General features: G+C 48.9%; 3 protein-coding genes and 2 long non-coding RNA genes across 6 annotated transcripts; 1 reads left to right on the top strand and 4 right to left on the bottom strand.

The window, feature by feature from the left end:
- Positions 1 to 17,443: 17,443 nt before the first annotated feature.
- Positions 17,444 to 20,967, bottom strand: LOC144158155 (uncharacterized). Its single transcript, XR_013319958.1, has 4 exons — positions 20,862 to 20,967; positions 19,421 to 19,498; positions 18,417 to 18,488; positions 17,444 to 18,171 (listed from the first exon to the last, which is right to left on the bottom strand). It is a non-coding gene; the product is annotated as an uncharacterized LOC144158155 (long non-coding RNA).
- A 318-nt stretch (positions 20,968 to 21,285) lies between these two features.
- Positions 21,286 to 24,350, bottom strand: LOC144158091 (uncharacterized). Its single transcript, XM_077688749.1, has 8 exons — positions 24,229 to 24,350; positions 23,976 to 24,147; positions 23,002 to 23,103; positions 22,574 to 22,681; positions 22,355 to 22,359; positions 22,146 to 22,253; positions 21,718 to 21,825; positions 21,286 to 21,397 (listed from the first exon to the last, which is right to left on the bottom strand). The coding sequence occupies exons 1-8, from the start codon at positions 24,297 to 24,299 to the stop codon at positions 21,286 to 21,288; spliced, it is 786 nt and encodes a 261-aa protein (XP_077544875.1). The 5' UTR covers positions 24,300 to 24,350.
- A 17,179-nt stretch (positions 24,351 to 41,529) lies between these two features.
- LOC144157593 (uncharacterized) lies at positions 41,530 to 42,524 on the top strand. 2 transcript variants are annotated; one of them, XR_013319789.1, is made up of 3 exons: positions 41,538 to 42,112; positions 42,214 to 42,292; positions 42,401 to 42,524. It is a non-coding gene; the product is annotated as an uncharacterized LOC144157593 (long non-coding RNA). The 2 variants fall into 2 exon arrangements; XR_013319788.1 differs by having other exon boundaries at positions 41,530 to 42,112; positions 42,214 to 42,524.
- A 6,386-nt stretch (positions 42,525 to 48,910) lies between these two features.
- LOC144158163 (uncharacterized) lies at positions 48,911 to 112,422 on the bottom strand. The gene is made up of 5 exons (XM_077688840.1): positions 112,283 to 112,422; positions 97,177 to 97,362; positions 83,051 to 83,254; positions 56,459 to 56,819; positions 48,911 to 49,052 (listed from the first exon to the last, which is right to left on the bottom strand). Coding segments are annotated over exons 1-5 (795 nt in total). The 5' UTR covers positions 112,326 to 112,422; the 3' UTR covers positions 48,911 to 49,051.
- Positions 100,404 to 111,027, bottom strand: LOC144158165 (uncharacterized). The gene is made up of 2 exons (XM_077688842.1): positions 106,137 to 111,027; positions 100,404 to 104,725 (listed from the first exon to the last, which is right to left on the bottom strand). Exons 1-2 carry the CDS (start codon positions 106,159 to 106,161, stop codon positions 104,382 to 104,384), a joined length of 369 nt encoding a protein of 122 aa, XP_077544968.1. The 5' UTR covers positions 106,162 to 111,027; the 3' UTR covers positions 100,404 to 104,381.
- Positions 112,423 to 144,179: the final 31,757 nt, after the last annotated feature.

The following is a 144,179-nucleotide window of genomic DNA, read 5'->3' as shown; positions in this document are numbered from 1 at the left end:
GCTGGAGGTGCTGGACGGGTTTTCGTTACCAAGATGCTCACACTCCTTTGGAAAAGCGGAAGAGTTATCGACTCTGCACGTATTTTCTGATGCAAGCCCAAGAGCATACGGAGCAGCGGAATATCTTGTGACCACATATACGGATGGAAGCAAGAACACCCAGCTTCTAATGAGTAAAGGAAGAGTTGCACCGCTTAAGGACGTAACACTCGCAAGAGTAGAGCTTCTGGCAGCCACGGTCGCAGCAAGGTTAGCCAAATACATCGTGGACAACTTTGTCGGAAAAATCAAAGACGTCAAGTTCTGGACAGACTCACAAATAGTGCTTTGCTGGGTCCAATCAAGGACATTTTCGTTCAAAATCGAGTAAATGAAATCAAGAGGAAATCAAGTGCAAACCAATGGGGCTACGTAAAAAGTAAAAACCTGATGACGAGAGGGATAAAAATGAAACAACTGCTTGCGTCAGAAGCCTGGTGGAAAGGTCCAGTTTGGCTAATAGGATCTTGTGAGAGACCGGCATATGAACCACAGATAAACAATATGGAAGAAAAGGTGGTCGCGAACATGGAGCATTGTATGCTTACGTCGTGCGATAATCAAGAAAAAGTTATTGACGTGAGCAGGTTCGGATCTTATACTAAGGCACTAAAGATCGCCGCATGGGTGCTACGTTATGCTGGGAAGTTACGAAAGAATAAAACATCAACTCAATAAAGCGGAATTATTTCTCATCAGGCAAGAGCAAAAAGAACTCATGCGTCCAGGCGAGACGGTCAGAAAAGGCGCGACAGAAAGGAAAGGCGCATCCTAATTACATGGCATCGGAATTTTCACGGACACTGAAGGTGTAATCAGAGTGAAAGGACGGCTGGAGCGAAGCGACATGAGTTTCGATGAGAAACGCCCAATCGTACTGCCGAAAAACAGTAAGCTTTCTGAGCTTTTGGTACGACATGTGCATCATCAGACAATGCATGGCGGCGTCTGTGTAACGTTGACCAGATTACGAACAAAGTTTTGGGTAGTTCAAGGCCGACAGTTCGAATGATCATTAGGAGATGCATTACATGCAGGAGATTCAACGCTCGACCGATTACTCAGGAAATGGCGCCATTGCCAGCTGACAGAACCACCCAATCAAGTCCTTTTGAAGTTATAGGAGTCGATTTCACTGGACCACGTACGCTAGAGAGGAAAAAGGACACACTGAGCAAAATATGTACATTGTCATTTTCACGTGTGCGGTAACGCGAGCGGTACATCTTGAGCTGATGAAGAGCACATCCTCTGAGTGCTTTATACACGCTTTTAGGAGATTCGTGGCCAGAAGGGGCATGTGCAAGACCATCTACAGCGATAATGCCAGATCATTCAAAAGGTCGGAAAAAGAAATCAATAAAATACTGAGGATGGAGGACGATAAAGTGCGTCTATTCACAACGGATCTTCAGATCAAGTGGAAGTACATAGCCGAGTTAGCACCCTGGTGGGGCGGGTTTTATGGAAGACTGATAAGAAGTTTTAAGTCAGCCACCAGAAAGACCATTGGAAGACGGCTTATAACAGAAGAACAACTCCGGACAATCGTTGTGGAAGCTGAAGGGATACTCAACAACAGACCGCTCACATATGTATACGACGACCCAAACGAACCACTGCCAATTACCCCGGCCGACGTCATAGGCGGTAGACAGAGACTTCATCAAGACCCCACAGCCGCCGAAACATGCCTAGGAGCTTTTTGGAAGAACTCCCGGGAAAGAACAGCAGCGTGGTGGGAAAGATGGCAGCAGGAATACCTAGCAGAATTAAGAAGCGCAAGCTTGAAGTCGTCAACCAACACAACGATTAAGGAAGGGGACATAGTTTTACTAGGGGACAAGACACACCGACCCCAATGGAAGCTGTGCAAAGTTGAGAAGATATTTCCAGGCAGAGACGGCCTAGTCAGGGCATGTTTGCTGAAGACACCTGACCGGCAGTTAATTAGGAGACCGGTACAGCTTTTGTACTCCATGGAGGGATGCTACAATTGAATCTCGCGGGCGGGAAGATGTAGAAAACCAAGGAGAAGAAGCGAAGAAGAAGAAGTGAAGAAGAAGTCACCACATGCACGTTCCTGTTCTAGTCATCATCATGCTTTTCTAGAATAAATATGTGTTCGTCGCAACGTCCCCACGGCCTCTGCGATTCCTTCGTCTCACAATCCACCAGGATCCCCTTTTCCACCACCCGGCTCCGCTCACCAACCGCAATGCGTCTCCCGCCGTCTCTGACCGTAGCATCACGCCACCGCTTCGCAAGGGCCGGTCGCCGTCGCCTCGCCGCCGGTCCGTGCCCCCGCCGCTGGGAAACAAGCTGGTGCGGCCGATAGGGGTGAGGTCGCGGAACGGTCGGTTTTACCAAATCCCCTGTCAGTAGTGATGGTAGAGAACAAGGTGTGTATTTGTGTCGACGGTGTGAATGCAACTGCTTTGGTGGATACTGGTGCTAGTGTGTCAGTGATGAGCTTGTCATTTAAAGATCGCCTCGGACACAAAGTTATGCTTGAGTGGGATGGAACTAGACATTTCCATGGGGTTGGTGGTGAGCCTTTGCGGGTAGTTGGAATTATCTCGGCAGACGTTGCGCTTGGCGGAGACACCTTCAGAACTGAGTTTACCGTATTAGAGTACGCAACGCACGATGTCATTCTGGGTATCGACTTTTTGAAAGAATGTGGGGCAAAGTTAGATTGCGGTGCTAGAGAGATTTCATTGCGAAGTGTATTGCCTGTCTGTATCGAGCAAGCCACCGAAACCGGCCGAGGAGTGCTCGCTGTTGCCGATGATACGCTATTGCCTCCTATGTCAGCTATGTTCGTTCCCGTGAAGTGCAACCATATGAGCAAGGGTAGCCCCTGTATGGCGTTAGTTGAGCCCGAACTGAACACAGCTATGAAGAAAAATGTGTTCGTACCTCGGGCTTTGGTTCATGAGGAGGGTGGCTTTACTCACGTGTGGACAGTGAACGCAAGCTCAGAACCCGTACTTCTTCCTCAGGGCCTCACGCTCGCCACTTATGCCAATAATTTAGATACTTCACTGGACGCTATTTCTATGGCTGGCCCTGCGACTAATGTGGAATCCGACTATACAGCCAATGTCATCAAAATGGTTAACAAATCGTGGCCGTCTGAGCAACGACACGCATTGCAAAATTGCTGGCTCGGCACGCTTCGGTGTTCGATTTTGCGCAGGGTAAATACCCTCCTGCGCCGCCAGAGTCTCGGACGCAACATCGAATTTACACCGGCGATGCAGCACCTATCCGGCAGAAACCTTACCGCGTGTCTCCTGCTGAGCGCAGCGCTATAAATGATCAGACTGAGGAAATGCTCCGGAACGGTGTAATTCAGGAATCTACCAGCTCATGGGCCGCTCCTGTAATACTGGTCAGAAAGAAGGACAACACGTGGCGATTTTGCGTTGACTACCGTAGACTTAATAATGTGACGAAGAAGGACGTCTACCCACTTCCGCGGATTGACGACGCCATCGATTGTCTGCATTCTGCCTCCTACTTTTCGTCGGTTGATCTTCGATCGGGCTACTGGCAGATTCCTATGCACCCGGACGACAAGGAAAAGACAGCATTCGTCACACCAGATGGCTTGTCAGAATTTAATGTTATGCCGTTCGGCCTGAGCAACGCGCCTGCAACATTCGAAAGATTCATGGACTCTGTCCTGCGGGGCCTGAAGTGGGAAGTCTGCATGTGTTATCTAGATGACGTCATAATTTTCGGCCGGACGTTCGACGAGCATAACCAGCGGCTTGATGTTGTTCTCCAGCGCATCGCGCAGGCTGGCCTGGTCCTGAACTCGAAGAAGTGCCATTTCGGAGAGCGCCAGGCGCTTGTGCTTGGCTTCCTTGTTGAGCATGATGGAATCAGACCTGGCCCACAAAATATTGCTGCGGTTCGTGATATTCAAAAACCCCGATCACTTAAGGACCTGCGGAGCTTCCTTGGACTGTGCTCCTACTTTCGTCGGTTTATCAAAGACTTCGCCAAGGTCGCCTGTCCCCTGACAGCTCTTCTCCGTAAAGACACGCCCTTTGTGTGGACTCCCGAATGTGACTCGTCTTTCACGGAGTTGAAGCATTTGTTGACATCCGGTCCTGTGTTGCGCCACTTCGACCCCTCGGCCCCCATTGAGATCCACTCAGACGCCAGCGCCATTGGTGTTGGGGCTGTGCTGGTCCAAACACATAGAGGTGCATGCGCATAGTGCTGTCGCCTACGCAAGTCGTACCCTCTCGAAAGAAGAGCGCAACTACTCTGTGACAGAACTACAATGCCTTGCGATGCTTTTCGCCATTCAAAAGTTCAGACCCTACATTTATGGACGTCATTTTACCATTGTAACAGACCATCACTCCCTGTGCTGGCTTGTCGGACTACGCGACCTCTCGGGTCGACTCGCTCGCTGGTCTTTACGGCTTCAGGAATTCGATTTCGCTGTTGTCGACAAGAGCGGGCGCCGCCACACCGACGCTGACTGTTTGTCCCGCCTGCCTCAACAAGCGCAGCTATTTGAGGAAGAACACCATGCCGATTCCTTCCATCTCGACCACGCTCCCCGATGCACTCGTGTTTCAGGAAGAGCAACAAAAAGACAGCAGCTTGAAGCCATTTTTTGTCTCCGCACAGGCGTCTCAAGCGTCGACTTCACCGTTCGTCGTCCGAGATGGCTTGCTCTGGAGACGGGATTATTCGTCCGATGGTGCTCGTTTTCTGCTTGTCGTGCCTGAGAGCCTCCGGCCTGTCGTCCTGCATGCTATGCACGACGACATCACCTCAGGACATCTTGGCTTTGCCCGCACGCTTTACCGACTCCATCAACGTTTCTATTGGCCTCGCCTCCGAAAGACAACGAAGCAGTACGTCGCCGGATGTCAGGTGTGCCAGCGCTAAAAGCATCCCACAGTTCCCCCTTCCGGGCCTTTGCATCCAGTGCGTCCACCAACGTCACCTTTTGAAAAAGTAGGAGTTGACTTGCTCGGCCCGTTTCCAAAGTCGGTAGCCGGGAATCGATGGATAATTGTCTGTGTCGATTACCTGACAAGATATGTGGAAACGACTGCTCTGCCATCCGCTACAGCCTCCGAAGTCGCACACTTTTTTCTGCACTTCATCATACTGCGCCATGGTACCCCCCGTGTTGTTATAAGTGATGGCGGACGACAATTCACAGCGGATATCGTCGAAGAGCTCCTTCGTCTCTGTGGGTCACAGTACCGACACAGCACGCCATATCACCCACAAACCAATGGCCTTACTGAGCGAACAAATCGTACACTGACAAACATGTTGGCTATGTACGTATCCTCAGATCACAAAACCTGGGACCTTTTATCACATACGCTTACAATACCGCTAAGCACGAGGTCACGGGATACGCACCTTTCTTTCTTTATACATGCGACTGCCCAGCAGCTTCCTCGACACTATCCTGCCCTTTTCCCACCATGAAGATGTTCCTATAGCGCAGACTCTGTCGTGCTGAAGAGGCGCGCCGCCTTGCCCGACTACGGACTTTGACGTCCCAGGCGAAGACTAAGGCGCGATATGACCGACGACACGCACCAGCTTCGTACTTTACCGGTGACCTTGTCTGGCTCTGGACGCCGCTACGCAAACGTGGTTTGTGTCAAAAGTTTTTATCAACCTATACCGGCCCGTTTATAGTTGTGCGAAAATTAAGCGACCTGAATTATGAAATCGCTAAAGTGATGTCACAAGATCCTCGATCCCGCAAAACTCAAGTTGTTCACGTCGCCCGCCTGAAGCCTTGCCAACCCCGACAACTTCAACTCGCTCAGTGAGCTTCGTCTCGCCCCGGGGAAGTGTTACAGCGCAGTTTCTACAGAGGACATTGTCTCCCGGGTTTCTAATGGAAAGGGATTGACCAAGCCCACTGTGGTTTGGTAGAAGAAGAGGTTGAGAGGAGCGACTGTGCCCCCCGCTTCCTGATCTGTTCGCTTGGCTCTTCCCGGACCACACCACTGTAAATAAACCCATTCCATCCATCAAGACCGTGTCAATATAGTTGTACTGGGGTGTTTTTGGAGATTTCTGTGGTGCAGTGGATTCGTAGGAATTCCGACTTTTCTGGAGCGCATTTTAGGCCGTTCTCTAAAGCAAGCTTAGATATCCAATTCACTGCATTTTGAAGAGTTTGCGCCTTTTCTTGTAGGGAGCCTCGGTTTTTCCATAGTGTAATGTCGTCTGCGTAGATCACGTGTCCGACATTTTGGAGTGCCTGTAGTTGTTTGGCGATTTTAATCATGGTGACGTTGAATAAGAGGGGGGATATGATAGATCCCTGTGGGGTACCGATGTTTCCCTGCTGGAACGGATCTGTTCGTCCCCCAGGCCGATCGTCGCTGTCCTGTTTTCAAGGAAGGCCGCCACGTAATTGTATATTCTTTCGCCACAGCCTATTTTGGTCAGAGAATCTAGTATGGCTCGGTGGGTGACATTATCAAAAGCCCCCTTTAAATCGACGGCCAGTACCAGGTTTTCCCCAGGGACTTTTTTGTCCAGTACTTCTATTTTGAGCAAAACGAAGGCATCTTGCGTTGAGAGATGTCGTCTGAAGCCGATCATGCTGTTCGGGAAAATATCGTTGTCCTCCGTGTAATTTGTGAGTCGGTTGGCCACAACTCGTTCGTACACCTTACCCAGGCACGAGGTTAAGGAGATGGGGTGTAAATTTTCGATTGTGGGGGGTTTGCCTGGCTTGGGGATGATGGTGATGTCGGAGTGTTTCCACTCTGATGGTACCTTGCCCTGCTGCCATAGTTCTTCGTTTATATATTGAGCGAGGGATCGAATATTACCGTCACTTAGGTTTCGAAGCATTTTATGCGTGATGTTGTCTCGGCCGGGCGCGCTGTTCCTGGTCATACTTGCCAGCGCATGAGAGATCTCCTCCTGCGTGATGTCCCGGTCTAGTGTGTCGTTTTTTACACCTCCATACGTCTTCTTTGGTTGTTCTGATGTTCTTTCCAGGGCCCCGTATCTGTGCTGTAGGGCTTGCAATAGACCCTTTGCAAAAAGGCGGATAACACTGAGAATTCAGCGGTGGTAACACTGGTGGTGAACGCGACGACGCCATTAGAAAGGAAGCAGGTGTTAGCAACGCCGTTGCAGTTGCGCGTTTTCGCCCACGGCTTCACGAGTCTGTTGCCCCACGAGTCTTGCCCCATTGCCGTAGTCCTATTTCTCTCCTAAAGTGGTGTTTTGCGCTACCTTTCGAAGATTAACGCTGGTCAAATCGCTTCCGCTTTTCTACCCCGCTGCACAACGGCTCGTCTGGGGAAGTCGAGACGTGCCCTTCTTTTCTCCTATTTCGTCTGTGTTTGTTCCTTCCTCTGTGTTCCTCTCAAGGTCGACTGCCTCTGCTCGCTGCTGACGCACGCGTGCGACCTATCGCTCCCGCATTAGCACCGCATTCACCGACGGAAAAATTAAGCGCCGCAAGTACAGAGGAGGTGAATCGCAAACATGACCTGTAGCAGAGACATCCAAATCAGTTTCATTGTGCATGCTTTGGTCATTTTCGCGAATAGTTTTGAAAGTTTGAACATACGCAAATTGAGCGCTCAGCAGTGTTGCGACCGGGCGGGGGCACCCGATCCGATCTCCGTGGCCTCCGACATACGAGTGGTAGCGTGTATGATGCGAGCGACCAGCCGCTGTTGCAGCCGCGAAGAAGTCCAGAAGCCGTAGGCTAACGTAACTGTTTACTTCATAGCGAGAAGTGAGCCGAAGCCAAAGAACAATGCCCCGACGGGCGAGGTTACAATACAGGACTCGAGCAGAGCGACAACATCGATTCGCTGCTCTAACAGGAATGGTTTACAACGCTTGGGCAGCTCTATTTATACCCAAAAGCGATAACGGTCAAACGCAACAAGCGGGAACACGCAAAGAACGTCACAGACACACACAACACTCTTTCCAGAGTTCGTAAGCCGTTCATAGCCTCGGGCACGTTGAGTCCGAGAGAGGGGAGAGAGGAGGACTCCGTTGCGATCGACGGGGCCTCTGTGTCCTTGAAGAGCGTGGAGACGAGCCTCGCAGGCAGCCGCCAAAGTTTTGAAATGCGCGAGAGCAAAGCGTCTGACGCGGCTTGTCGCAAATTGTTGCCGACATGGTGGCGCGTGTTTTCAAAGGCGCACGAGTGGCTTCGCTGCACAGCCGAGGAGTGATGCGGGACAGTACGGCGGCGCTGGCCGTATCGTAACAGCTTCTCCGCCGGGGGTCCGAGATCCCGATGGATAAGGGTCTTCAACCGTTGTTCGGAGGGATGCCGTCGAAGTGAAGTGCTCGGCAGACGCTCGACTCCAGGCCTGGGCTGTACGACACTGTGCTGGAGCTTCACCGGGCCGGTCACGGGACGAGTAGTGGCTCCCCAAGAACATCTCTGGCTTGGTCAGGCAAGAAACAGAACAACACAGGAAGACACAACCGCATCGCCGGCAAGTGCGAAGACAAATCCACACTGAAGCTCTACCAGGCTTTTAGTTGCGATAAAATACGCTAATAACTACTCTAGTTATATTTTTGCCCAGCAGTACTTTAGACAAGTGACAAACCTGAAAGGTGACATTTCGCGTGATTGGAAATGTCCCACACACAAAAAAAATGTAATCGTAAAGGGCGAAACCTGCGTCAGGAAAAACAATCAACTTGAGAAAGTCAGGCGTCTACAAGCCACTTCTCGCGCTGAGAGCTGCGATTCGAGCTCTCATCATTGCTCCGAGTTTTCCCCTTCTTGTATCGCACTTTAGGTGCGCCCGTTCTCTGAAAGAGACTGCTGCGACCGCGTGAAAAGACACCGGTCGTCTTGTTCGAAAAAGGTCGAGCGTGCGGAGGAGCGAGCGGGATTTTCCAGCGTTCAAACGAGAGGCGCTCACTCCTTCTTGGAGGCGGCGTTCCCTTGGCGCGATGCGAGCTCACGACTTTGCCCCTTCGCGTGCCCGCACTGAAACACGCGCCACAGGTACGCGCGGAAGTTTTCTCTCTCTGCTCGTTGCTCGCCTTTTCGCGAACGCGTTCGGCAAGCAAACGCCGGAACGCGTTTACGTTCTCTCCTCTAGGCTGGTCGGTTCCCGACTTCGGCTCAGCCACAGGCGACACCGGAACCTCAACTAGCTCCGCCGATGCTGGCCTATCGTCGGGAGCATCAGCAGGGAGTGACAAGGGCACGACGTGCTCATTAGACACCTCGTAGCTTCCAACAGACCCTATCTCGTCATCCCTCGCGTTTTCAGCAACAGCCTCGGCACGCGAAGGCCGAAGTGTGTTGCCGTTCTCCTTTCTCACTGCCAGAACTACACTACATCCCGGCTGCCCTGTCTCAGACGGCTCAGCCGCCCGCGACACCTGAATCTCTACGAGCTCGGCTGGCCGTTGCTCGATGTCAGTTACCTGAGCTGGTGGCAGGACGGAATCGGCTTGCTCAGTGGCGAGATCGTCACGACTCCCAACTGAACCGTGCAAACCGTTCGATGCATCGGCTGCCGGCTTTCCCACCACATCGCTCGTTTCTATGCTACCGTCGGAAGGAACAACCTCCGTTTCGGCGGACTCGTGTTGCCTTTCGGTAGCCTCATCGTTTACGCATTCCTCCGAAACGTCGCTATCTCACGAAGTGTTCACGTTCAAGTCGGTAGCCGCAGGTAGCCGTTCCCAAGGCCTCCCGCGAATTTGAACCGTCCGAACACTCTGCCGAGATCTCCAAAACCAACGCCGACACATTATCGCACTCACTGGACATGCACTGCCCTCTGCCGACAGTCTGAGCTAATGCGCCGTCGTTATCTCTCTCAGCAACCTTGACGCCATGGAGGAAAAAAAAGCTTAGGAGAGGCCCCCAGCTATACCCGCGCATTGGCAAAAGCATGGAGGAAAAAAAAGCTTAGGAGAGGCCCCCAGCTATCCCCGCGCATTGGCAAAAGTGTGGAGGAAGTCACGTGTTTTCGGCGGCCATTGTAAGTAGCGTTAGCAACGGCGTCCTAGCAACAGCCCGCCCGCCGTTCGCCAGTCATGGAGGAAAGGCAGCGCCTGCCTTGTCGTCCGATTGCGAAGATTGCTGCTTCGCTTTGCTGCGCTGTGGTCTTGCGGAACTCGAAAAGGATGCTGCGAGTTGCGACAGCTGCGCCGATGGGAATATGTCATTTAATTTCTACTTGCAAGTGCACCTTGTACCGCGTCAAGCTATTGCTCCGGTCGCGATCACGACGCGCCTATTGAAGTGCAGATATCGTGAACGCGCCGTCCCGTCGTACGCGCGGACACCCGTCTGGTAGATTTTCGGGAAGTGATACACGTGTGCAGTACGTAGGCGACTTGCAACCGAACGATTCGCAACTCAATTTTTTGGTTATCGCCGCCGCAATATATAGTTTGCTAGGCCGGCAATGCGCGGCAGTGCTTTTGCAACTGTTACAAGGTAGATTCCCAGTTGATATAATTCCATCGTCCTATTACCTTAGTAGGTGTCCGTCTGTTGACTGGAAGAGTGCTGGATTTGGAATCTGGATCTTTTTGTGGTCTCGCTCTGGATTTCGATTTTCAACGCTTCATACTGCGAGGTTAGTGTATGAACGTTTTCAACTGATATCACCTTGAATTTATTGTCACAGAGACAAGTTGAAACTTGGCGAAAAAAAGTTTATTGACGCCACCCACCCTCTCATTTTTTTTTTTACTCAATAAAATGTTTTGCCTCCTCCTCCTGCTCCTCCTCCTCCTCCTTCGCAAAAAATTCTATCGAAGGCACGCGAACAACGGTAAAAACATTCCACAATTTTTTAGCGTGAAATCTGCATGAAGTACTGCTTACCTATATATACAGAACGGCCGTTTAATTGACTAGTCATCTCTGGGATTGCCAGTGAAACTGCAACGCAAACTTGGGCACTTTCCAGTCCGGTAGCCGCATGGCGTTCGCCCACTGTTTGCGGCGTTCTCCATCGCTTGGGCACCTATAAACGGCGGCGATTGCAAACAAAGGATGAATGCACACCAATGTACAGCAATACTTGTCAGCGGAATGATGCACTAACCGGTGGAAAGTGACGCCCAATTCCTTGGGTACCGATCGCGACTTGCAGCCTGGCACCGAGCATTGCGGCATTGTTAGAGCGAGCCGCTTCGCAAACCTGCTGCGGCCACACTGAAGACGTGTAACAGTGTAACCGCGCGTTTAGGTTCACGGTCACACGCTGCAAAACGGCCTTCTACCTGCCTATCAGCTGATTTCCGCCGGCTCGGCGCTGGCAGATGCAGACGACAAGAGAGGCGATACAGGACGGAGGAGGCGGAGAAGGTGCACCGAGAGAGAGAGAGGCAAAAAGAGTCCGCCAATGGCATGGAGGGCCAATGGTCCGCCATTCGACTTACAGAAATGGCGTTTCCGGCTGCGCTGGGTGTGACGTCAGGGCCTCTCCTAAGCTTTTCTTTCCTCCATGGGCAAAAGTGTGGAGGAAGTCACGTGTTTTCGGCGGCCATTGTAAGTCGCGTAGCAACGGCGTCCTAGCAACGGCCCGCCCGCCGTCCGCCAGTCATGGAGGAAAGGCAGCGCCTGCATTGTCGTCCCATTGCGAAGATTGCTGATTCGCTTTGATGCGCTGTGGTCTTGCGCAACTCGAAAAGGATGCTGCGAGTTGCGACAGCTGCGCCGATGTGAATATGTCATTTAATTTCTACTTGCAAGTGCATCTTGTACCGCGTCAAGCTTTTGCTCCGGTCGCGATCACGACGCGCCTATTGAAGTGCAGATATCGTGAACGCGCCGTCCCGTCGTACGCGCGGACACCCGTCAAGTAGATTTTCGGGAAGTGATACACGGTGTGCAGTGCGTAGGCGACTTGCAACCGAACGATTCGCAACTGAATTTTTTGGTTATCGCCGCTGCATGTAGTTTGCTAGGCCGGCGATGCGCGGCAGTGCCTTTGCAATTGTTACAAGGTAGATTCCCGGTTGCTATAATTCCATCGTCCTATTACCTTGGTAGGTGTCCGTCTGTTGACTGGAAGAGTGCTGGATCTGGATCCCCACTGTGCCATTGTTCTTTTCCGCGCTTATGTGGGCAAAAGTAACGTTCCGTCTTAGTCCTCTTTTTGTGGTCTCCCTCTTTGGATATCGCTTTTCAACGCTTCAGATGCTTCGAGGTTAGTGTATGAATGTTTTCAACTCATATCACCTTGAATTTATTGACACTGAGACAAGTTGAAACTTTGCGAAAAAAACGTTTATTGTCGCAAAAAATTCTATCGAAGGCACGCGAACAACGCTAAAAACATTCCACAATTTTTTAGCTTGAAATCTGCATAAAGTGCTGCCTATATATATATAACGGCCGTTTAATTGACTAGTCATCTCTGGGATTGCCAGTGAAACTGCACCTTAGGCCTCGGACCTCAAATTAGAAATCAATGTGTCTTGTAGCACGTCCCACGTCTCTCATCTATTTTGTGCGGTCAATATTTATGCAACAGCAGTACATATACTCAAAGAAATATAGTGATAGATGGCACGCTCTAAATCAAGCCACAAGAACTCTGATAACTTTGCCACTTGAATTTACACTTGGGTGTACGTAGGTGTTCCGAGTACAGTGATAGATGAAGACAACGCGGCCCCCTGCCTCAAACACTTTTGTATTTAGTAGCTATTAACCCTCCACACAACCTGTTCCTTTGACCATTGTGAATTCCCAAACGCCTTTTGTTATTGTCAGTCTAGATTCACCTTCGCCATGGGACTGACACAGTTACCACGCCTGCCCTACAACACCTATCCACAGCAGGGAAAAAAGAACAATCCGGGCAGCCTAAAAATATACTTGCATCCCATTGTATGTGTCAGCACATGTAAACAGCCAGCAGCCGGTGAAATTTTTGTAGTTATTTTGTTAGCATGTGCATGGTGTAAACGTCAATAAAAATATTTCTGAAACCACTAAACGTGCCCGCTGTGCAGTAATGTAGGACACTTTTTACCTTACTTCCATATGCCAACATCCCTATTGCTGGAACAGCAAAGGCCCTTGGGGATTGTTCAAATCGTCCGACAGTATTCTCCCAAGACAGCTTTCAATACCACATGGGAGTAGTAAAAGAGGTAGAGGTCTTTCTTGGACAAATTCAGCTTCGTGATAAATACGGGTCCTTACAGGGACCCATTATACTGAAACAAAATGTGTTTCTTACGGAATGATTAGAGTTGATAAACTGGCAGTGGCGCATGCCCAGTCCCACATTGCCTGCAATATACAGAAGACGTAAATACTTCATTGCACGGGGAAAATATCACTCTGGACCCTGTCAAGCATGCATGTCGACAAAGGTTATGAATAGTGTATACTATACTATGTACTACACTGTTCAGTAGACTAAGGTTTTTATACAATAGCAACGTCCTGGCTAGTGAACACGCATTGATCACCAACACACAGTCCAGGTTATTATTAACAAGCACCCTGAAGTGAACAACAGCATGGCAGCCTGATCATGTAAACACTTCGGCATAAACACGCAGCAATATCTACATACCTTTCATTGTTCAAGGGAAGTGTGAAGACAAAAAAAGAAAAGAAAAAAATTCAAACTTTCCAAAGAGACAAATTGCCCTATTCCAGATAGGGCAAAGCACCAGTGACATCACATTTTACAATTTGACACTACACTAACACAAGCATGCAGAAAAGCAAAATACTGTTGAACACCGAATGCGTCGGCACAAATGTAAGGCACAATAACTAGGCACATGATCACAACAATAAAGGCAAGTATTAGGAAAAACAACCAACTGCATGTCGCCAAGAGGTAAAAAGCTTCAATGTGTACACGTTTTAGTGCACAACCGTTGATCCCACATGGTACAAACTAACCTGGGGTCCTTCGGTACTGCTGCGTGCTTTCGGAGTTGAGGTCAGCTTTAAAGGGTAGAAATTAAAAGAAAATCACTGGCCCTTAAACTGAGTTACCTTCCGGAACATCTGCCTCACCTGCTTGCCATGCAAACCTTGCGTGATTAACTTTCCAGCATGAAACAGGCGGGTGTTCAGGTATCGCTCTGCGACACTTCGCACAAGGTGCACATAATGGTTCTCGAGAGGCGAACTGTCAAACATGTGATCATGCAGCTCCGGAAAAAGCTTTCTCTGCATGAATGAACGGAGGGCTTGATGCGACAGGTCGGCCAGGAATGTTTTTGATGCAAGTTGTTTTGTGTGCAGAGCCAATCGCACAAGTGACTCGCATTTTTTGCATATTGCAATGACACTCTCCGACGGGTAGCGCAGACCTCCCCTACTTTTTCGCCGTATAAACGAATATGCGGCAGCTGATGGCTCTGCTGAGAATAGTGCGGCAGTGCATTGTTCACATGAAAGCTTGTCCTCCAACTTAAATGCCACGTAACCAGCGACATGAGTAAGCATCCTTGCTCCCCATTCAGTGATGTGGTCCACATTGATTGTGTAGTTATGATCACTGGAAGGGGCATCACTCTGCTCAATCGATTCGTCGTCCAAAAGCCTTTTCCTCTGAGACGTTGCATTCAACACCTCTGCTCCTGATGCTCGTGCAGCACTGCTGCATGACAACACCGCAATGTTTTCAAGTGGCAGACAGTTGCCTGTGCTTGCATCAGAGAGCTCGTTTTGAACAACCACTTTTTTGAAAGCGGCACGAAATTGCTGGGTTGTCGGGTTGTCATTGTGGCCCCCATGAGACCTAATCAGGCCAAAAAAAAGTTCCAAATGGTCCTGACAAATTTTGTGCCCAGGCACATATTTCAAAAGCTGTCTTTCCACCACAAGGAAGTTGTGGAGGGCAATCATGCTCTGCATGCAGATCAGGAAGCCTAAAAAGCCCGTCTTTCTATTTGTCTCGACAACTTGGCGCTTCGTTGCTGGCTCCTTCAACGACAGAATATAGCTTGTTGCTTCTTGAAACATTGTTTCCACATCACGTACGTTCCTTTCATTTAATGGCTTTTTCCATCCTTTCTGGTACATACTCCTCGAATTAAGAACGTCAAATATGTCGTTCACGAGTGTCAGAAATTTCTCAGTTGGTTTCGAATTTATGAAGCCAGCTAAACCTAACTCCCGACACTCGGCGAGTGCAGTGGCAACAGAGAGACTCATTACCTGAGCAGCGAGCCTTACTTTCATTGGCTGCCTTTGCCATTGTACATGTGCTGTGCGCAGTTTGTTTGCGAAGTGCAGGCCTTCCTTCTCCTGCAGTTCGTGAAGCTGCTCGATGTAGCTCCATGCCACAATTTTTTCATCCTTGTCCAGATAAGCTCCTTTCGTGGCGAAGGCATTCCTGACGAGCTTCAGCATATGGCACGGGTCTAAAAAAGCAGCAACAGGCTCCTTCGTAGCAGGATGTGGGAATGTTGTTCTTAGATGCGTAGCATCGCTGAAGCTACATCCCAACTCCTGCAGCATGGCGATGTTGGCTGGTGCGCCATCACATGTTAGTGACACAATCATCACCCCCGCATCGTGATTACGGAGCAAGCTTTGTGTCACTAGGTTAGCACGCTGCTACCCCACAATGCCGTCTACAAAAAAGTAGCCAAGGGGCACCTTCCACCTACCGTTGATGGCAACAGCCATAATCACAAAGGCAGCTTTCACCTGTGGTAGGCAGTCACTGTCGACGCCAGTGCCGATGTCTACAAACCCTTCAAGATGCCCCTGTTCCATTGCACTTGTTGCCGGATAGACATTTCATTCACCATGAAACTGCAGATGGTTGGGTGGCCTTGAGCAGTGCTCCCTGCACATTTCATCTTCAGTGCATTAAAAGCTTCAGAGGAAAAACCCGGCTGCCCATCTACACTCTCATACCACTTTCTCAGAGTTCGCGGGTGTGGCAGGCAGGTATCAAAGGCCTGCCTAACGTAGTTGTATGCCCGCGGGGAATAAAAGTTGAGTGTTAGAGCAAAGGCCCTCAGCTCCGGTGGGTACTGGCTCGGCACACCTTGCCCAGTGTGCTTTGCTGTCTGCCTTTGGAGTAGCTGCTGGTTGGCCGCGCCAAGGCTTCCTAACACAGCAGCTTGCTCTTTAAGAAGAATGTTTTGTCTAGTCAGCGTTGAAAGTACCGACTTAAGTTCAGCATTTTGCTTTCGGAGACGTCGTCGGGACTCTTGGAGCCTCTTCATCGCTTTCTGAGACACCCGCTGCTCTAAGGCAAGCCGCGTTGCCCGGGCTCTCAAGAAGGCCTTTTCAGGTGTGTCTTCCTGGGAGTTGAAACAAGCAGTTACCAAACCATCTAACTCATGCTAAGCACTTGACTACAAGCGTGCATAAAGCTCAGATGACTACCTTAGGTTTTATGCTTGCTGGCATGTTTTTTGTGGAGAAGAAAACAATGAAACTCTCATGAGAACTCCGTTATACCAATGTTTGTTCACAGCAAACTACCGGCTGTCTTTTTTGTAATATTTATAGCACACAGATTATACATATCAGCCTAATTTATTGACATCTACAGTGGCACAAATGTAAATCACTGCTATCTAAAGCTAATACAAAGTTATTTTTATAAGATTATATCTGTTTCACTGAAATGGAACAGAAGTAGTCATTTTCTCCATATGTGCCTTTTTTAATTAAGGCGAACGCTTGTAACCATACGTACCATTACAGATTGAGGTAGTGCCAATATGCCTGAAGCTTGTGTTTGATTTGAAAACACCGTGTTGGATCAGTGGCCAGAAAATTACACAGCTGGGCCTCGCCGAGTTGATGGTTTAACCGACAGTTAAGTGTCACAACGCTGTGATCTGCAGCATGAATCAACCTAAATGCTCCGTGAAAACAATATATATTTGACAAATAACCACCACAAAAATACTACCTTCTCTTGTCTATAGATGCAAGATGAAGTTCAATTCATATAAACTACATACATTTCCTAGACTTTAAAAACTCTACAACTGTTGCAACTACAACCTTTATATATACACCTCGGGCTTTTCTACAGTACATATTCTTCACATGTAAGCTGAATTCCCAGTATGGTAGCTGTTGGAGGCAAAACAATGGCCTCTGGTATAAGACACAGGTCTGACAGCTTAGGCAATCTAAATAGCCTTGTACCTAAATCTAAATAACTGACACTTTTTTAAGGTTAGTCATGATGCGCCTAACTTTAGTTCTGAATTTCATTCCTATATCAAATGGCCAAAATGTAGTTATTTCCAGTTATTGAACTAACACAAACATCAGGAACATACAACATATGACCCCAAAAGGAAATTAAAGTACAAAACACCTCGTAAAAAATTCATTAGGAACTTGAGAACAACCCACCTAGCTTAATTAAATTAACATAATTTTGAAGCATTAATGTATTTGTCAACATCTTATCAATTAACATTACCTCCAATTGTTAGTTTGCAGTTCTCGCAAAATGTGCACACTGCCATAAGATGTAAGTAAAATAGCTGAAAATTGTACTTACCTTCTTTCTCTGGGGCTTTGAATTCCTCTCAAGTGAGCAAATAGACTCCACAATGATGTTTTCAGCTTGAAGTGCAGGCCTTTCATACACTTAAAAATTCATTGGTTCATTGATTGCACATGGCATGCAAAATACATGCTAATTATCAAAGATTAGTAAGAATCATCGTCAGAATCCAACCACACAACATTAATGTGTACCTCACCATGCATTGTGAATAGCTTATTTTGAAAACACATGCTGGGGATGCACTGGTCACGCACGCTGGCAGCTATACATAAACACAGACATGCAATGGTTTCTTTACCCAAGTTCACATTTAACGTATCTTTACCATTGCAAACTGCAGTTTCCTTTTTCTCGGTGTCTTGTAGGAAGGTGGAGTGGGTAGTGAGCTTGGCAGGTCCTGCAAGAACTTTTTTGTTAACTAAATGCACGTAAATACTTTTGTTGTACACCCATAAAAATTAATAAGAGCCGTAAAGCAAATATTCACTTCAAGGTAAAAGGGGGGGGGGGTGGGGAATTAAGCAAATATATTTTTACTTACTTCACTGATTGGATCTGAAGCTACTTGCTTTTTCAAGACAGAGATGCCTGTCCCACTCCGGACAAAAATCCCCTCATCCTGGAACACGCAGAGAGACGAGGAAAATAACGTTACAGTGTGAAGATATACATCTGTGCAATGTGTGAAGGCAAATGAATAGGTGGTAAATGTTGTGGCTGAATTGCGTACCTCACCATGCATTGTCAATAGCTTATTTTGAAAACACAAGCTGGGGATGCACTGGTCACACACACTGGCAGCTATACATTAACACAGACATGCAATGGTTTCTATACCCAAGTTCACATTCAACGTATCTTTACCCTTGCAAACTGCAGTTTCCTTTTTCTCGGTGTCTTGTAGGAAGTTGGAATGGGTAGTGAGCTTGGCAGGTCCTGCAAGAACCTTTGTATTAGCTAAATGCAGTTAAACACTTTTGTTGTACACCCATAAAAAAAAGAATAAGAGCCATAAAGCAAATATTCGATTGATTGTAGGGTTTAATGTGCCGACGCAATGCAGGCGATGAGGCGCACTGTGGTGGAGGGCTCCGGATTAATTTTGACCACCTGGGGATCTTTCATGTGCGCCGAAATCTCGTACACACGGGCGTTTTTGCTTTTCGCCTCCATCATAAAAGCGGCCACCGTGGCCGGGATTCGAATTTGTGACCTCGTGCTCAGCAGCGCAACGCCTTGGCCACTGAGCCACCGCGCTGGGTATAAAGCAAATATTCAGTAGGGGGGTGAGAGCTGCCAATTATATTTTTTAAATGCATAGCATTTTAGTAACTCACAATGTCACGCGGCGTTGGCGTGCCTTGTCGTAGTCCGCATGCGCGTCTTGTCGTAGTCCGCATGCGCGCCTTGTCGTAGTCCGCAGCCAGGAAGAAATAAAATAACAGTTTCCGGCGCCCGGTTTCGAACCCATGACGCCGCGGGCGGAACGCAAGGTGCCCGGCGCCCTACCGACCGAGCCACGAAACCGACACACATTTCGACGCACCGAACGCGCCTTATATCCTTCACTCATTTCTCGTTTGTTTCGAAAGCGCCACAAGTTGTCCCGCGCCTCCAAAAGATGGCGCCACGGGTCCCGCAATCAAGAGATACGACTTGCCGGCGCACCCCCTCGGAAATGCTGTGCATTTGATCGTGCCCCTCGCGAGGGGGATGTTTTTTACAGGTAGCAACAAGCTCAACACTCACCGGCAAGGGACGTGGATTCCGAACGATGAAGTGGATTTCTTGGCTTTAATGAGAAGCGTCGATATCTCACCGCTGGTGTCGTCGTAGAATGAATTGCTGGGGAAGGTTTTTTTACTTACTTCACTGATTGCATCTGAAGCTACTTGCTTTTTCAATACAGAGATGCCTGTCCCACTCCGGACGAAAATCCCCTCAGCCTGGAACACGCAGAGAGACGAGGAAAATAACGTTACAGTGTGAAGATATATATCTGTGCAATGTGTAAAGACAAAGGAATAGGTGTAAAATGTTGTGGGTGAAATGCATTAATAATTTACAAGCCCATTTCACAAGTGCAGGACAGAACGATCAAAGCCATCGTTCGCATTCATAGCAAGCAAGGCCTTCCACACAACTTATGGCACAAAGCGGTTCTATTCATGCACTCGGAACAGAAAAGTCAGACAGGCCTTCCTAGATAATGCTGGCAACAGTATGGTTGATTGATTGCAGGGTTGAATGCGCCGACGCAACGCAGGCGATGAGGCACACCGTAGTGGAGGGCTCCGGATTAATTTTGACCACCTGGGGATCTTTAACGTGCGCCGAAATCTCGTACACATAGTTGTTCTTGCTTTTCACCTCCATCGTAAAAGCGGCCACCGTGGCCAGGAATCGAACCCGCGATCTCGTGCTCAGGGCAACAGTATGGTGCTGTCAGAAAGTCGGATGGGGGAAAATCTGAAGTATTACATGACTGTATCCTTTCCATGCAATGAGGTTTGCAGCATAATTTATTTATTTTATTTATTCATTACGGAATACTGTTGGCCTTTAAGCCATTACAGGGGGTAGGACACATTAGGATAGTTAAGTATCAATTATAACTCATACAGCAGTATAAACAACAACACGTCAGGCTTGATATGTTAGATAGCATACATAATACACATCAGCATTGCTAGCAAAAGTCACACTGTTTCCGTCAAAGCACACATGCAAACAGGGAGGAATAAAAAGAAAATAAAAAGAGAAACCTCATCCTTGCCAACTGTCTATGTTCGGCTTAGGTGGGCAGTTCTAGCAAGTGTAACATTTCTGTTACCGACACGGTAGCAGATTACTTCGAAAGAATGAACCTGGCAGCTGCCTTTGTACTTTTTTCAGCATATTTATCAGGGCAATTTCTGAGGGGTCTCATACAGTGCTTGCATACGCATGTTGATATGCAGGTTGACAGACGGATAGCTTTCCCTTCCTCAACTTCTTTACACCGCAAACATGCAGAAAAGCATTTTTATGTGGCCACAGCACAACATTGCCACAGAAATCAATGTTTTTTTATGTATATAGCCGTTGTAAACAGTTCTCTGCAACAGTTATTGTGGTTAAGGCATTGTCTGCAGCTGTGGGCTTAGGCCATTCCAGCAGCACGATTGGAGGAGGCTCATGCTTGTCCAAACCTGAGAACTAGTGCTGCCTAGCAGTGTGAAGCCATTTCGCAAAACTATTACAATTCTTCCCAGAGCAAAACTGAAGCTTCTTGTTTTGACGTGCAAAATGTCGAGTCAGCAAACTTACCAGAGGTATGAGGCCAGGGCTTGTTGCATGTGACGGTCCAGGAAGTTGTAGTGTCGACACGCTCTGCTCCACTGTTCCGCCGTGCAGTTGTTGCGTTGGCCGAGGAACCTGAAATGTGTGAAGGGTGAAACATACCACATATTAATTTTGATAACAGCAATAATAATGACAAAGCATCTGCGGAGAGAACGGTGGACATGCATCTCAACCGTACCTGTTCAGTCTCACACAAATTATTGTCACAAGCTCAATGTGTTAGTGCCTCATTTACAGCCGTCAACAAGTGAACTTAAAAGTCATGATACCAAGAATACCAATCATCATGCGGCTGCTCCCATTTTTTTATAGCAATAAAGAGGCAAATCATGAACTTTGCTCCCCTAACAGCGCGGCTGCTTTCATAGCAGGCACAGTGCCATCAAACTTACCAGAGGTATGAGGCCAGGGCTTGTTGCATGCGACGGTCCAGGAAGTTGTAGTGTCGACACGCTCTGCTCCACTGTTCCGCCGTGCAGTTGTTGCGTTGGCCGAGGAACCTGAAATGTGTGAAGGGTGAAACATACCACATATTAATTTTGATAACAGCAATAATAATGACAAAGCATCTGCGGAGAGAACGGTGGACATGCATCTCAACCGTACCTGTTCAGTCTCACACAAATTATTGTCACAAGCTCAATGTGTTAGTGCCTCATTTACAGCCGTCAACAAGTGAACTTAAAAGTCATGATACCAAGAATACCAATCATCATGCGGCTGCTCCCATTTTTTTATAGCAATAAAGAGGCAAATCATGAACTTTGCTCCCCTAACAGCGCGGCTGCTTTCATAGCAGGCACAGTGCCATCAAACTTACCAGAGGTATGAGGCCAGGGCTTGTTGCATGCGACGGTCCAGGAAGTTGTAGTGTCGACACGCTCTGCTCCACTGTTCCGCCGTGCAGTTGTTGCGTTGGCCGAGGAACCTGAAATGTGTGAAGGGTGAAACATACCACATATTAATTTTGATAACAGCAATAATAATGACAAAGCATCTGCGGAGAGAACGGTGGACATGCATCTCAACCGTACCTGTTCAGTCTCACACAAATTATTGTCACAAGCTCAATGTGTTAGTGCCTCATTTACAGCCGTCAACAAGTGAACTTAAAAGTCATGATACCAAGAATACCAATCATCATGCGGCTGCTCCCATTTTTTTATAGCAATAAAGAGGCAAATCATGAACTTTGCTCCCCTAACAGCGCGGCTGCTTTCATAGCAGGCACAGTGCCATCAAACTTACCAGAGGTATGAGGCCAGGGCTTGTTGCATGCGACGGTCCAGGAAGTTGTAGTGTCGACACGCTCTGCTCCACTGTTCCGCCGTGCAGTTGTTGCGTTGGCCGAGGAACCTGAAATGTGTGAAGGGTGAAACATACCACATATTAATTTTGATAACAGCAATAATAATGACAAAGCATCTGCGGAGAGAACGGTGGACATGCATCTCAACCGTACCTGTTCAGTCTCACACAAATTATTGTCACAAGCTCAATGTGTTAGTGCCTCATTTACAGCCGTCAACAAGTGAACTTAAAAGTCATGATACCAAGAATACCAATCATCATGCGGCTGCTCCCATTTTTTTATAGCAATAAAGAGGCAAATCATGAACTTTGCTCCCCTAACAGCGCGGCTGCTTTCATAGCAGGCACAGTGCCATCAAACTTACCAGAGGTATGAGGCCAGGGCTTGTTGCATGCGACGGTCCAGGAAGTTGTAGTGTCGACACGCTCTGCTCCACTGTTCCGCCGTGCAGTTGTTGCGTTGGCCGAGGAACCTGAAATGTGTGAAGGGTGAAACATACCACATATTAATTTTGATAACAGCAATAATAATGACAAAGCATCTGCGGAGAGAACGGTGGACATGCATCTCAACCGTACCTGTTCAGTCTCACACAAATTATTGTCACAAGCTCAATGTGTTAGTGCCTCATTTACAGCCGTCAACAAGTGAACTTAAAAGTCATGATACCAAGAATACCAATCATCATGCGGCTGCTCCCATTTTTTTATAGCAATAAAGAGGCAAATCATGAACTTTGCTCCCCTAACAGCGCGGCTGCTTTCATAGCAGGCACAGTGCCATCAAACTTACCAGAGGTATGAGGCCAGGGCTTGTTGCATGCGGCGGTCCAGGAAGCACGGGTAGTGTCGACACGCTCTGCTCTGATGATCCAGCAAGCGGTGACCCAGCATCCTAAGAATGGGTTAGATGCAGAATCGTATATAGTGCAATGTACATAATTATAAAATCTGAGTGAAAAGCATGCAACTTTAGCTTGACCCTGCTGTATACGCATGCAGTGCGTACCCAAGTCTGAAATGTAATTAAGCTATAGATATTATAGGCTAGTATTATAGGTGGTAAATTTATAATTACGTTAAGCAAGTAGGATACGGTATATATTACATAAGTGATATTTGTTTTTATTACGTTGAAATTAGGGAAGTGTGCACGCAAGGCCGTCTGTGTGTGTAACTGTCGAAGTAATCAAGCTGCGTGCGATGATATGCAAGATACGCATGCTCGATCCTGTCTGTATACCTGCGTGATTAAAATTATTTACACACGTATGAACTACTACTTCCCCGCGGCATTACACTGATTAATTTTAGGAATTACATGCAATTATGAACCACAGTGCTTGAATATATATACAGAAAATATGAAACGCGAACGCGGAAATACGAACCAGAGCACACAAATAGCGTCATTTATTTCCGTCCAAGTGAAATTTTGGAGTGGCTATATTGGATGAACAATTAAGGCTGGAAAATGCGTTTTTTTTTAATATACCGATACCGCGCCATTAACATTGCACCTCCATATATACTTTTCCAACGTGTTTGGTTCATATTTTCGCGTACGCATTTCAAGACTGCACGCATGCATACAATTTGTTTACGAGACGCACTTTGTCGTGCGTGGACAAAAATGAACACAGCTATTATGATGCACTTGATCCGCAATGTACTTTAAATTTGCTAATATGTCACTCGATCGAGCGTAGTGTCTCGTACGTAGTTTGAGTGCATGGCCGCAGCAAACGGTAAACTTTGGTGCCTTACCAGGACCACAGGGACCGCATCTGTGCGCAGCCGAATCAATCTCGGTGACGAAAAATCAAAGTCGCGCAAGCGAAAGTGCTTCGAACAGACACACGCAAACTTGGGCACTTTCCAATCCGGTAGCCGCACGGCGTTCGCCCACTGTTTGCGGCGTTCTCCATCGCTTGGGAACCTATAAGCGGCGGCGATTGCAAACAAAGGATTAATGCACACCAATGCACAGCAATACTAGTCAGCGGAATGATGCACTCACCGGTGGAAAGTGACGCCCGATTCCTTGGGTACCGATCGCGACTTGCAGTCTGGCACCGAGCATTGCGGCATTGTTACAGCGAGCCGCTTCGCAAAACTGCTGCGGCCACACTGAAGGCCGTGTAACGGTGTAACCGCGCGTTTAGGTTCACGGTCACGCGCTGCAAAACGGCCTTACCTGCCTATCAGCTGATTTCCGCCGGCTCGGCGCTGTCAGATGCAGACGCCAAGAGAGGCGATACAGGACGGAGGAGGCGGAGAAGGTGCACCGAGAGAGAGGGAAAAAGAGTCCGCCATTCGACTTACAGAAATGGCGTTTCCGGCTGCGCTGGGTGTGACGTCAGGGCCTCTCCTAAGCTTTTTTTTCCTCCATGCTTGACGCGCTGCGGGGCAGCAACGGTCGCTTCCGACTAGCGCTCCCGAGCGTCTGCTACTGGCAGCGCTGGCACGGTGCTTTCCTCGACTGAATCTCGTGTTCTAGTGCCTTACTCTCCCGTTGGAGTCTCTCTCGCTCGAGCCTCCTCCTTTCCCGTCGGATTTGCTTGAGCTCGAGGTCGTACCTTCTTCGGACGACGTGGAGGGCCAGTGGACGCAGAAGATCTCAAAGGCACACCGTCGCAAAGCGCGGAAGCTTGCTGCCACGCGACCGATACACCAGCCTGCTGTCGGCACCTGCCGGTTTCGTCCCACTGACCGCTCTGCCTCCTTTCTTGCGGTATCGAGGGAGGCAGTCGCCCGTGAATTGACCGCTGTCGCCGGTGTCTCCCAAGTGAGAATGAACACTCGCTTAAACGTTGTTGCCGCCGATGCCGAGACTGCGGAGTGCCTCTCTTGTCTGCTGGCAACGGAGGAAATATGCGGTATACCCGTACGAGCCTATCGACCCGTCGAACGCGGCACAAGTCGTGGCCTGATCTTCGGCGTGGACCCGCAACTCACGTCGGACGAGATAATGGCCAACGTTAAATCCGATGTGCCGATAAGTGAAGCGTCCCGGCAGCGCAATGGTGCAGTGGTGATGCACTTTGCGGGACCGGTCCCACCCGCCTTCGTCGCTGTCTACAAGATGCTGCTCCCCGTGAGAGCCTGCCGTCCCAGACCTGTCCGGTGCGGCCGATGTGGGAGACTTGATCATGTGACGGCCGGCTGCAAGGGTACCGTGAGGTGTGCGCGTTGTGGGGGAGGACACAACTCACAACAGTGCACCGCAAGTGTTGCCCGCTGCTCCAACTGTAGTGGCCGCCACAGTGTGACGGACCCCCGTTGCCCACGCTGGCAGCACGAGCGCCGTGTGGCCACAGCCATGGCTCAGGCGCTAAAGCCAGTGCCCCGTGCTGAGGTCGAGGCGTCGGTTCGATCAGCGCAGCCCAGCTACGCCGAGATGGTCAGGCGGTGCAGCACCCAGCAGCAGTCACGGCTTGGCCCACAGACGCCCCAGGGACGACTGCAGCCCCGGTCTGCAGCCCAGCGGAAGGCAGCCAGGCACGCCACTGCCCAGCAGCCCGCCCCGCCCGCAGCACCAGTCGTTGCGCTTGCAGCCCCCGGCCCAGAGCAGCTGATCCCCGTCTTCCTGGCCCTGACGCACAGCTTGGTGGGCCGACTGCCTGCCGAGGACCCGGCAAGGATGGCGGCCACAGACGCCTTGGCCCTCCTGAGCCCCCCCGCCCACCTACACCATGGCTAGCAGACCCAGTGGGAAAGGCCAGCGGCCACGCATCCTGCAGTGGAACTGCAACGGCCTAGGCCGTCGCAGCGCGGAGCTGACTGAGCACCTGTTGCGGGAGTCCTTCGACGTGCTGGCACTGCAGGAAGTGTACATCTATAGCGACACGCCGCGCCTGCCGGGCTACGTGTGCCATCTCAGCGCCACGAGCTGCCGCCTGAGGTCTTGCAGCAGCACACCGTGCCGCGACGCCAGCCACCCACCGGGAAAGTCGCGGGCAGCGGTCTATGTGCGCACCACCCTCAACAGTGCTCCTGTTGACCTGGCCCCAGTTGCTGACGGCCCAATGGAGTGTGCCGCCGTGACAGTACGCATGGGGACAACGGACACTACTGTGGCTAGCGTCTACATCCGGCCTCAGAAACCATGGGACGCCGTGGCGCTGTGCCGGCTGCGCGCAAACCTGGGCTCGGACGCTGTACTGTGCGGCGACTTCAATGCACATCACCCTGCCTGCAGCTGGGGGAGTCATCGAGCCACCCGAAGGGGACGAGAGCTGTTAGACGCCATCACCACCTGTGGACTGCACGTGGCCAACACCGGCAGCCCTACTTTCGTCCGCCCTTGTCGTCGCAGTGGCACGGTCCAGCAGTCATGCATCGACCTAACCCTGGTGACGCAGCGGTGCGCCTATTCCTGGGAGACCGCCGCCAGCACGTGGGGTTCTGACCACTACCCCATACTGGTCACCCCCGGGAACCACCGCAAGCGAGCCGACACAAGGGCTTACGCAGTCACTAGCTGGGTCGACTTCCGCAAGGAAATGACCAAATGCACCGAGGATCCTGAACTCGACTTCCTCGCAGCAGTCGTGCGGAGCGCCGACAAGGCAACGGTACGGGGAGAGGTACCTCTCTGCACGCCACTCCCGGACATGCAGCTGCTACGGCTTCGGGCCCGCCGCAACCAGCTACAGAGGAAGACTTTGCGAAGCAAGCGCCCAGAGGATTGGACGGAGTACCGGCGGGCGGACGCCCAATGCCGCCGACGGGCACGGCAGCGTCGCAGGCAGGGCTGGGAGTCGCTGTGTTCGTCCATGGACTCTCGTAAGGACCCGGGCAGAGCCTGGCGTATCTTTAAGGCTCTGCTGGGGCCTACCACCACCAGCCGGCGTCCCCTGCATGCGGTCGCCATATCCCTGGGCATCACAGAAGGGGCCCTGGCGGAGCTGTTCGTCGATCAGTTTGCCAAGGCCGCTCAAACTCCGCCTCCACTTCCTGCGGCCTCACCTGACGCGGAGCCAGCCGCCCCACACGACCAGAAAGTGGTGTCCCTCTGCTCCACGGACATCACACTCCGTGAGCTGCAGGGCGCCCTGACTTGATGCCCCAAGCGGCAGAGCGCTCCTGGTATGGACGGGGTTACGTACCAGATGCTGCGGAACCTGGACGTGACTCAGAGCCGCTTCTGCGACTCTTCAATCGGGTCTGGCGGACTGGTGTCCTCCCTCCACCCTGGCTCGTGGGGCTCATCTCGCCAATTCTCAAGGTCGGCAAGCCCCCGACGGAGCCAGTCCTACCGTCCCGTGTCGCTGACGTCGGCTGCTGGGAAGGTCATGGAGAGTGCAGCCCTGGCCCGTCTCGAGTGGATTGCCGACCACAGCGGCGTCTTCCGGGAGCAGCAAAGCGGCTTCAGGCGGCACCGCTGCACGGCTGACTCCCTGGGGGACGTCATCTCCATGCTGGAACAGGCCCGCCATGACAAGGAGGTGGCCTTCCTGCTCCTGCTGGACATGCGGTCGGCATTCGACAAGGTTGCCCACGGGGCCATCCTGGAGGCCCTGGACGGCATGGGCGTTGTGGGGCGCCTAGGAGGCTACATCCGGGCGTTCCGGCGTGACCGGACCCTGCGGGTGAAGGTAGGCCGGGCGACCAGCAGTCCTCGAGACGTCCGCTCCGGGGTGCCCCAGGGAAGCGTGCTGAGCCCGTTTCTTTTCAACTTGGTGCTGGCTCCTCTCCCCGACTGCATCCCTCCAGGCTTGCGATACCCAGTAGAGGTGGCGGTGTATGCTGATGACGTGGCACTCTGGACCCATGGCCCCACCAAAGACTGCCACATAGTCAAGGCGTGCCTCCAGGAGGCTCTGGGCGCAGTTGCAGTCTTCCTCGAGAGCCGTGGCCTGCAGCTCTCGGAGGCCAAAACGCAGGCCCTTATGCTGCACCCGGGAGGATGGAGGGCTCGACAGGCAACACCGCCCATCACACTCAACGGGCGACCTCTTCCCTGGCGGCTGACCGTGAAGTACATGGGGCTGCTCATTGACTGCCGGCTCACATGGCTGCCCGCTGTCAAGGCCCTCCGGGCACGCAGCGCACAGGTGCTCCAAGGGCTGCGGCAGCTTCTGTCACGAGGCAATGGCTGCTCACACCAAGCGGCGCAGCGCGTGTTCCACGGCATGGCCTCCGCAGCTGTGCTGTACGCGCTTCCACTCGCCTACCTGGGACCACGACGCTGGCAGGAGCTGGAGATCGACCAACGCCGCGCCATCCGCCTCTGCCTGGGCCTCCCCTCCACGTCGCCGGTTGCGGGAACTTACACCGAGGCGGGCACCTGGCCCATCGAGATGCGGGCCTTGCAGACGGGGCTGCGGCACATCCAGCGTCTGCTGGCCGTACGTGACGGGGCTCCGCTCCTGCAGAGGTTCCGTAGCCGGCCCAACTCGCACATGGGAGCGCTGGCAGCGCTGCACCTGGCCGCCGACCTCCTCTTCGAAAGGGGGCCTCATAACCACCCCGGGGCGGTCATCCTCACGGACTCCAGGACTGCCCTGCTGCGGCTGCACGCGGCCGATCAACCCACCAACAGCAGCGGCTACCCGGAGCGCTCCCTTGCAATCAAGCTGCGCACTGTGGCCTCCCGAGGCTGCGACCTGCGGCTCCACTGGCTGCCGGGCCACAGTGGCATCCGGGGCAACGAAGACGCCGACGCCCGCGCCAGGGAGGCCCACCAGGAGGGCACCCCAGTCTCCGAAGACGTCACCGCGTTCGACGAGGCCCGCACTGCCCTGGTCCGCATGGTGCAGACGATGCACCCCGACCCTCGGGTCGTGAGCGGCCTGGCGCCCAGACCGTTGCCCGCACGCATCAGCAGGGACGCCCGCTGCCTGCTTCTCCGCATGCGGCTGAACTGCTGCAATGTGGCGGAGCGTCTGCACCGACACGGCCGCAAGGACTCCCCTACATGTGCGGACTGTTCCGAACTGGAGACGCTCGAGCACCTACTCTGCTTCTGCCCCCACCACGCGGGCCCGAGAGCAGAGCTCCACCGAGCGCTCCAGCGTCGAGGCCTTCCCAGCGCCGACATGGAGGACCTTCTGTTCCCGAAGGGACCTGCGGCAACCCAACGGGAAGTGTTCACTTATCTGCTTCACTTCCTGTAGACTACCGGCCTCACGCAGCGGCTGTAGCCCGGAGTGCAGTGATTGACTAGTGTGCCCGGACTGACAGCGTTCTAGGACTGACAGCTCTCTTTATACCTTTCTCTCCCTCTCTCTCTCTTTCTACTTTATCCTATCACTCCCCCTCTACTTCCCTTCCCCTGCACTGGGTTGTATGCAGGTGAGCTCCCTGCCGAGCTCAAAATATCCCCAGTGAATTTCCTTTCATTTTCCCGTCGCAAACCACAACCACCACCACCGAGGTCGTACCCTCGCATCTTTTCCTCGTGCTCCTGCTCTCGTTTTCTTTCCTCGAGTTCCTCGTCTGCCGCCAGACGTTTAGCCTCTGCCTCGGCCTCGGAAGTTTCGCGGTCTCCCTGCCATTGATCAGCTCAGTGCATTCCGACAGCTCCTCATGGTCAGCCCCGACAGCGAGTATAGCCTGTATCAGCTCTGGCTTTCTCAGCGCGTCCGTAACATCCAAGCGCAACTCTTCTGCAAGCTCCAACAACTGCGGTTTTTTAAACGCTTTCAAATTCATGGACGGTCTAGAGTACTGCTTTCCCACTGCTCCAAAAATGTTTTGCGCGAATAACCCACGCGACAAAAACACACGCCCTACCAGCTATCCTCAGAAGCCTGGTAAAACTCAGTGAAGAAAAGTCCCGCACTCACCCTTGACCGCCGTGAATTCTGCGAAGTCCGAAGCCGCCTTGACGTCCGTGGTGTTGGGTCTCGCACCGCTGGCTCCAGGTGTTACGAAGTTGCCATCCGACCGCTGCCAACCAGTTGTTGCGACCGTGAAGGCCGACTGCAGCCGGGAAGACGTCCGGAGCTGATAGGCTAACGTAAACTTTTTACTTCATAGCGAGAGGTGAGCCGAAGCCAAACAACAATGCCCCGACGGGCGAGGTTACAATACAGGACTCGAGCAGAGCGACAACATCGATTCGCTGCTCTAACAGGAATGATTTACAACCCTTGGGCAGCTCTATTTATACCCAAAATCGATAACGGTCAAACGCAACAAGCGGGAACACGCAAAGAACGTCACAGACACACACAACACTCTTTCCAGAGTTCGTAAGCCGTTCATAGCCTCGGGCAGGTTGAGTCCGATGTTATGGAACGAGACGCGGACGCGAGGCCATGACTGAGCCGGACCGAGGTTTATTCGCTTCCTTCTCCTGTTGCCGATAGTAATGATAGTAGGCGGTTAGCCGCCTTGGTCCTCTTCCTCTTCCTTCATAATTTCGCAACATACTCCCACCCCCGACGGTGACGCTAGTGGTGGGGAAATGCAGAACAGGTTAGTCTAGGTTTCGCCGTAGATGCATGAGTACTCCGATGGCAATTCCTTTGTACACGAGAGGTGGTAGATACATCCTTCTTTATCCTCCATCTATGCTTCGCGATACGATGCCTTCTCCTTGCTACCTTCTTGGCTACGACGGGGCACGCTGTTTTGCTCGAACCGGAGTGCCTAACGAACATGGATAAATCGTATTCTGGATGCAGCCTCAATCTTCTGGTCAGCGGTCCCTTTTCCCTTTTCTGTTCGCTTTCGATGTTCCTTTTGCGCACTGTCTGAGTATTTCCCACTTTCGTCTGCGTCATTGCCATTAACCTGGTTTTCCTTTCTTCTAGTGCTAGAACGGAGGCTTCAATTTCACGTGCTTGAATTCGCTTGTTCCGGGGTCTGCTAGTAAGCCACTCGTTCCGTGATGGCAGTGCACGAGTGAATCTCTTCCTGTCGTGACACGAAGAACCACTTCCATCCATTGACTTAATCTTCCTGTTGTCTATGTGCGATGGCTTCCTGTGCTTGCCCACGGGCGCATCCGAGTCCGAGATGGTATTTTCATCGCTTCGGCGGAATGTACAGCCCCGGCTGCTCGGTCGAATTCGGTTTTGCTGGTACATCCCGCGGCCTGGTTTACCGACGATGTTGGAAATGTAGGGTCGCTGTGGTGGTCCATCCTCTCTTCCGCAGACGACGACGAACCCACGGTTTCGAAGGCAGCCCTTGTTGCGAAGGGAAGGACTGCGCTGGCCGAGTCCTTTTTCTGGGAGGTGCCTCCTCTTAGAGGCCCCTGCTTCTTTTGAGGTGGCGACAAAGTCTCCGTCACGGTTCCCGCCTTTCTCAAAGTTTGCTCAGAGATTCGCTCCTTTAGCGAAACCTTAGCGCGACTGACCGTGTATGAGTACTCGTCGGCCTCTTCTAAGTCCTTTACGAAGGTGTCAAAGTCGAGAAGGTTCTGAATCAGCCCGTCAAGCTTCCGAAGTTGATCCTGTTTGTCTTCTACCTCACGGCACAAATCAATAAGCATACTGATATTCGGTGCTGACGATTGCAAGGCACGCACAGTTGTACTGGCTAATTCAGTTATGTCCGCCCGGAGGATGAGCCGCGAAATTCGAAGTCTTTCTACGACCTGCCAGTCATCAGAACCAGGGAGCGCAGCGAAGCAAGGGTCGGGCCTGTCCGATGGGTGGGGCTCATCTCCGGGTTCTAGGCGGGGGGTCTGCGTCCAGCACGCAGCCATGGCAGGCAACGTTCAAGGGTGAGGCCTCCGAAATGAGAAAATACGACGAACCTGAGGCCACGCACTACCTTGAAGGCGCTGCGCCGTGAAGTCCGCTGGTCCGTCGTTCCCGGGTTTCACGGCACCAGAAATGTTATGGAACGAGACGCGGACGCGAGGCCATGGCTGAGCCGGATCGAGGTTTATTCGCTTCCTTCTCCTGTTGCCGATAGTAATGATAGTAGGCGGTTAGCCGCCTTGGTCCTCTTCCCCTTCCTTCATAATTCCGCAACATCCGAGAGAGGGGAGAGAGGAGGACTCCGTTGCGATCGACGGGGCATCTGTGTCCTTGAAGAGCGTGGAGACGAACCTCGCAGGCAGCCGCCAAAGTTTTGAAATGCGCGAGAGCAAAGCCTCTGACGCGGCTTGTCGCAACTTGTTGCCGACATGGTGGCGCGTGTTTTCAAAGGCGCACGAGTGGCTTCGCTGCACAGCCGAGGAGTGATGCGGGACAGTACGGCGGCGCTGGCCGATTCGTAACAGAATGGCCCGTTCATAGCTGCCAGCCGCCGCTACCACGGGGCAAGGGCGCATTGATTAAACACAATTAAAACTCGACAACCAAACAAGGAGGCAGAGCTAAGGCTATTCTTTATTAGCAACAAATCCTACCTTTGCTTGCTGCTGTTTGTCAACACTGACGATGGCGTAACGTAGGACTCCACGCTTACGTATGATCGCTCGTACTCGTAGGATCTTTCAGTGGTCGACCTCGGAAGAATAAAAATCCTGAATATGCCGCTCTTCTATCGAAGGAAGGGCGGCAAAGTTATTTTCCCATTCTGCAGTGGGAAACACCACTTCGCGGGACGCGTATGCAATTACATGGACGGTGGACGGTAGCTACTCCATAGAAACTCTGTGCTCGCAGCCTTTTCGCTTCCTTTCTAATGGCGGTGCAGCGGGTGCACAGTGTTGCCAGAGTGGCTTGTTGCTTTTCCGCCAACGATTTGGCCATTTTGCAAAGGGTCAGTAGGCCTATGTCCGTGCCGGGGTAACTTCGTGCGGCTCTTGTTAGGTAGTGCGTCGTAGCGCGTTTCGTGGACATGGGGTCCATCATTCCACGTATGCGTTTCCAGGTCTTGGATGTACTGAGGGCATGCCCCGTAAGCGCTCACAGAATGAATTCCAATTTTGCCTAGACAGATCACGGGCATAATTGTAGGCGCGTTTGGTGAGTTGCTTTATGCGTGCTTTTAATCTCTTGTTGTGCCTTTGCTTTTTCCACCGCTTGACTAATTTGCTGCGCTGTGCCTAGATTTTTTCCAAGTATATGTCGACATCCGGTGTTGCTTCCGTCCTGGTGATGTACTTGGTGCAGGACTCGTGAGGCTGTTTTATTCCTTTAGTCCACTCTTCTAGGTTTTGAATGGGTTCGTTGTTTGGTTCGTTGGCTCCCTTTTGTCGGAATTCTGTCCAGTCGGTGAGTCGCGCCTGCCCCAGGGGTTTACTGAGCGAAGATGCTTGTACTGTAACCCGTATGATGCAGTGGTCGCTGCTTAATGTTTCCATGGTGTTTTGCCAGAAGATGCTCCGGTCAGATTCCCATGCGAGGGCTAGGTCGGGGCAAGTGCCGCGTTGCCCCCTTTGGCCATAGCGCGTGTGGTACACAGGGTTATTAATGAATTTGAGCCCGAAATATTCCGTTGGTTGTTTCCTTTCTTTGAGTCGAAATTATATGCCCAGTGGGTATGTGGGGCTTTAGAGTCCCCCACTATCACCAGCTTATTCTTCCCAGCTGCACGAGTGGCCTCCCAGAAGAGGTCTTCGAATTCCTCCTGGGTATTGTGTGGGGAGCTGTAGACGTTAAGAAGGAATATACTTGGCTCCGAACGGCGATAGGGGAGTAATTCCGCGAGAAGCGCCGTTGGGTGCTCTGTGTCCAGTCGGCGTGCGGTGGTTACTATGTCGTTTCTGGTATATGTCGCTACTTGTGTGGTACTGGAGGCCCGTTGGTAGCCATGTAGATTGACTGCGTGACGAGCTTCCTGCAGGCATATTGCAATGGGTTTGGACGACAGCGTGGCAATGTGTTGTTCTAGGATGTGTTTCTTCGTACTGAGGCTCCGACAGTTCCATTGCCAGATGTCGTAGCAGGTCGGGTTTGCGCGCTTCTTACTCCTCCGTCTGGTCAGCGTCGGAAGTGTCGGTGTCAGTTAGGTGGGAGTCTTCTTCTAGGGCCATGGATTTCTCGTGTTGCTGATCCGGTGTTTGCTGCTTTCGTTTCCCCGAGGTCAGTCTTTTAAGGGGTCGAATGGCTAAGTTATTCTGTATATACGCCATCGTCGTCAGGAGCGTTTTTTGCATTTGGAGCAAGTACTCCCGTAGTCCACTGGGGTCTTGCAGTGCCGATTGAGTTATAACGGGGGCACCTGTTCCTGTCGGCGTTCTTTGGCCTGTGCAGACACAAGTTGGTGTTTCAGTCGCGTTATTTCTAGGTTTTGTTGCGCCACCTGTTCGCGAAGTTATTGAATTATTCGAGCTTGATGTGTTTGGACTTGGTCGATTTTGCTGTTTGTTACTTGAAGTGCTGTGGCAACAGCTGCCCATGTTTGTTCCTGTGTTGACTTTGCCTTTTGTTTGTTGTTCGTCCTGTCGGGTTGTTGGTCAGAAGAGGGCTTCTCTGGTCTTTTTTGTCTTCCTTTGCCTTGGTTTTCGGCAATTTTGGCCTCATCTTTTCGAGGTTAGCGTGATTGGCTTCTCTTGCGTTGTTGACCGGTTCCTGCAGCCTCCTCTGGGGTTGGCCAATCACTGCTGAACCAGCGTGGTCCGAGTTGTTTTCTGCTTTGATTGCCCGGTGGTATCCGGGCCTTCCGTAGTTTTTGACGGCATTCTTTTGCTCCGGTGACGCACGTGGCTTTCCTTGCAAAGAGCGCATTTTGGTGTGCAGGGGTGATTTTCGATTGGGTTCGCTATTCCGCACGTTCGACATTTACGTGTATTTGGCGTTGGGCAGACGTCGGCTCTGTGCCCTGCCGTCATGCAGATCTGGCAGTATTGTCGAGTCGATCGGTAGAGGTAGCAGGGCATCTCTCCTCCGTAAAAGTAAACAGCCCGTGGTACTGTTCTTCCTTCGAAGGTATACGCAGAGCTGTTTTTGTTTGGCCCAACATTCGGGAGTGAATAAGCTTAGTATCGATCGTGTGGATTCGGAAGCCTTGCATTAGCTCTTCCGAGAAAGTATTTGGCGGGGATCCATGCACCACGCCTCTCACTTCGTTTTCCGAGAAGGCCGCATATGCAGTGACTTCATACTCCGCCTCTCTAAGCGTTATGCTTCGTATTTTTCGTAGCTCGTTGGCCGCCTTCATGTTGGAGGTACTGAGTATAAGGATATTCGATCCTAGGCGTGGTCTGATAATTAGGTCATGCAGGCTTTGCGTCTTATTTCCACATGCCCTTGCTATGGCTTGGATAATTTCTACCGTTGAGTGGTCTTTTATTGACAGTCCTTGCTAGGGCCTGATAATTATTTTTACATCTTCCTTTGGCAGTGGGGGCAGCCTCGTGCGTGGTCTGCTCTGCCGCTCGGTAGGTTTAATGGGCAACGTGCCAAGGGTACTTGCCTTCGTGGCGTTTCCGATGGTAGCGTTGGTTACGGTGCGGAGACGGGTTTCTTTGAGCAGTCTCTGTTTGGTACGACGGCTCGGCGGTGCAAAGTACCATCTGCCGAGCCTGCGGGGAAGCTCAAGAGAGTGCGGAGCACGTGACTACCCAGTGTGCCCTGATGTCGCCAACCCACCCAGAGGGCACCACTCTACCGCAAGCGTTGGGACTCGAGATCTGCGACAGCGCCACCAGATCCAAGCTGGTGACGACGTCGACGTCGAAGGAGAGACTGCGCCAGTGGTGGTGGCGGACCCGGCAACCAGGGCCCAGAGACAAAGGTGCTGCACACGGTGACACTGACTCATAGGGAACCCCGTGATTCGTGCAGACAGTGCCTGCCCTATGCCATGCCTTTACCTTTCCCTCTGATAATCTCCTTCCTTCATATATAGTTTGAAGCGACGGCTAGGGTGCCCACTCGATACAAAAGGGATGGCCACATCATCATCATCATCATCAAGTTATCCGCGCGAGGCGTGCGCACAATTTTAAAAGCTCAGAGCATCTCTTGTCGGCGGCCCTGTCCTTCCTGCGTGCGTCCGTTGTTGTCCGCAGCCACTCTCCCGCTCTCTTCTCCGATAGCGAACGCTCTCTCGCGATGGGCATTGGATTGGATTCGATTGGCTTGGCTTGACTGGGATTGGATTGGATTTGGATTGGATTAAAGTGGATTGTGTTGCGTCATAGCCGCGGCAGACGCACTGGCGCCGGCGCGTGCCCAGGTGAGAGCGTGTGCGGCCCAGCGCGCTCTCACTCCGCCGGTGGGCGGCGCTGCGCGCGGTGCTGCGCATGTGCAGTACTCTCTCTCTCCGCGGTCTCCTCTCCTTCGGGCGCGCTGCGCATATAACCGGTGTGCCGCTCTCTGGCGGCCTTTCGGTCGACGGTTGCTCCCCGCTGCGCTTGAACCCCCCTCAGCGTCGCATCACACCAGGGTTCCCGCGAGGGGAGGTTGGGCGTAATTTTTTTCTTGATATTTTTTCTCGTAACGCTGAACGGCGGAACTAAAAGCTCAAACGGCTCTGCTGTTAATAGTGAAGCTGTACCATTAGGCCTGCTGTGTTTAGCATATAGCACGGCATGTAAGCGCGCGTTACCATGAAATGTTATTCCCTGTTTTTAGTAGTACTTATCAAGAGGAAATATACAGTTAAATCCGGATTTAACGAAGCCATCGCGAACCACAAATTATTTCGTTAAATCGAGAACTTCGTAAAATCGGGACGTCTATTTACTAGGAGTTGATTCCATAAATTCGATGTCTATAGGAGGAGGCGCACTCCAGCAGCTACCATGACATACCGTAATAGCGGCGGCCGCGATACTTGAATTACATAATAATTGCAATCAAACGCTAGATCTTCTGGGGGAAGTGAATTAATTTACTTGGAAAAAAGCCTGTGATTTTCGCCAGCGTGCGCTTTATTAGCATTGGGCGCACAGACTTTTCGTAGCACGCAAGCGCGTTCAACGCGTCCTCAGTTCCTACGTGAGCCCCTCTAAAGCGCCTGAGCAAGACAATATCGTCTATCACCTGGCCTTGAGCAGGCACACAAGCTTCAGCAATGTCTGGGTCGTCACCATCCTCCGAGACCTCTTGTGTGTCGCAAACTAACTGTACGAGTTTTTCGTCGTTGAAAACCTATCGTCGTGCAGGCTTTTGCGTCTGCATCCGCGCTCAGATAGTCATGGAAGCTCAGATCTGCTGCCACCTCATTAAGCCGACGAAACTGTTCCCAGGAACTGAGCGAGATTTCTTTTTTTGCTCCTATTGAGGGCTTGTGGAACACCACATACTTCGGTAAATCGGGAATAGCGTTGAATCTATTTCGTTAGTTCGAGTTCATAGAAGCATTGAGCCCTAGGCACCTGCGGGGAAACCCGAATTGGTTCGTTAGATCGGGGCATTTGTAAAATCGGGATTCGTTAGATCTAATTTTGATTGTATAAGCCAGGGGTCTCAAACACGCGGCCCACGGGCCGCATGCGGCCCGCGTACTTTCGGTTGCGCCCCGCCCTGCACATAAGTGTCTTCGTTAATTTACTGCAATTTATTTTGTTACCCACCCAATGCGGTCACCATGTGTTGAAGCACGGCCGCTCGATGGAAACTAGGTCCGGCCTGCCCATTCACGCGCCGTCAATGGGCAGGCGCGTGAAAGCGCAGTTGTCAGTTGCCGCCGCTACTTTCGGCGGGGGCGCCACACATCGGTGACGGCTCCCGCGTCCCTCGCTTCACGGCGCCCTAAGGAATATCGACGATCATCGTTCCTTTAAATGTAATTCACTCGCGTTATAACACACCTATCTGTAAAATAATAACACCACGATTTACGGCAAAGATATGTCTTCAATGTCTAAGAATTTCATCTGTTTGATGGCGGTAATTCTTGTTCGCTGTTTAAAAAGACGAGTGCGATGCGGCCGCTCCCGCAACCCCGTTCTCGCGATGTTGGGGAATATGACTGTCCAACATGTTACAATGTTAATTCGGTTTAAACACTACAGCCCGTTTGTGCTGGAAAATAAAGCTCCATTACTGCTGCCATTCACCATGCTAATTGAAGGACAATTTTAAAACGGTCGTGTTTTAACCTTGCCAAACACAGGCTGAGAACCCCCGGGGCTGTCTCACGTTTGAATTCAGGCACGGTAATTTTACTCCGAAGCAAATGTCCCCAAAATGCCGAGAAATTGTATAAGGTCACATTTATTAGTAAACCGGATATTTACTCGTTAAACAGGGATGTAAAATGCTTAGATGCACTGCGCACCTGATTGCTTTGCGTGAGAGGAACACCTAGCTGTGTACTCTCAGTAATGGATTTGTGATTTGCTTTTGTTCTTTCCGTATTTCGTTTGAATCGTGGTTTGATTTCGCATGTGCGGTCGAGTTTCCCGTATGTGTGAAATCTGATGTGTGAAGCTATAGCGTTGTGAAGCTAGGCTGCTTGAGTGGATATTCATAGATTTAATAAAAACTGCTTGGCAGTGAGAACTTTTGTATATTTACGTGATTCTATGTTGTAGAGCGTTTACGCTGCTTGTCGTTTTTCATTATGAACAGCACAGAATAAGCTCAGCTTTTTAATAATCTGTACACGTTAACTTCCGTAGGGTGGAATCGGAATTAACGCGGGCAAGCAACACGGTTGGAAGGATTAATGCGGCTTGCAGCATCGCGTGTCGGCGACGGGCGATGGCATGGAAGCGCAGTTTACGGGTGCCGCTTGTACTCGAGGTGGTGTGCTACGTATCGGCGCACACAGCGGTTTGGGCACGAAAAGAAGCAGCGGCGGGAATGTTGAAGCTCGCGTGAGCGCTTTGAGCTTTTCGTTTCGCTGAATTCCTCGCACTGCGCGTGTAATATAGCGTACTAGTGTGCTCCTGGTTATGAAATGCCCAAAACTACTGCGTGCCGCGCTGCAGGTCGAATTCCTCGAAAACCCCGGACGTCTGCTACCACGAGTTCCCTGCCAAAGAGCGACTCCGAGACGCCTGCTTGCGCATCTCCCGTCAAAGGATCAACAAGGGCAGCCAATGGAAGCCAAACTCCAGATCGGTCGTTTGCTCGCTGCACTTCAAAGAGGATGACTACACAGGGGGATTGAAGCGCAAGTTGTTGCCAACAGCTGTGTCGGCAAGATTTCCGTCGTACCCAATGTACATGCAGCCGGGAAGCCCAAAAAGGAGGAGGGCGCTTGTTCGGCCGCTGCTCGAGGCGTGTGCGTCAGCATCTCAAGTGTACGCTATCAAGGTCAAGTGAGCACAATGGTTGCGGAAAATGAAACGATTAAGTATTCAATTCTGGGCCTAACGGTTAATGAAGAAAGAGGTCAACCGCACTCACCGACAGAGGCAGACCAAATCCTGTATGCTCTCACGGACACGTAATCATGCGGCCAACGTAATTTTGAGACTCGAGAATGCCAGACTTCGTTCGATCTGACAGGCTTTTTCGATAACACCAATAGAAATGCCCGCCGCCTTAAAATAAAAGCAAACAGACTAAGCGAAAAACTACAAGAACTGCAAAAACGCTGCGACGAATTTCGCGAACGAGTGAAGAAGTTCGAGGAGGATCGCGCTGTAAAGGCAGTTCGGCACCGCGGACAAATTTGTAAGCTCCTTTCAAACACCGTATTCCCACACCTCACAGACTGTCCGCTGATGTGGTGCGCCAGCAACAGGGACCCGTACCACTGTCATGAGCTGTGCGAAATGTTCTTGAAAAAGCTATTGAAACGGCTTCTTGCCAACTGGGCTGGCGACGTTAATAGCTCCTTGGAGAATCTACTGAAGCTTTCGTGAAAACATTTCTCGCCGAAGGTTTTCCGCTTGTAAAGATGATTGCCGGTGAACCTTACGCGAAGAGGACTTACATATTTTCTGATAAACCCAATAAATCCCCCTTTAAATGTTGTATTAAATTTACCTTTTTATGTCCCACCGACTTAATATAGTTTAATTTACCTTCAAACTGTATATTACATTTGCAACTAGTGTAAATTAAAAAATGACTGCAGCAGTTTTACAGCATTCCAAGTACTCATTTCCGTGTTTTGGTGGTTCCCATGTAAATAGTGTTCTTGTTGCAATAAATCAGTTCATAGTTGCGTTCGCTCTGTCCACTTCATTCGTGTGTGCTTCGTAATTTTGGTACTCTGTAACCTAACGCGCAGTCTAACAATATTTACAAAGCAAATGAACCAATGCACCCTAAAAGGTATTAAAGGGGCCCTGAAAGGCATTTTGAGCACACTAAATGAAGTAGCGCAATCGTTAGATTGGGTCGTCAAGATCATCTGGGCCAAGTATTACTCTTTTACGAGCAGCGGAAAGCTCACACCTTTGTTGCAAAGTTTGTCGCTTTTTTCTCACCCTTTCCTTCGTGTTTTTGGACGCCGCCATCTTCACATGTCTACATCATCGATTCCCCGATGTTCGTCATGAGCTAGACATCCTGCTATTGGGCGGCTTTTTCACGCACTTCCGGCAAAGAGATGAGTCGTCTGCTCAGCGTCGACTCGCCGGCTGATCTACCAGCGTAGTGCCGGAGTGCTTGGACATTTTACGACAAACGAAAAAAGTGTAAACAAACGCTTAACCGTTCGTATTGAATGCAACACGGCCATAACACGACATGGATATTCTCTTACCGGAGTACGTTCCATAAAGAAAGCGTTGAAGCCCCGTGGCACTTCTTTCGTGCAATCGCAGAGAACGCCCTGAGCCGAATGCCCGGGTTTGACGGATACATTTTTTTCCACTTCAAAACAATCCAGAGATGCGTTTCGAACGAACACAACGTCACAACATGCGTTGCAAGTCTGAACCGCGATTGACAGACGATGGGTTGCCTCCTCCTGCCCGTCGTAAATTCGGCACTCACCTCGCGCGCGGTTTGCGGGGACTAACAGCAAGTCACTTAACTCTGGCGCGCATGCCGAGATGGCTTTTAGCCACGCACACTGCACATACCCCATGCGAGGTTGAGTCGTACGTCGCTCGAGAAAGATAATCCAGACCATGGGAAGCACTATCCACCCGCAGAAGCACAACGTCGCATTTCATCGCGAAACAAAGGCGTCCACAACACACACACCATCGCCTCCTGTAATGCCAAACGCATCTCACACTTCCTAATGAGAGTGAGTGGTACGACTGCAGTGCCCACATGTCGCGAGGTGGGGCCTCGAGCTGAACCGGGATCACGCAAGCATAACTGACCTCTGGGGCGGTTTGTGCATTGTTGCCAAGGCAACCGATGTTTGAGATCGTCAAAGAAAGGCGCTCGCTCCAGCGCTAGAAAGCTCAGAGCCGCGCCGGAGCATGTTTTGCCAACGTTGCCGCTCTCCACCACGCGTCGCCCAGCTGAAAAAAACCATTGGCCGACCAATTGGTCCAATTTGCCACCCAATGGGTCCAAATGGAATCCCAATGGGTCCACATGGAAACCTAATGGGTCCAATTGGACCTATTGGATCCCATTGGCTCGATTAGGATGGCCAGTTGGCCCAATTGGACCCATTGGCTCCAACTATAAAGTTAATACTACTGACTGCTCCAACATGATGACCCAATCGGGGAGCCATTTTGGATAGTATTTGGATAGTATTCAATTACGACATCAATTGGCTGAAATTTAATTCTCTCTCTCACTCTTAATTTGAAACCTTCAGAAATGTTCAGAACTTCAACCTTTACAAATGTATATTTATGAGGCAATTAATTTTGATATTACAATCAGCAATTCAAGATAAAGTCCTTAAAAAACATAACAAACAAACACTAATGAAAACTTTCCGACACGAGTAGCAAAATTGTTTTGAAATAAAACCCCAATCCAATCGAATCCAATCCATAGACGGACAGTGGACAAGAGGTATTCAACGTGGTGTTGGCGGTGTAGGTTGTAGGCGTGTTGGTCGGTTGCACACGCAGTCTTCTCTGAATGCATTGGAAATGTAAGGTGGTCTGCAAGAGTGTGAGAAGTGGCGACGATGATGTCGCCCACCCATAGCAGTGTGTTTCAAGATGCATCTTTACGCTGAACGCCGCTAAGCCTCGCACCGAAGGAAGCGTGTCTGTTTATGTGAGTATACTGTTTATATGTGAGTTTTCCTTGCCATTTTCACTCCTCATAGCGTGAGCGGTGTTATTAAGAATTAATTTGTCTGCCTAAATATATTTCAGGGCTGTTCATGTTACGATTGACGGGTTCACGACATCGCCGCGCAACGCAGTTCGCCATGCACGGGACGTTGTTGAAGAGGTGAGCTCACGCCACTCAACATTTCAGTGCCTTGTTGTTTTAATGCGCGAAACTGCGGTTTATTATAAAGTTAACCCATTGTTCGCTTTTGCCACTCACTTTGTGAAGGTCCAGCCAGCCTGCGGCGAGCGGAGCACGGCATGGACAATGGCCTGGGAAAAATTGCTTAAACGACGAACTGTCTGCATGCTGTGTATACAAACAGAGCAATAAAGATATTCATTCATTCCAAGAGTTCTTGTATTTGTGATACAGGTAACCAGCGCACTGCAGCGGCAGCTCAGATGGAGTGGCTGCGGCAGTGAGATGAACCAACTAAAAGTGCAACAAGTTGGCGGCCAATGGGAAGACCTATTGGCGTTCCAATGGGTCGGCCAATAGGTCGCCCAATTGGACGGCCAAAGGGTCGTCCAATTGGACGGCCAATGGGTCGTCCATTTGGCCGGCCAATGGGTCGTCCAATTGGCCGGCCAATGGGTGCCTAAAACATTATTGGCCGACCAATTGGTCGACCAATTGGCCGACCTATTGGAACGCCAATGGGTCGGCCAATGGTTTTTTTCGGCTGGGCGCCCCAAGCTGAACTGGTCACATGATTGAAGCGTTTTGCGCACGGGTTCTGTAACGGTTTAAAATGTCTTTTTCACATGGCGCCGGCAGGAATTACCACCACCGCAAAATAAGACCCGGCACCAGCGGGGCCACATCTGATACGGCGCTTTTTGGATAAACAGTGGGCGGTGCATGAAAGGGACCGAGCGCACGATCCACCCCGAGCGGCTGCGAGTTCGCCGCCGATTAAAAGTCACGTGCTGCACTGCAGCAACGCACACCGCGAAAGGGCAAGGCCAGGCCGCCGCACAAATGCGGCCAGATTTTTCGTTCGCTTATCCATCCTTGAGCGGAGTGCGGAATTCATGGTGTCAACAAAACTTGCCCGTAGCAGACGGCAGTCGGAGGAGCGTAATGCGGAAGTACGTCACCGCTGACGAGCGCAGGATCATGGGAGGGAGTGCTCGCGCGCGGTCAACAGTTGAAAAGAGGAGGAAACGCGGCGCGACGATAATGCGCGGTTTTTGATTTACGATTTCTCAGCTAATACTCATCGCTTTAACAAAATTCTTGCGGGAGGAGATTGCTAATACATTGTCTTATTTGGTTACATGTACATCCATGCATCGGCGGAAGGTATTTCAGGACCCCTTTAATATTACTCCAGTTTTCTATGAAAACGCAGTTAAAGCAAGGTGTGAAAATATCCAGTCATATTTGTCAATCCCGCATTGAGAAATGGGCGTGTAAGACACAGCATGAAACGTTTATGCGATTTTTACGTATGCGCAAGTTATAAGCTGCTATGTAATAAACAGAAATGCGGTTGCTCAGACTAGCTTGCCGCGCCAAATATTCCTGAAAGCCTTTGTAAAGTGTTCAGAAACAAATCCACCTATTGCGCTCGACGTTAGCAATGCGCCACCTGCGAACGTCGCATGCGGCGCGCTAAAGGAAAACAAATGCAGCGCTGTGCCTGCTTCGGAAATACTAGTTAGTCCGTGACGCCTACATTATGAGTTTCCATCTCATGTATCACCACATATTATTATACATTATGAAGATGCTGACTTCGGCTGTCGGTGCCGCCAGGAAAACACCGCATTGAAACCGTGACCGCGGCCGGCAGCCGCCGCTCTTCTTTCACCGATGATTAGCGCCACGACTGACGCTGCGGCGGATAGGAAAACTAACGCCGTCACCGGCGGAGAGGCGCGTTCGGCAGGCCGGACCTAGTTTCCATCGAGCGGCCGTGGTTGAAGCATCACCGTGCAACAAATATTTCATATTTCAGAGTCGGCGTCCAGATTTTAGTCACCCTGCATTTGGTATCAATGTTTCTCCAATGCTGACGCCAAATTCCATGCAGAAGTGACCCATAATACTTACAAGATGTGGGATAGGACCTGTTTCTTTCTTGCCAGCGTTAGATGCCAGCGTTAATTAGATGAGATTTAGTTACAACCCCCTCCCCTCCGCCCCCTTTCATCTCCGTTTCAACACCTTCGCTGTCCCAGTTCCTGCGGGACTATATTTCGTGACTGCGGCCCGCCCACTGATGTGAATTTGAGACACCTAGTATAAGCTAATTCGCCTTCCGATTTGCAAGCAACTCTGAATTTTTAAAAAGAGTTATGTAATGGCTCCAGAATAATGCATTTATTGGCAAGAAGTAATTAAAGTGTTTCGTATTTACATCCGCAGAATAATACATTGAGCTTGCTTCAACACCTCAGCTAATAAACTGGTCACTATTAACTGCTGCAACACAAGAAAAAATCTGCTATTTTTTTTTTCCTGAATCGCCAGACTCTGCGATTGTAGAGAGTCGCAGTTCAACACCGGCTGCTGTCAATTCGTGAAAACTTCGTCATCCTCGAGCGTCAGGCGGTATGTGGCGAGGCGAGAACACATGTAACAGTTCATAGACATTTAAAAGCGTCCGCACACAACATAAATATCGGAGAGTCAGAATCGCGGACAACATAACCAGAGGTGCCTGCAATCACTACGGCTCATCACATTGAGGCCCGCATCTAAGATGCTCTACCTGGAGCAGCAGTAAGTAAACCTGAAGTCGCATTTAGCCATTCACAATCTTGCTTAGCCTCTGAATGCCTTTGAAAACAGAAAGACAACGCGAAAAGATCGCAAAGGTTGTCCAGACGCGTGGTTTCGCTGCGCCAGGGCAGCTGCGAAACGCAGCGGTAGCGCCACCTGGCGGTGTCGACGCTAACCAGAGTGGCTCGGCGCCGCCACTCAGGATTCTAGTTCACTCTAGTTCACGAACAAGGTTAATATTTAAGGGGAAACTCGTTAGAGACTGATTTTGTTCATTTTACCATTATTGGAAATAATAAGTTGCTTGAACAGTTTGGAAAGTTTTTTGAGCGTGCCTATTAAAACGTTGCCTTCGTGGTGAACCGGTGCACCGACAGCCAACTAGTTTAACAAGAAGAAAGAAAACGTTGCGTTAAACAGTCATGCACGATGACGAGATTAAACGCCTACAAGCGCCCGTATCTGTCGTATCCCCGTGGTCGTATCTTGTCTTCGTCTAAGTACGTTTTGTTTCTTCTCTTCGTCGGCTACAAATTTCGCGGCGGCATATTACCCGCTCAGTCATGCGTCCTTCGACTGCGGCATGGGCAACGTCAGGTGCAATCACCCACTGCCTGCTGTTTCACCGAACACTGCTACCACAGAACAGGGAGGATTTCGGCTTCCTTGTAGCTCGTAAACGTGTTATTGCGTAGTAAAGAAAACAAATCCCAAAAACCGCTTAAGAATGCAATGGACCTTTTTCCAGTACCGGTCCCTCTAGCGGCCGCCACGGCGAACTAAAAATGGCAGTAAGGCACACCCCCAAGAAAGTTTGGCTTTCGGAGAACTCGTGCACAAAATATCCTGGTCCTGCAATTCCTCCCGCACCCAACGTCACCCGTGCCTTTCACACGAATGTCACAGTAGCAGGCGCACGCCCGCGTGACTAATCTGCCGTGTTCGAAGCAACCCCCCCCCCCCTTTTTTTTTTTTCATTTTCGGAACTCCCTCACTGGCAGCCATGTGCTGGCAGGGTGATCAGTCTCAAGAGTCTTCGCCCCTTTTCTTAGAAAGCCATTATTGTATGCACGTACGAACCCACCACGAGGAGTCCAAAGAGAGAAAGAAAAAAAAAAAGAAAACGTGTAGATTATAGCCGCTCCCTAAGCAGAAAACCGAAGGGCGCGCTTTTGTTTATTTTGCCCGAGGCGCCTGCCAAAAATGGCGGACCAGCAGCCCGCACATGCGCAGATCGCTACTGCAAAAAGGTCCATTGTCATGCCAAGCCCAAGCCAAAAAGGGGGCCTTCCCATGAACCCCCGCTACGACATGGCTTACAAGGCGCAGTTTCCTCTCTAGTGTACTTAATAATAATAATATTTTATTTGTACTCATGGTGGGTGGAACCAGGCGTACAAGGCCGCAAAAGGCAGAATTGCCCATACCAGTCAGGCTTGCGTACCCAACCTGGGACTTACTAAGAAACTCTATACTTGCACCACTTCACGGCTGGCGCCGACGCCATGCTGTCGAAAGCTGCCGCCCCGCGCACAGTGCGGGGTGCGGGTGGTATCCGCGGCTGCATCCGACGTTGGCTGCGACGGCGCGCCTGACACCTTTCTGCGCGCGTTTTCACATGCAGAAAACACTTCATGGGGTTCACGCATCCATGAAGGGAAAATACAACCTGCATCAGTTTGGAAGAACTGGCCTTACGTAACTAAAGACGATCTTAACCGAAAAAAAGACGCAAGTACAGAAAAAGTTTCAAATTCGGCGCTACAGTGACGCACTAAATGCCAGCACTTAAACATATAGTCAAGTTATATGACTATACCTACGTTATATGACTAAACAGAGATAAGATAAGATAATCTTTATTTCCTCCAGAAGAAGCTGGAAGGTCGTCCGGGCTAAAAGCTGCTGAAGGCAGCTTGATGGTGGCCCGGAAACCCTGAAACTAGGCAGGGATCAAGAAAAGAAAAAAAATAACCACTCATAATGAAAGCAAATGAAAGAGCTATAGTGCTTGGAACTTTGAAGTTTATTAAGAACTGAAATAACTGTGCACCCAGTCATCTTTCTTCCCAATGGCTTTGATCAGTGGCAGCCCATCGCACGAACAAGGTGACAACTTCGCCAGACAGTGGCCTGAGAGTCGCCACTGCTTTGTCTGTTTTCTCCAACATCCAGACTATATGTTTGAAGTTCGTATCACTGTCATCGAGACAAAGCAGCCCTTTTAAAGTGAACCAAAATTGTATTTTGTCCTCACGGCCCTAGTAAGTGAACGCCCACAGAGCATCTTCGTTAAAGCTTAGGACAAAGATTAGGAAACTGGTGAGCTGGTACGAGACTGTTCCTCGACTGACTCGGGGGACAGTTGACAGACAGTGTGCAGCAGCAGCTTCGGGCGTGTGAACCTACCCTGGCTGTCATAAGTTACCTGCCTCTGACCTTTTAAGTGCGGATTGCGAGTATACAGCCACTAAATTTTTTTTCCGAAGTCTTTGAAGGAGAAAGCATAGAGGGAGTTCTTCAAAACCTGTTTACTGCTGCATTGTAAGTGCATCCCTTTATTTGCGTTCATTTTTGTTTTTAATGCTAACTACTTTGACTGGCTTCCTTTGTATGCACCTCTTTCTTTGCTTTTGTTTCTTTGTCATTACATCAGCCAGCAGACTGGCACACTCCGCAGCATCCCCACAGCCAGGGGTTGACACGCACCAGTTCTGAGGTCAATCAAGTGTCGCGCGGTGTGCACTGTCCTACAAGGTTTACGTTTCCAATTCAGAGTTTCGTTAATTTTGTAAAGCAGGCACATTAGCGGCTCAAAGCTTTCGATTCCTGGCCAATCTTGGAAATGTGTACGTGTCATGAAGAAAGGAACGACGGCGAATACTTTAGTTCTGCGCTGCATATATGTGCAGAGATAGCACAGTTGGTAGTGCACTGGGCTGCCATTATGAAGACGTGGGTTCAAATCCCATTGGATCACACGTGTTTCTTATTGATTCTTTACAGTGCCAGCCATTTTCTTAACTGAACAACAATGACGGCTTCTCACAGAATGCAGCACTGAAGGCTTCCTCCTAAACAAGCTGGTCGGATGAAGAAGGCATCAATTCTGCAATTGAATACCCTAAGCATGGGGAGCCGTTTCCTTCACAACCATGTGGAAAAGCTGAGAAGATAAAAACTCCAGCACGCAAAGGCCCACACTAAAGGTCCAACAAGGTGGTAGCAAACTAGGTACACATTCGGGGATCACTATTTATTTGCAATAAACCCATACAGTGAAACACAGGGTGCCCGAAAATAGGGGCATTCTTGCACGCACAGTTGCGCAGTTGATGCAAGTTGGAAGAGATGAACGAAAACACACTTGGGAATGTGAGAAACAGCGCAAACCGGATGCAGAGTGTTTCCCACGTTTTTAACATGCACCAACCAGCCCACTTGCTCACTGTTCCAACACACTTAGGAGAGAGTCGTTTAACCTCCCAAGACACTTTGTGGCTACAGAACTGTTGAGCAATCAAAGCTACACCCGGGCTACGAAGCCCACCGGGGTGGAGGGCTTTGGACATTGCTGTGCACAATCTGAGTAGAGAAGAGTACATGTGCACATAGAGTGGTGTACAATCATGACCACAAGTAAAACAAGTTCCCCTACGGTACATAGTTATTAATCTGGCATGAAACAAAGCGAAAACACAGGATGACAGAAATGAAGGATGACAGAAATGAGTGCACAGATCCAGCATTGTGTCTGTGCACCCCTGTGTTCCCAAGCCCAGTTCCCCAACGTCTCGATTTATGTGGTAACCGCAAACTCGGCCTCCTAATGACTGCAGCATATTTGTCACACATAAACACTTTTTCAACTGACATAAACACACGGTCAACCTTTCCCAGAAAGCTCAGCAAATATGGACAGCTCAGCGACCTTGCATGGACATGGTTAAGCTCTCGATTAATAACATTGCACATCACATGAACGTGAACTCATGGGGTAGCCCTGCGTTCGAGTCCACTGGACACCACCACAGAGTCCAAGGATCAGCCTCCTGGCCTTGGAAGTCCGGCTCAGTTGAGTGCTCGACAACCAGCTAGGCACCAAGGATGCCCTTTCACGAAAGCCAGGTCCCCCTCTGCTGGCAATCTGCGAAGGGGAGGTGACATGATCATCAAGAGGAAAGTGACTCGACCACCACTCACAAGACGCAGTTATGATCCTCTCAGGTTTATGGGTTCTGCCATTTCTGCATGCTCGGTATCCCCCAAGGCAGGCTTCTGCACCCGCTGCTGTTCAAAAGCACATGGGCTGCACTTTGCAGCACTGACACAGGTTTAGAAGGGCCTGGAGAAGCTTTTGTGTCGTTATTTTCCTTTTTTATGGTCAGTGAAAAGCCCCGCACCTAGATGCTGAGGGAAAACCATCATGAATCAGTGTTCCGGTTTTCTGGACATCCTACAAAACTTGTACGTGGGGGACCTGCAAATTGACGTCCAAACGAGCAGAGATTAATCATGGTACGGAGGGGGCAGGTCAGGGTTATGTCCCAAGTAGTGACAACCTTTAGCGCGTGCCTAATTTGGCCACACACAAAATTTTTAAAACAGGTGACTTGACTTTCTTAGTGAGTACAAGGATCGACCCATGGCAGTGGCCACAGTTCCAGTTAGCGGCTGAAGGAAGCTTTTTGCACACTGTTCAGAAGGAACTGGCCGGAATGTGTAAAGCCTGAGTGATGCATGCAAATGCCTTCGAATGTGAAACAAGGACACAACTCATAGGTAAAAAAAACACTCAGCACTAGACAGAAATGCGAGGCAAAGATTGCTGGTAGTAGTAGCAGTAGCAAGACATGGTTGTGCACACAAGTGCGCCGCACAGGGTAAGAACACCACCTTAGGAGTGAATACCATATTTTCGTGCGCATAACTCACCCCTGCATATACTCCACATCCCAACAATCAGCCCGTCGTAAAAAATTTAAAAAAATCCTCGTGTATTGCCTGCACATTTAATACAGGAAAGAAAGGCTGCACCAAAGCTATTGTCATGTGCCGGATTTACATGATTTTAAGTCGACTCAAACATAGGTCCACCCACAAAAAATTGCATCTCTAAAAAAAAAAAAAAGAGAGAGAGAGAGAGAGAGAGAGAGAGAGAGAGAGAGAGAGAGAGAGAGAGAGAGAGAGAGAGAGAGAGAGAGAGAGAGAGAGAGAGCCGCCTAGAAAATCGTATAACTAGTCGACTCCCCAACATTTAATTGTTAAATTTCAAAAAGAGGGTCGACCTACAGTCGTGTAAATACAGTGCTATGTAAACAGAAAAAGCATTATTTAGCAAGTACAATACCTATTATACTGACTGCAAAGCAAAAGTCCCAATTCACTCAGTGTCACTGCTCCAGCTAGAGCAATAGAGCAATGGAAGGCTTAGTCAATGTTACTGCGCAGGAGCTTTACGGCACAACACGCATTACCATGAAGCTACACTAAAGGAAAAGCCCTGCATATTATCAGCACCCCAACTTTGCCACTAAATTTTCGCATTTTTGGGCGGGTTATATGCGCGAAAATACGGTAGACAGCAGATAAATTCCCCATTGTAAGGAACTCTCCCACCACACGGCAGCAGGAGAGATCAGTGGTGCTATGCGTACCACAGGGGTTGATTGCAAGGGCAATGTCGCAAGTGGCAGGATTTCAGATTACAGAGCCCTTCAACAACGCAGGGCAAGGCACCTCAGGCACTCGCGCTTTCGCATTCAGAATCCGTAAAAAGTGCTTAGGTGTACCTGGACTTTCCTTGCAAAATGTTTTTCCACTGCATTTTTGTAGTCATGACTCTCGGAGCCCATGGAAGCACCATGCTTGAGGTGCACATTTTTTGCTCAATCTAGCCAAACTGACGTTAAACAATGTGACTTGTGGTGTTTGTCGCTGCTAGAGCCGCTACCTGCTAGGTTTGCCGGGATGGAATTAGGGAGACCTGATGGGGGGGGGGGGGTGAGGGATAGAAAAATTAGTGCAACAGAACGGAATAATTTACATGCGTTCTTAATTTTGTTAAAACAGAGCAAGAACTGAACTGCTTTGTCCACACTATAATAACAAGCTACACCATGGGTCAGTTGTTAACTCTTAGACGTGGCTGACGCTGCCCTTTTCAGAAAATCTTGGGGATACTGCCGAGTGTAGCATCTGATTGATTATGAGGTTTAACGTGCCGACGCAACACAGGCGATGAGGCGCGCCGTAGTGGAGGGCTCCGGATTAATTTTGACCCCCTGGGGATCTTTACTGTGTGCGGAAATCTCGAACACGGGCATTCTTGCTTTTCGCCGCCATTAAAAAAGCGGCCGCAGCAGCTGAAAATTGAACCTGCATCTTCATGCTCAGCAGCACGCCGCCTTAGCCACTGAGCCACCGCGGCGGGTTCGAGTGTAACAATGTGTGCTCCTGCGACACTTCGCCTAGAGAACGTGACTAAGTGTTGTGTCAGACATGGATAGTCGGAACTGGGTGCAATTTTCCTTTACTACGCTGAACTGCCTCTCGCATCGAGCGTTTCTGTGGTACTGAACTTGCACAAATGGCTGACTATGCTTTTTAAGCTCTTCACTGATAACGGTGTCAATTGGTGTAGGATTGAATTGGATTGTCAGGTAGCTCCGATGTAATGTGGCAAGATTCGGAGAAAAGGTTGGCCAAACTCGGGTGCGTATTCCGGAGGTTTGTGTTTCCGTCGCACACTCGTGCCAAACCATCAAAATCTGGGAGTCTCCCAGTCAATTCTGGAAACCTGGCAGGTATCAGAATCGGACTTTGTGCAAGAGAAAAGGGCAAAAATACTCTGATGCAGAGAGGGGCGTCGAATGAGAGAGAGGGAGAGCTTTAGCAGAGCACGCTGTTGGGCAATTTAATGAATACTTGTCCTAAAAATGGGAGCAAAATGGCACACAAGCAGCAGGAGGGGACTTGTCCTGTCCTGTTTCGTCTGTTGTCCTGCTTACTATGCTCTAATTTTTAGTCAATGACAAAATTAAAGCCCAGTTAAACATGACAAACATAAAAAACATGAAAAAAATAAAAACGGCTGCATGGATTAGGGAACGGACTCGTGTGGAAGACATTAAGCAAAGAAATTAAGCAGAGAAAAAGGGCATGGGCATGACACATCATGCGTATGAAGGCCCACAGGTGGGCAATCCGTTTAACCGAGTGGCTGCCGATAGACTACCGTATAAAGCGGAATATAGGTCGACAATTTTTACCGAAAAATTTGCCGAAAAGTCATGCCTAGACCTATATAGAGGTCACTGGCATAATTCTAGTTGCCATCTGGCGACCAGGCAGCCCACTGGGCCCATCCAAACCCCAAAAATCGGACACGCCTCCGTCTCTGTTTTGTTGCTTCTCTCGCTGTCAGTGAATGTGTGCGTGCTTTTTTCTCCTTGCTCAAAATGAGTTTAGGCACCTGGTGCCAGTTCACAGCATCATTTAAAAGAAAAGTTGGGGCACTTGCGGGAAGCGCAAATTAACACGAGGGCAGAGAAGAGAACAACATTGTTGTTCTCTTCTCTGTCGTCGTGTTAATTTGCGCTTCCCACCAGTGAAATGTACAAGCTGCCCAGCCACAATGGATCTGCACCTGCACTTTATGGACGGCCAAAAATCCATCAGTCCCAATGCGCCACATTCTCCCTGCACAGCCTGTCGAAGTTCCGGCACCAAGTTCTGGCTCCGCTTGTCGCTAAAGGGACCACTCACGTCCGCAATTCCTTCGATTTTGTCGAGAAGACTCGCAACACCGTGATCGAGAAAGACGACTTCATGGTGTCCTTCGACGTGAAGTCCCTTTTCACGAGCGTTCCGATTGACCTGGCTGTCAACGTATGCACCGCTGCTCTCGAGGCTGATGAGACGTTGCCCCAGAGATCCCCGATCGATGTGCCAGATCTACGCAGGCTTCTAGATTTTTGCCTGAACAATACGTACTTCGTCTTTATGGGCCATTTCTACAAGCAAAGGCAGGGGACTCCAATGGGCGCCGCTATTTCGGTCACGGTGGCGAACCTGACCATGGAAGCGCTGGAAGCACGGGCGCTAGCCTCTTTTGCCTCTCACCCAAAAGTGTTCTTGTGTTACGTCGACGATTGTTTTTGCATCGTTCAGAAAGACGCGGCAAACAGCTTGCTGGCCCACCTCAACAGTATGGAACTTGCCATTCAGTTAGGCCGATGGTGAACTTCCCTTCCTGGAAGTCCTCGTGTCTCGGCAGGGCCAGAGGCTAAGTTTCAGCGTGTACCGCCAGGAAACACACACGGGCCGCACACAGGCCATTCTCGCTACCTGAACTTCAGCCCTGTACACCCCGCTTCCCACAACAGGGCTGTTGTTAGCACGCTACTGCAGCGTGCTAAAAGACTGTGCCCAAAGCCCGAGGATGCGGCGGTGGACACGGCAAAGGTACGGAACGACCTGGCTAGCTGCGGTTACCCGAGGCACTTTATAAGCGCAATGGAACGCCAGCTGACCCGACGGGGACAACCGGACACGCCTCCTGCCCCGGTGAAGCGAGCTCCTGTGCCCTACCTTCCAGGAACACGTGAATGTTTGGCACGTGTCCTACGGGAATACGACGTGCAGGTGGCCCACGTTCCAGCCAAAAAGATGTGCCATGAGCTCGTGAGAGTCAAGGACCGCTTGCCCAAGGAGCGCTTCCCCGGTGTGGTGTACGAGATATCTTGTGCAGACTGCAGCAGCGTGTATATCGGGGAATCAGGGAATTATAAGCATCGTCTGCAGCAGCACACCCGTGACGTAAAGAATAAGAGCGTCCGCAACAATGCTTCAGCCGAACACGCCGTCGTGAATGACCGCAAGATTGATTGGGACAATGCAAGAATCGTCGCAACAGAAAAAGTGACAGCATCACGGCTACATCTGGAATCACTAATCATTCAGACTGCGTCTAACACAGTCAATCGTAACGACGGAAATCACAACCCAATCTACGCACGCTCTTTGCAGTGATTTACTCCAGCCCACTTAAATGACCCACTTCTGGTGAAGCATTCATTGTGAGCAAGGCTTCCGTGCTGGACGTCAGTACGTTTTGTTTGACTGGTCGGCATCTCTTTTTTTTTTTGTTCCTAATGTATTACAAACTCGCCCAAGCTTCCGCTCTTAAAAGTTGGGGGTTTTCCAAGGCCAACGACGTGTCCACTTTGTGCCAGTTCGGTATCACCAAAAGTAGTGTCACTAATGGCGTTACAGTAAAGCCTACTTATATCGAACACGGATATATTGAATTATTGCCTATATCGAACCCTTGTATAATTCAGATGAAAATACCACGCATTTTAAATTTTTTATATCGAACGCGATTTTGCTCATAATGGATATATCGAACTCTCCCCCGCCAAATTTTTCCCTCTCTTAGGCATGCGGCAGGCTGTCCCGCAATTCACCGGTGCGCAGCAATGGCGCGGGTGTCGCTTGCGACTCCCGCGGGAGCTCAAGCGCGCCCAAACCAGCCGTGGCAGAGTGGACCAGCTCCACGAGTGCATGCCGTTGGGGCGCTGTGAGCTGCGGTGTCACCGAACTTCAAGTCCGCGCCACTCGCTGACCGCACTTGCTCGGTTCGCTGGGTTCACCGTTATTCGCTTGTATCTATGCTTGTCTCCGCTCTGTCGAAGACGCCGAGGTCTCCGTACCGCTTCCGAGCTCGAGCGAAGCCGTTGCTGCCGTTGCCCTGCTACGGCGATACAGCAGTGTCATTGAGGGACTGTTTAGATGCCGTGGAGCAAGCAACGCGCTGCGCTCCAAGAAACAGGCTATACTCACGCAGTTCTTCCGCCTCAATAAAATATTGTTTTCTTTCCGAGAAAGTGTCGTATCAATAGTGAACAGCAGGGTGGTAAGAGCTCAGCGTTAGCCCACGACTCTGTCAGCAGGATTGCTCTCATGTAAATTTTTTTGGTTCACTTTGGTATATCGAATTTTTGCTATATCGAACAATTTTACGATCCTCGCGCTGTTCGATATAAGCGGGCTTAACTGTAGCTGAAGGGGCAGCTCTCGGTACACAACGCTCAAAAGACCTCTTTTTATGGGAGCTGCTCTGTGCACCTGTGCTGCTGTACAAAGCGGCGACTTTAGTCCGCGAGCGTCACGTGACGTCTCTGCGAATGGAAAGCCTAAGATGCTTGCTGGCCGCCTGCGCAAACTGGCTCTCGCTATGGCCTGCACACTTGTGACTTGTGTCCCATGCTTTGCGCTGGCTTCACGATGGCATGGTCTTGTGAGTGTTTAAGAAGTGTTGCATAACCAATTCTGTGGACTGCCCCGAGTACGACTTGCTGTGTGGGCGAGAGCCAGCGAGAAGCAGTCATCCGACGACATCAAAGGGACAGACAACCGATTTTTGTCGAGTATATATTCTCTATCCCAAATGAAAGGGCATCACTTAAAGCACCTTGACGAGAAACGGTTTTGCTGACAACGTTTTAGAACTTGTGAAATCGAAATTTTTAGATCTACGAGCCGCATGTGTCCCTCCCAAAAATAATGCTGGCAACCATGACACAGAGTTGCTCGGCAACATACTTTTGTCTGTATGCGAAATGAAAAACAATATATAAAAACTTGTACCCAGCTAAAAAAGTTTGAATCGCAGGCTTTCCTGTTCCTTTTTATGTTTTTTTTTTAATGCAATGGTCTATTTTTCCCGAATGCGCCATCTGTTGGGATAGACTGGAAGTTCGATTCTCCCCGGGCACGACGTTTTTTTTTTTTTTGGTTTTAAGCTGCCGTTGGCGTATTTGGAAACTGAAATCAAATATTTTGCCAGAACAAACGACCCTGACTCAGGCAGGATCGTCAAAGCTCCTTCACTGGGTCTATTTACTGAATGCTGCTGTTGATTCTGGGTATGGAGGCTCAGTTAGCCACACTGAGAGCAACCCAGCGACGGCGGGTGGCGTGTCTTTAAAATTTTCAAAATAATGTTTAGAAACGCATATACAATTTAACCTTGCTTAAATACTTATGTTAAAAGGTTTTCAATACGTAAATAAATGTTTCAGGAGTTGCAGTAGCTGCCAGGTTTGCAGGTCACGTGACAGGGACACTTATTGTAGTGTCAAGTTTCGACACTACGAACCGCCACCCTTCTGATTTCGGGAAGTTTGCTATCAAACTAAAATTATTTCCGCCAATTTGTTTAGAAATTGCTTGTGGTTACCGGACTATATAAAACGCTCGCTTTCATATGAGCTAGAGAACATATACGCGACAAAAATCGGTTGTCTGTCCCTTTAAGCCAATCTGAGACGAAACAAGTTATAGCCTTAATAAAACGATGCTGTGTACTGAATTATTTTTTTGTGCATTTTTCGGCTACAAGGTAAGGGGGTCAATGTATATTCCGCATTATACGGTATAAATGCAAGAGGGGTCGGATTGAACCACAGAAATTCGAGGGCACTCAGCCAGTGTTCAACAGGCCTTCGTCCTGCTACAACCAAAGTGATGACGAGAGAGGCTCCTCACCACTGGTCCTGCTGGTGGGTGCGCATGTGCAGGGCGCGGTGGTCCTGGCGGGCGAAGGCGCGGGGGCAGTGTGGGCAGCGGAAGGGCCGCTCGCCCGTGTGGGTGCGCGTGTGCTTGATCATGGTGGAGCTCAGGGCGAAGGCCATGGGGCACAGGCGGCACTGGAAGGGCTTCTCGCCCGTATGCGTGCGCACGTGGTCCACCAGGTTGCTCTTCCAGCCGAAGCGCCGCCGGCAGAAGGGGCACTCGTACGTCGCCCGGTCCGCCCCGCCCCGCACCCGGTACCAGCCCACGGGGGACCGGCCGCCCGCCCGGTCGTTGGGCTCCTCCTCTGCTTCCTCCTCGGCTGCCGTCCGCACGCCTGCGGGCAGCAACGTTCGCTGTGACGGCCCTCCTTCACCCTCTGCCTCCCGAGCCTCACATTTGAAATGACCGATGACATCGCCCGACGATTCGGTCGCACCGTCATCGCAGTGGAAGGCGACGCCCTTTCCCCGCGAGACACCGAAGGATGGAAAATCACCGGAAAACAAGTAAGACAACGCCTCTCGGCCCCACCATTACCCGAGCCTTGTAATTCCGTACCCGCGAAGTCCCCCGCCAGAGACGCAACCTTTGCTCAACGAGTATCAGCCCGCATTACCCGAGCCGCACGAATGCCAGGAATTATGCCCAAGGAAGACATTAAGATCGTCATGCGGCCGAGGGGCGGCCTTAACATTGCCCGAATAGAAGCCAACATCATCATGTCGGCAGTGCTCACAGCGGCCGGAACGCCCAGAGAAAGCGCCCGCGAAGACACCATCTGCACGAATGTCGCGCAGAACATCATAGTAGTCAGCACCCCCAGCGAGACACGCGCCGCGAAATACGCTCAAGTCCGCAGTCTTCAAATTGGCGGAAGCCGTTTCGAGACGCGGCGCTCCTATGCGGAGACTTCAACGCCCAGCATCAGAACTGGGGATACCCCAAGACAAGCACTAAAGGCCGGCAGCTCCTCGACGAGGCAACAGACGCTGGCTTCTACCTGCTCAACGACCCCACGGCGTGCACACGAATCGGAACGTCGGCGCAGAGGGACACCAACCCAGACCTCACCTTCCATAAGCCGACGCCCAACCTTCCACCCGCACAATGGCGCAACACTGAGGAAACACTGGGCAGCGACCACTGCATCCTAGAAATTCTGGTGCCGCTCCGCTACGGGGGGCGCCGCCCCTACGCTCCTCAGAACACACACGCCGTCACGGAATGGAGCGAGTTCAGAGCCAAGCTTGAAGAATACGGCGAGGAAGACACGGCAGAGAACGACATCGAAACGTGGACCCAGAGAATCATCGAAGCGAGGAAGGGCGCAACCACGTCGATCGAAACCGACGAACACCTCCCCCAAGTCGACAGTCACCTCGCACACATGCTCGAGGCAAAGCAGTCCCTGCAACGGCGATGGAGGGCCCAGAAGCACAACCGTAAGCTACGCAAACGCATCGCCCTACTCAACATCGCCATCGACCGCCACAGCGCCGCTCTCTCACGCCAGCAGTGGAATGCAGTGTGCCAACAGGCGGACGGGCAGCTACACAAAGGCCGCACCTGGAACCTCTTACGCCACCTACTAGACGAGTCCAAGAGCAAGGGGACGCAGCGACACTCGCTCCACAGAACACTGCACAAAGCAATCAAAGATCAGGGTGAGGCCGAGTTGCGTAAAAGCCTTGACGCCAGATACCTGCCGTCCACGCCACGGACCCCACTCCCTGACTACACCGGTGCGGACAACCCCCAACTCGACGCCGACATCGAGGAATGGGAAATCAGATCCGTATTACAAACGCTCAACTGCAGCTCTGCAGCCGGCCCAGACCGCGTCACCAACAAGGAACTCCGCAACCTGCCGGACACGACAATCGCAGCCCTCGCCAAGCACTACAATGCCTGCTGGCGCGCAGGCACCTTACCTAAGGCCTGGAAGACAGCGAAAACAGTCCTCATACCTAAGCCCGGCAAGCCCCCACACACCGACAACCTCCGACCCATCTCGCTCACGTCATGCGTCGGCAAAGTACTCGAGCACGTGCTGATGAACCGATGGAAGAGATACCTAGAGGACAACGAGCTCTATCCCCACACCATGATCGGATTCCGGGAAAAGCTGAGTACACAAGACGCCATGCTCCTCCTGAAGCGAGACATTTTGGATCGCCCGCCGGGGTGCCGGGACACCTGCGCTGTGCTGGGCCTAGATCTCCAAAGCGCATTCGACAAGATACACCACAAGGCCATCCTGGAGCAAGTATCGGCACTCCACATGGGAACGCGAGCATTCGCCTACATAAAGGACTTCCTAACAGAACGCACCGTTACCATCCACGCCGGCGACATCGAGCTCGCCCCCAAGACCCTCGGCTCTGAAGGCACTCCCCAAGGCTCGGTTATCTCGCCGCTCTTGTTCAACTTGGTCATGATACGGGTAGCCACGGCCCTGCACACTGTTCCCGACATCCGGCACACCATATATGCCGATGACATCACCATTTGGACAAGAGGCGGCAGCGACGGTCAGACCGAAAATGCACTTCAGCAAGCAATAGAGGCGGTCGAGTTCAGCCTCGAGGGCACAGGACTCAAGTGCTCTCCTGCGAAGTCTGAGCTGCTTATCCTACCACCAGGACCAAACCGGAAAGATGGCAACGCCGCAGCCAACATAGCACTACATACACGCGACGGCGGAAGCATACCCCAAGTCCCTAAAATCCGCGTCCTCGGCATGCACATCGAAGCGCACAGACGCAACGGATTCACAGTCAACAAGCTCCTCACCAAGATCACCGCGGCCACGCAGCTGATCCGCCGGGTCTCATCGAGACACGCCGGCATGAAAGAAGCACATGTACTGAGACTCCTGCAGTCTTTCGCTATCAGCCACGTCGCCTACATAGCCCCGTACCACAACTGGAGCAAGGCCGAGCGTGAGAAAATTGACGCGGCAATACGCAAAGCCTACCGAACAGCGATCGGCCTCTACCAGCACTCACGCACAGACCGGCTTCTCGACCTCGGCGTCCACAACACTCTGGCAGAAATAGCAGAAGCCCAAAACACGTCCCAGATAGCCCGGCTGTCGACCACACGCTCTGGACGACACATCCTGCAACAAGTGAATATCAGGCTCCGCAACCAGCCCGCCGAGGGCACGACCACCCTATCCGAACCCATGCTCAGCCTCCTCCGAGTCCGCCCACTTCCCAAGAATACGAACCCGGAACACCATCCAGAACGCCGGCTGGCTAGAGCCCGATCGCTAGCCTCCACGTACGCCGCGGATAACACCGCATACTACGTCGACGCGGCGGAAGACCGCGCCCGGCCCAACTACTACACGGCAGTCGCAATCGCAGCATCCGATGGAACAATCCGCACGGCCGGCAGCTTCAAGGCCACGGACTCGCATCACGCAGAAGAGCTCGCGATCGCCCTCGCCGCGACCGACCCTCGATGTAGAACGATACTTAGCGACTCACGAACAGCGATCCTCCGCTTTGCGAACAACACAACAAGCACCAGTACGGCCCGCTTCCTCCACAGGACGGGCCAAACGCGCCAGCACCCGATCTTTATCAGTTGGTATCCTGCACACGTGGGACCGCTCGACCCGGAGGGGCGGATCCGTAACCGGAAGGAGGAGGCTGACCGCGCAGCGCGAGGACTTACGTACCGTGCGACGCACACCAGCCAACACTCGGACCGCAATCGGAACAGCCAACTGCGAGCCGAAGAGAGCGAACCAGTACCACTGGAGACGTACGGAGACATCCTGAGATGGTACCGCCACAACAGGCAGCGACTCCCTGCCCCACACCCGCTACTAACGCGCCGCGAAGGCGTGCTATACCGCCAGCTACAGACGGACTCAATCCTGACACCCGTGCTCGCCAGATACATCTGCCCAACGCTATACAACACCGACCGTTGCATCATCTGCAAGACCGCCCCCGCTACGACAGCGCACATCCTCAACGATTGCACTCGCCTACAAACACACTCTGAAGCACAAGAATTGCCACCAAAAGTGCGTGAAGCCATCACCTCCTCAGACTACAACACACAACTCCAGGCCGTCCGGCAGGTGGAGGAAGCCCTGACCCGACAGCGGGAAGGACCTGCGGTGGCGCAAACCATTACGGGCTCGACCCGCCCGGGATCGGGGCCGACCCCCACGGCCTAATTCACTCTGCCGGACACGCAATAAAGTTTCTCTCTCTCTCTCTCTTGAAATGACCGAGCCTCTTCCATTATTGGTCTCAGACTGAGACTGTGGACGGAGACTAACACCAACGTGTTTTATGCCGGGATACACCAAGATTTCCGTCATGGAAATGACGCCAGTATAACGAACACAGGAGAAACAGCAGAAAAAGTTTCATTGACGCAGATGGTGCTGCCGTCTAGTGAGGTGAAGCGAAGTATGCATGAAGACGCTAACAAGTGCCGACAGTTGGCGCCTCGATCGGGCAGCATAAGTTGCGTCGTTTCTCAGTGCGATAACCCCAATTAAGAAAACTGTTGCATTACACGCTGCAAAAAGGCAACGACGTCGACAGGCAAATGCCGTGAACTTGCTATATCGAACCAGCTCGTCCATTTTGGTGGGAAGAGAAACACCAGCAGGAAGTGGAACGTGTTCGTGCATTCATGGTCCAAGCTACGAACTCTGCCTCTCACGTTCCGCAAGCCGGGCTCGTCACAACGCAAGCGTCTGGTGTACACGCCACAGAGCAGGACCGAAGTGGTCACACCTTTGCCAAAGTGACCCGCCAGCAGGACGTCGCTCGCCAAGCACACCCACAAGACAGCCGCTGAACCGCAAATGATGCTCCTTTCGCTGCAGATTTCGCTGCAAATTTCACTTTCGTGTTTTACCGATTCCTATGACAGAGGAATCAACCACAGTTTTTTATGGCAAGGAGAATCCTCGAACTACTCGCGGACTACCCATGGTGAGTACGCGACTAAATTGAAGATCCCCACTATACTCGGGTACAGGTGCCGTCATAATTGGAACAAGGATTTGTAAATACAGTTGAACCTCGATATAACGAACCTCGATTTAACGAAATTCGCGATATAATGAATTTTTTCAAGTTTTCTATCAAAATTTTGCAAAATGCATGTATTTTTATCTCGAATTTACGAAGTAATTTCGTGCGGCGCTCCCGATTTAACGAAGTCACGACAAGAAAGGAAGAACAAAATTCCTGTCGAGGGTTGTTTTATTTTGCCTCTCAGAGCCTACATTGAAAATATTCAGTATACGCATTAACTCTTAAATGGCTAAAATGAAAGAAAAGCGGTGAAATCTGCAGTTGACAACAATTAAAAGCGATGAAAGAAGCTGCTCAAAAACCACTAGCGGTGGTCATAGACGGTTGAATAGTGTGGCCACCATTTTGACGTCTCCATCATTGCCTATGCCAGCGCCCTTTATGCTTAGGCTGCCGAAGCCTACTTCAAGCTTCTTTTCTACGCCTCCTTCCTCACGGTGCTGCTGCTCTATGTTGTGCTCGCTGATAAACACATTAATACTTTGTTCACGCATCATTAGGTAAGTCTTGTAAGCAGCATGAGCACTCGAAGGGAAAGAAAAGTGTTGCGAACAAGAGCCTGAGGAAGTGTCGGTGAAACCGACGGTAGACCAACGGTCACCGAAGTGATGAATACCATCGACGTTCTGCGGAGGCACGCAGGCGCACACGAATGTTTAAGAGCAAGCGTTGTTAGCGCTGTCAGCATACGAGGTCAAGAAACGCCAAGCACTGCTTACGGACTTCTTCACTATGGCTTAAGCATTGAGTGCTGGTGGCAATAAGATTCTCCCTTTGAACGTGGTCATCTTCGTTTCACCCGTGTTCATTAGACAGCTGCGATGCGGAGAAATCAGTTTCTTTAGGGCTCAGTGGGCATAAAAGTAATTGCCTAATCGAATTTGGCCAGAAGATATTTAATGTAAGCTTTCCGCTTTAGCGGAGCACGTAAGCGCTGCTACACACAGTCGGTACAGGCGTACTTCGCTCGACTTGCAATCATGGCTATCTCTAGTGTCGTGGTTGCATCACGTGCCCATACTGCAGAGTATTTGTACGTAAAAAAAGTCTTTTGGATGTTTTATAGCACCCTTCCGCTGTTGGCCCGCCGCACCCCTCAACGCCGTGCCTAAGCCTACCACTGAACGGACGAAAAGAGGCGTAACTTTGAACCAGCACCTTGCCGGGGTGAAGTTCACGGGGCATGGACGCGGGTTCAATTGACTAACAGCGGCGTTTAGTAGTGACCGAAATGAAAAAAAGAAAAAGTGGAAACCTAGTCTGCTATCACATTTAATGAGGCGATGCGGAAAAAGCACCAGTTTTACAACGACACATGAACTACCGTCGGCTATCCTAATTCCATTGCCTAATAGTTGACACTCTTAATTCACACAATTTTCGCGGCCAGTTTTAGTAAAAATTTCGCTTTAAGTGAAGAGGTAACTACATAGCAGTTGTTTGTGTGCGATGGGCAAGGTTTTGAAACCTGAATAACTGGTTAAATGAACTGTAAAATCAAAACTTCGATTTTACGAAATTCTCGATTTAACAAAATTTCAGCCCCCAAGTACGACTTCGTTATATCGACGTTTAACTGTATCACAAAATATTTGCCTTACCGGCTTTACGGCAGCCATTACAGGTTCACAGGAAGATTTTTCTATTAGGGAGGACTTTTTTTAAGTGCGCACCAATGCAGCCAGGCAGTTTCTGGAAGAAGAAATTTCTGTAAATTCACGAGACCGTGTTCCAATTACTTTTGACGCCACCTGTTCAAGTTTAGAGAGGCAATAGCTGGTGTAGTGTATCACTCTGGTGAAGCGACCGATTTGTGACGTCCACGCGTGCACATTTTGAAAGGAGACGGGGCTTAATGCGTGGCATCGTCTTCCTATTCTCACGTAGCTTGTTTGTCGTTACTGCAGTAACTTACAAGTAGATAAGGTAAAACAAAATCTTGGAAACGGCTCATTTCACGCAGAACACACTCGCAGTATTGCACTCTTTGCTGCATTAACGTCTGGAGTGGGGCCAGTTGGTTCATTATGAACATACAAAACAGCGCAAAAAAACTTGCAGCTTAATCACTTGTGGCTGGCCACTCCCTGCTCATAATGATCCCTTCATATCGGAAGCGGTTTTCGCACTCGTGAGTGTGAGCACACTTCAAGTGAGTGCACCCATGAGCACTCACTCAGAATGCCGCTTCTACTCATGAGAGCTTGCCACTCGTGCATGCCACTCATACTTGTGCACTTGTTCATTGTGCAGTTGCATTAAGCTTCTCGAACTGCTCATCGCTACGCTTCTGCTACTAGCCACCGCAAGGGCAAGTTCACTTGCCTTACTGAATATGGCTTTGATGGAAATCTGATGTTGTGACACGCTGCCAGTTTAGGCCCAGAATGCACTCTGCTCCCGTTTGCTTATGATGCAGATAATATAGGCTGTCGAAAGTGCAATTTAAAAGCGGCCACCAGAGGACACCAGCTAGCTCATCGCCCAGTGGCGGCGCCATGATATAGCCTACTGGGCCCAGCAGAAGGACTGTCTGAGGCCCATGCTTCCCCTGGACGCCTGGTACAACATAACCGAGCCCCACTTCCCACCCCTCCCGCAGCCAACCTGCCTACAGATGCATGCAGTCTCACCCGTGCCCTCTCTGCCAGCACTGCAGAGCACCGTGTTCCCCCACCCTGAGCAGAGGAACTGGCCAGCTCCAATCGCGACTCCTGCCGACTGTGTTTGAGGAGGGGACAGCAACGTCCAATGGGGTACCGGAATTCACCCACATACCGTTCGCCATGTTTTCTATTTACGCCTTGTATCAGTTGGTTCTCCATGTTCACTGCTTAACCCAAAAGTGCCGAGATTCATTTCCACACGTTCTCTCCTGAAATGTTTGTTCCAGCTTCGCATTCCTTCACTGAGCCTTTGCATTTCTTCCCTGAATTGTGCCTACGACAACTTTTCTCTCCATTACTGCTTTTCATTTCGTGTTTCCATATGTTTGTTCATCTGTTGTGCTTCCTACCTTTCTATTTGTGCTTTTCATTGTAACTTCCCTTACTCCACCATCACGGCCTGTATGGTATTTCAAACAAACAAACAAGCAACGCCCTTACGCAACTGAAGTTTGTTCTTCCTCTGTTGTGGCGAGCCAGGCACTGTTGCATGTCAGGCTGAGGAGGGCACTGTTTGAGGACGCTGGCCTCAGAGTGTGACATCAGCGTACCTGCCAACCTGGTGAAATGGACCTCTCCCTGTGTGTAAACACCCAACGTCGTGGTGTGACGGGGGCACCCACTGGCGGCCTGACGGCCCGACAGCAACGACGTGCCGTTGCTTTCCACCACTGCTGGCCACCTACATCACAGGGGGGGGGGGTCTAGCGATCCTAGCTGCAGCCGTCACGTTTCCATGTGGCTTTCTGCCCCTAAAACCACCGCAGCACAACTGCAGGGGTGAGACAGCTGCGCATATTGTGCAGTTTTGATACAAACGTGTTTTCCTGCGCCAGGCTGCTCCTAAAGCTTGAAAATTTCGAAAATTGCGCCAAACTGCTCCAAAACGGTCTGAGAGCCAAGGATTTTAATGCTCCTGTCAGTTTCAGTGGGGAAAAATGCTTACTGGCGGCATACTTTTCCAGCATCTCCAAGGTGATGCTGTTTGTAAAGGTTTAATTGATTTATCATTTAATAAAAAACCCGCATAAAATCGCCCCCGAGATATTTTTTTTTTTTTTCGGAAGTCGCAATGTCGGGTTGTACATGTTACATATTCTTTGAGTTTTTAAAGTTTTTCCGTTGAAAACCCTTGCAAAGTCCTGTAGAAAAAATATACTTATGTGTACTGAGGTGGCAAACTACTTGTGCCACGGCCGGGCTAGAGCGGCGGCGTGCGCGCATTGGTATCAACACAGCGCGCGCCGCCGCTCTAGCCCGGCCGTGCTTGTGCAAGGTGATGAAAAAACGGCAATTTTAGGAGCGCTGTATCTCCGGAACGACATCACTAAATGCCGCCATCCTGGTGTGGTGAAGATTGGAAAACATGGCCGCAGGGCAGTTGCTCATGGTTCAGGCAGAGTGCTCTTCGCCGACTTCTACCGTGGTTTTGATTATGGGGATGGCTGGGTTCACATTTAGTAGTTTGATCTGTTGCGGGGAGTTGCGCGACTAGAAAGACGGGAGTTCATCAAAAACTTTGTGGTGCCCGCAAATTCGCCGTGTTTCGGCCTTGAGTGTGAGGCGCGGTGTACGCTTGAAGTAAAATTTCGGACTCCTTGCAGTGTTTAAAATGCCGAGTTATTGCTGCCTTTGACACCGAGCTTGCGAGCGGCGGAAATGGGACGAACGACACTGCATAAGTGGCGGCACAGGCTACATCGCCGGAAAATGTTCTAGCAGTGTCTGATAGTGGGATGGGCTATTATTGCATGCTAGTAATTATGGTTCATCTATCTGAAGTGAAATTTAATGTTAAAAGGCAGGTGGCTAAGCATACCAACATTAGTCAAATTACGATCATAGTGAACGTGCTCCTTGGGTAATGAAATGGGATGGCTGGTGGGGTGCGACTGTCACCTCGTTTTGCGAAACTTTTGCCGTGGCGAGTCTACACTTGTGCGTAAAGCCAAATCTGGGAATACAAAAATAACTTCGCATTCACATGATAATAAAAGTGCCTATAGATTGCTTAGTTTTTCAATTCGATAGTTTCAACGGACCTCCACTCTGAATATGCATAGAGGCTAAGAATTTAAAAATGGTTTGTAAAAACGTAGTGTAGTTTGTGCCTTGTGATACTATGGTAGAAAAAACTTTATTGAAAGGCTGTTTCACTGTTATGTACGTTCAAAACCGATGAAAAAAATGCACCCCCCCCGCCCGAGTTGCCAAAAATTTGATTTTTTAGGCTCTTAGGTGGCATAATAATGTCGTTCTTCTGCTCCAAATCAAGGTTCTTCTGCTCCAAAATCATTATTTTGCTGGTCCAAAAACTGCTCCCAAATCTGATTCAGCTGCCCCTGCAACTGCGAACTGTGCGGTCAACTGACAACGGGACTTTATGCTTTCCCGATTGAACAATCTCAAATGGGTCATTCTGAAGGTTGGTGCTGTTGTGACGTGCGTTCCAACAATGTTTCTGACAATGCTTTGCGTTGGCTACATGCCAAGAAAAGCTCATTTATCTTTGTTTTCGAGGTCCCCTTGCGTCGAGTGGGGCTTCACTCAGCGTGTACGCTGCCCGTTCTTGGTCTCCTCGAGCCGCCCAGAGACCTTGGCGCACGCACAATTTCATGTTGAGGGGGAAAACGCAAGCATGAAAGATAAAAGGAGCAAAATAAACAGCAACACAAAATTACAGAAATCCAAAGCCAAAAATTATTCTAATAAAAAATCTCTGATGGCGTCGTGCTCTACAAAGTGTTACCGATTGTTTAGCTACCTTTTTCCCCAGTGAAATCGTGAAATAAACCCGCTGCGGTGGCTCAGCAGCTAAGGCTGCCGACTCCAGGAACACAGGTTCAATTCCCGGCTGCAGCAGCTGGCTTTCTGATGGAGGTAAAAAGCCAAAATGAGATCTGGGCACATGCTAAAGATCCCCTGCAGGTGATGAAAATTAATCCGGAGCCCTCAACTATGGCACGCCTCATCGCCTGTGCAGTGTCGACTCATTACACCTCATAACCCCTCGAAATCACAAAATGGTTCATCGTCGTTGTCAGAGTGCACATATGTTTAGTGCGTAGCTTGCGACATGGACAGTAAAATAATTACCGGTAGTCATTATTTCATGAGTCAAAGTTACTGAACTTATCTACCCCCCCCCCCCCCCCCCCCCCATCTCACTGCATACGCCAGTGTTGTTGGGAGACCGCGAAAAAAGAATACATTCACCGAAGAATACATTGGCTGAAAGCAAGCTGTTCTTTCGAGTTCAGTGTGCAGCAACACAGGCGCATGAGTGGCACATCTTGAGGTGAAGGCGCGATGCTAAATGCGGGACTGGCAAGCACCTTTGTTTTCGCGCGGCCTGAAAGCACAATATGATTTATCATGCTATCAATTCATTCCCCTTGCAAGCAAGTGTTCCTCCCCATAAGAGCAAACTTGTATATCATGGATCATTTATCTGGTGGCAGCTGAGCAAGTTAGACATTCGTTGCATTTATACTGCTGTATGCACTCTGCTTTGTCAAAACACGAAAATATCTCGCAGCACCAACATCCCCCCAGCACTATTTCCCTGGACGAAATTTCTGCTGGTGCTGCATGAATGCAGGTGATAGTTTTATGGCACTCATTGGCGTGGTCTGCCAGTGTAGACAGTGTGACTGCGCTTTCACGAGCAGCGGAAGTTTGAAGGTGGGAAATGTTGCTATAAGAGCAGACCATGTTGCTGCTTTGGCTGCCAGCCTCTTCGACGAATTTTGCGCACTCACAATGTCAGTTGAATCTATCTTTTTGGGGACGTCAGAGAGTCTGATGCCACTGCCGTTGCTCACACAATTTGCATACCCAAAAGCACAACACCTGCCAGCATCAGAAAAGCAACGCCCAAACAAAAATCCCCGTTTTGCACGCATCCAAAGCAGCCTGACTGATGCACGCTGTGCGCTGGTGCCAATGTTTTGCCGACCAGCCACTTGGCCGCACTGAGCACGTGTGCTAGCTGTGACGTCACGGCCATCGTGTGATGTACCCCGAGAGAGGTCCATTCGTAAAACCCGCAGACCGGGAGGTGGGGAGGGGGGAGGGAGAGGAGAGGAGACCATTCGCTTAAAGCAAGCTGTTTTTAAGTTTTAAGTTTTTTCAGGTATAAAAGGATTAACGTTCTGTGACAAGCGTACTCATGTTTTCACAACCATAAGTGAAAATTGTCAGTCTTGAAGAGTAAAGGGCAACGACTCTGCTGGGCAGGAGGAGCAAATTCTGTCGTGAATGATTTCAAAAACACTCGGTAGAGTACTGTCACAGCTTCGAGCCCGTCATTACACTGCGAAGCACCTACTGCGAGTGAGTTCTGCATACGGATGTGTAGCCCACCCCAAGAAGGCAACAGAGGTAGCAGCTTCTGATGATGATGGTAACAAGAGTATGCATTGTGCTCTCATGGCGGTGGAAGGTACCACAGTGTTGTTTCGATAGATGTTTACTTTTTTTTTTTTTTGAAAATCATCATAAAATTTCAAGCAAGATTCGTAAAATCCTAAGACGTGCCAAAATTTGTACGTTTTAGGGAAAATTGGGAAGAGTTGGCAGGTCTGTATCAGACTGTGTATCAGACTAACGCCACACTGTTGCATGCCCTTACTGCTGCACACAAACCTGAGCGCAAGCTGGCTATAGGCCGGAAAATACGGGGTTCTTCAACATTTGGGAATTTATCGCAAAACCGGCTTTCGCCCTAAAAACTCAGCATGCCCATTTCAGCCAGCTTTAGCTGCTGATGTCATGCCTTGTTGCGTGTCGACGGATTTGCGCTAGTGAGGATGACATGACGCGCACATGAATCTCCTACAATGACTTCCAGGCCTTCCTTTCGTGCATCTGCTTTGCCACTGCTCCTGCCTGACACACCAGAAGACTTGCACGCTCTCACGCTCACTGCAAGAGCTACCCAACTTTCCACATAGCATTACGATTGCTGCGCTGGTTACGACGCTCGATAATTCGAAGCCCCCTAATTGGAACTTCCCGCTAATGCACAAGTGATGTGCTGGTCCCAGCAATTTTACATGCAATCCAATAAAAGCGATTCCTCAATAATTTGAAGCTAAAACACATTGCAGTGATATCTCGATGATACTATTCTGGGTGATACAAATTTCTGAGAAGCCCGGGCGAAATTGCATTGTTTGCAATGCGCAAAATTCTGGCTGTTACGATCGGACCTGCGTGGCCCGGCGGATTATACGAAAGAGCTGGCGAGGCCCCTGGCTGCCAAGTGAGCAAGCGACGGTGACGAACAGGCTCTCTCTTCCCCTCTCTGTCGCTCTTTCTCCAGGATTGGCCAGGCTGTTGTTGTGTGAGCGAGCACAGCGCGCCGAATTACAGCTGTCTACAGCACTGTGAACTGCATGGAGCATTTTCTGCTTGCGAAAACGCCACGGGTATGCTGACGCCATAGAGAAACCTGACGCTGCCGCAAAACCACCCGCACGCTGCACACAGTGTGGCCAGCGGTGGCAACATGGCGGCGGCTTCAGCTGCAAAGTGGTGCTTGGTGCTCGAGCGACCGCTTCTAACCACTCTTCAAAATGCCACTCAAGGCTCACGCGAAGTTGCTTGTGCAGTAAAGGAGCTGATAATATAGGCAAAAACAGCCCCAAAAACATTTTCCGCGCCGCTAGTGAAAGTGCCCATGAAATATGTGCCGGGGTGGTAAGCCTAAACACCCCCAGCGGAGCCAGCCGGCTGTCTCGAGCGCTTCAAAACTGCTGCCATCGTATCGCAAGTTGTCAAGCTACTCCCACTGCCGCGCGGGTTGCGCGCCAGGCACGATTCTGGGGGCACGCGTCACGCTAGAATCATGCTTGTGGCAGCGCCTGACCGAGGCAGAAGCTGTTGCAGGCGCGGAATCGTCGACGTGGGCGTGAAAGAATCGCACGTACAACGGTTCCCACCTGAACTGTTGCGGCGTGTAGTGAGTTAGGGCACCGCCAGTGAGGAGACCAGTGCCAAGTTTTATGCGCTGCAGGAAGAACTGCTTGGCAACATGAAGGTAAAAAAAAGAAAAAAAAAAGCAGAAAAACATCACGGTTTGCTTCCCGCGAAAGTAAGAAAATAAAAACTTTTTTTAAGCTCTGAATTCTTTGGTCTATGTTGGTTCACACAAGTTTGAGATGATACAAATATTTTTTGCAGTCCCGCGAGATTCGTATCTTCGAGATTCGTTAATTGGAAGTTATTCCCGATAAGAAGCCTCGAAGTGAGTGTCCTTCCTCGATAAAATTACACTTTTTAAAGCGCGAAACAGCGCCGTGTTTTGTGCTGATGTTGGAGCCATCGCCACTGAGGCAGCACACAGTCGGTCAGGAGGAAGTTCAGTTGAGACTGGCGCCTAAAGTATGGTCCCTAGAAATATGTGCTAGTCTGCCGTCCGCCGGCCGCGAAGGGGGCTCCTCCGTGATGCATGCAGCGGCGGCGCTGCAGTCAATCGGAGCACGGTGGCCGGCCAGCGCGATGGGCAGCGGCGGACGGCGCTCTGCCGTGCCGCTGCTGCCTTCGTAGTTCTGCCCTATTTCTGAGCGGGTTCAGCCCATCTAACCCGCCCCTTTTCGAACCCTATCCGTTTCTGTCGACAAACCAGATTAGCCAAATAAGTTGGCTCTTCCCAATACAAAGAGTTTTAACCGAAGCGTGAAGTGAGAGGAGTACGTTTTCGCGTATTATGAAGGATCGAGCCTTCTAAACACCGCGGAATCGTGTCGCTACGCTATTTCGATTTCGACACATGCTCGGGGGCTTCGGGAACACTGCCGGCACGGCATCGTTTTCCAGCTTGGAAACATCATGTTCGACTTCAGCTCCATTACCAAGCAAACCGCCGTTCTTTGTGAATATCCCCGTCGTTGTTAACTGACGCGTGAAAATGTGTGTGTGGTGTGTCGGCGCTCCGCTTTTTTGTATGGCTCTTTGGAACCGTCTTTCTTTGCAAGTTTCCCAAGATCTTGTCCCCTGTACGTGTATGTAAATAAAGCAGCTCGAACCGGTGCCTTCTGACCTTTCGCATCGTTGATCTGGAGGCCCTTAAGCGCACGTCTTCGCGGCCCCCTCAGTTACGTTCAGTCAACTGGGAATCTGTTAAATGTAAATGCCGAATAAAAAAAAACAAGACGTGTGCACACGCATACGAAGTTTTATCACCTTCAGTCATCAGATACAGTGATTTCTCCATAACTCGAACTCTGATATCTCGAAATACCGGTTAAGTCGAAACCTTTTTTTGTCGTGCATATACCTGCCATAGGCGACATTTTCCACCCTTTGTCTCGAAAGTCTATTCGGGGATCACGGATATCTCGAAATGTTGACAAAGAGGACGCAATGCAACATCCGCTGCAGGCAGCTGATAAGCTCTCGGTTAAAGCTTAGCTCCCATTACCCGCTGAACACCGTAGCTCGGACGGCAAATTTGCGCGGGGTACGCACTGTGCGCGGCCGATGTCCCGTTAGCGGAGTGCTGTCCGACGCCTACATTGTTGATATAGCTGGGGAAAAGAAAAACATTAGCTTTTCCAGCTTCACAGCAAGATAGAATATAGCGCAATTGGCTACCAACAGTTGATGCGGCATTGAGAAGCTGGAAAACACTTTTTTGGGACCAGATGCGAAGGCGAAACAGGCGAGCATCACGCCGTTCTTTTTCCGCAATACAGTGTAGACCGCTTATAACGTATGTCGCGGGAGCCGCAAAAATTCGCACTATAAGCGGTACCGCACTATAACCAAAACACGCGCGAATTCAACCACATCGCCACCTATCTCTCAAGTCAACCTATATTTATCATCACTCAAACGCACAGCACTTAAAAACGAAGGCACGGTCTATATTTCGTATTATTTTTAACATCAGCCGCTGCTGCAGGGCAAAAGCGCAGGCTCACAAACGGCGAGCGCGGCTTTAACTTCCATTGTATTTGTTTTGAAAGACCATGACTGCGTTTTTAGCGTCTATGAACAGATGCCGCAAGACATGATAAAAACGCCAGCGTTTTTTTAAAACCCCACCTTGTGTTCACTATGCCGAAGGCGGCTGCTTATCAGCGCAACGTACTCTTCGGCTTTGCGCGGCTCGAATGTTCGGAAAGGGAAAGAGCGGTGGCTTATCTGCAACAACGTTCTAAAGCGTGAACCGCGTGGTAGATTTGGTATCGCGAAAACGTGCAGTGCACGCCAGCGCGGATACAACTGGCGTGGTGTGGGCAGCGCGGTAAGAGGCGGCAACATGGCGTCGGCACTGGCCGTGAAGCGGTGCAGGCAGTCCCAGTAAGTCCCAGCGACCGCTTCTAACCGCTTGCTGAAATGCCGCACGGAGCGCAAGCTAAGATGCTCATGCAAGAAAGGAGCTAATAATGTGGGCGAAAAGAGGAACATAAACTGCCATCCACGCTGCGTGTGAAAGCGCCCATCAATAAATACCGCGGTGATAAGCCTAAACATCTCTGGCGCGGCTAGCCGGCCCGGAGCGCTTCGAATCTCCCGCCATTAGGTACGCGTCTCCCCATTGGTGCAAGTCGTCAGGCTCCTCCCACTGCCACGCGAAGAAGCCACCGCGAGCGCGGAATCGTCGACACGAGCACGGGAAAAAAAAAAAAGCTCATGCACGAGCAACGCTGATGTGTACGATTCGTGCACGAAAACGGGCCATGCGGTTCACGATTAATAAAATCAACTTGACGCACGCGGATGGGGAGACTGTCGCTATCTTCCGAGATGCATCAAGCAAGGTCAGTTGTGGTTATCAGGTACACACGAACTAAAGGGTGCCTATTTTTTTTTCTTTGGGTGTCTACGTTAGAGGAGGGTATAAGGGGTGCACGCTGCGTCAGATGGCCGATTTCACCCTTTCTTTTTTCTTTTGCTACCCTAAAACGATGCCTCAGCTGCGCCGGTCGATCAGCAGACCCGCCGAAAACCCGCACTATAAACGGTATTGTGCTTCGGCCAACCGCATCTTAAGCGGTATGCTTATGCATTGAGTTCTATGGGAGGCAAACCGGTGGTCGCAAAAACCCGCCTTATATCCGGTCCCGCACTATAAGCGGTTACGTTATAAATGGTCTACACTGTACCTAAAAAAAATGTTTTTTTTCTGCAAATTATTTTGCCTGTATTCCGGAAGTGTCCCTGTGCATTGGAGCGTTTGTTACCAGCACTAACTCTTATTCCAGTGATCTGGCCATACATTTTTCGCATTTCGCTTAACCCAACACTCCGCTTACCTCGAATTTTCAAAAATTTGGGTACTATCAAACCTGTTTTGCGTGCCTGTAATTTTCGTGAACACCACGATTTGAAACATTCGCCAGCATTGGGTACGTGAAACTGATTTTTAATAACACCCTGTTGCAAATCAGTAACTTCGCTTGCATTCCTCATTGCACAGGTTCTTTTTGGTCACCCACACACTCGGAGGGAATTGCGAGACGCACGCGGGGAAAGCAAAACGGAAGAATATTTGTGTTATGGCCAATCATTATAATCGCGGCTGTTTGAAACCGAGGAGTAAAAATATTGAGGGTTATTTATACTGTCATGACCATATATACCTTGCTTTATCCCCCCTCCCCCTGCACTCTGCCCAAAGTATATAGGAACAAGTTTTTGCTGGCACAACATTTTACTCAAGCTTTCGCTTTTCTTTTTGTCAGCCTACCAGCCGTCTGCGTGCTTGTCACCGTCAATGACGTTCGGGAATGACCCGGTAGTTTCGATGTGGAACACCGCAGGGAGCTCTTTTTGAACGGGATCTCAATGTCTGAACATTGATGGTTGAACGCGAAGCTTTCTTGTGAGCGATTCCTTGTCGTCTGAGTTTCGAATTTGACTCATTGAGCCTTTCACTTTGACTCGCACGCATTTTGAACTTATAATCGCGCCGGATTTGACATCGACCCTTTGCCGTTTGATTTCACGAGAGGAAAGCTTCGTGTTCAACCATCGTTGCGAAGTGGAGGTGTGGATAATTTTTCTGACCGCACTCCTCTCCAAATCCAAACTGCTTTGACCATGTTGGAAATGCGCATTGAGATAGACGTCGGCTTCAAAACGCGATGGAGCCAGCTTCGATTCTGACCATGGGAAGCGTTTTTTTTCCCTCTCACTTTACTCACAAACATCACCGTCGTCAGAGACAGTTGGCTTTCCTGCAGTGCTTTTTCGAGGCGACATAGGCCATCAGTGAGACATAGAAAGCTTCACTTTAATAATGGTTCAAGCGGTGGTAGTTAAACGTCTACGCTAGTTGCTGCGGTTTCATCCTTCGGTCTCATTCGCGAAATTCAGCGGCCGCAAAGAGGCTCCAATTCGCGAAAAAGTCGGGGCGTGAAACTAAAAGGTCTTGTAGTACTATCGTAGCTTCAATTGTGAACTGATGTACCTCGTACCATTCGATTTCACCGCTCTAAGTGGACGACAAACCCCGATGCGCGCTCGCGCTCCGCGGCAGTAGCGCGCGGCACAGGCCGGCCGGCCGCTCTCGCTCCGGCCGCTCGGGCGCTCCGATTGCTCGCAGCGCCCCCTGCTCAGCGCTGCGCGTGCATCAGCGGCGCGGACACGCCTTCCCACAGAGAAAGCGCGCGGACGGCAGACTAGCACAATTTCTAGGGACCATACCTAAAGTCTCAACCGTCACGACAACCCGTGTCGTACACTCGACTTGGCAATGAAAGTCCAGATTGTGAATGAAATAAAGAAGGGAGACGTGTTGCGGATTGATGGAAATGCTGTTCATGTACGACTTGTTTCACTGGAAGTTCACTTAAAGGAACCCTGCAGCACTTACCCTCAACTACTCGGAAGGTATTCTGGGGTAAAGTCTATTGTCCCAGCAATCTCCTTCCACAAGAATTATGAAAATCCATTCACTATCACCGAAACTATGCGCAATGAGAAATCACGCATAATTATTCCCTCTCAACTCAACTGCGGACAACGCGAGGAAAGCTGCCCACTCTCTCCAGGAGAGGGGGGTGGCTCGCAGCATTCTCTTGGGCGGCCTTCGATATGTCCCAGGCCGGGGAGTTTTCACCTTTTTTCCACAACGTAAAGGGGTCTATTTCTGGTCTGGTGCCACAAAAAGCAGGCATGGCTGCCTGCTGGCAAGCATGTGCTCAGGCTGGTAGGGCGTTTCCCTTGCATCCCTTCACTATGCTTCAATCACTGCATTGGTTGTTTGTTTGCCAGTGTCACTGTGTCAACAAATGCCTGCTGGTCGAGAAAGCTTCCTCTTGGTGTCTAGGAGTGCTTGTGCCCCATACAGAAGAAACAGGGACGCATTAAGCCGACCATTCTGTGCATCCCTTGATCAGAAAACCTGCGACTGTGACGACACAAAGCCGGGCCAGGGTGAGCACAACCGTGTCATCACCAGGATGAGAACAGGCAAGAGTCGAAAGTAGCTGTCTCTCCTTGCCGTTTCGCCGCACATCATGGGAGCAGTGCGGGGAAGCCCGCGGCCATGACCACATGGTCCAGTGCATGTTTTGCAACTTTCAACTAGTACTTTGAAAATTTATTCGAAATTTTCTAATACAGTACAACCAGACGTACCGGTTTGGGTTGTTTGGTTAACTTCCCTACCTTAGCCATTGACTTTGTTTACTGCAGATTCGGTTTCAACATACATACGGATACAGTAAAGCCTGCTTATATCGAACACGGATATATCGAATTATTGCCTATACCGAACCCTTGTATAATTCTGACAAAAATTACATGCATTTTAAACTTTTTATATCGAACACAATTTTGCTCATAAAATGGATATACAGTTGAACCCCTTTATAAGAGACACGTACCGGGGAGCAGTTTCTGTCTCTTATGTGAGATGACTCTTGTAAGCAGGGAACCATGTTTTCACTTACTAATCAGACCCTAGTTAAATGTGGGCACCGTATGACTAAGATAAGCTCAAAAGAATGCTACAGCATGTTTTAAAAGATTCATTCTAATTTATGTTTGGCCCCCAGAATTTATGAAACAGTTCCGAATTTTTGTTTGCTTCATGACTGTATTTACACTGTTTTTTACAACCGAATTCTACAAGCTTTTTTTTTTTCCTTGTTTGTGGAAGATGAATCGTAGATGTTAAGGGGAGACGTGGGTCTTGAAATGAACTTTTTTATTAATTGGTCTGTGATAATGAAAATCACTGTGCATATGTGTTTTGTCTTCCTCATTTGAAATATGTAATGAGTTTTCAAGTGGTAGAATTATTTTTTGAGTTATAAAGAAAACACTGGAGCCCAATTAAGTAATTTCTTACGGGCCTTTAAGGAACTTTTTATTCAATTTTTTTTTAAATAAATGGTATGGATGTGTAGCTTAAGACCTGCCATGCATGCTGAAGCTATTTATATTCCTGTAAAGATAGTTGATTGGATAAAATTAATCTAATTATGCCAAGTACAGTTTTCTGAAAACTTAATGACCTCTAATTATTACTCATAACATTTATTTGAGGCAAAATGAGCCAATTAAAATAGCTTCAGCATGCAGTTCATTTTATCCCGAATTCAACGGTATAACACTTGTAGAAATCCTTTGAAAAAAACTACCTCAAAACCCCTGTAAGGCTAGGCACATATGCAAAAAAAGGGAAGCTGAGAAAATCGCAGTTGAAGTTTTACAACAAGTGACAGTTTTATCTATTGAGCATATGAAAAAAAGAAAGGTTCTAGAATGTAGCTCGTGTTTCTCTCAACACGAGCATACCAAGTTTGCTGAAATCAGTTGGTGGGAAAATTATGAAATCCTCTGTCTACAGATGGCACCTGGCAGAAAAACTAAACAAAAGCAAAGCCAGAACGTTGCTTCAATTTTTATGCTGTTGGCATCGCGCCGTCTCTCTCTGGCGACTAGGGCTGAGGTGCCGAGCGTGCACCACAGTTGTAAACGCTATTTTATTATGTTACTGCTTCATTTGTAGCAATCAAATCGGATTTGCATCGCGTCAAGTGAGTTGCAGCGAAGGGGCTGGTAACGGAATGCCCGCCACTGTTCTGTAACGTGCATGCGCTTAACTAGGTGGGATAACCACGTTTTTGGTTTAATCTACTCGTACATCGCTTCACCAACGCACATTGTGCACAGTGCGAACATTTATAATTCTCAAATCGCTCATCTATATGGTAACCTGCCGATGAGGAAGCGCGCGCCGGAGTGCGGGCCGAACCGCCGCAGCATCGTTGATAACTGAATGAACACACTTCCCTTGCGACGTCGGCATGCGGCATCCTCCACTTCATCATTTCTTTTCTTTCTATTTGCTGCTGATCGAAAGATAGACGCACCTTAGTGCCCCCGCAGGCGTAATCATATCGCTACGCTATCATCTCGGCAGCCCGCGCGGGCGCTAAGCCTACCTCCGTCTCGGCGCCGTTCTCGCGATAAGTCGTCGTCACAGGAGCAGAAAATCGTATTTCAGGCGCTTTTAATAATGCCTGTTCTTCCTTTCGGTTATCGATAGGCATCTTTACTTTATTTTTACGCCATGCGGGGCTTTTGCCGGTCCTCGCATAGACGAATACATGATCCGTTGCCCTGTGATGAGAGTGCCGAGCAGACGACCCACGGCGCCCAGCCAATGAGGTTGCGCCCTGCGGTCACGTGCAGTCAGTAACCAATTAGGCGGCGCGATCCGTCTCTTTTCTACCCCGGTTTTACTCGCAACCAACGGACGAAACGGAGTGGTTCTGGCGGGGAATTGAAAACGAAAAGACGCGCTTTCGAATGAGACCAAGATGGACGCCGTGGCGCATGTAGAACCCGAGGGGCGAGTCGTCGAAAAAATGCTATTTTCGCGTCGAATCTTGGCCGATTTTAGCGGGCGTCGGTGCTATAAATTGATATTATGGCTCAAATACGTACTCCTGGGTCTGGATATTTTGCTAACCGGTAGAAAAATAGCTCTACTTTCCGAAAATGACGATTTCTAAAAATCGATTTTTTGGCCAAATTTCGGGATTCCAAGACCCGCGTCTCCCCTTAAGTTCACAAGCCTGATGAATAGCCAGAGCGCACAGCTTCTTCCGCTGCGTGCTCAGGCTATTCATTACGCTTGCAGGATTCAACATCTGCGATGCTTCTTGATTGGGAGCTACGCGAGTGGGAGAGCCCGCATGTGCGATCACGCTCCATCCAATGGATGACAGTAAACTTCAAGCACTTCTGTAAATTGCATTTCCATTGGCAGGGCTTCTCATCGTCATTTCATAGCTGACTGAACCACTGTGTGTTTGCTGAAGTTATAATAAATAGCGACTGCAGGCGTCTGTCGTCCACCTCTGTTTCCAGAATTGGAGCAATTGTAATTAGTGACTGGTGGCACTGCATCTGAAGTTAAAAAGTTTGTTACAAGAGAGATTATTGATTAAAGTTCAAGGATGACTTGTCCCTTATAACCAATCTCCTACATCCGATGTCTATTATAAAATTGGTCAATTTAATGGGAAAGATAGGGCAGCCAACCATGTGGGTGAATAGTGTCTCTTATACCCATTTGTCTCTTACATCCATGTCTCTTATAACGAGGTTCAACTGTATTGAACTTTCCTGCGCCGGATTTTTTGCTCTCCTTAAGCATGCGGCAGGCTTTCCCGCAATACATAGGCGCGCAGCGGTGGCGTGGGTGTCGCTTGCGACTCCCGCGCGAGCTCGAGCTTTTCCAAACCGGCCGTGGGCCGTGGCAGAGTGGACCAGCTCTATGCATGCATGCCGTTGGCGCCGAAAGCATTGGGCGCTGCGGGCTGCGGTGTCACCGATCTTCAAGTCTGCGCCGCTCGCTGCCCGCACTTGCTCGGCTCACTGGGTTCGCCGTTACTGGCTTGTAGCCATGCTTGTCTCCGCTCTGTCAAAGACGCCAAGGACTTTGTAGAGCTTCCGAGTGAGAGCGAAGCCGCCACTGCCGTGGCTCAGCTAGGGCGATACTGCAGTGCCATTGAGGGCAGCGGTTTTGTGCTTGTCGACTGTTTAGATACCGTGGAGCAAGCAGTCACCAGCAACGCGTTGCGCTTCAAGAAGCAGACTACACTCAAGCAGTTTTTTCCGCCCCAATAAATGATTGTTTTCTTTCCGAGAAAGTGTCGTATCAATAGTGAACTGCAGAGTGATAAGAGTTCAGCGTTAGCTCGTGACTCCATCGGCAGGATGGCTCTCATGTAAGTTTTTTGTGCTTCACTTTCTATATCGAATTTTTGTATCCTCGCGCTGTTCGATATAAGCGGGCTTTACTGTACAGCTGGACCATGTTGGGGCACTTTTTATTTAGTTTTAGCCTTTTTACGGGAGACTCTGCAACAGCTGAAGAACTGCAACTGTTGCTCGGACTTCCCTGGTGATATCAATGGTGGCCATTTCGGTTCTGGTAATTGCAATCAACTTAGCTCGACTTGACTCAACTTGCGGTCTTCGCAGCGGCTTGGCTTGGCTCAGGTCAGCTTGATTGGCAGTGATCCAAAAAAAGGAATAACTCTACACAGGTTAACTAGTGAAGCCTAGACACATGCTAGTCTCCTTGGAATTTGTTGCAGTCATGACTAGTGCTTCACTATAAGGGATGCTGACGGTTTACCTGTGTTTTGGATGGCAGGGCTCCACAGACAATGAAGAGAAAGCAAATTTCGCTGAAGGACAAGCTGGAGATTATCAAGGAAGTTGGCAAGGAGAAGACACAAACCAACGTTGCATGGGCCTTCAGACTGCCCGAACAGACCCTAACAGACTTAGTCGAGAATAGAGGGACCATTTTGGCCAAGCGAGTGTGGGCAACCTTCAGCCAAAAAGGTTCAGGCTATGCGGCACTACTTTTCCAGACATGGAAGATGCGCTGCTGATATAGCTGTGTGACGCCCGATCGCGATGCATCCCAGCGGATGGGATACTTTTGCGGGAACGTGCCGAACAGCTCGCACTCATTTTAGGAGCAGACGAGTTCAAATGCAGCGAAGGCTGGCTGAACCGGTTTAAATCCTGGCATGACATCACACTGAAGTGCGTTTCCACGAGGAGCGACAGTGTCTGCCGCTGACTGGGTCCTTTCAACAAGTGCTGCTTGCAGGCTATCAGCCACGGAACGCTTTTAATGCCGATCATAAGAACGTATTGTTTTGCTGGCAATCCATGCCATGGAGGAAAGCGGTCGAAAGAGCGCACTAGTGTTCTGCTCTGCTGTAACATGGACGGTGGCGAAAAAAGCATGTTGCTGGTAATCGGCAAGTTAAAAAGGCCTCGGTGCCTGTGGAATGTGCAAGTTCCTCTGGGCTGGCAAGCGAACAGCGGCGACCAAGCTCATGCAGTTTGACTGCAAAATGAGGAAACAAAAAAGGGGCGTTCTACTTTTTCCCTCTCCAGCCACATGCAAGTGCCCGAGTGCCAGGCCACGAAAGTAGCGCATTTCTGCCCTGGCACCACATCCAGGGCATTGTTCACTCTGCCAAAGTACGGTATTCCAGCACAGTACCGAACCCCCCTAGCCGATATGCAACAACTTTGTCGTTGACCTGAGGTTTGCTGTTCAGGTGCCGTACCGGAGCAGACTAAAGCAAGCATGACAGAGTCCAAAGGCTGCCTTTGTTCCTGGTGGAAGCAGTGCCAAACGCGCCAGGGAGTTTGGGGAACAGAGTTCTCGGAATACGCAGGTGCCCATGCGCAGCTTGTGAGCACCCAACTGCCCGCTGCAGCAGAGGAGGAGGCCACCCAGGAGGTGACTACCACTGAAGCGCTGGAGCACATTCGAGCCCTCACAGTGCATTTCGAACAGAGGGGTGCATGGAGACAGCCACTGTTTCAAAAGCTGTTAAACGTACAGCTCAGTCAAAGCTGACAGGCTACTTCCACAGTGCTGAATAAACAAGCTCATCTTTGTCTTGAATGTACCATATTTTCACGCGTATAACCTACCCCTGCATACAACCTGCACACTCACTTTCTGTCGATGAAAAAAAAAAAAAGATATATCCCCATGCATTTCCCACATATTTTATACGTAAGAGCATGAACCAAAGCTACTATTCAAACAACATTACATGCAAAAGAACTTACCTAGCTGACTAGGTAACTAGATGACTTGCCACACACATTTATTTATTTACAAAATACTGCAGGCCACAAAAAAATGGCTCCAATTTTTCCAGGTTGTATATTGTTAAGCTGTGTGTGCAAAATAAGCACTGTCACTGGGATAACAGTCATTACTGCTGTAGGGACATCACGGCTTAACAAACATTGCAATGAAGCTGCACCAAAGAAAATAGCTCGCATATAATCCGCACCTCTACTTCCCCCCTGAAATGTTTGCATTTTTTGGTGTGGCTATATGCGCGAAAATACGGTAATTAAATCTCTATTTCTTCCTGCATACTTGTGCTGCTTTGACTGTTACTACACAAACTAGCACAACAGTTAACGGTTCTGCAGAAAATTACGCCCTGTTAAGACTGTATACAGATTTTAGATCATACCAGTCATGATTACAAGAAAGTCTGTAGTAACAGCATCTGGACTCTACACACTTCTTTTATAGCACACCAAACCCATGGCCACTATCCCAGTCTGTTGTAACAAGTTTACACTGTAATGCAATTCGATTTGCAGCTGAATAAAATGCGTCTGAATGTATCATGAATCTGAGTGTACTAAAACAAGTGCCCATTTGCATTCTGGAACTTCCAAACACTTGAAAGTATTGCATAGTGCTAATCAATTTGACGCCAACTACAATGCCGTGCTGTTGACTTTCATATTTCAAAGTTTAATATATTCACATACCCCTGAAATTGTGTTAACTGTAGAAGAGAAAAACATATTCACTCATACCACTAACACTGTGGTTGAGGCCCCCACATAAGATGAAACTTGCCCCCATACAAGATATATAAGGCCATTAACAATGCTGAAAGCAGCAGCACAGCTTTTGTATGTTTCCTTCATGGCATAGAAAAATCTTGCCGATTCTTTTATACGAGTCCTTCTGTTCCACAGGCTAGTCACTGGAGCATGCGTAAGCATTTTAGTTTTCTAGCTGAAAATTGCTAAACATCTTCTGGGATTTAGCAACTGGTATTTGAAGCATTTGCTGCTTTGTGTTAACAGCTAATGCCATTCACTTTGAATGACATCAGCCTTGCTGTGTGACAGGGGTAAGAGAAGCTTGGTTCATTAAATAGACCGCTGTGTCCTGGTAACAACGGTGCCAATTCGAACAAACAGCCGATCTTAGAGTAACCAGATGACTTTCCAGATGACCAGATGAAGCAGTGACTTTCCGGTGATCTCTCAATGGCGTCCCAGAAACATGTTTGGCCCATTTTGGTGGCTGCCAGCGTAGGCCACCCCAGAGGAACCCGAGTGGGCGATTGTATACTGGGGCCTCTAGTTCCGTACGACAGCATCACTAGAATGCCAACGCACTGATACTGCATTTTTTGTGCTAGCCACTGGGGTGCAAAATTTAGAAGTTTGTCAATATTTCTTGCATTTTTACAGTTAAGCGAGCGTCCTTTGCAGCTGAAGTCGAGCTGTGCGATTTACCAAAGGCCACTTGTTTCAAACTGAATGTGGGTGTACTTTGCCTTCCCGGGGCCTTTAAACACCTGGGGAATTGGGCCCCAGTGCAGCCCTCGCTGGAATGAAGTAAAACCTCGTCACAAGAGACACCGTCACAAGGGACACTTGGTTATCTGAGACATTTGAATGAAGACGGTTTGGTTGGTGCTCCTACAAGAGACCCTGGCTACAAGAGCCATGTTTCCTGGGTCCCTGGAGTGTTTTACTGTACCTACCGTGCGGTCTCTCCTCCGAGGCGGCTGGAACCCCCAGCAGCCCCCTGAGAATGTTGCCCCCTCCTGCCCCTTCCGGGCAGGGGGACTCCTGCCCCGTCAGGAGGCTGGTCCCCGCGGGGGCAGCTTCGGGCGGCAGCGGCTGCGACACCTGGAAGCTCCAAGCCACGGGCGACGGCTGCTGCTCGGCTGCTGGCCGAAGACACTCTGCAAGGGGCACCCGACAAAGAGCAGCACTGAGTCTCCCACCAGGCATGCAGTTTTGCACTGGTATTATACTGTTACCACTGCTCACCTGTGGGGCAGAAACTTGCAGGCACACTAAGAGGCTTGAACTAAAATTGAGGACGCCTCAGCGAGCAATGAAACAGAAGATGATAGGTGTAAATTAAGGGACAAGAAGAGAGCGGAGTGGGTCAGGGAACAAACGCGTGTTAAGGACCTATTAGTTGAAATTAAGAAGAAGAAATGGACGTGGGCAGGGCATGTATTGCGAAGGCAAGATAACCATCATTAAGGGTAGCAGAGTGGATCCCTAGAGAAGGCAAGCGCTGCAGGGGGCGGCAGAAAGTTAGAAGGGCAGATGAGGTCAAGAAGTTTGCGGGGATAAAGTGCTCGCAGTTAGCACAGGACCGGGATAATTGGAGATTAATGGGAGAGGCCTTTGCACTGCAGTGGGCGTAGGTAGGCTGGTGATGATGATGATATACTAGAGGAAAATATGTTCCTGCGATCACATGCCCATGTGGTCGCCGCCTTAGCTCATGAGGACTTTTGGGCGAGTTGCTTATCACTGCTAATCATAATCATCATTGCTTATCATCATCAATTATCAGCACCCAAAAGACATGACATGAGAGAGTAACTGACAGGACAGCGCTGCTCTCTACTCTAATTTACTTTTGAAGAAAAACAGCTTACATTCACATAATGCCACCTGCCATAGCAGCCAGCAACATTGCTTTCCCACTTAGCTTGGCTCGTCATGCGGCTTCTTTTCGCGCCTGAAGCAAAATCAACAGACATTCTTTTTTTTTTGTTGTCTTGCGTGAAGCTTCTACATAATCCTTAAGAGACAAATCTCTTGCAGCTCCAGTTTTCTGCTGACAAAACAGCCTTAGATACAGTCTAATCCCGCTACAACGAAGTCCGCTTCAACGAAATTTCCGCTTCAACGAAATATTTCCAAGTCCCCGTCAGCTAGCCATAGAAGTCAATGCAAAAAAGTCCTCGCCACAACGAACCATTTGACTGGCTTGCTTTCGCTTGAACGAAATTTTTGATGATTTGGGCTGGGTTTGAACAATTATTTCACAATAAAATAAGCATAGCGCCAGCTATCTGTAACTTTTTATACGTTCAGGACGCTTAGTTTCACCGAAAACATGCGGGTGGCAGTGCGCCCGCACTGCCACCCAAAACAAAAAAAACTCAGGTGGACGCCACCGTGTGATGGTGATAACGATCAAACGATGCGGCGGGCTGTCTTTACACGAAGCGCAAGCCAGGTTCGCCAAGCTGAAGCTATAGCCAATCCGTATCCAGTTGAAATGGTTGAAATCGCGCGAATGTGCTCTGCTGTTGGCATGGCTGCTGGCGCAGCGCCGTCATGTATGTGTTGTAAGCAGCTGCCCTTGCAGTTTTCCTGCTACAATTCTTCAAAGTCAAGAGCAAAAATAATGTTTTCGTGTTTAGTCTTGAACCCGCATCATCTTATCTTAGTCACGAGTGGGCAGTCGCGATAAATGCAAGCGACGTGGCTTGCTTGCCAAGGTCAGTTGCTGCCGTGCCTCGTCAGAGGATAATTAAGATAACGGCGCCGTTCCTGCCACAAGCGAGAGGGCGGCTTCCAACCGCGTAGCAGCTACCTGCAAGTAATCAGCTCGCTGGAATCGCCTTGTTGTACAGCAATACGCTTTGCGCCTGCATTTCCTCATTTCTTCACCTCTCCCCTTCTCCTCAGTATCGCGCTCATTGCATGCTCGTAAAAAAACAGATAACCATTGGTATGTTTGTTATCTGACTAAACACGATGTTACTGCGCGTCACTCTTGTTTCTAAACATTGTATTATGCTGCCAATGATGCAGAAATATACCGTGCTATTTTTCTTGCCCTTCCGTGCTCTGTTGGAGCAGATTTCGCCTCAACGAATTGTTGCTTTAACGAAATTTTTCGCACGCCCCGTCAATTTCGTTGTAGCGAGATTCAACTGTAGTCTTTAACAAATATGCTGTTCTTTTTTTGCACAGCCACAGATAACTTCCCAGACTGTTCATGAACCAAGTGACGATGGAACATGCCTACCAATGCACGACGGCACGCCTAGACACTGGCCCATGCTGCCACTGGGCCCCTCATGTACTTTCTCGAGAAACTACCCAAAGGAAACCTGGCCCTGGGCTGGGCCACTCTGCTACCACTCAGTGTTGGCAGAGATAGTAACGTAGCATAAGTGAGTGCTGTCAATGATCGACTACCGTGTGGAAGGCCTCAAAAGACTCGTGTAAGAGCAAGGGGGAAAAAATGGCAGCATCTCCACTCCATGGATGATGGTGAGGGCGTGGAGTACGGGGACTCGAAATGACATCCAAGTCGCGCCCCGAGTGACATCCGATTTGCGCCTCGACCGTCATTCGATTGGAGCCATGAGTTGCACCTTGATTATTCCCTAAATGAAACTGCAACTCACGGCCAGCACAGATGGACGCGGACGGACAGGCCGCATCTGAGTTCAGCCGTGGGGACCATCTGCAGACGTTTTTGTTTTGTTTTGTTTTTCACTGCAAAGAGACACAAGTTACACGCAAAAGTATGCCCTTAATTAGGCGAGATTTCCTCTTTTCCCACTCCAGCGCTCACGGAGTTTAACCCCTCCATGCTGCCTGTTGAGAAGTGCACACGCATCTGCAAGGAGGTGGAAGCTGCACCGGTAAATGGCACTAAAGTCTAAATTTAAAATCAAACGGTGCACAGAGGCTCGTTCCGCACTCGCCTTATAGTCAACCTGAAATGGGACCTGTGCAGCTCAGACCTTTTCTACTACTGCTCAGGATTCTTTTCTCCTTGTCTAAGGCTTCAAGTGTTCCCTTTCATTTCATCTTCGTGACCCATTCTCTGCATGCCAGTGCAGTAATACCACATTTACTCGCAAAATAAACGCGCTCTCACAATGAAAGCACCCCCAACTTTAGTCATCAGAATTAGTTTTTTTCCCCTCGCAATAAAAGCCCATTCAACTTTTCTTTACCACTTCACTCGCTCCCGCTGATGATGGTTGTGCATGCAACTTAGAGAGCCATCTCCTGGACTGAAAACGAACAAGCACTCCGGGGCGGCGGCGTGGGACAGTCAGTTACGATGGCGCTCAGTCGGCTCAGCGTCTAGCCCTACTCTTTTTAGAGATAGCACTGTTAGTTGATTGCGCTTTGCAGTTGGCGACAGTGAAAGTCTGTGGAGTACGCAGTTGAGCAAGGGAACCATGCCACCGGTAGGCATTTCGGAATGGACAAAGTCCACGTCCGTTACTGGCATAAGCAGCACGACAAGCTGCGCACCACGAATCGGGAGCAGCGTGCCTTCAGGGCAATGAAGACAGGAAAGGCTCTACGTGTGGCACAAGCGATCTGGGAATATGAAGGGACATGATTACAGTCGTAAAACTGCAATCTTTATAATGTCCAATACTCCGGCCCCTGGTGAGTGCAATAAGAGAATCGGTTTTTTGAAGCACCACTTCGAACTAATGTTACAGGTCATTAAACTTTGCTGGCACCAGTGGCAGGTAACCATTTTGAATGCCCATTTCAGACACCAAAGTTTAATGACCTGCAAAATTAGTTCCAACCAGTGCTTCAAAAAACTGCACTCACTGGAGTCCATAGTAAATATAAATATATTATAAAGATTACAATTACAAATACAATTACAGTGTAGACCATTTATAACGTAACCGCTTATAGTGCGGGACCGGATATAACGCGGGTTTTTGCGACCACTGGTTTGCCTCCCATAGAACTCAATGCATAAGCATACCGCTTAAGATGCGGTTGGCCGAAACACAATACCGTTTATAGTGCGGTTTTTCGGCGGGTCTGCTGATCGACCGGCGCAGCTGGGGCATCGTTTTAGGGTAGCAAACGAAAAAAGAAAGGATTAAATCGGCCATCTGACGCAGCGTGCACCCCTTGCCCTCCTCTAACGTAGACACCCAAAGAAAAAAAAAAAGGCACCCTTTAGTTCGTGCGTACCTGATAACCACAACTGACCTTGCTTATGCACCTCGGAAGATAGCGACAGACTCCCCATCCGCGCGCGGCAAGTTGGTTTTATTTTTCGTGAACCGCATGGCCCGTTTTCGCGCACGAATCGTGCACATCGGCGTTGCGCGTTTTTTTTTTTTTTCTTTCGTGCTCGTATCGACGATTTCGCGATCGCGGTGGCTTCTTCGCGTGGCAGTGGGAGGAGCCTGACAACTTGCACCAATGGGGAGACGCGTACCTAATGGTGGGAGATTCGAAGCGCTCCGAGCCGGCTAGCCGCGCCAGAGATGTTTAGGCTTACCACCGCGGTATTTTTGATGGGCGCTTTCACAAGCAGCGTGGATGGCAGTTTATATCCCACTTTTCGCCCACATTATTAGCTCTTTTCTTGCATGAGCATCTTCGCTTGCGCCCCGTGCGGCATTTCAGCGAGCGGTTAGAAGCGGTCGCTGGAACTTAGTGGAACTGCTTGCACCGCTTCACGGCCAGTGCCGACGCCATGTTGCCGCCTCTTACCGCGCCGCCCACACCACGGCAGTTGTATCCGCGCTGGCGTGCACTGCACGTTTTCGCGATACCAAATCTACCACGCGGTTCACGTTTTAGAACGTTGTTGCAGATAAGCCACTGCTCTTTCCCTTTCCGAACATTTGAACCGCGCGAAGCCGAAGATTTCCACCACCAGTACGTTGCACTGATAAGCAGCCGCCTTCGGCATCGTGAACACAAGGTGGGGTAAAAAAAAAATCCCGCTGGCGTTCTTATCACGTCTTGCGGCATCTGTTCATAGACGCTAAAAACGCAGCCATGGTCTTTCAAAACAAACACAATGGAAGTTAAAGCCGCGCTCGCCGTTTGTGAGACTGCGCTTTTGCCCTGCAGCAGCGGCTGATGTTAAAAATAATACGAAATATAGACCGTGCCTTCGTTTTTAAGTGCGGTGCGTTTGAGTGATGATAAATATAGGTTGACTTGAGAGATAGGTGGCGATGTGGTTGAATTCGCGCGTGTTTTGGTTATAGTGCGGTACCGCTTATAGTGCGGATTTTTGCGGCTCCCGCGACATACGTTATAAGCGGTCTACACTGTATAAAGATTACAATTACAATTACAATCACAAGATTACAATATAAAGATTACAGTGCTATGACCAAAGCTGTTTTGTTAATTGTTTCTCCAAAAATGGTTAAATGATCTCTAATTATCCTGGGAACTAACTGACTTTACTCCAGAATTAATGGCATATTTCAAATCAGTGGAGGAAAAGCAGCAAGACTGGCAAGTTTCACAAAGTTCAATTAAAAATGAAAAGAAGTTCCTTTAAAAGCCACGTCTCCCCCCCCCCTAATAAGTGAACTCGAATATGTGAGAGTACGCCTTGTTGCAAAACTAGAAATTCCAAGCTCAAAACGTGTGCAAAACGCATGCTTTGAAATGGTTTAGAACTAGTTCGGCACCAGGTGTATCGCACCGCGAATGCCTACAAATGGCCGCTGCAAACACCCACCCACTTCTGCCACTCACCACGACAGGCTTTCCCACAATACACCGGTGACTTGCAGCTAAGAGAAAGGGGTGGAAGGTGCTTCTATCCATTTGGCACCAGGCCAATTCCTTTTCTCGCATCCTGATAACATCATCACAGACGCTGCTGCTTTGACAGCCAACATTCATCCAGCAAAGACGCTTCAACGAGCTGGCCTCACAAGGCTGTCTACGGCCAGGGAAAACCGTCCGCTGCTAGCATGCTGAAAACGTGTGCGGTGGGCGTCAAGCCACAGGGGGAAAGAAAAAACATTGGGGTGTGTCGCAAAAAATCAAAATCAAAAGAAAATAAGCACACCATCTAAACTGTGACGTAAATGTAGTCGCACTGTTGTACTGTTGTGTCGCCAATACAGCTGAATCATATTTGGGAGCAGAAGAACCTTGATTTGGAGCAGCCAACGACATTCACTATGTCGCAAGAATCGCATGTTTGGCAACTCAGGGGGGGGGGGGGGGGGGGGGAGGTGATTTTTAACCGGTGTCGAACGTACATAGCACTGAAACAGCCTTTCAATAAAGTTTTTGTCCGCCAGAGTATCACAGGGTACGAACTGCACTCACTACCTTTTTACAATCCATTTTTACATTCTTAGCATATCGAGGGCCGCTGAAAATATTGAATTGAAAAACTAAGCAACCATAAGGCATTTTTATTAGCATGTGAATGCTGAAATTATTATTTTTGTAATCCCAGACTTGGCGGTATGATACACAACAACAACAACAACAAAAAACAATGCACACAAAGTAGATCGGAGTCCTCCTTCCTACATTGTCTTGTTCAGCCATCACACTGTGGGAAAGTCGGGGATGCAAAATTTTACCCGGGACTGCCCTGCTGTGCCCGCTGTTTGCTCTGGCAGTTTGCAGCCCCTCTGGTGCATGATTTAGGCAGCAGTGTATATGCAGGAGGTGAAGCGAGCAACCAACCGGCAATGGACAAAACGATAGCGGCCACAATTCACGCCAGGGCGGTGCAGTGAAATTTCTTCTCTCACGATTGACGCTGCTAGCTTAACTTAGGCCAAAGGCTTCTGACTTAAAAAGGCACTAAGGGCTGAAAAAAATTTGTTTTAATTGAAAGATCATACGTTTCGTAGCTCCCTCAGCTGAGCAAAGATGTGTTACTTGCTGAGACATGAGTAAACAAAGTCTCTCAGCCTTTCACTTTTTCATGGCGTCACCAAATAGGAGCAAATCCCCGGCGGCGTGCTCACTCTGGGGACTCGGGCAGCGGCACAGAATGGCGCCAGCTAAGCAGCTTGGGGCAGCAGCGGCACACACGTCTACTACGTCAGCATTTCTCTGCCCAAGGAGGCTGGCTTGGACTTTTTACTCTCAGTATGAGAAATGCGTTAGGATGCTTCAGCGGCCGGTACACCCGCAAACTCCGGCGTCCCAGAGCACATTGAGCCGACTGTGAGCATGGAGGGCTGTGGGTTCGCTTTTGAACCAACCTGCGCCGTTCTGAATATCAGGCGCAGCCTCCTGGGCTCCTGGCTGGCACCGTTCCGGCTCACGTCACCTCTTCTGGTGATCGCAGCCATCTCGTGTCATGCTCTCTCACGCAACACGAACCTAGTGTGAAATAAACCATCTCCACGGCAGCCATGTCCAGCAGTCGTCGTCGCCCGTGCAGAGTGACGCACGCTTTACGGATTGTCAACGGCGGCTCAAGGCGAACAGGCGGATTGGTCAGCTTGCAGTAAGTTCATTTCACGGGCGGTTATATTCGAAACGGGCGCACTTAACCGACAGCCACATTTTAGGTGCTACTCCTCCTCTACGTGCACAGAACAGGAGCTTGGGCGGCTCGCTTAATTAACCACCTGCAGTGCTTCTTGTTCCTTCTGCCATCCCCCAAATATGTCGCTCACCGTCGTAGGTAATCGACCTCACTAGTTGCCCCCCACCAATGCTTTTCGAAAACAGAACCTAACTGACTCAGCAGTGAGGGAAGCAGCCTGCCTCGCAGATACAGTGAGCTCACAGAAAGCTTCCATTTTCGTTTATTTCACGCGCTCAACCACCTCGGAACTGTTTACTTCAGGAAAACATCTATACATGCTTCTCCAACGACTCACGAGCTCTCCCGGTTCACCACTTTTGTGACGTCACAAACCGTGGTACCCAAAAGTGTACGAGGTGTCCGGTTTTCACGTTTCTGGCATTTCCTGCTTTATGAAACAACTGCTAGTGCGAGAATGGTGTATTTGGGTATCGGCAACGTAATCCATCGCTTGTTCCTTTAATTTTCCATTACCCTAGCCACCCTACGATGCAATATTTCCCCTCCTGTCTTGTTCTTGCTCTGTGACATGAAATAACGGTTATAAAAACAAGTTGGGGTGGTGCCCCTTTAACTTCACAACTGTAAATTAATTTTCACCAAGAATTTCAGGAGGCATACTTGTAGGTGCATGCAGGTGCACCTCCCGCCATGTTCTCCCCCCCACCTCCCCCCCCCTTCCCCTTTCCTCTGCACATGGTGGGACTATGCTTGTCTTTGCGGACCATTTTTAAATGAAGGAGCCCACGCATGAAGAGTCACATAGAGTTACCCACTGGAAGAGGAAGCGTGCTACAGCCCTAATTCCAGCACACATTAGGACGCACCGAGATCAAGGGCATTTCTGGCCGTTCCTTCCCCGTCAAGCTGTGTTCGTTTGCCTCATCTGCTCTTGTGAGCTTGAACGCCTAAACAAAGACAAATTACAACTTTATTCAGTGTGAAAGCCTTTGGTAACTCACTCAGCTGCATTCCTGCCATGAAAGACAACATTTTAGCTGAAAACAAAAGCAAGCAATATTGCTTTTGCAAGCAATATTGCACATTGACATACCGTATTTTTGCGCGTATAACCCACCCCTGCATATAATCCGCACCCCCACTTTCAACCTGCCAAAAAAGTCCAAAAAAATTCTCGCATATTGCCCGCACCTTCGATACAGGAAAGGCTGCCCCAAAGCTACTGCTCAAGCAACACATCACATGCCAAAGCTACTGAAAAAGCATAAAATTTAGTTGTTAGAGTGTGCTCATCCTTGTTTTTTCTTCCTTGTCCTTGCATGTTTTGCACAATCACTGCCATGGCTGGGGAAGGCTATGTCAGTGTTACTCCATTGGAGCTTCACGGCACAACGCACGTTGCTGTGAAGCTGCACTAAAGGAAAAACCCCACGTATTATCTACACTTTTGGTGCGGGTTATACACGCCAAAATACGGTAATATGGACAGGAGTGATGTAATGTGGGCAAGCAATAACAAAAAGATAGCAGTATCTCCACTCCGTGGATGATGGCGAGAGTGCGGAGTACAGGGACTCGAAATCACATCGATAGTTGCACCCCGAGTGACATCTGATTTGCGCCCCGACCGTCGTTCGATTTGAACCGTGAGTTGCACCTTGACTATTCCCTAAATGAAACTGCAACTCATGGCTCAAATAGAATTTCGCTTGATTTTCGCTTGATGGTGGTGTGCGCACGGATGGACGTGGACGGACACTGGGAGTTCCTAAGGTACTCCGCACCATTACAGGCGAGGGAGTAAGCCGTTTGACTATCGCGTACTAACTCACAGGTTGTAGCCCAATGGGTAAGACGACTGACACTAACTCTGTCTGGTCTACCAGACATGGGCTCGAATCCTGCCGGTGCCAGTGTGATTTTCTGTAATTGTGAATGCTATGCGCACGGACGTGGATGGACATTGTGCGGTCCTAAGGTGCTCCGCACCTAAAAATTGTAGTCAGTGTGTTAAATGCATGTTAGTGTTCAAATAATATGACCAAATGGAACTAGAGGCCCTGGTACAAGAACCCAGTCATGGTACTTGGCGGTGGCTTGGGTCAACAGCAGCCTATCCAACAAACAAAATTCGGTGATGCCCCAGAGAAATCACCAGAAAGTGACCGGTTCATTTGTTTTCCCTGATACGGTGTAGACCACCCATAGCGAGTGTAGACCGCTCATGAGCCACCAAAATCCGCACTATGAGCGGTACCGCACCCTAAACAAAACATGCGCAAATCCAACCACATCGCAGCATACCTCTTTCTGCATTTATCCTCACTCTTCTTTTTTCCCCCTATCCGCCACTGCTGAAGGGCCTCGCAAACCGCGAGCTTTGTGCTTTGCAGGAGCACGGCTCGGATGCTGCGGGATAGCGTGGCACGATTGCAAGGGGGATCTCTTTTTCAGCCCACCTCATGCTGTAGGCGAGAACCTCCTGTGGCGTGGCTCGCTGTCTGCGAAAGGGTGGCTGCACAATGTTCTGAGGGGCATCAAGCAAGGCCAGTTGTGGTTATAACGCGAGTGCAAGTGGAACATGCCAACCAAAGGGCACCTCTTCATTTCTATGTCAAGGTCAGAGCAGAGCAGGGACCGGGCACTGCATCGGATCACTGATTTAGTCTTTATTTCCCTTTCTCGCGACCCTAAATGATGCCCCAGCTGCACCGGTTGATCAGCGGACCTGCCCAAAAACTGCACCATAAACGGTATTGTGCTTCGGGCAACCACGTTTTAAGCGGTACGGGTTCTATGGGAGGCAAACCAGTGGTCACGAAAACCCGCATTATATCCAGTCCTGCAGTTACGCTACAAATGGTCTACAGTGTATCTCCATTAAGTTTGCTATACAATTGGTATCATTGTTATCGGGACAAAGTCATCCTTTTAAACCTCGATGTAACAAAGTCTGTGAAATTCATAATTTACTTCGTTACATTGAAATTTCGCTACATTGAAATTCCCGGTTATCTCATCGCATGAAGTGTTTCCTGCAAATGAAAGCATGGCGCGCATACACGGCTGGCGCACTGTTTGTTCTTGTCTGAGCTTAATCGTCTATGCGGGCATCAGTGTTAACCGCATGGAGCGTTTTCTCCCTGCAAAAAAGCGCCCCGCAAGCCACAGGCTTACCACCGCGGAGGATATTTGATGGGTGCTTTCGTAAGCACCACGTACGACGTTTTACAGTGAAAATTTCGCCCGTGTTATCCGCTTTTTTTCTCTCCTTTGCCCTTCGCATTGCGTTTCAGCGAGCGGTTAGAAGCGGTCGCTGGAGCTACCCGTATCGTGCGGGTGGTCTCCGCTGCTGTGTCAGCGCGCCTGTCTTGCGGGAACGTTTTTGCAGAAAGAAAACGCTCCATGCAGTTAACGCTGATGCCCGCGTAGACAGACGATTCAGCTCCGACAAAAACAGAAACAGTTTGCCAGCCATGTATGCACGCCACGCAGTTTGTAGGCAAGATGCTCGCTCACGGACTCCACGGCTCGCTGTAACCGCGGCATTGGGCGGCCAGTGTCGCCGTTCGCGTTTTACTGAGACCCCGTTTCGCCGCTTGCATCTCCCAAAATCTACTTCTACAACTGAAATTTCCTGCCAGAATCTCCATGAAACTTCGTTACATTGAAATTTGGGCAAACGGGACTTCATTACACAGAGGGTGAAAATACATGGTGTGCATACACTTGAAGTTACAAAAAATTCCCTATTTGTGTTGCACTCCGAAAGAGCTGCTTCTAGTTCATACAGTTGGAAGTCCTTATCCAGGTCATTGTTTGTCGACCCCGTGTAGGGGGGTGGGGTGAAGTGATGGGAGGTGTTGAGACACAGTTGTTATTACATCGAGGGTTTCGTTACATTGAAGTTCGTTACATCAAGGTTTAACTGTATCTCAACACCTCCTGCCACTTCACCCCACCTTACTACACGGGGTCGACAAACATGACCTGGATAAGGACTTCCAACTGTATGAACTAGAAGCAGCTCTTTCGGAGTGCAACAAAAATAGCGCTCCTGGTCCCGACTAAGCCACTTACCGGCTTTCTTGCCAATCTGGATGGCACCTCTCTCGATCATCTGCTCCACCACATCAATTTATACTGGGACTCAGGCCAACTCCCTCCTCAGTGGAAGACAGCTGAGATCCGGTTCATACCCAAGCCAAATAAGTCCCCTCACCTTGATAACCTGCGGCCTATTTCTCTAACCTCCTTATTATACTCTCTAACGATTACTCTAACGATTATTACTAAAGCGCCTTCAAACCTTCCTTCAAAACAAGGGCCCCATTCCCAACACCATGTATAGGTTCAGGAAGCATCTGAATACCCAGGATATTCTCCTTCGAATTAAAGAAGAGGTCCTTGCTTCAGCTACCCGTCACTCCCCTCGAGCCGTTCTTGCCTTAGATTAGAAAGGCGCATTCGACAATGTCTTGCATTCATCCATACTATCCCGTCTAAATCAAACAGGCCGCGGCCACCGCACGTACTCATACATTGCGGATTTCCTAACTCAACGCCACGCTATTATACGGGTAGGAGACGTTCAATCTCAGCCTATTGCACTCGGTGATCGGGGAATGCCTCAAGGTTCCGTCCTCTCTCCACTACTTTTCAATGTGGCCCTCCTGGACTTACCCCATCAACTCGACGCCATCCCGCACGTTCATCACACCATTTACGCGGATGACATCACAATATGGACAGATACTGACTCCATGGGAAACATCCAAGATTCACTTCAACAGGCCACGGTCGTCGTTAACAAATATGCCTCATAAGTCAGCCTTCAATGCTCACAAGAAAAATCTGAACTTATCGTCGTTTGTAAACATCCCCCTGCTTCACAAATATAACCTATCTGTATCCAGCTCGACGGCCATACCATACGACCCAGCTCGTCACTTCGGATTTTAGGCCGTATCATCCAGGCCAAGACATGTAATGACCAAACTTTATTGAAACTCTCAAAGGCGTTTCACCAAGACTCCAACACGCTTGGACGTGTTTCGGACAGCTGCCGAGGCATGAAGGAGAAAGGCCTCATCCGACTGGTGCAGGCTCTCCTGATTTCACGAGTAACGTATGTAACACCTTACCTTACCCTAACCAAAAGTGACACGAAAACCATTGATCGATTAATCCGGAAAGCTTTTACCTATGAACACATCAACGGCCCGTCTCCTACAACTTGGCCTCCACAATACGGTATCCGAGCTTATCGAAGGCCACCTATCAAGCCAACGGCTCCGTTTAACACAAACACCTGCAGGGCTAGCCCTCCTAAACAGTCTCCATATCGCACGCCCGCAGTCTGTCAGCCCCTCCCGGACCATTGGAGAAGTCACATCCGGGTTTGCCCTTTACCCAAAAATATGCACCCTGACCTCCATCCCGGCCGCCGACAAGCCAGAAGCAAAGCGCATGAGAATATTTATGGAAAAAGAACAGATGTCGCATATACAGATGCAAGTACCTATCCTAATGGTACACACAAAGTAGCCACAGTCACCACAAAGGGCGCCCTCATCACTTGTGCATCAATCAAGACATCGTCAACCTGGATTGCCGAAGAGTTAACTATCGCCTTAGCCCTCATACATACGAAGTACCCAATCATTATCACGAATTCCCAAGTTGCCTGCAGAAGCTTCTTAGCCGGGAGGGTGGCCCCTTCAACCTTAAAGATACTCCCGCCACATCAACCCTGTCATAAAGTAACTATCATCTGCACTCCTGGCCATTCCTCACTGACGGGCAACAACTTTGCTCATCAGCAAGCCTGCGCTCTCTCTCTCCAGGCTTCCGAGGGGACCACATCGTCAATCCCGCTTGTAACATATCAAGACATAACGCAATATTACTGGTCCCACAAGGACGAAGAATCGCTGCTCCGCAAACTACAAACTAATACCTTTCCTCACCCAGTTCGACTGCATCGTATATTTCCAAATGAATACTCAGCTGAATGCCAATTTTGTTCACAACACGGAACTCTACCTCATATTATAATACAGCTTCCACCTCTCCGATCCCTTCTCCCCATCCCTGAGCTGTGGAAGAACCTGGTGACCAGCGGCCATCTGGATGTACAGTAACTCCTGGCAACCAGAGCGAAGGCTCTCTGCTCACCTAATGGATTCCCAGACTAGGGAACCACCCCCATTTCAGAAAGCTCAAATAAACGTCTCTCTCTCTCTCTCTCAAGGAGGACAGTTGGTGGAGCGGCAATTTCCCAGCCCGTTTCTGGCGATTTCTCTACGTCGTCTCAGAATCTTGTTTTGTGCGATTGTGGCCGGCCTTCTAGTCCCGTTTGATTGCATTACTCGAATGCTAATGTGCGGTTATCACACACTTATAGCCCTGTTTTTGCTGCTTGCCCAAGTTAGACCACTCCTGCCAATACTACGTCACCACGGCTTGATCAATATTTCTTCCATTTTTTCCTTGCTTAAAAAAAGCACCTTTAACGGCCGTAATGCAGCTGAAGAAGGTACCACCAAAGGCCGTTTATTTCGAACTGACCTGTGCTGGAGGCGTGCGTGCGCAGGTGCAGGCCCAGGCTGTGCTTCCAGGCGAAGCCCTTGGGGCAGTGGGGGCAGCGGAAGGGCTTCTCGCCCGTGTGCGTGCGCTGGTGCGACACCAGGTGGCTGCGGAAGCCAAAGCGCTTGGCGCAGAACTGGCACTGCAGCCGGCCCTCGACGGGGGAGGCTGGGGGAGAAGACAGGAGAGAAGTTATTTTGTATCCGCAGACCAATGTAAACCGATCCCGACACCTTTATCTTTAGTCTGCAAAAATTTCATCGATTCGCCCTTTCCCCTCACTTCTTTAAATGCTAAATCAGAATACATCTGCCCGTTCTTTCTCTGCTTGAAACTGCTTCCTCGTGTCTCACCAGATAGTCGTCGAAACAGCCTTCTTCACAGCAAGGCCACTGGGGCCGCAGAGTTTGATACTAATTTGCACTAGAGGGAAACCTGTCCCTGAAATCGCATGCCTTCATGGGCGCTGCCATGGAAGCTAGCAGCGTTCCTCAACTAGTTGGCTCTGGCAGCCACATGGCTTCTTTTCACCCTCAAAGCCAAAATCAACAAACAAGGGTAAAACGTGTTTCCTTGTTTGTCTCACATGAAGCTTCTAAATGATTCCTGACAAATGAGTCTTTTGGGGCTCCACTGCCCTATTGACAAAACTTGAGATAATCATTTTAAAATAATATTGCATTATTTTGCTGCAATAGGCAACTTGTGAGCCTGTTCAGGAGCTATGCCAGGGACCAGTGGAAAGTGCCTATGCAGTATATGAGGGCATGATCAACTGAGCCTAGGCCCCAGTTGTGGATGCCTGATGGGCCAGTTTGTACATGCCATTTCCAAGGACAGCAGCACAACTAAGGCAGAACACAAAAGTGGTGTCACGTGCAGTGCAACTTCTTTTTCTGTCCCACCTTCGAAATAACCCAAGAACCTGACGCACTGCCACCTTATGTTCCCTAACGCTGTCCTAAGCACCACACAAATGCAGAAAAGTATAAACACTGCTATTCGGTGAACGGGAACCTTCCTTTCAAGGCTTCTGGGTTGGCACCAAGGTACAATGTGAACTGTCAACAGCACAAAGTCATCCCCACAGAGGATGACTGCCCCTTTAGATGTGGTCGGCAAGACAAAAAACTTCAATGGAAGAACAAATACACAGTAAGAAAAATACGCGTCAAACTTCAAGGGCGTGACAGTGACTCATTAGCAAACATCTTCACATTCGCCAAAGGCGAATCAAAATTTAGCAGTGACATAATGAGATTTAACCACGAAATTCACACCAAATGTATGGGAATTCCATAAAACGAGGCCACCAACAACAGCTACAGAAAAATAATTCAGTATACATGATTTAATGAACAGCAAAATAAAGTACACTAAAAGGACCACACTCCACCACCAGATGGGAGAAAACAAGCTTTACCGTCGGGCTACACTTGCGGCTATTCCTTGCCTGGTTGTTAGTCTTTGTACTGTTCCCCTTCAATAGTTGATAAGCTCTCACCTTTCTGATAGGGACAGACAAAAATATAAACATACCGCTGTGAACCGCTGAAACTACCAGCTCACTTTTGGTGCTGAACCCCAAACAGCAGTGCACAAAACAGCTTACATGTGGCCAAAACATAAAAAATCTAACATGCTTGAAGCGTCATACAAGGCCAGCAAGCCTGAGGCCCCAAACACTGGGTGCTTCAAAACAGGCCTCGATTTGAAGCCGTGAGCTTTGGCGTGTTCCAGTGGTAGCATGCAATGCAATTCCACTGTTGCCTGGCTTCTGCAATGTAGGCACAAAAATAAGTTCAGCACTCCCAGGAACAGAGTACTTTATGTTAAACCCAGCCCGACCCATCGATGGGCACACAAGTTGCAGGAAATATTACACCGCTAAGCCTAACGACACCGCTAAGCCTAACGAATGCACATCACTGAGAAACCCACACATACATCGTGTTCACTTCACAAGTACACCGCGTTGTTGTGCTCCACCACAAATTCTTAAGGAAGGGCCTTGTCTGCCCCTGCTTACATAATACACTTAAGGGGGACTCGTGTGACCACAACTGTCTTATAGGACTTCCTAACTCATGACTCAGACTTAAAACCATCATGCACGGATATGACAAACTTTGGTTTCATGAAAATGTTTCTAATGACCTAATTTACCTATTTTTAAAATATATCCCCCACTGAATAAAAAAATTAAGAAATGCATTTTGGTTTAGCTAGCTTGCGTTAGATGGCTAGCAAGTGAGAGTTTCATTTTTGTATTTCAGTACAGATGCGGTGTACTCATACAAAAAGAAAACTATGCCCTTAGGAACATTTTCATTGAACTGAACAACCTTTCTGGACCGTGGTGGTTTGTATGCACACGTGTCATGAATTAGCAAGTACCATTGAAATGTGCTCAGGTGAGACCCCCGATCATTCGTGGTTATGTGCCGAAAGGCTCCCAATTACCGTATTTACTCGCGTAATGAACCTACTTTTTTTCCAGAAAATTCGGCATGAATTTAGGGGAGGGTTCATTATACGGGAAGAAATCGCAACAGTTTTAAAGGTTGAAATTTCATACAATAAAGTTGCTAAGAGAAGCACTGTCAGAGCCTTTCCATTTTTGTAAAAACACATAGGTAATTATGTAATCGAATGTCTTTTATTCGCAACATGATAGTGGGTCCCTACTCGCCATGGAGCTGTCCTCCTTAGTAAAGTTGCTTGCCGCCTCACATTTGTTGTCAGCCCACAGCGTACCGTCTTGCGTGCTATTAAGGCACTCCAAAACTTCTTTTCCGACACTGGGAAACTCCCCTTCTTTGGACCCACGAAACACACGGTGACCCCTGTTCCCCGCTCAAAAACCTCGTTTTCGCCCGTAGCGTACACGAAGTGCCACCCATCCACACGGTTTTCATCTGCGTCAACGCATGCTCCACCACGTTCAGTTTAAATCCAGCTGTGTAGCTCATGTACTGGCCCATCGTATGGCACGCACTAGCAGCACAAAAAAAGGTCGGAACACAGCTGAACCACAAAACCACGAGCATAATGGCGAAGTCGCGGAACCTCAAGAGCAGAGGATTGCGGAGTATGTTTAGTGCTTTGTTTGCACGCCGGCAGAACCAGCCACAGCAACAAAGAGCAGGGAACAAGTGCGGAGTACGTTTTGCGCTTTGTTCGCATGCAGGAATGTTTTTTTTTTGTAGTCCAAAGTTCGAAGAAAACTCGTCTGGCGAGGAAATAACATTTCCGGGAATCTTCAGTGACTACGACGTCCAAGTTTGCCACGTGCCTACAAGCAAGCTCGGGCAACAACCTGTACACGCCAAAGACACGCTAGAACGTGAAAGATACCCCGGGGTGATCTATAAGATCCCTTGCCAGACTTGCGACGCAGCCTATATTGGTGAAACCGGAAACTTCAAGAGGCGCCTAAAGGAGCACAAAAACGACGTTGCTAACGGCCGCACACAGCTAACCGCCTTGGCAGAACACCATAACGCAACCGGTCATGTCATTGCTTGGGACTCGGCCAGAATCACTGCCACTGAGAAAATATTATCAATTCGCCTACTCCGAGAACCATTCCATATCCAATCAACCCCGCACGCTCTTAATCGGACATGTGGGCCCATGCCTATGACATATGCATGCGCTTTGCAACGTTCCACGCATGTATAATTACGGCCGAGCCACTTTTCGTTTCATATGTGAACAAGGGACCCGTACGGGCCCCGAAACATCATTGTTTTTACCTATTGTTTTTACTTTTAGGCAAGTGTCAGTTTGTTCCCGAAAAAGGAACGTTTTTACAGCGCAAGAAGGTTCGTTTTGCGTTCAGAACATGGCGCTCCGCAAACGCGCAATTTTTAAATTGTGAGCCACGGCATTCGCGCTCACGTCTCTTGCTACTGTTGAGATTTCTTTTTGGTGGAATGCGTTTTTAGAATTCCTGTGCATACTGTAGCGTGATATCAAGTTACTATGACGGTCTAAGGGATCAGCAACCATGCCAAGATAAAAACATATTCCCGCTGCATTTTTTATTCAAAGTGACAAAAAGTAAATTCGTAGTTCATTAGGGTTCATTACGCGAGTGGGTTCATTACGCGAGTAAATACGGTACAAAATATAACAACCTGGCGACACTTTCCGCACAGAAAAAGTACCTGGCCGAAACCAACACGTCTGCTGCGAAATCCCAATCAACCAACATAACCACTTCGGGAAAGTGCAGCTTTCTAGGCTACACATGATGCAGCAAATGACAGTCAACAAATTACAAGCACTTCACTTCCACACTTCTAAGATTGCGGTTGATTGATGATGAGGTTTAACGCAGCGATGCTACACAGACAACGAGGCACGCCGTAGTGGAAAGCTCCGGACTCATTTTGACCGCCTGGGGATTTTTAACACGCACCGAAATCTCTAATACACGGGCATTTTCACTTTTCGCCTCCATCAGAAACTCCAAGGATCCCCCACCCGATCGAGTGTCAGCACAAAACCATCATTCTCGCCCGGGAAGAGGCCAATCCTAGACAAAGGGAGATTGATAAGCAATTACCTCTGACAAGGTTTCTGGCCATTTGATTGTCTTTGAATTTCCCGCCCAACCTGACGACTACCTTTTCAATTATTTCTCCATTGGGAAGAGGGGGCGGGGGGTTGTTTGACTGGCATTTTATGGCAGATTGTCACAGCCCATCTGTGAGGAGCATCTCAAGGGAACATTGCACCAACAACACCAACTTTCGATGTGGTGCTAAATCTCGAGCATACTTCATCCCATTGACAAGCACATCATCATACGTCCCAAAAACAAAAACACGTTGAGGTGGACGCACGAAACATCCGCAACACAAAAATGATGCGGCAGCAGTGTTTTTTCACTCGTTTTTACTTGCACGCGTTTTAAAAAAACTCCGAAAAACTGCCCACACTGCTATAAAAATTAACCGTTGCGCATGTGAAACCACTCCCACCATTCCACAGCGCAATGCAGTGAAATGTGGGTGATGTCGCCTGCAGGAGAAACAGGTGAACAAAGCTTACAGGCTGCTTATCCATTTATTTGAATCCAACCCAACAGTTTTCTTTTTAATGCACAATGCAGAAGCTTAGACTGACTGCACCACAGAGTATACGCATTTTTAGCACACTGCACAGAGTTGCACTGGGTCAGCACTGACCTGTAACCAAGTGTCGTTATGGTGAAAACACAGTGCAAACGCAAAAATATTTGGGTGCCAAGCAATAAGAAGAGAAAAAATAACGAAGAAAGTTTACGTAACTGCACAGACAAAATCAGAGCAGCTACCCTTTTGACAAGTCTAACCCAATTTCATGTCAAGACACTGACACACAAAGAAGGATGACACGCACATGTAATTTCTTGCAAACATGTTCCCTCCTCAGTTACTTCTTCGTTTAGTTGATCGAGGTATTTGTAAACGATGTCAGTTTGCGCAAAGTTTGGTGAAAAATCTCAAGACTGGTGTGAAATTCAATGCCTCTTGAACTTACAGCCTTGCGTTCCCACTTGAGGCAGATTGTTCTGAATATACGATCCCCTTCCAGCAACCCCCAAACTTGGACAGGTGCTTGACATTTTTGTTTGAAAGGCTACAGGCATGTATTCTTTTAAGTGCAAAGCAAGAAAGTGGAAAGATTTTTTTTGGAACTGAAAAAAAAAAAAACATCTCCATGCCCAATTTTTGATCATCATCAACAACCAGCTTCGTCTGTTTTTCAAGGTTCTCAAACAGTTGCAAACTTGCTACACTTGTGCCACAGGGATTAGGTGGCTTTTCCTTTTGCAACTACGGTGGCCCCACACACCTTGGTTTTCACAAAAATTGCCGCATTAGAACATCCAAATATCACACAACTGACAGCCTCCGATGCCAGACGTGGAACACTCAATATAGCACCAGTTTTCATGACATCTGTTGGCCTCGGGGAGGAGCTCGTACGAGCTGTGGACCTTTTCTAGGAACTGGAACCAACTGTCCCACTAACAGCCTCCCTAAAAAAACAGGACAAGGTTCAGATGCGTGCGCTGCGACAAAGCAGCAGCCAGCAAGTGTGGACACAGGCACACGCACCGCTAGAAACCCGTCCAACTTGACCGTGTCTTGCGCACGACACCATTTTTGAGTGACCAAGAAAAGCTGACTGTACATGCACTGGCAACCAGCCTGCTCAGCTGGCACAAATACTGTGTGCACCATCTCGTAACTACTCCTCCCCACGTATCCACCGAGCATCAGCGCCCACACAAGGCTGGACCTGCATGGCAAGTGCAATTTCAGTTCCACAAGAACTCCCCTGAGCAGGGACGACCACAGCCCAGCAGCAGTGGAGCGGGGATGAGGATCTCCACAGCATGGCCGCTGGGTGTGCTGCACAACTGACCCAGTGCCCCGTGGTTAACTGACACAGTACCACAAACTCATACCCGTGCCACACGTACACGAAAAATGACATTTACTGTGTAAGGACTTAAGATACCGAATGACATTATTTGGGCGAGCCGTGCTACACGCGGAAATGCAAGGGCATCAAGCGTGTTAGGCATGATGGTGATAATGACCAAAAAGAGAAATGCACTCATATTTCGCAAGTTTTTAACGTAGAAAAAAAAAGGGTTAGAAACGTTTTTTGTGGAAGAAAATGTTATGACAAATAGTGGTTTCTAGAAAATGGTGCCAGCTGTTTCAAAAAATGGCTTCAGCAGGCGCCGTTGCCTGCCAGCGGTGCCCAAATCCGAAAAATTCAAAACAACGAGTCACACTATGTTTTCCCTTTTGCCACTGTTTTAGCGAACTCCGTCTTCTTCAGAACTTCGCCACCAAGAGCGCCCACAAATAGTCTTATTTCGAAGTTCAGCTAAGTTTCCACCCCAACACCCTGGTGCAGAGAGTTTCGTTGGTTTCATTCGGTGCTCATCGCATTTGAGAGTAGGTAGATTTAAAGTGTTCGAGAAGGCGAATGAGCTGTGTAGAGCTCCTTAAACCAAAAATGACATTAGAGCGAATGACATTAGATTTTTTTGCATAGCAGGCTCTAAAACTTGAAGCATTAAGCACGCAATGTCCCTTTGCATGTACGTGTGGCACGGGTATTAGGATGATCACATAACTGCCGTTGGTGATTCTCCCCCTCCTGGTCCAGGGGTGCTAGGGGCGGTTCCTGCAGGTGCGCATGTGGTAGTTGAGGTAGTCCTTGCGGGCAAAGTCCCTGAGGCAGGAGGGGCAGCGGAAGGGCCGCTCGCCCGTGTGCGTCCGCACGTGGTTCTCCATCACGTGCTTGCGGCCAAACCGCCGGGGGCACAGCGGGCAGTGGAAGGCCTTCGAAGGGGAGGACGACGGCACAGTCCCCCGCTCCACCAGTCCGGCGCCTGGCGACGCCCCGCAAGGCTGCAGCCGCGACAGGCGCCGGCCCCACAGGCCGCGCCCGCTCGGCGAGTGGTGTCGCGACGAGGGCAGGCCGAAGGTCATCTCCCGCAGGGACCGAAGGTCGTCTGCAACGGAGGCCACCAATCAGGGCTGCGAGGGACTGCCACTGTCGGGCTCACCGCAGATTTTTTGAGAAGCAATGCGGCAATCATTTTTTACAACACATTTTGACAAAAGACAGAGCATAGACGAGGATGGAGAAAGGAATCTATGGGCTGTTTTTTGTCAACAGAGCATATTTTCCCACAAAACTAACTATTTCCAAGTTGAAATTTTAGTTATATTGGTCTTTTAGTTATATTGGCCTATGGCATGGGGAATCCTCAGACTGCCCACGGACTATCTGCGGTGAGTCCGAGACTAAATCACCAAGAGACAGAGAGACCCTAAACGAGTGCAGCCTTTCTCCCACTGTCATGGTCACAACAGCCCAAGATTACTGTACATTTTGACCACAGGAACAAGGCCCAACAAGCAGACCACACTGCCAAGCACGACTGCAAGAGGCCAAGTGGGGCAGAAGATCGGGGCACTATGACACTCGGTTACAAGTTAAGAACGGCAACAAACACTTTCCCTCGGAGCTAAGGAACAAAATCACAATTTTGCTATTGTTCTACTTAAATGTTTTGCAGCACGTACATCAGTGTCTTTTTATAATATAAATCTGCAGTGTAGGTAACATCATCAAAATAAGAGTCTTAAACCTAACACAAAAAGGACAGGCAGTTTTTTTGACAAAGACAGTTTTGTGGCAGGCAAAGATTGCAAAAAAAAAGGCAAAGGCAGTTTTTTGACAAAGACTAAAAAGACAAAGACAGTCAGTTTTTTTCTCTCTTGCACATTTCTCTTTGTCATTGCTTCAAAGTAATATGGACATAAAACTCCGGAAATGAAATTCCTATCACCACGGCTTCCAAACCACCCATCTCAATTACCGCCAAATTTCCAACGAGAACACCTTGCTAAGAATGGCACCACAGGATGCGCAGGGGTGCAACTGGGCCCACCAATGTTGTGCACTCAAGTTGCGACTACTAACCCAAACGCGAACCTCTGTCCTCTTTCGTTCGTGCCCTCATGTCTTATGCCATGCAAACCCAGACAAGGTGATCAACTTGAACGAACGCGCCCGAAGCGTTGGCTGCTAACAACACAATGATCATCCTCTATTCTGGTGAACGATAAATACACTATTACAGCACAAATTATTCCCTTTCACGTATCCTGCTGTGTCTATAAACGAATGGAACAATGAAAACCCCGCCTGGTAAAGAATCGCGTGCATCAAGCTCGTGAGTCCGTCTTGAAAATTGCGCACGTTCTGATGACTTAGCTTCGTCAGGCCCGTCTTCGGCAACTGGTCTCCAGTGCAATACAAACCAATTGTCATTTTCACGGTTGTTGCCATTCTTAGCTTGTCACCAACCATAGGCACTAGGAGTAGAAAAACAAAAAGAGAGAGAGACTGCCCACCATTAGAAGCTAGCCACCCCAGCATCTTGTAGGAAGTTGCTTTTTCGCATACATGGTCAAGATTCCCTGACACATCACAAAAAGTGGCTCATCCTCTATCTTCACTGGACTTGCTGCCTTTTTTGGGTCGTCAACGGCAGGGGTATTTCACAGCAGACCTAGGTGGTCCAAGCAGGAAGGCATACTCAAAGCAGTGAGCAACAAACAGAACAGAAGTGCGATGAGAAATCGTCGAGAAAAGCGGCCACCTCGCTTTTTACTGTGCATGTCTGGCAAGTTGATACACACAAGACAGCCCGACAACACTGGGCAAGCAAGTGCTGCACTGCGCGATGTTGAAACCAGCCTTTTTCTCAGGCTGCTACTAGCACACGCACGTCTATACCAAGCCCATCAGCCCCGCACTGGCACAAGTGTTCTTATAAAAGTGATCCAAACATAAGATGCACCGCTTACAAACCAATGCAACAAGATGAGTTGATTGATTGATTGTAGGGTTTAACGCGCCGACGCAACGCAGGCGATGAGGCGCGCCGTAGTGGAGGGCTCCGGATTAATTTTGACCACCTGGGGATCTTTATCGTGCGCCGAAATCTCGTACACACGGCCGTTTTTGTTTTTCGCCTCCATCAGAAAAGCGGCCGCCGCGGCCGGGAATCGAACCCACGACCTCGTGCTCAGCAGCGCAACGCCTTAGCCACTGAGCCACCGCGGCGGGTAAGATGAGTTGATTACAGCAGCAGTTTCTCGCAATTGAAAGAGGTACGCGTCTCTCTTTAAACTAGTGACTACATAAAGATAAAAACAAAATGGTCACATTTCACGCGCCTGTGTCGATATTAATTTTTTGTGTTAGCTGATTCTTGTGCTTGGCAACGACTGCGCACTTATCGAACATGTTTGAGACGTAGACTTTTAATGTACTAACAAAAGTTGAGCAGTGCCTCACACCGCTTGAATGAACTTCCTGACGATGGGTCAAATCCGGTTTTTAGATAATATATGTTTTTCATTTAACGACAACCATGTCTGCTGGTGCTACACACCACAAGCAAACAAGCCACTCCACCCGTACAACTCTGCGCATTCAGAGCTGGTGAAAAGGGGGATCAGGAATGTCTTAAATAAATCTTGTCCCCATTTAATGAACCATAGCTTTGACTATCAAGATGTGCATTTATCTCAGGCCAGGTACCCGAAACATTTGTTAGTTTCGGTAGCCGAAACATTGCTCAAGGAACGGAAAAAAAGTGGCAATGACGATATCGAGGCAACGCCCATCGAAAAGCAAAAAACGGCTGTTATACCGTACGTTCGCAAACTTTCCCACAATTTGAAAAAGATAGCCGAGCGGTCGAAGGTAAGGGTCGTTTTTTCGGCTCTTAACAAATTGGGAAAGCTATGCACATTGACAGACCCAAGCCTCTGTACTAAACCGATGTGCAACAAAAAGCACAAAAACCACTTTGTAGCTTGCGCTGAAGGCGTGGTCTACAGCCTGCCATTGGAATGTGGGAAAAGGTATATAGGCCAAACAGGACAGCGCCTCAACGATCGTCTCTGTGAGCACAGCAATAATGTAAACAATACCGGGGGTTGGCTTGCGTCACACTGCAAGAAGCATGGTTGCAAGCCCCTGTTCGATAAGTGTGCAGTCGTTGCCAAGCACAAGAATTAACTAACGCAAGAAATACTGGAAGCTCACATGATTGCAAAAGCGGATCATGAGTGTGTTAGTCAAAGAAAGAGCGTGATTTCTTGAGTCGAGTGTGACATGATGGAATTGTTCTATGACGTGGGCCAGTGTTCATGTATATATATATATATATATATATATATATATATATATATATATATATATGTGTGTGTGTGTGTAATTGTCTGCTAATAAAACTGTTGGAAGTAGCGCCCTGTGTGTGTTGACTCGCCTGTCCCATTGTCCCAGCGCTTCAATTCTTTGTCGTGAATGTAACATTTCATAAATGTGACAATACTCAAAGAATTCAAATACCAAAGCGAATAACTCGATGCACAATTTAGCTTAGAACCGAACAGCACCATTAATTTTTTTAATTTATTTTCAACGTACTTTGAAGTTAGAAAATGCAATGTTTGAAAACGACTCCACGAACCCAGACACACAAAACGTAGGCCTAGTTAAAATCAAGAGGTGGCCTTCGAAATATATCCTTTACAACAAATTGAAGCTAGTTGGGTACCGAATGTGTCGCACTTCGAGCACATGCAGTCGACCACAGCAAACGCCCACTGGCTTCCTCCCTTTGCGAAGGCAGGCTTTCCCGCACGTCACTGGTGACCGGCAGTGAAGGGGCTAGGCAAGTGTGGTTTTCAGGAGGGCCTTTCTATCTCCTGGGCACTGGGCCAACCACTTCATGCTTCTGTTTTCCCATTCCTGATAACGTGAGTGCCCTCAAGCTACAGGAGAAAGCCTAGCTGCATACACCAAAATACCGCATTTGCACGATTCTAATGCACACACTTTTTTGCTAAAAGTAGCCGTACTCACCTACGGGGCAGAAACTTGGAGACTCACTACGAGGGTTCAACTTAAATTGAGGGCGACTCAGCAAGCAATGGAACGGAGGTGTAAGGTTGAGGGACAAGAAGAGAGTGGAGCGGGTCAGGGTACAAACGCGTGTTGAGGACATAGAAGAAATTAAGAAGAAGAAATGGACGTGGGCAGGGTATGCAATGCGAAGGCAAGGTTCATTAAGGGTACAGAGTGGATCACTAGAGAAGGCAAATGTGGCAGGGGGCGGCAGAAGGTTAGATGGGCAGATGAGATCAAGAAGTCTGCGGGGGGATAAATTGGTTGCAGTTAGCATAGGACCGGGATAATTGAAATCTATGGGAGAGGCAGTGGGCGTAGACAGGCTGAAGATGATGATGAGCCTTCAAATTTGCGTGCACGTTACAATCGGGCTCACAGCTGCAGCCGGCCGCCTCCAAAGCAGCCAGCAGCATTGCCATAGGCACGAGCCATTTCCAACGGCCGCCCAAATTCAATCCAAAACAATCTGTCAACGTCACGTGAGTAAATGCCGGTGCACCCGATCCTCAGCGGACACACACATTTCCACCACTACAATGAGCCCCTCGTCTCAGTCACTATGGCCTAGGGCAATGTGACTTGCTGGCAGCAAGGGGAACCAGGCAGCAGGCACCGCTGCGTTATTGGCCCGGAAAAAGCAGAGCCCCACTGCCATGGACGTTTTCCGCAGCTTGGAGACTCCCAGGTGGAATTCATTAATCAGTGGCGAATGAACTAACAGCCCGCCGTGTCTAAAAATTATGGAGGCCAAGACACTTGAAATTTCAGTGTTTCTCGCTCTAGTTTACATGCCAGCCAGAGAGGGAAAAGCGAGCTAATGAAGCGCAAGGGATTTTTGTTGCCACAGTTGAGTGCACCAATAAAATCATGCACCCCTTCGTCTGACGACGATAATGGCTGAATGCGAAGCTCTCTCGTGAAGGATTCCTTGGTTGCCGTCTGAGTTTGGCCTTATACGCGTAGATGGTTTGCACTTTGACCCGTTGAGCTTTGACTTTGCCTCACACGCACTTTGGACTTTTGATTGCAACAGTTTTGACTCTGAATCTCTGCCACTAGGTTTCGCACAAACAAAGCTTGGCATTCAACTACAGTTGAACCTCGATATAACGAACCTCAATTTAACGAAATTCGTGATATAAAGAATTTTTTCAAGTTTCCTATGAAAATTTTGCTAAATCCATGTATTTTTATCTCGATTTTACGAAGTAATTTCGTGCGGCGCTTTCGATTTAACGAAGTCATGGCAAGAAAGGAAGAACGAAATTCCGGTCGAGGCACATTTTATTTTGCCTCTCAGAGCCTACATTGAAAACATTCAGTACTCACATTAATTCTTAAAAGGCTAAAATGAAAGAAAAGCGGTGAATCATGCGATTGACAACAATTAAAAGCGATGAAAGCTGCTCAAAAACCACTAGCGGTGGTCATAGACGGTTGAATAGTGCGGCCACCATTTTGACGTCTCCATCGTTGCCTACGCCAGCGCCCTCTATGCTCAGGCTGCCGAAGCCTACTTCAGGTGTTTTTTTCTACGCGTCCTTGCTCACAGTGGTTCTGCTCTAGGTTGTGCTCGCTGATAACCACATTAATATTTTGTTAGTCCATCATTACATGAGTCTTATAAGCAGCATGAGCACTCCTAGGGAAAGAAAAGTGTTCCGAACAAGAGCCTGAGGAAGTGTCGGTGAAACCGAAGGCCACCGCAGTGATGGGTGCCATCGACGTTCTGCGGAGGCACACGGGCGCACGCGAATGTTTAAGAGCAAGCCTTGTTAGCGCTGTCAGCATACGAGCGTCACGTAAAGCCCACCCTGGTCAAGAAACGCCAAGCACTGCTTACGGACGTCTTCACTACGGCTTGAACATCGAGTGCTGGTGGCAATAAATTGCTCTCCGAACGTGGTCAAAACGTGTTCATTAGACAGCTGCGATGTGGAGAAATCGGTTTCTTTAGGGCTCAGCGGGCATAAAAGTAATTGCTTAATCAAATTTGGCCAGAAGATATTCAATTTAGGCTTTCTGCTTTTGCAAGAGCACGTAAGCGCTGCTCTACAAAGTGAAGCGGTCCGTTTTTTACTCCGCTCAACTCTCAATCATGGCTTTATCTCTGGTGGCATCACGCACCCATACTGCAGAGCCTTTGTGCATGCAAAAAGTCTTTCGAAAGCTTCTTCCGCTGTTGGCCCGCAGCACCCCTCAACGCCGTGCCTAAGCCTACCACTGAACGGACGAAAAGAGGCGTAACTTTGAACCAGCACCTTGCCAGGGTGAAGTTCACGGGGCATGGCCGCGGGTTCAATTGACTAACAGCGGCGTTTAGTAACCTAGTCTGCTATCATATTTAATGAGGCGTTGCGGAAAACGCACCGGTTTTATGATGACACGAACCACTGTCGGGTATCCGAATTCCATTGCCTAAGTGTTGAAGCTCTTAACTCACACAATTTTCGCGGCCAGTTTTAGTACAAATTTCACTTTAAGTGGAGAGGTAACTACATAGCAGTTGTTTCTCAGCGATGCGCAAGGTTTTGAAACCTCATTAACTGGTTAAATTAACTGTAAAATCAAAACCTCGATTTTACGAAATTCTTGATTTAACGAAATTTTCGCCCGCAAGTACGACTTCATTATATAGAGGTTAACTGTATCACCATCGTCATAAGAAGGGCTGCATCATTTTTTCCTAATTTTGCATGTCAATGCACCCCTCTCCAAATAGACATCGACTTCATAGCACAAGGGATCCAGGTTCAATTCTGACCCCTGGAAGCTTTTTTTCTTCCATTTCACCCACGACCATTCATCATCATCGTAAGAGAAAGGTGGCTTTTCTGCAGTGCACTTTCGATGTAAGATACACCATGAGTGAGACGTAGAAAGCTTAGCTTTACAGCATCTTTTGCCAAATACTTGGTGTCGTGTCTTTTACATCTGTGTAGAAGAATCAGCATCACATTATTTTTTTTAAGTTTTGCTATGTAAAATCTGCCGCACGTTTCTATTGGGGGCATGTTAAAATCGTTCAGATACAGTAATTCCAAAGTACAATCTCGTATAGAAATGATGTTAAAAGTTGATTCAAACCTAGCTGTAACATTCCTTTTTTTTTCTTTTTCAATATTAGAGATGAAAAAAAAAAGATTATCTTGTCCAGCTTCGCACTTCTAGATACCTAGATATTGCTTCCTTGTAGAGGAGGAGTTGACACTGAGCCCCTCCCAAAGCTAGTTTGCCAGCCATGCATGTTCCTATCAAAACTTACGCCACATTTGGTCTCAACACTCTCCAAGCATTAACGTGCGCTTACAGTATATGCACTGTGGATAGCGTAGCAGTGTTCGTTCAGTAAAAGTTTGTTCGGTGCATTTGAAAAATTGTAAACCCCAGTATTCTAATGTAGATATTCGCTTTGATTTGCAACTATCCGAGCAAAACCATTGTCCACTTCAAAACCAAAATCCCCATTCGCACACCTGCTCATTATAAGACTGGGCACATCTCACAAGAACATGACGTTGCCCTATAGACCGTGTTCAAGCACAGAGTTCCACAACTACGAACTGTGCCTCACCCCTCTCGACCACGAATTCCCACAGGACTGAAGCGCAATGCATCCATGTGAAGTGGTCCCTTCAAAGGGCCCTGAAACAGGTCGGGAACACAACAGACGAACTTGCGCAACAGCGAGGCTACGTACTCAACTAATCACACACAGCAAAAACACTCAAGTGTACGTCCCAGCTTGTGCACTCTCCCTATCCTTGCTGCCCCGCCAGCTTTGGCCGATGCTTCGGGTGCGACAGTCCTAGCTGCGGCTTGCTTTGCACAGCTGCAGTGTAGTCCATCTTCCGTCAGACACCCAGTCGGAGGAGTAAGTCCGTCATGTCGGAGCAGCACCTCGTCCTCATCAACGCACACCACCGGCCGGGATCCAGTGCTCAAACAGCTTGGCGACGCACTGCAGCAGCATGGGCACGAACGCCCACCACGCAAAAAGCCCTGGGAAAGAGGGAACGTCACTGATTGATGACCGATTGATTAGCGCGCCAAAGCTCAACCTGGGCTATGAGGCACGCTGTTGTGGAGGGCTCGGGATTAATTACGACTACCTGGGGATCTCTAACGTGCGCAGAAATGTCAACAGACAGGCACGTTTGCTTCTCCCCTCAGCCACCGCAACCAGGACTGAACCCACAATGTCCTTGGGCTCACCAGCACAATGCCTTAGCCACCGAGCCACCGCGGTGGGTGGCAACATCACTGACGCTAGAAACTTCAGAAAGACAATGTTCTCAATGAAACCTGTTTTTAGCCTTCATGGTTCAAAATTTCCCTTCACTGATGATGCTGCACAAGGCAGGGGCTGACCTAGTAAGAGACTGAACAATGCTTGTCCCTTTTCGTTTCTTTTTTTGTTTTTTTTCTCGAGTTTCCTTTATGGGTGACGCTATAGACACTAGTCCAAAGTGAGCTTTGTTCTTCCAAAATGCACGTACAACACCAAAGAAATAAAGGAACCAATGTGGCCCAAATGATGAGGCATTTCCAAACTTGTGCCTCCGTGCAAGGCGCCGCACACAAAATGTGCACCCAAAAGTGCACTAAGGTTGGGCATTTCCCTTCGAAAGTAAGATGGACAGGAGGGGAGGGAATTTAAGAGATTGCAATGCACAAGCTGCCAACAACTAGAGTTTACAGTTAAGCCATCCAAATTTAAAAAGCAACGTTTTTTCTGCTTACTGTGCTGACCTCTCTGTTAGCGAAACTTGGATGGTGTCAAACATACTTCCGTTGTTACTAGCCCTCATGTCAGAAAGAAGCTAATTATTCCAGGGGGCCATGACGTGCCACGGCTGGGCTAGAGCGGCGGCGTGCACGCGTTTGTATCAACACAGCGCGCGCCGCCGCTGTAGCCCGGCCGTGGACGCGCCTGTGACGCTCCAGCTGACGGGGGCTTCTTCCTCTGGCCAGCCAAGCAGCTGGAGAACCAGTTGAGCTCTGCTGCGAACGCTTCACCCATCTGCTGCCCCGTGCGCACGTAGAGCTTGCGCGCAGGCTTGCTCCCGAGATGCTGACCGTCCGGCCGCTCGCTAAGAGGCTGCAACGTCACCTCAATGGCCGCGTTGACTGCTTGCGGCGTCCACGCGTGTATTTCAGCTGTTGTATATTGCATCCTGCTTTCTTTTTTTTTTTTTGTCGAAAGGTTGAAATTTTGAGTGCAGTTGGCCTTTAACTGCCACAGCGCCTTCAGCGTCCGCTACGTATCCTCGAAAATAGCATGCTGCTCCTGATTTCACCCCACCTTAATCCGATTTCTGTGATAAGAACTTTCGATGCAAGTCAAAAGATCGCCAGATACCAGTTCCGACGAGGAGTGCACTTCAAACCGGACTTGCACACCGCCAGCGGTTCGTGTGCCATCTTCGTTTCCACGCGAGGGTATCTCCAGAGGTCTAGTGTTGCTCTTTAGTTGAACTGTCTATTCCAACGGAGTGTTTAACGGATTCGGCATTGTTTCATTTCAGAAATGTTAATATGCAGGAGGCTCATACTGCTTAGCTCTTTCATCGCGCGACAGCAACTCGGCCCAACTTTTCCAACTTTGCAGGGCAGGATTTTAGCGCATCGTACCTCATTCCTGCTAAAAGGCTACAATGGCGAGTCGGAAGATAATAATAAACCACAATTTTATGTTCTGAGAGATTACAAACAATGGATGCCAACAAGCATCAATCACGGAGTTTAGTTTTCAATTCCATGCATGTTTTTCCGCTTCGCGTGCTCGTCCCAAATACTGTGCTGGCTGTAAATGCAAAGTCAGTCATTGACAAGATGTTTTTACATCACGTCGGGACGAATTGGTGCCTCTGATAATGTCAAACCGCCAGATTTCTTCCAGGGAACCACCCGAAATTGCGCATTTTGAAATGGCGGTTGGGCTTCACCACAAGGCACAGGCACCACCTCTGCTACATTTTTTTTGTCTGACAAAACTGCTCCGCACATCAAAATTTTTCCTAGGACGTTTTTTTTTTAAATGTTTCCCTACAAAATGTACATTCGATATTTTTTTTACTATTGGTGGTTTGTTTACACAACTCTTTTTTCTACCATTTTTTTTGACAACTTGACAAAAGTTTGATTTTGGTATTTCTTTTTGCAACTATGATGTATGAAAACATTTTAAAAACTGGTGTTATTGGAAAGGGCGTTAAATCATCTGCATTTTGTGTTCTGAAATTCATGCTAACCAATTTTTTCAGCAGCAACAAAATGTTTCCGGAGAACACTAAAAATCAGTCAATTTACCCCACAGCAATATAGTTACAGCATGAACTAAGTATAATGAACAGGAAAGACGCACACGGACAGAGCACTCTGTAGTTGAAAGTTTGGCATCCTGCTGGCGGGCGTCCTGCCTGTCCGTCGTCTTCGGTTGAGCTATTGGCCCCTTAAACATGGTCTACCAAACTTTGTATGCCCCATACACTAGCAAACGTTCACATCTGTGAGCCCTGCTCAGCTGTCTGGCAACTCAACCGGAGCTGGGGTGAGTGGTTTCTTGGTCGCCCACCGCACCCAGGCAACATCTTATCATTGATGGCATCCCTCGAACAGAGCGCACCTTTTCCACACTGAGTAAAAGGAGCAAAACAACTGGGCCACGCGACGAAAGGCAGCGTTACAACTGCATCGGGCAAATGAAAAAACTGGTACCATATTTCTCCCGCAAGCTTTACACCGTAAGGCAGAGGGTTTCTTCCTTACTTTTCCGTGTTGCCCGCTCGACGTTTGCACGCAACCTCTGAATTAAGGCAGACACTTTGAATGTGAAATTTAATGCACCACAAAACCGCTAGCGAGGCAAGAATTGAAAAATGCTTCTCACACTGCATTCTTTATTGGCTGCACTCAAATTATCCCTGCATTCAAAACCACTTAATATCGAGACAATTTTTTTCACACCGAGGTCTTGAACAATGACCAATAATTATTAATTATGCCAGAAGTAATGGACAGAGAAGAAAAATAACTGCATATTTGAAATCAGCAAAACCGCTCTGTTTTGTTAAATTGGTCCAAAAATAAAAGAAACAGGAAGGTGCTCCGTTCAACCTTACAAGATAAAACCAAATGCTCCCGCTTTCACTTTTGTGATTTATTTCTGCCTTGACAATGTAACTTTCCTCTTGCTTTTGGCATCAGCAGTCTGCTCCCTCCGGTTCACAGATATCAAAGGTAATCCCAATGCTGCAGATATGCGTTCATTTTACATGGTTCAATAACACACAACCTCCATTTATGCCAATGCATGTTTCAAGTATGCAGGACTTTGGGCACATCACAATTATGCGTTGGAACTCTACACTCTGTGTAGTTCCAATTATGCGTTGGAACTCTGTGTCCAACCCCATGAATCAAATAAAAAAGAAGAGAAGTAAAAGAAAAAGGGCAAGGCCTAGTCAGTTTCAAATGTGAAATACGGTCGCCATCCCACACTGCGAAAGGAGATGTCAAGCGAAGCTGTTGCGAACCACTACAAATGCAGAAGGGGGAGGGCATGAAATGTCTCTCGTCATCTCGCTGGGCTTGCCGCTTGCGCTCGGCTTCTCTGGAGGCAAATCCTGGGCCCTGCCCAGCCTGGCTTATGTGCTCAGCGTCTTGGGCAAGAATCTGGTGTCCTGCCTAGCCTTCAAACACAATCTGCAAACAATTTTCACGAGGAACATATGGTAGAGGGGCGGGGCATTGTTCACAGGCACCTTATCATCCATAATGCCGCTTAGTTAATTGTTTTTTTTTATTTTTCTAGTTAAATACTGAGCTCAATGCTGTATGCCTCATTAGCCTGACGCATGCGCTTGGGCGAGAACTGCTGGGTCCTGGCTGGGTTATTTGTTTACGGAACGATATTTTTCACCCAACAAGAGGCCAACAGCTTCGTTCTAAATGGGCTACAATAGCTGCTGTAGCATGAATCGATTTGGTTCATTATGAGGTTTAACACACCGACGCTACACAGGCGACGAGGTGCACTGTAGTGGGGGGCTCCGGATTAATTTTGACCATCTGGGGATCATTAACGAGCGCCAAAATCTTGAACACATGGGCAATTTTGCTTCTCGTGCAGTCGCATGAACTAAGGTTTTCTGTGGCCACAGTATTGCTGAAGCCGCACATTTTATGCTGCACATTTGCTGCGGAACAAACCCAGCGCACTCATAAGAGCTCTGCAGTTATTGAAATATGGGCATAGCACATGACCAAACTTACAAATAAAGAGCCCCCCCCCTTCAAAAAATGTCTGTTGGGGTGAGGAAGTGCAGGCAGTTGCACTGCAAGACTACTACTCTCTTTCGTGAAAAGTCACGTCTAGTGCAAACTTTCACGAGTACTTGCTCTTAAATTGCATGCTGCGTTCTCACACCTACCTGGCTGCGTGACACAAACATGGAATCGCACGAAGAAAATATCGATCCAAGCATCCTCATCATTGTCCTCAAAGCAGCCATTTATTCGTGTCTGCAGAAACTTCCCTCCAGCAACCTCCTACAGGTTGTGCTGCGTGATGGACACAGCTTGCTCAGGAAGCTATTTTTCCCAGCCTCCCCCCGAAATATACTGCAATGCCCCTTTTCAACTCAACGCTTGCTCCTTTAACAGCGGAAAAATGCAAGCTGACTATATCCTTGCCTGTGCTGTTTTGCTCACTGCTGAAATGGCTTCCTTTTGACACCATGCTAAACAGCCCGCAAACGGTGTGATTTGCAGCATGACTGCAGAAGTGGCAGGCGGGTAACTTCTCAGACCTGCTGAGGGGTGCCAAACACTTCCTCGAAAAGGGAAGTCCTTCTCACCTGTTGTGCCAACATTTTGTCTACTCTGGCTGAAGCTGCAGCTACATGACAAATGTAAACTAGGCTCCCGATACGATGTGAAGGCAAGGTGGCTTGACATCTAAATCAATACACAAGGAGAAAACTGTTGGGCAAATCAAGAAATGAACAAATACACAGAGATGCCCCACTGATAATTGTTCACTGAGCAGGCATTCCCTGCACTAAAAAGAGTTCTCCCACCAGCACAAACATGCCATTTGTGCTGGGTGCAATGACGTGCTTTCACGGCACTTCCGAACTGTGGGTTTATCTTACAGTGCATCGTAAAAGTTCTCGAATTTCTTGCTTTGCGCACTGTCACTGCGTGCGCTGTTTTACTCGTAACAACCGGTAACAAAGTGGCACAAGCCAATTATGAAGAGAATAATATCGAGAAAAGCCTCCTTCTTTTAACACACTCCTTTAGCATGAATTCTTTACATTGCAGCCTACTTAGTGTCCCCCCAAAAAAACAACATTCCTTCCTTAGTGCCAGCTAGGCGATAAAACAATCGAAACGAGGCTCGTCACCAAAAACATTGAAATTTTTTGTGACAGGACAGCTTCATTTTGTGAGTTGGGGGCGGGCACAACCTCACGACAAATCTCCCAAGAACTTGTCCACTATAGTGTGAGCCTTATGCTCAGAGCACATCCAAGCTCATTCAACACACCCCCAGCAATGAAAAACTAAGCTCGATGATGAACACCACTTTCTACACTCGGAAATGACTACATCAGTTGAGAAATTTGCTGCCTCCCATTGCATTTTTTATCATATATAGTCACACCTACAAAAACTCGCCAAGACCCCGTGCTCGCAGTCTCAGGGACCACTAACGAGGCCTGCAAGTTGTCCCTTTTTTCGAGATTTCGGGCACTCACGGGCCTGCCTTTTTTCTGCTCGCGTCAAGCCGTACGTTGTGAACTGGGCACTTCAAGCTGTGAAATTAAACCCACCCGTTCACCGTTTTCAAAGCAGCTTCAAAGCACGAAATTAAAATCTGAAGCAACCATGGCGCCGGCTCGGTGAAACCGAAACACGCCAGCGATGACAACCGGGTCGGGAGTTTGTTGTCAACTAGGGCAGTGCAACACACAGCATTCAAACCTCTTGCTCTCGGTCGCCTACAGGAAAGCAACACTGTTTTTATCCTGAGGATTATTATCATCTCACAAACGACCGCTGCGCAAGCGAAACGCCAACACAGCATTCCGAAAGTCACTTTCAAAGCGCGCCTGTCACACTGCTAGCAAAGCCGCCAAGGCCTCGTTATGGACCCCGAATGGGTTAAAAATTTGCCCACACCTTTCGTATTTTGGCAAGCCATAACAATGGAGACAGGGGCACAACTCAGCGCGCACGAAGACTTCAGAGCCCATGTTTTCTTACGTCGGCAACGCCAATGCAAACTTTTCTGTGCGCAGCCGCCGATACTTGCGTGTGGTAGATTCCGCGGCTGCCCACGACAGTTGTGCACTGATCCTGCAGCGTCCTTGAAGCGAAAAGGCGACAGGTCGACGCCGCAAACACGCACAGGATCACACCAGGAAGACGAGACAGCCACAAATAGGCCCAGCACTCAGGCCTTCGAATCGATGGGATCGAACCGCACTACACTTTCGTTTGCTGGCCGTCTTGACCGGATGGTGCTTGGAACCACGCTGTAGCGTTCAGCACCTCTCAGTGGTTTCGGACCCCGGATTACTGGAGGAGAATCCGACGCTGGCGTCTACGCGTCTCGCTCGAGGACGTTTGTGCTTTGGCTTCGTTCTTGACTTGGCTTACGACGGGTTTGTGACTGCGAAAATAGGCGTGCGGAAATATGTTTGAAAAGCGTGTTAAAAAGCCAGCTTCGACACCAGCGAGATCTATTTCCGTCGCTTGCATAAAGAAATAAAGTCTAGCACGGCACAATTCGGTTTTAAACGAGTTCGTCCGGAGCTGTGACCAAGATCGGTCGCCCCGTGGCAGTTTCTGAGTAGCGTACAAGGGGAGGAACGGCTGGAAACGCTGACTGGTTAACAGAAATGTAGTTGGTGATTCATCTTAACAATACAGCGCGACAGAAACAAAGACTTAAGCGCTGACTTCCAAGGACGAGCGCTGACTTCCAACTGAATTTTTATTATAGAAACAAGCCATATTAATACAAACACGCATGCACACACCTACGATGAAGCAATTCGACACGATAGGTAATCTATAAAAAATGTGCCGGAAACATTACATTCAAAACAGATGCATACCTGTTCCCAGACAGTTTACCGAACGCCGTTTTATCGAAAAAATGCCCGTTTTATCGAACGCCGTTTAATCGAATGCCGTTTTATCGAACCCCCTACGCCCGTTTTATCGAAAGTGTGGTTTTGCGGTTTTCGTTGTAATTGTTTTCGTTGTAATTTGCGGAGTATATTAGGCAGTTTTAGCATGTCGTTACCGTGTTTGCGTTACCGTTTACCGTGTTACCGGAAGCGCTGGCGAAGGTGAAGCCTGTGCCGGTAAGTTACCGTTCGCGGTAACTCTCGCGCTGCGCAGTCTACTTCCGCATCACGGTAAACGGTAACGTAAACACGGTAACGATATGCTTGTTTAACTGGCTATCGCACTAACCTAATCTGCAGATAGCTTAATTCTACATTGTCTCTGCCGCGAATTACATTAAAAAACCTGCCTACACTGTTGCGTCTTTCACGTGTTTTCGATTACGTTTGTGTTATTAGCATTTTTTTTATTTTGTTGCGTCTTCATTGATTTCACTCAAGCATGTATAACCCCGTACGCAGTATTCCTTAAATCGGTGTATTTAGACTAGTGTTGCCAAGTATATCCTTTGCACCATGCATGGTTCATCGTTACGTGATCCATAGTCTTGTCCTCCCCCAATTTTTCCAGTCACGTGGGTTACTGGCAGGGTGTCGAACCGGATTTTTTTCGGGTTCGGTTCGGGTTCGGGTTCAAGCCTTTCGGGTTCGGTTCGGGTTCGGTTCCGGAGCGCCATTTCGTTCCGGTTCGAACGGGTTCGAACCGGTTGAAACTGGTTCAAACGGGTTCGAAATAAAAAAATGCAGGCATGTTTTTCTGTTAATTTATTTGTGACCGGTATTAATTTCCTTGTCAAGTTTCGTTGTGCAACTGTTTTGTCTTGGCCAAATTAAAGCGATTGCAACACCTTTATCAACTTTTTTCTAAATCTTCAATGCTCGCAGAAAGTAGTATACCGAGACATCCAGTACTAAGATTAGAGGGTCGCAAAGTGCCTCAGACAAAAATTACTGCTCTGTCCACATCAGATAATTAGAAACTTGCTTAAAATATTTTTCTCTCTTTCCCAGTCTTGGCGTTCTTCTACCGCTGTAATGACGTCATTACAGTGGTGTAGCGGCTATTTTCCGGCTTTCCTTAAGTTGCGACTCTAAAAAGAAAAGAAACCCACAAAAGCGAAGCAGAAACTGAACGTGTATCTGCTGTGACGAGCAAATCACCGACTGCTTCTCTCAGTTTTATAGCTATAGCTTTCGCAGTGCTTGCAGATGCGCAAAAAAGAGTGAAAGAATGGATAGAAATGGTTGAAGACATCCTTTAACAGTACAATCTACTGCAAAAGGTTTTCTATGGTAAGTCCACGATTACAATATTAACTAAAGCGAAATAAAAAATTCACTGGGACACTTAAGGCGTGTATTTGTATGAATGTGAAAACATTACTCTTTATGGTCACAAGTGTATTTTTATTAATTGAATTTTGTTCATTTTTTTTAATTTTATTCTTGGCTAATAACACCGCAGTTTTATACCCGCAGTTGTACTCTTGAGGAAACAAAAAATATTACCGGGCGATTGCGATACTCGCTAATGCGAAATTTGAGTGTAGCGTGAACTGTAGTCTTCTCGGCAACGGCGCATAGCTGCTGGGTCTCAAAAGCGATCGCGTCATCAGCAAATGCACGACGGCGCGCGGGGTACTCTGCCGTTATCTCGTTAGGCATCATCGCCTTGAAGCGCGTCTCACGCGGTCTTAGAGTTCCGCCCTCCACCTTATACTGTCGTCATACTGTCATCTTCCGATTTCCTGCTCGCTCTATCTTCGGTGGCGTCTTCGTTCTCGGTTGCAACGAGGCCGACGCTGAGGTACTACGCGAAACCACAGGGGCGAGCGCTTCAGGGCTGCGCTCTACCGCATGGCTCTATATAGCCGCCGCTGTGCCGCCCTGTGTCCACTCCCTTAACCGACCAGTGATGGGCCGCACATCGTCTCCAAATAACGCATCCTCGCATCTTCTCCAAATAACGCATCCCCCCCCCTCCCCCCAGGGCGCCTCGTGACGGACCACCCCTCGTCTCCAAATCACGCATCCTCTCAGGAATCGCCTGCCTGGCAGGCAGGCGGGCAGGTAGTTTACTGGCAAGCGGGCAGTCTTTTTGGCGGGCAGGAGAGCCTGCGCGCCCGCTATCTTTTTTTTTATCCATCAAATGTCTACGCAGGCACACGCTAACGCACACCTATTTTCGCATAATGAAGCAACAAATTTTGCATTTGTTAGTTAGTCAGTTGGTTAGTTTTCTACGCTTTTGGTTAGTTTTCTACGCTTTTCATGTACCCCTTGTTTCAATGGCGCTTTAGCTTATCACGAGATCATTAGTAGGGCGAAAACAGTCCGGCGTCGGCGTCAACATTCTACTGTCAAGCGTGGCTGGTGGCGTTTAGAGCGATATCCTTCTGCTAATCTTTTATCTGCTAACAGGCTGGTTAGAAAGAAAGAACGGCTTTAATGACTCATTGGACGGCGTGTATAGCAACCACCGGAGATAGGAACTTGCTAATGGTACTTCAGCGGCAGGTGACAGCGATTGGGGTCTAGGAAAGATAATAGCTTAATGAAACCACAAGCAGTAGTAATGATTCCTCGTAGAGAGAGGAAATGAACTCTAATTAAATCGAGGAAAAATTTCAGAGAGGCGTCCTCGTTCAAGGCGGCTGAGTCGACAGCCGTTTCCATCAAGTGCAGCTGATCTTCGAGGCCGGAGCTGGCCAAGGCTCTCTCCCAAATCTCTTTGGAAAGGTGGAGGTTGGGCGTATCTAGGGTAGACTTGTCGCAGCCGCCTGTGTAAGAGGTTCTCTGGTTCTCCACAGAAGCGGCGAAGTGGACAGAATAGTGTCCGGTCAAAGAGGTGAAGTCTGGTTGTGTGTGGGAAGGTGTTAACCCGCAGGTCGCGGAATAGTCTTTTCTGGGTATTCGGTAGCGATTTGTGCTTGGAGTAATGCGTTCTACGGGAGAGCATATATAGTGCTGAGAAATTTCCTGGTAGGTGACTACAGGATGCATGCGCTCGGGCTCGGCTTCATGAGCGCTGGGTAAGCGGGTCAAATCTCGAGCCACGAGGTTGGTGATCCTGTATGCCGGTGATGCCAGTATGAGCTGGTGCGCATACAATCCTGGCTGGTCTCGTTGGTGGACTCTGATTTATCGGTCGAAGTGTTGTGAGATGCAATCGACCGTTGGCAAAGTTGCGCCACACAGTCTGTTATGAGAGTTTTGGCGCCGCTTTGGCTAAGCGCACGTGCTATCGCCGCTTCCTCAGCTTTTAGGGGGCTGTGTTCGCTGGTTGGGGTACACCTGTGGAAGGCTGCACAACGGTAGCACAAAGAAAGAGAAGGTATTGAAGAATGCTATCGGGTGTCTTTCGCATCTAACCAGTTGATCGTTCCTCAGTTTTTCCAGTTTAGTTGCTTCCTACATTCTTACCTCATATATAGACACGTTTGGAAAACCATTTGGTGAATATAAGATATCCATTAGCAAATAGTTATTAACTTCAGTGCGAAATGTCATTCTTACGCGAGAAACAACATAACAGCGCAATACGTGCATAAAGAAAGACCTTTTATAGCATTCAGGTGGTCATCACATAGCTCTCCGGCTATTTTGTGCGTAACTAAATTTCCTGATTGGTCGAGAAGGAGAACCCTGCAAAATTTCCAAATGCCAAAGACCCCAAAAATTTCATGTTTGGTCCGACCCTCCAATCCACCTTAACTGACCCGCTAATTCCCCTAGTCCTTCACACGATTTTAAACACGATTTTTAAACTTCACAATATTTTAAACACAAGGTAGATAGAAACCATGACGAATATATTCATGATATGTCGCCTCGGAATATGCGTTCTAACTTAACATTCTAAATGTAAAAGATAACTGGGGGTATGGGCAGTACCTAACGCAAACTGATAGTATATACGGACAACCTTACATTAAATTGAGGGTTATAATAAGAAGAGAACCTTATGGGCCTAGGGAACTGCAGACTATTCAAAATATTTCGTGTTGCCGTCTGGCGAATGGTAAAAATATCTTCAGACCCAAGGTAGGGTACCGAAACGGAAAACTAGAAATTACAGTGTTGAGGCCCCGGAACCGCTCCGGAACGGTTCCTTCGATTCGTTCCGGTTCGGGGTCAGTTCCAAAATGGCGGAAAAAATACGGTTCCGGTTCAGTTCCGGTTCCGGGCGAAAATTCGGGTTCGGTTCCGGTTTTCGGTTCGGTTCCTGTTCCGGTTCGACACCCTGGTTACTGGTGACCCCCGCTTGGACCATGTGGTCACATTTTTTGCATCTGGAGAAATATTGTGCCCAGAACTTGGGAAAGACTAGGGCTATATGAATAGAACAGGGAGGGGGGTTTCGACAGTGAAGGTGAGGCCCCACAGAGGTGGTGTAGTCTAGCAGAGCTCATCACAAGTGAACCCGTCACTGCCAACTCGCCATAGGTGAACTCGTCACGTATGACATGTCGTTGATGTCGTCGTACGTCATCTCGCCCTAGGGAAGCTTGTAACCTAGGACAACTGGACGATTGCCCATCCAATCACAATTTACGTTTTTCGTTAAGGAAACGTCTCGTGCCACGCGCGTGGCACGAGCCACGCCCTTTGTTTTACACCCACGATGCGTTTTATGAGCAGAAAAGTCTTGTGAGCATGCTCTACAAGCATTATAATTGCGTGATATTCAGCGCTTAAAAAGATTTCCTAGTAGAAACCAAAGATTTCGTAGTAGAATACATGATTCTACGACAGTTTAGGACCTGCGACCTTCAAAAGGTAGACTAGCTAGGCGCTTCATCTCATAGCTACTGCACTGGTATAACTTTCACGTCTCACTGTACCGTGGTATACGCTATGTTGGCCAGACTTGACTGCGTCCCTCGTGCAAAGGAAGTTAATTCAGGACACCCAGACGATAGGGTCAGAGAAGAGGCTGTGCAGACGGTAATAGGAGGGGTGTACACTTGGCCGGCCATCATGTCTGTTACGTGAGGAAACAACGTAACAATGTCTAATACACATACATGCACTCCAGCATATGAAAACCTATGGGTTCTGCACAGGCTCAATAAGCAACGTCAAAGAGAATCTTAAGATGTGTCTGGAACGTGAAAGCATCTACGGATTGTTTGTGTAAACAGGTATAAGCAGCGAGCATGCTGCAAATGTTAATTGATAGGCAAACGTCAAGGCTGTCATGGGGCGAATTTAACAAAAAGAAATGGTGAAAAAGATCCCAATTTCAAACTACATTGATGTTATATGTGCATGCACTATAAACACAGTCATCAGTATGTTAACTGTACGTAAACACTCAAGTGATATGATCAAACGGAACTAGAGGCCCCACTGCAATCGCCCAGTTATGTTTCTTTGCAGTGAACAGGTCGATATCTGTTAGTCGCACAAACAAAATTCTGTGATGGCATGGAGAAATAGCTGGAAAGTGGCTATGGAGCTCCGGCTGCTTTACACATTTTCTGTAATACCAATTATTTGTTTGAAGTTTGCAATAAAATTGATGTCATTTGTTAGTATTTTTAATGAACGAAACTTTTCGTGGCCACAAAACAGTGGTCGATAAACAAATGCTCACTTTCTTTGGTAGCTTGTAACGATTCACAAGAATTTCACATGGCCAACACAAGGAATCCAGGGCTCGTACACTGCAGGGTAGTGCTAGTCTCCAAAAACATTTGACAGGAGGACTGGAAACTAGCGCGGCCCACAGGCTCCATAGGTGGAAACCAGTAGCCCACCCAGATGGAGTGAGTCTCTGCTAAATATTAAGCAGGTTCAAAGGGTAGGTTCGCATTGATAGATCTTATGCCATCGTTCACTGTACGTAGATTAACTATTTAACGGGCACAATAGTCATTTTTGTTATTTCGGACAGTTCTTGAAGGGTTGCTTAAATGTTCTTTAACAAAACAAAAAGTGAAAGCTCTCAGTTAGGGATTTTAAAAACATTGTTTAGCCTCTCCAGCAATTGTCCCAGCCTGAAGGAACTCGGCTGATAGTTGGTGCCGACTGTCGTCCTCGCTTGATAGCTCCCTGACCAAGCCCATGAATGCAGTGACTAAGAAAGATGGTGACCAAAGTGAGAAGAGAAGGTGGATCCCGTACAACAGCCCTTGATCATCTAAACACCAGAAAAAAGCGCCGATGACTCACAGGCCACGACTAGGGCGTTATAATACCTTTTGACACACATTTACAGGGAATTTACAACCTTTCATAAAAAAAATCTTACTATTACACATAGTCCCTCCATGGAAGGGGTTTGTTTCTGACAAGGTCGTTGAAATTTGTTATTAGTGACAACATAAACTCATCATTGATCCCTTTCATTCAGCACACTTACGGGCTTCGTTTTAAAAACCCTGCTGTTTCTATTTCACGTATAAATGAACTGCTTATGCAATATTCTCTTATTTACCTATGTTCAAAGTAAACTGTGTTATACCGTAAAATGTGATGTGCCGAGTGCACGCAGGTGTAACATTCTTCAATGGGACATGCAGAACATGAAGCTCAGTGCTGATAAACTTAAGTCAGAAAAAATAAAGCTTCCCATGTTGCTTCTTTATTTTTGTAACTATTCTCTCTACCAAATACCTTGTTAGTAAGCTCACCTTTTCCCTAGGCCTTTATAATTGTTTTGCTCTGCAATTATACATTCTCAGCTGGAGCATGCCTGCTGAATTCAGACCCCAACCACGCTTTGCTATTTCTCAATTGCAGCTGTATGAAATGTTGCTCTTTAGGTTTTGCCACTGATTTCCAACACGCCATTTAATTGGTGTCAAAACCATTTTATACATTTAATTGCTATTTATAGCAAACAGTATTATATCATTTTTCATAACACATTTTGTTGTAACCTCATTCAATGATTTTGTTACCCCGCCAGCCTGGTTCATAAATCTTTGCGTGAACATGCCCGTCTTGCAGCTAATCTGCAGTAACAGACACCACACATTTTGGCTTTCCAGCGCAGCTTTGGTGCCCGCAAAAAGGAATCTTTTTCTTGGCTGCCCTGCAGCGCTTTGAGAAAAAGATCACTTGCTGGTTTGGCTTTCTCGCAGGACTCTAGTGTAGTGCAAGAAAGTATCGCTTGCTTATTCCTTTTTTGTTGAGGCTTTATTGCTGTGAATGTTCCAGAAGAACCCTGGCATTTTGTTTAGAAATGGAGCTTCACAGCACATACAGTGCACAGAAAGTAGTGCTACTCACTTTTTGCATAGACACGGAAGTTTGGCAGATCACTTGTCATTGACCAGCAAGTGTTTGATTTCTGGCTTAAGGTGCAACGCTGGGATAGTTTACTAGTTGGGGGAAAAAACACAGCGATGATAAATGGTACTGAAGTACTAGGAAAGGTGCCGTAATCAACATTGTTTCCATGTGTTGGCAGCTTTATGGTCGAGTGTTTTTCATTAATATTTGCCAGGGGGCCTTAACATGGCCTGCTTTTGTGTAACAAAAATGTCAACAGTGAAGCACTTATCAATGCTCACATGCTGCTCATTGATAACAGAGCAAAAGTACGTTCAGCAGTCATTTTATTGTTGAAGCCACCCATGCTCCATACACCTTCCAGCTGTACTGCAACTTTCACAAACACCGACAGACATTCACATCCACGCACGTGGCCTTGGCTCCAGCTCTTGCACAAGGTATTAAGAAGTACTCTCGGGAGTGGGCAATGTCACGCTTAACACCAACCATTACCCCGAAGTTGTACTTGATAAACTATTTTGAAGCCTGTTGGCTTAAACGATTGTTTAAGTGCCCGTTTTGTGGAAGAAAAAGGAACAGCTAATGGGCACACAACACACAACCCGTGAATGTGTTTTCTAGCAGCTGGCTTCTGACGAGACTTGCATCATTGTAAACGAAATGTGGGACATTTTATAATGCCCCTTACCACTAAGTAAATTCACTTGAGCAATTTTCCAAAACAGTTTACACCGTGCGGAGTTAAAAAGCAATAAAATGTGAAACGTCCCCTCACAATTGGAAACTCTTCCTGTTCACTACCCCAAAGGCTTGGACAGTAGACGCTTAAGCACGCTTCACCAGTTGCGAATATAAGCATTAGTGTGAAGTTGAACTCCGCAGAGTGCTTGGGATGGGCATATAGATGTCACAGCCACTTGGAATTTGTGCATAGACTGCAAGCCTCCGAGATAAGCTCTCATCATCATTAGCCCTTCCTGATGAGAGTGAATGAAAGTATTGTGGCTTGTTATGTTCAATTCCAACCAAGCCAAACACAGGAGTAAAGAAGGAACGAGCCTATCAAAATACATACTCAAAGCAGATGCAGGAGGAAGTTTTGTTGTCTAACCAGGTTAGAGGAGGTGAAAGGTACTCGAGCGAAGGAAAGGGAAATAAAAGACAAGCAGTAATTTTCAGCCTTGCCTATCATTTCATTAGGACTTTCTAAGTTGAAAGCACAATGGTACCAAAGCAACAAATCTGAGCTTAGATGAACAATAACTGAACTGTCACTTGTTAACCTTATGCACACCAGACTTTTAAAGGACTATTAGCAGAAGTTACAAACTTGGCTCACACGGCGATCTTATCGGCTGCACTTCTCCCATGCTTGCACAGTTGGAGCTTGAGCCTCCTTGCACAAGAAGCCAGCCAGTCAGCGAATGGTTTCAGTGGTATCTTGAGTAGATATATCTTTGGACGGGCAGTTGGGCTCCACCCACGGAAGTGAAGCTGCGCTCCCTGCACGGATTCTGCAGCGCCGCGTGCACAGATCGTTTCTGCGGAATAGTCAGGATACATTTCTCGGTGATAGTACTGGCCCGGGGGAAAAATTGCAGAAGCTACATGCGAGGTCGGATTGCGTTCGATGATGCCGTGCGCTACCTGACGACACTCGATTCGTGCACACGCTGACACTACGTCGCTCGCGCTGGCATGTCATCAAAGACAGCTACCTCGTTAGCCACGGCGCGACGCGATGGAAAATACTGATCCCCACGTTTTATAATTGAGCCACCACTCCAGAATTAGAACACAAGGCTTGGCATGGAAGAAGCGAGGCACAAGTAGACAACGATAGCACGCGAACTGGAAGACAACGTGAAGCTTAGAAAATATTAAACGACAACACTACAGTTCTAGGAGCATGTAAAAAGCGGGGCGAAGCAGCGTGCAGAAAACAATGCGTTAGGCTTACCAAGACGTGCAACAGCAAGTTCAGAAAAATACCCAATCTAAATAATTACAAGCACACCTCCCAACAAGAAAAAAGCGCCGCGAGGCAGCCGCTGTACACGGAGACAAGGACGTAACGATGCTTCAGGCCTGCCATTCGAACCACGGAGGGAGAACATCGGGACACAAGACGGGAACACCCGGCTGCTGTCGTGGTTAACACAAAAAAGCGGCATGATCAAATGACATAAATATGACGTTTGTTTTGTGACGTCACAGGAAGTCACGTGATTATTTTAGCTTGCCGTCACTTCTGCGTGGCAGCAGCCCGTTGCGGGGGGGGGGGGGGGGGGCTGGCTCGTACCACGCGCGTGGCAGGAGACATACCCAACAATTTTTCTTCTTGCGGGAGCAGCCGGCGCTGCTGCTGGCATGCGGTAATACAGTGTACTAGAATCTAGTACACTCAACGTTCTATAGAATCTAGTGCACTCAACGTTCTATAGTCAAAGTTCTATAGTCAACGTTCTATAAGCGTTGGCTAGAGTGTACTAGGACACTCTACTGTAGGTAAAAGGAGGAAATTATTCCACGTTTTGATTGGCTCCTGAAACCACTGTCAGTTGGGGACAAAAGTTAGGGACATTTAGGGAATTTGTTGTTGCAGCGAACAGGCTTGATGTGGCCTCGCGCGTCGCCTCCTAGGGAATTCCCTTTAAGAAGCTGAGTGCCAGCGCATCGCTTCCTCTAAAAAGGGTAGGCGATGGCCAGTGTCTATCTGCTAGCAGCAGAAGACGCAAGAAACGGCTGGAACTGACGCTTCCTTTTGTAATTACTTAAAGTTTTACGGGTGTCTTGCTGAACGACATTTTTTTTAATGCGGAGCGTGCCTGCCTGACCGTGTGCATGGTGTCGCCCCGAGTTTATCCTGCGCTGGTTCCTTCATTCGTATAAACTTCAACATTTCTTTCTCCTCGGTGTGGCCCTAATATTACTGCTGCCCCGCACCAACCAATCATCAGACTTGGAGGACGTCTTCTTAATTATTTCTCCGACACTTAATTACCTCTGCGTTTAAGTTTCTGCTTCTTTCAAGAACGATGAGAAAATCAAAGGGAAATTCCGTTCACGGCTGCGAGATTTCCTACAAGCGCGCGTGTACCCGGGAGAACAGTTATCGCAATAGCATTCTGAAACTTTTGAACTAAAAAGAAACGTAGGATGAGTTATTGCCCCTTCAAGTCAGTTTCCAGATGTGGTCATTCCAAATTCCACATTTATTGGCGCTCTAGTCTAAACAAATTTGTGTTATTGCAGGATGCTTGATTGCTATGACACTAGCCCTTTGTAGTAACCTATTTAGAGCAAGCATTAGATTGCTTCCAACTTACAGGCTTCAAGAGCAGATGTGAAGGCCAATAATAAAATATGCAAAATCTTTAGAACCTGCTGTTGTAAGTGAACCTGCAGTGTAGCATCTCAATCTTTAATAATGTCTTCTTGTGAAGACCTTTAACGTGTTCCTCGGACAAATGACTTATAACTTTTCAGCTTGAGGAGTACAACTTGAAATGGTTGTGAATGTTGGCAGCCGAAGTCAAGGCATCCCGGACTAGGAACGCCTTCCACGGAGCGAGACCCGCACATCAGCGTCTGCTGGAGAAATAAAAATATTTTTAAGTGCGAAGCACTTCTTAGTCGGGCCTACTCCTGCTTCCACCGCCGTCCTCCGTCCGCAGCCTAGCAACGGAGCTAGCTACCGTGCCTAGCAACGGCGCCGGATTTCCGACGCGTGAGGGCGCTTGCATAGCGCCTCCTTTCCCCCCTCGCCTACTCTCCTAAAGCCCCTTTACTAAGTTCCATTCGATTCAGACGCGATTCCCTGCAACGCCTGCAACGGTGCAGGATGCGCTGCACCAAAGCGCTCGATTCACCGCTGCACGAGTGGTTCCCTGCACCGCGTCGCTCGATTGCTCATGGTGCGGCAGCGGTGCCGCCGCGGTGCAGAGAATCGCTGCACCTGCTACGGAGGAGGTGCAGCGATTCGGTGCCGTGAGCGTTGGGGCGTTGCGGGTTGGCAGGCGGCTACCGGCAGTTGCGGCGACCGCGTGAAAATGTTCGTCGAGCTCGAAGATACGCGGTACGAACTTAGCGTCGCCGCTGATGCGTACGACGCAACCCAGATGGCCGTAAACATCCAGCTGTAGAGGACGACAGGCGAGGATGATTAGCAGACGACTATGCCTGCACCTCACTCGATTGTAAACACGCAGGGGCGCTACTGACGGTGCAACCGTGATGCACGGCACCGCGGAACCACGCTGCTGCATTGCACCGGCACCACAGAACTTCCTCTGCAACGTTGCCGTGCACCCCTTCTGAATCGAATGGAGCTCTACTATCCAGCTCGCAACACCCTCTCTAGGCGCGCCAGCCAGGCCACTACACTATATATAAAAAAAAACAGCATCCGGCGCCAGGTTTCGATCCGAGGACTTTGCGGCCGCAGCGCGACGCTCTACCGACTAAGCCACGGACGCGACTTTTTTTTTTTTTTTGTAACAGTAACTTTATTTACAAATATACAAACAGGGCCAGATGAAGTGGTTACTGAGGTTTCAGAGAACAGTGTAACATGCTATGCTCACACAGACAAATGATCGCGTTCGGGAACGTACAAGCAAAGACAAAATTCAGTGTGTTTCGACAGGGAAGTGAAAACCATTAGTAGGCTGTGCCAGCAAAGCCACGTAGTACCGGCGTGGTTCCTGTTGAAACACTTACAAATGGGCGATGGTGTCATTTGTTTACAGTATACAGTAATGAAGTAGGGGCAAGGGGTTGGGCGTAGAAGTTATGGAGAAAAGTTGTTAGTGAGCAGAAGTGGCCAATATGGTGCTGTCGCGCTACCGGCCCTCAGATCAAGTCCCATCTCCTTTGCTGCTCTACCTTAAACTCCATGAGGGCTCGTGAGCCCCGCGCCAGTGAGTCGCGAAGCTCAGTGTCTGAATCGGGCCCGTCAAGGGCGGCCACTGCCCACTGCGCCTTCTGTACAAAGTGCCTCCACGCCGGCCGCGGGCTTTCGGCGCATTCAACCACGTCTACTCTCGCCCTCCATAGCGAGTGGAGACCTATGACGTGGACGCAGTCACGGAGAAGCGGGTGCTCCGAGGCCGCCTCCAAGAACTTCAAGTTCATCCAGGTGAGCTGCCAGTACGTGTCGAAAGAGCACTGCAGCTCGTCCCAGAAATACGACGCCGTGTTGCACTCCACAAAGACGTGCTCTGCCGTCTCCCTCCTTCCACACAACAAGCAGTTGGTCCCTCCAGGAAGAAAGAAGCCCCTCTCCCCCTGTCTTGCCTTAGTGGGTAGAACCCCTGTGTGAAAGCGGAAGAAGAAATCCTTCGAACCAGTAGGAATGGGGAGCTTCCGCACTCGCCGGAGGACGTCACTTTTCATGCGCCCTAGAGGTGGTGAGCGATACATGGGGGGTGGAAGGATCTGTTCCACCAGGTCCCAGTACAACTTCTTGGGGGCCACTGCGCACAGGTACTCCCAAGAGAACAGTCCCTGCAAGAGGGCCACCGCTGCCGCCACTTCTTTGTAAAAGCCCGTTGCCCGGTTAGTATGTGTAAACTCCGCTGTTGTTGGCAGCCAAGGGGCCAAATGTGAGAAGCCTACGTTTTGCAGAGCAGCCCGAAGGAAACCGTCACGACGATCCCGGAAGAACAAAAAACGTTGCACTGTCAGCTTGAGCTCCACGTTAACAAGCCCGAGGCCACCCGCTTCCGGACTCCAGAAAATATTAGTGCGAGGTGGATCGCCAGATGAATACTGCGAACAGCCGGTGTAGCTTGGCCACTGAGCCTGCGTCGATGGTCGATACTCTGGCCATGTACAGGACGGCCGGGTGTGAGGAAGTAGCCGGAACTTTGCCTTTGAAGAACATTTTGTGCAAGAAGACGGCCAATCCCTATTGTGGGGCTATGTGCCACGAAGAGGAAGAGGAGGTGCGAGAGGATCCCGACGAAGGGGACGGTGTGTTCCGGATTGCTCGGCGGTGATCGTGAGCGAGAGGGCAGCCTTCGGACCGGACGCCGCTGTTCCAGTACCGGGTGCGCGACCGTGGTTCCCCTGTGACGGCCTGGAAGGCGACGGCCAGGGAACGACAGCACGGACCAGCGCCCCACGACCTGCCCACGTTCGAGGAAGTTCCGCCGGCGCGCCGAAGACAACAGCTCATCCAACACGTGAGACTGTTGCAGTTGGCCAACTTGACTTCCGTTCAAACGGACTCGTGCTTCTTTTCAGTTAGCAGCCCTGTTTAGTTTTTTCCCCGTCGCTTCTTACTCCGCGTGTTTCTGCGAATACCCAACCCCATAAAGCGTGCCATCTTCAGTTCTTCTCCATGTTCCGGTGCCCTGTCTTGTTATTCTCCCGTCCGTAACGCTGGGGATTGTTAGAAGAGCCTGTATTCCATCACACCGGGTATAACACGGCATTGCAAACATGTGCCCTTGAGAAAAAGGCGATGTGTCGCGCTCGCCAGGGCTCCAACTTCCTACCCGCGGCTGCCAGCTTTGACTGCCAGCGGGGGGCAATGGCTCGGCCGCAGTCCAGGTTGACTCCAAGGTAGCGGGTGATGGCCTCCCTCCATCGGACTCCGTAGAGCTGTGGTGGTTTGGTGTGCCATTCACCTAGCCATGCTCCCTCGCACTTAGAAAGATTCAGCTGAGCACCCGAAAACCGACAGAATGATTGCGCGAGCGCGACGATCTCCCTCACCTGTTCTTTCGACGAACATACGAACGCGACATCATCCGTGTAAGCCAGGACTCTGAGTTCTTCGTCGCCGAGAACCAAGCCTTTGACTGACTTCGATGCCATTGCCATTCTGCAAAGTGGCTCTACGGTCCTCGATAATGCGGCCTTCGCTGATCGCATAAGAGGTGAAATTGAAGCAATCAATGCTGCACCCATCGATGGGGTCGCCTGGGAGTGCTTTAAAAAACGGGTAAAAAATGCAGCAATCACAATCGGACGACAGGAAGCGAGAGACAGAAAGGCGAAATTAAGTCGACTGACGGAGTGCCTACGCTCTCTTGTGGAAGCGGACGAGGAGAGGCCGGGGGAATTCTCGGAGGACATTCGCAGCGTGAAAGAGGAGATCCGAACTGAGCTGGAAAAGCGGTACTGGGGGGCTCTTGTGCGGAGTAGAGAGCAGCGAGTGGTGGCCGAGGCACAGCCGTCGAAACTTTTTGGTGCTTTCGAGCGGGCAAGGACTGCCACTAAAGCGATTTCCGAGGTCAACCACCCTAGTGGGCTCGCTCGTGGGAGCGGGGAGGTGGCGGCTGCCTTCGGCGACTACTACGAGAAGCTGTTCTCGCGCGCTGTTCCCGATGTTCCTCCGCCGGATGTCCTCGATGAGCTGCCCAAGGTCCCGGAGGACGTTAGGGCCGTCATAAACAACCCCATCACGGTCGAAGAAGTCAAAAGCGCTATAAAGGAAAGCCACGGACGCGACGCTGATATCAGTGTTAGTAACGCGCCTTATATCTTTAACGCATTCAAACTACGTCGTCAGCGGCGTGCGTTGGCGACTCAGCGGCGTAATGTAAGGGCTGTCCTGCAACAACCCTTAACGGTCCACTTTAGCGACCACAAGGCGGTCGTAATGACCGTCGCATACAACGACAACACAAACAAGTGCTGAAATAAATACTGTCGTTTCACTTTACTTTGCGTGTGTGTGTGTGTGTGTGTGCGTGATTACATTCCCTCTCGAACATCTCTCGAACATACACGTTAATTCACCAAGATTTCCGCAGAGGGACAAACGAGGCGTGTTAAGCCGAACGTGATCACGAGGGGGTGTTAATGTAACTAACGGGCAAAATGCCACCAAACTTCAACAAACTCCCCCTCATAGCATCACCCCGTGCTTCGCACTTCCTCATACTCCCCTTCGGGGAAATGCGGGGGAATTTTTTTTTCTCTCTCTGTCTGGCTACCAGGCAGTTCGTTTAAACTGCAGCATAAATATCAATAAGTGACCAGGGGACAATGACGTGCAAGTGCTTGTGTATTGTCCTCCATATTATTTAGACATTCCTACACTATGTAAAAGGAATATACCAAGTGAAGGAGGCAGTTTTTAGTTTTATTTATTCCCAGTTTCACAGCCATAGAAGACAACAGATATCAAAGGTGCCCAGCACAAACGTGCATTCAGATGCTTGTTGAAACCTCTGTCACTGAAAAGTAAAAAAGAAATAGCATTTTGAAAACTGGTCAAGCACTACATATATTTCCTTAGGAGCCTCCCATTCAAAATTCAAATGTTCAAACAGCTTAAACACAGTACACTATTATTGTGTTTCTTGCGTGTATGTTTTTTAGTATGCGTGTGGACACTGATGTTTCTGCTGTATCTTTTTTCCTTTGTCTTTTCTTGTACGCACGTGGCAGAATTCTCATGTTATTATTCTTCGTTTAATCTGCTCAGGTACCACACCCCTGATAAATTCCCGTGGGGCCATAGGGTATCTTGGATAAATAAACATAGAACACCAAATACATGGTGCTACATCTACAAATTAACGTTCCTGTAGCAGTTAAAAAATTTATAAAGTAAATGGCACACTTCCACACATTTCCTAATACAAATAAAAACATGGCCAACTCCAGCTTTCCTCAAAATTTTGTATACCAGTCTCTTTGAACCAGGCAATAAAACTGTAAACATAACAAAACTTGTTGTTGAGCTAGTTGGTACATGTTTTAAGGAAGACGAAAACGTGGCGCAAAGAAGACGTAGACGAAAGAAACGAGGTAAGGTAAATAAACAGTTGGAAGTATGGCGCCTGTATATGTCTTACCTCGTTTCTTTCGTCTACGTCTTGTTTGCGCCACGTTTTCGTCTTCCTTAAAACTGTAAACAATGTATCTTGAAAACAATTTTATTTGCACGTAAATTGCAGGCAGCTTAACTTAGGTGTCGCAGAAGCTGTCGTGCAACGATGACTTGCTCGTCTCTATTTTTCTGATTTTGTCCTTCTAGAAACAAGTCACATTACACAGTCGCCATGAGGTTGGTCGACCTGTTAACATGTTATAAAAAAGACAGCTATTGTATTGTGCTTATTTCTAACACTATTTTAACGTTCTTGCTCACACTCCTGTGACACCTAAGGCTTATTCAGCTGGAAAGCACCACTATGTGGGTAGCAAGTTCTATAGTGGTCCGAAGTGGCGAAGATTCGGCAAAACAAAACCTTTTTCTGATGTAAGGATGATGCTCTGCCAGGTGAGTGGAAAGGTGGAGATTGCTTCACCTTTGCACGATAATGCATTAATCACGACTAAGTTTAGTTTGGTGTCCTCGACATTTCAGAGAAGTGCCGAGCAAAAACTGTTTTGAAGAACAACTCAGAAATACTGATGGCCAGAAATGGGTGGCTGAGCGGCCAGAATGTTACGGTCTCTCTTAACTCCAAACTAAAAACAAGTCAGCTTAAAACAAGTAAAAATACCTTAAAGGAGTAGCACCACTATTAAACGTTCATAGCATTTAGGCTCTACTTAAAGGAGTACAGTAGAATCTCGATAAACGGAAATCGCTAAGACAGAATTGCCGCTTAAACGAAACAGTAGCGGGGTCATTTCAGATAAGATCAAACAAAGCATGGCTGGTCGACCTCTTCAATTCGCTTGAAATTTTTTCACCTGATTCCCGCATGTATGTAATATGCGGATTCACAAATATTTTCGGCGAAAAAAATTTTGGCCGACTGAAAAAAAAATTGGAACCCACCCGCGTGGACCCCGGCCGCTACCTTCCCATGCGCCGCGGCCAAATTTAGCGACGTCTAGCAAAAAATATACTAATCAGGCGGGAATGGTAATTTTTATGCTTAATCTACGCCTGGTGTACATTTCGCGGCCAAAATATGGTTGGCTAGAAGAACATATATTTTTTGTAATAAATTTCCAAATCTTGCTAGAGCTCATTTTGTTGTGTACTTTGCGGGCCAGTATTATCGTAAGTAATGGAGCTAGAGCGTTCACATTTGAGTGAGGGCTGCTCCTGGCAAGCACAAATAAGGGCCGTAAATATTGTGTCTGTGCACACTACGGTTAAAAAGTAAATGGCGCACAAGTGTGAAGAAAAAACTAAAACACTCCGAGTTCAGATGCTTATTAAAAAAAAAACACTTCTTCGATTTTGCTGAAATTCTCCCCAGATGCTAATCTGTGAATGTACTTCAATGATCATTAAAAACATGTTGCATCATTTTGTTCCTGACGCGCCTACAGCGCGAGAAAAAGCCTGGTCGGCCAGGTCTTCACAAGATCCTGAGACACGAAACAGTGAGAGCAACTTACAGTGAATGTGCAGACGTTTGATAATTTTTTTGTACCAAAGGCAAATGGTTACTTATTGATAGTATTACAGAGAATTCAGAAGCAAAACTGAAATTTTTATGTGAATTTTGGAATGAAAATAAACAATCTGCGCACCGCTAAACGTGTACTCTTCGAAGAAAAAACGGAGGAACTCCAGATTCACGCGCATTTAAAAAAAAACGCTTCTTCGAGTTTTATGAAGCATTCCACGGATATTTTCCTCTAAACGTACTTGTGTGAGCCCTAGAAATATCGTGTGTCATTCTAAGCACAGCGCGGGTACAGTCGTGCGGTGGCGAAACCGCTGCAAGGTATGGTGGTAAAACGCGCAATTTGAAGGTCTTCGGGTGTATTTTTTATTTTCGTTCCAAAATTCACATAAAAATTTCAGTCTTGCTTCTGAATTCTCTGTAATACTATCAATAAGTAACCGTTTGCCTTTGGTACAAAAAAATTATCAAACGTCTGCACATTCACTGGAAGTTGCTCTCACTGTTTCGTGTCTCAGGATCTTGTGAAGACCTGGCCGACCAGGCTTATTTCTCGCGCTGTAGGCGCATCAGGAACAAAATGATGCAACATGTTTTTAATGATCATTGAAGTACATTCACAGGTTAACATCTGGGGAGAATTTCAGCAAAATCGAAGAAGTGTTTTTTTTTTTAATAAGCCTCTGAACTCGGAGTGTTTTAGTTTTTTCTTCACACTTGTGCGCCATTTACTTTTTAACCGTAGTGTGCACAGACACGATATTTACGGCCCTTATTTGTGCTTGCCAGGAGCAGCCCTCACTCAAATGTGAACGCTCTAGCTCCATTACTTACGATAATACTGGCCCGCAAAGTACACAACGAAATGTGCTCTGAGCAAGATTTGGAAATTTATTACAAAAAATATATGTTTTTCCAGCCAACGATATTTTGAGCACGAAATGTACACCAGGCGTAGATTAAGCATAAAAATTACCATTCCCGCCTGATTAGTATATTTTTTGCTACACGTCGCTAAATTTGGCCGCGGCGCATGGGCAGGTAGCGGCCGGGGTCCACGCGGGTGGGTTCCAAATTTTTTTTCAGTCGGCCAAAAATTTTGCCGCCGAAAATATTTCTGAATCCACACATTACATACATGCGGGAATCCGGTAAAAAAATTTCAAGCAAATTGAAGAGGTCGACCAGCGATGCTTTGTTTGATCTTATCTGAAATGACCCAGCGTGTAATTTGGTTGGTTTTGTATTCGGATAACCTAAAAAAAAAACTCTCGGTAATTGGAACTAAACGTTCCCCGTCACTGTGTAAACGGAACAAAAAACGGAACTTCTTGTAAAACCCATTGGCATGAGAATCAGCTTTTTACACTTCCAGCCGTTTCGTTTTTTTTTCTTCCTCCATGTTTTTTAGCCTCGTTTTCCTCGTACGCCTCGTCTCGTTAGTGTTCAGCCCTGTTAACGCAACGAATGCAACAGCGCAGTTGTTGTTCCAGTCGTTCGTCTCGATTCAAGACGCCGAGGTTGCAGGTCTCCGCTTCTGCCGCCTCGTTCGTGCCATCGTGGTGCTATTCGCGCTTCATTACCGTGTTACCGTCTTCAAAATTCAGTGGCTCCTAAGCAGTCGAGAAGTTGAGGCCTCTAGCCTCCGTGAAGATGCTGTTGCAAGGACTTAAACAAAAAAATTGATGTATTTTGTTGTGCACAGCGACTCATTATTGCTAAATCAATTTTGTAAATGCTGTGCCTAAACCTCTTGTACTTTTCTTACTTTCTGAAAAACCATGAGCTACATTAACCTTCTAGTGCTTAGATTTCCATGAAATGGTATTAAGAGTGTGTACGCGCATAAATTTGCACTTTCACACATCTATCTCAGTAATCGAAACTCCTGTTAAACGGAATTATTTTTTTCGGTCCTTTGAAGTTTTTTTATCGAAAGTCTACTGTAATTGAAATATCAAAGCTGAAATAACTATGCAAAAAGCTTCCATTCAGTATAATATATTTTAAATCAATTTTTATATTTGCATGCACAAGAAAGCTCCGAATGAATACCCTTTCGACACTGGCATAAGCAAGATACGTGGAGTGCCTCGCCATGCAGTTCGCCCCAAACTGTTGACATTAGGGCTCCAGTGATTTAGCCAACACACTGGCTGTAGATGGTGCACGCTGCACTGACTTGTGAATCATGTCACAGTTTTTGGACTGATATCGTGCGGCCCAGACGCATGCGGCCATGGCCAGCTTGGGCCACTCTAGGGCGCGCGTCCAGTCTGACCATGATGCAATGAGAACAGCGACATCAAGAGTGCCATTCTCTCATTGCGGCCGCCTTGGTGTTCGTTTTGTCCAAGCCGAAACTGACACGAATAAACAAGGCTCAAAATAATTATATACCCTGAGGTCGACTATCTAATGTTCGATTCTATGATTCCTGGGTTGGTAGGCACCCATAGCAATGGGAAAAATGTAACACGAAAATTTCATACCAGTACTTTTTATCATGTTTACATAGACACATGAACTGCGTGCTAATGGCCCTTTCTCTCAGTTATTGCCCCCATCTGTCACCATTCCTCAGCTGACCATGAAAGACAGGTACAATAAAGTGTCAAGTTTAGATTTGACAAGTTTGCAAGCTCGGTGATTCACATTGAACTTTTTTGTGATCTGAGACACCACAATACAAACCCCATATGTGGACAGCAAGCTGGCTCGCATCTGGGAGGCGAGACACGCGCTAACCAAGAGATGGAAACGGCAAAGGCGCAATAGGCTCCGTGCGCTGGTATGGTGGCGACACAAGCGCCTGAACAACTAGCGCCATCTACGGCCACAAGAGGCATTTATCGGATGTTGTTGTCGCCGCTTGCGCCCTTCCCCGTGCTGCCCGTGCTACGCTCTGATGACTGATTGTTCAAACGGCGCGCTCGTTTTAAAGGTTTTAGAGAGATGGAAGATATTGGCGCGTTTCCTTTTTTTCTATAAGAAAACCTCAAAACGCGGTCGCCAGTTACACAACGCAAACGATGTTTACTGCGTCCGGGAGGAGCTAGAGAACGCAACGGGCCCGTCTGATGTTTCCCGCAGTGGCGTTGGGCACATAACAGGCGTGACCCTGGGCTGCGACTTTTAGTTAAAGGCGGGTACAGTGAATGGTTGTGAGTTCTGTTGTAAACACATGGCTCAGACATCTCTGGACTTTATTATGAGTTCAGTGGCGAAGTAGGCAGGGGAAGCTGCACGCGCAAGGCCTAGTGCCACGGCTCGCGTAAACATGCTGATCCAGTTGCTATGTTCGTCAACTCATAACTGCGAGCACCGGGCAGCTATTGCCAAATTTTAGCGCCGGTATCAACGCCGGTGTTCCAGCTCTGTCCGAATCAATGAAATGGTAATCGTATGGAGTTGGCCGCGATATCTAGCTGCGTTAAAGCAGCGTCCGAGGCTGCATGGGCAGTAGCTCCGTGCGTACACCTAGGAAGGGGTAAGCAGCGATGAACACCATAATACGGAAGAGGAATAAACAATACAGTCTGCTAAAGCATAAGCAACACGTATTTCTAAAATGCCGGGGAGGCGACAAAAAAAAAAGAGAAAAGGAGCGACACCGTCACTGCTTCAAGATGATTGACGCGCATATTAATGACCCATTCGTTTAGCTGCGGTAATTGCCTGTGGGATCGCTGCAGTTTCGGGTCAACCGTTACGCTGCGTCATATTCCGCAGCACTCAGGTGAGATTGTGCGGTGTAAGCTGGCGAGCTGTTTTTGTTCCCGATGAAGTTCGCGTTGCCTATGCAAGTTTCGCCGGGCGCCGGCTGTCGCAGGTCCCCTGCGAAGTTGATAGCGGGTGTGTACAGAAACAAGATCCTAGAGTATGAACCTCATTCACACAAAATAGCAAAACGAACGCTTGTGGCCAGAAGTCGATCGGCGTTGTTTACATTGTCCGTCGCACTGCGCGGGTTCATCGCTGTCGCCTTTCCACTTCATTTCAAGGGAACCGAGATACAGTATTTTTTCGTCAGCCTCCTCGCGACCTTTTTAAAATGTTGCGGGAGCCGTAGACCCAGCAATACCTACAGAAATACGCCCTACTAGCTCGACTTTTTCACAACGACTGAGGAATCTCCACCCGGTACAGCCGCTCCTTCGGGCCGACCAACATCCGATTTTTGACGGCGCCGCTCTTTGGCGGCGCTGCGGTCGCGCTCGAAACACCAGCGCACGGAGCCTTATGTGTGACGGGCTCCAGGGAACCCTGTCTGCAAGGAAAACATGGAGGCTCCTACGACACCTCATTGACCCTCTGAACACCAAAAGTGCGAGCAATTGAAATCTCGCACGCACGCTGAATAATTTTAAAAGAGACAGCAAGCGCCTAATGGATGTGTTCAAAGACAAGTATTTGAAAACGGAAAAGTCGGGAGCACCGATACCCGAATACTAGGGAAAGGAAAACCCGGACTTGGACCAACCCTTCACCGATCTGGAGCTGGTAACAGCGATCGATGAGAGCAACCAAGCCAGCGCCCCAGGGAAGGACGCGATTACCTACAAACTGCTGAGGAATCTCAGCGACGGTAATCGAAGTGAGCTCTTAGGATATATGAACAAGACCTGAAATGAAGGGTCACTGCCCAAGGAATGGAAGGAAGCAGAGGTACGGTTCATACCGAAGCCAGGCAAGACTCCACACGTCGATAACATGAGGCCCATCTCTCTGACGTCGTGTGTGGGAAAAGTGGTCGAGCGCATGATCCTGAAAAGGCTGCAGAGACCTTGATGCCACTGATCAGATGCCGTGGTCCATGTACGGTTTTAGGGAACACCTGGGCACCCAGGATGTCCTCCTGCAACTAAATGAATTAGTCATCAAAAAGGCCAAGAACCAGACCCCGAGGGCAATACTAGCCCTTGACCTCAAAGGAGCCTTCGACAATATGACGCACGAGAGCATTCTTCGCAGTCTGAATAACACGGACTGTGGGGAAAGAATCTACAGGTACGTCAAAGACTTCCTCAGAAACAGGACTGCTATAATCAAGATTGGGGAGAAGTCACAGCCTGTAGCACTAGGGGACAGAGGAACTCCGCAAGGGTCTGTTCTGTCACCGCTGCTTTTCAACCTGGCGCTTCTACCTCTACCAGCATTACTAGGGAAATAGAAGGAATAGATCACGTCTTTTATGCGGACGACATTACGGTCTGGACAGCGCAAGCGGGCTCAGAAGGGTGGATGGAGGAAACACTCTAAAGGGTGGCGGACACAGTCCAGAAATATGCAAGCGCCTGCGGTCTCTGCTGCCCACCGCAAATATCCGAGCTATTAGTGATACAGCCAAGACCCAAAAAGGAAGACAAGAGAAACATAAGAATAGTTATAGACAACTGCAGCATTACACCCACGACTCACGCCAAGATCCTTGGCCTAATAATACAGGAGAATGGTAAAGCCCGAAATGCACTCAAAAAGCTCAATAGCAAATCCGAACAAATCTTGAACATAATTAGAAGGATCACAAATAAGAGAAGAGGACTCAAAGAAGAGGAATCCCTCAGGCTTGTCCAAGCCTTTGTGATTTCAAGAATTATCTACTCAGCTCCCTACCTCCAGCTCATGAAAAACTAAATGGACCAACTGGACACAGTTATTAGAAACGCTACGAAGCTCGCGCTGGGCATGCTGATACACTCATCCACAGAGAAGCTACTATGAGTGGCCAAGCATAATACGGTCTCCGAACTGATCGAAGCACACCTATCAAGCCAAAGGGTGCGACTGAGCCAAACAAAAGCGGGAAGAGCCATCCTAGCTAAAATAGGATGGCAAGAAACTTATCGTCAAAACAAAGGCCCTATACCGCCCGCGTGGGCCGAGACGGGGGATAGCAAACCGTTACCTCAAAACATGAAGCCGGACAGAAACGAAGGAAGAGGATAGGCCAGAGCCAATACCGTAAACGAGTCTCTAATTAAAGAAATAGGAGTGACGTACACAGACGCCTCACTTCCCAAGCACTCAATGAGAGCAACGATTGCAGTAACAGGAAGGGACGAGCTCATCACGTGTGCCTCAGTCATCACACCAAGCCCAGAGGAAGCTGAAGAAATAGCAATTGACGTTGCGTTGACCCAACCAAAAGCGACTAAAAAAGTCATGGACTCCCAAAAAGCATATAGGAACTTCAGAAAAGGATGGCTTTCTTATAAGCCAGTGAGAATCCTCCAAAAGAAAGTACCACCGAGCCACAAAATAGAGCTATTACGGGTGCCAGCCCACGCTTCGGTGGAGGGCAATGAATTTGCCCACCAACAGGCCCGAGAACTAATCAGCCGGGCAGAGGGGCAGGAAGAGCAACCCATAACGAGCTGCAGGGACATATTCAATCACTGTAAAGACGGAAGGAAGGAAGCGATATCCTAAACCACAACATTCTATAAGCAGAGCGCAGCAAGTCATATACAGACAGATCCAAGCCGGGTCGTTCCCCCACCCTTATCTCCGAAACAAGTTATACCCGCATATATATGAGAAAGAATGTCCCAACTGCAGACAACTGGGCACACTCCAGCACGTAATAGGAGAGTGCAATTTTCCCAAGTTCACCCCTCCCACTCTCCCCCCTCCTCTCACATCAACCCTGAGCGATGGGAGACCTTGTTGTCCAGCCCTGCCC

The sequence above is a fragment of the Haemaphysalis longicornis genome, unplaced genomic scaffold (genome assembly GCF_048455015.1).
Source record: "Haemaphysalis longicornis isolate Haplotype H1 unplaced genomic scaffold, Haemaphysalis longicornis Haplotype H1 scaffold_10, whole genome shotgun sequence".
Lineage (NCBI taxonomy): Eukaryota > Metazoa > Arthropoda > Arachnida > Ixodida > Ixodidae > Haemaphysalis > Haemaphysalis longicornis.
Note: the sequence above shows the minus strand (reverse complement) of the source record. Positions and strands in the feature narration are given on the sequence as shown.

Excerpts from the sequence above, each read along its gene's own strand:
- LOC144158165 (XM_077688842.1), bottom strand. The coding sequence starts at position 106,161 with ATGCTGGGGTGGCTAGCTTCTAATG. Across the intron at positions 104,726-106,136 it reads GGGGTGGCTAGCTTCTAATG|ACGACCTTCGGTCCCTGCGG; the intron begins GTGGGCAGTCTC and ends CCTCCGTTGCAG.
- LOC144158091 (XM_077688749.1), bottom strand. The coding sequence starts at position 24,299 with ATGCCGCAATGCTCGGTGCCAGACTGCAAGTCGCGATCGGTACCCAAG. Across the intron at positions 24,148-24,228 it reads TCGGGCGTCACTTTCCACCG|GTTCCCAAGCGATGGAGAAC; the intron begins GTGAGTGCATCA and ends CGCCGCTTATAG. Across the intron at positions 23,104-23,975 it reads ATGCGGTCCCTGTGGTCCTG|GATGCTGGGTCACCGCTTGC; the intron begins GTAAGGCACCAA and ends ACCCATTCTTAG.
- LOC144158163 (XM_077688840.1), bottom strand. The coding sequence starts at position 112,325 with ATGCATTGCGCTTCAGTCCTGTGGGAATTCGTGGTCGAGAGGG. Across the intron at positions 83,255-97,176 it reads CACGCACGCCTCCAGCACAG|AGTGTCTTCGGCCAGCAGCC; the intron begins GTCAGTTCGAAA and ends TGCCCCTTGCAG. Across the intron at positions 56,820-83,050 it reads CTCGGAGGAGAGACCGCACG|GCGTGCGGACGGCAGCCGAG; the intron begins GTAGGTACAGTA and ends TGCTGCCCGCAG.